Source organism: Eucalyptus grandis, chromosome 2 (genome assembly GCF_016545825.1).
Source record: "Eucalyptus grandis isolate ANBG69807.140 chromosome 2, ASM1654582v1, whole genome shotgun sequence".
Classification (NCBI taxonomy): Eukaryota; Viridiplantae; Streptophyta; class Magnoliopsida; order Myrtales; family Myrtaceae; genus Eucalyptus; species Eucalyptus grandis.
In genome coordinates this window covers 10,761,838-10,901,544 of record NC_052613.1, presented here as the reverse complement: position 1 = coordinate 10,901,544, position 139,707 = coordinate 10,761,838, and the positions used below count along the sequence as shown (strand labels likewise).

At 38.9% G+C, this 139,707-nt stretch overlaps 10 protein-coding genes, 1 non-coding gene and 1 pseudogene across 18 annotated transcripts; 8 read left to right on the top strand and 4 right to left on the bottom strand.

The window, feature by feature from the left end:
- Positions 1-3,801: 3,801 nt before the first annotated feature.
- Positions 3,802-7,928, top strand: LOC104438284 (disease resistance protein RPV1). 6 transcript variants are annotated; one of them, XM_039307509.1, is made up of 5 exons: positions 3,808-3,907; positions 4,682-4,935; positions 5,139-6,352; positions 7,492-7,620; positions 7,728-7,891. In XM_039307509.1, exons 1-3 carry the CDS (start codon positions 3,818-3,820, stop codon positions 5,380-5,382), a joined length of 588 nt encoding a protein of 195 aa, XP_039163443.1. In that variant the 5' UTR covers positions 3,808-3,817; the 3' UTR covers positions 5,383-6,352; positions 7,492-7,620; positions 7,728-7,891. The 6 variants fall into 6 exon arrangements, 4 of the variants coding, with proteins under 4 accessions (XP_039163443.1, XP_039163444.1, XP_010049695.2 ...); XR_005548599.1 differs by having other exon boundaries at positions 3,802-3,907; positions 5,849-6,352; positions 7,492-7,889; XM_039307510.1 differs by lacking the exon at positions 5,139-6,352 and having other exon boundaries at positions 7,728-7,928.
- Positions 7,929-18,891: 10,963 nt separating this feature from the next.
- On the bottom strand, positions 18,892-20,638 carry LOC104438286 (annotated as a pseudogene).
- Positions 20,639-25,407: 4,769 nt separating this feature from the next.
- Positions 25,408-30,790, bottom strand: LOC104438287 (kinesin-like protein KIN-13B). Of its 2 annotated transcripts, XM_010051397.3 has the most exons (13): positions 30,413-30,790; positions 30,109-30,294; positions 28,745-28,930; positions 28,411-28,518; positions 28,153-28,230; positions 27,984-28,065; positions 27,644-27,803; positions 27,272-27,574; positions 26,645-26,863; positions 26,309-26,571; positions 26,070-26,242; positions 25,918-25,983; positions 25,408-25,833 (listed from the first exon to the last, which is right to left on the bottom strand). In XM_010051397.3, exons 1-13 carry the CDS (start codon positions 30,536-30,538, stop codon positions 25,657-25,659), a joined length of 2,127 nt encoding a protein of 708 aa, XP_010049699.2. In that variant the 5' UTR covers positions 30,539-30,790; the 3' UTR covers positions 25,408-25,656. The 2 variants fall into 2 exon arrangements, with proteins under 2 accessions (XP_010049699.2, XP_010049698.2); XM_010051396.3 differs by having other exon boundaries at positions 26,070-26,571; positions 30,413-30,789.
- A 3,003-nt stretch (positions 30,791-33,793) lies between these two features.
- Positions 33,794-33,874, top strand: TRNAL-AAG. The gene has a single exon. It is a non-coding gene; the product is annotated as a tRNA-Leu (tRNA).
- Positions 33,875-34,025: 151 nt separating this feature from the next.
- LOC104438288 lies at positions 34,026-37,448 on the top strand. Its single transcript, XM_010051398.3, has 6 exons — positions 34,026-34,195; positions 34,280-34,349; positions 34,475-34,580; positions 35,402-35,500; positions 35,586-35,720; positions 35,963-37,448. Exons 1-6 carry the CDS (start codon positions 34,060-34,062, stop codon positions 37,130-37,132), a joined length of 1,716 nt encoding a protein of 571 aa, XP_010049700.2. The 5' UTR covers positions 34,026-34,059; the 3' UTR covers positions 37,133-37,448.
- An 8,659-nt stretch (positions 37,449-46,107) lies between these two features.
- Positions 46,108-49,738, bottom strand: LOC104438289 (G-type lectin S-receptor-like serine/threonine-protein kinase CES101). Of its 2 annotated transcripts, none has more exons than XM_010051400.3 (7): positions 48,384-49,738; positions 48,003-48,143; positions 47,713-47,918; positions 47,426-47,636; positions 47,074-47,311; positions 46,816-46,963; positions 46,108-46,723 (listed from the first exon to the last, which is right to left on the bottom strand). In XM_010051400.3, exons 1-7 carry the CDS (start codon positions 49,546-49,548, stop codon positions 46,418-46,420), a joined length of 2,415 nt encoding a protein of 804 aa, XP_010049702.2. In that variant the 5' UTR covers positions 49,549-49,738; the 3' UTR covers positions 46,108-46,417. The 2 variants fall into 2 exon arrangements, with proteins under 2 accessions (XP_010049702.2, XP_010049703.2); XM_010051401.3 differs by having other exon boundaries at positions 47,713-47,915.
- Positions 49,739-56,844: 7,106 nt separating this feature from the next.
- LOC104438290 lies at positions 56,845-60,817 on the top strand. The gene is made up of 3 exons (XM_010051402.3): positions 56,845-58,591; positions 59,859-59,930; positions 60,296-60,817. Exons 1-3 carry the CDS (start codon positions 57,989-57,991, stop codon positions 60,326-60,328), a joined length of 708 nt encoding a protein of 235 aa, XP_010049704.2. The 5' UTR covers positions 56,845-57,988; the 3' UTR covers positions 60,329-60,817.
- A 3,652-nt stretch (positions 60,818-64,469) lies between these two features.
- Positions 64,470-68,101, bottom strand: LOC104438291 (15-cis-zeta-carotene isomerase, chloroplastic). Its single transcript, XM_010051403.3, has 4 exons — positions 67,364-68,101; positions 66,219-66,365; positions 65,841-66,050; positions 64,470-65,152 (listed from the first exon to the last, which is right to left on the bottom strand). Exons 1-4 carry the CDS (start codon positions 67,775-67,777, stop codon positions 64,817-64,819), a joined length of 1,107 nt encoding a protein of 368 aa, XP_010049705.2. The 5' UTR covers positions 67,778-68,101; the 3' UTR covers positions 64,470-64,816.
- A 12,953-nt stretch (positions 68,102-81,054) lies between these two features.
- Positions 81,055-86,595, top strand: LOC104438298 (aldehyde dehydrogenase family 2 member C4). The gene is made up of 9 exons (XM_010051413.3): positions 81,055-81,194; positions 81,575-81,717; positions 84,242-84,625; positions 84,983-85,072; positions 85,201-85,374; positions 85,473-85,610; positions 85,708-85,845; positions 85,955-86,016; positions 86,155-86,595. The coding sequence occupies exons 1-9, from the start codon at positions 81,080-81,082 to the stop codon at positions 86,426-86,428; spliced, it is 1,518 nt and encodes a 505-aa protein (XP_010049715.2). The 5' UTR covers positions 81,055-81,079; the 3' UTR covers positions 86,429-86,595.
- Positions 86,596-91,534: 4,939 nt separating this feature from the next.
- Positions 91,535-96,828, top strand: LOC104438297 (aldehyde dehydrogenase family 2 member C4). The gene is made up of 9 exons (XM_010051412.3): positions 91,535-91,684; positions 92,109-92,251; positions 94,559-94,942; positions 95,300-95,389; positions 95,517-95,690; positions 95,789-95,926; positions 96,024-96,161; positions 96,269-96,330; positions 96,471-96,828. The coding sequence occupies exons 1-9, from the start codon at positions 91,570-91,572 to the stop codon at positions 96,742-96,744; spliced, it is 1,518 nt and encodes a 505-aa protein (XP_010049714.2). The 5' UTR covers positions 91,535-91,569; the 3' UTR covers positions 96,745-96,828.
- Positions 96,829-106,963: 10,135 nt separating this feature from the next.
- LOC104438296 (aldehyde dehydrogenase family 2 member C4) lies at positions 106,964-112,359 on the top strand. The gene is made up of 9 exons (XM_010051411.3): positions 106,964-107,113; positions 107,537-107,679; positions 110,044-110,427; positions 110,785-110,874; positions 111,002-111,175; positions 111,274-111,411; positions 111,509-111,646; positions 111,756-111,817; positions 111,956-112,359. The coding sequence occupies exons 1-9, from the start codon at positions 106,999-107,001 to the stop codon at positions 112,227-112,229; spliced, it is 1,518 nt and encodes a 505-aa protein (XP_010049713.1). The 5' UTR covers positions 106,964-106,998; the 3' UTR covers positions 112,230-112,359.
- A 19,338-nt stretch (positions 112,360-131,697) lies between these two features.
- LOC104438295 (aldehyde dehydrogenase family 2 member C4) lies at positions 131,698-138,276 on the top strand. The gene is given in 10 exon segments (XM_010051409.3): positions 131,698-131,871; positions 132,347-132,489; positions 135,946-136,329; positions 136,684-136,737; positions 136,739-136,774; positions 136,904-137,077; positions 137,171-137,308; positions 137,406-137,543; positions 137,653-137,714; positions 137,848-138,276. Coding segments are annotated over 10 exon segments (1,518 nt in total). The 5' UTR covers positions 131,698-131,756; the 3' UTR covers positions 138,122-138,276.
- The last annotated feature ends 1,431 nt before the right edge of the window (positions 138,277-139,707 follow it).

The window sequence follows — 139,707 nt, the reverse complement described above, 5'->3', positions numbered from 1 at the left end:
TCATTCGTATAGAGATTAGACACTCACGATTTACCCAATTTCTTATAATATGACAATTTTGGTGCCAAGAGACAAAAGATCTTCTATTTTCGCTCGAGTGCAGAAGAGATCCGGTAATGGAAGCACTGCCTCTAAATTAACTTATTTGTACATCATGAAAAAGATAATTTAGGTTATACAAAGACTAAGAAAATAAAATATTTTGTGAGACTTTGTCTACTGTTTTAAAATTTTAAGCCAACAAAGGAAACTTTGTTTAATATTTAACATCATGATGCTCCCATGGAAATATATAATAAGAGAATGAAATAGGGATATCGAAAGATTAAAACTCGGAACCTCTTACTACAATACTATGTGAAAATTCCATGAGGTCACAATCACCCATTTTAGAAACTTAAATTGATAAATGAATGTGTTATGCATTATTTAACCGTTCTAACAAAAACGGGTCAACTGAACCTTTAGAAGATAACTTTTAAAAGACTCGACTATCTTACTCATACGACAAAGGATCAGCTCGAATCTCTTTCGGTCTCCATGAGAACAGCTTGCCAATTTTTTAAGCCTAATTTGAGTTTTCTCATAGGCTCCGTCTTCCTTCAGTTGCACCCAACATCGTACTATTAAATATGCAGAACCCAATCACCGAACTTACGCATCGTTGCCTCGTCGGGGTCCAAAGCGTACCAGCTACTACTAATTTTAGACGTAAATGTCATACAGCAAGGCCTAATTTATTCAACACCAACATGACGTACGGTTGCCATCAACCTTTCTTTTCTTATTATATGTTTCCGCAGTCTAGAAAGGGCCACGAATGTTGAGCAAAAGCTATTATCGTGTCGACCCAAATGATCATTTTCCACGTTTGGATCTTGGATTTTTCTTCCCGCGGCTGAGAAAACTGTTGATTCGAGATGGCGTCAACGGCAAGATTAGCGGTAATGGATGGGGACAAGAGAACCCACACCCTCGGTTTTCTTCTGCGAGCAGTTTGCGGGTGGAGCGGAAGAGACAAGATGTGTTGTCGTGGCGCGTTAGGTGCATCCAAAGTTCAAATAGCATTGCCAATTAAGTTATGACTAAGCCGAATCACCCTTGCCACCGCACACCAACGTGAGAGAAATCTTGTCTTGTTTGTAGGATGGTCGACCACACTGATCCTGAGCATGTAACCGACCTCTTGGTGCCCTATTGGATGTGTAAGTTAGATAGTTTATTTATAAAACAAATCACGGATCACACTATGGGCCGGCAACCTCCGAATGACCATCACTGGCCATAGTTGAGGGCATCACAGCCCTCACCTAGATATAGGTGTGGGTCTTCACAGGGTTGCTGGCCCTAGTCTATGGCTGGCCATGTTGCTAGCTAACATATGGGAAAATTGAAAAAATGAAAGAAAAGAAAGAAAAAAAGAAGAAAATGGAAAAACAAAACAAAACAAAACAAAAAGTAATGAAAAAGGGTTAAAATCATGAAAAATCCTAAATTGGTATATTTGAAATACTAATTTTTTTATCACCAAATACTCAAATCAATACATCTTTGATAAATTTATCCCGAATCAGTACATTTATGATAAATTTATCTTATGTTAGTTTCTTTTAAATTTTACTATTAAATTGACAAGTTGGACGTGATGATTGATTTGTGTACTAGTTAAAGATTGGTTTGTGATTTTTTGTGATATTAATACAATATAACTGAGGGTCTATTTATGCAATATAGGCATAGAATGATGAGGACGTTCCACGCAATTTTGGAATGAGCTTGTACTAGCAGTTTGCCCACATTCACATTGACTTTGAGCAAAACTAGATCATGCGCATCCCAGTGAAATATTTTCCATTGACTTATTATTTCAAAATGATACCGATGATTATTTTTAAAAGAATATTTTTAAAAGTTATTCATCTTTTACAAAGCAAACGGAGGCTAAAAGACAATTAACATACACAAGGTCAATTATACAAAACTAGTTCGAAAGAAGACTAATCAAGAGTTCAACAACTTTGCACAAATAACTCCCCTGAGTCTGGTAATATCATGATCATGGTGGGACGAGAGGATTATTGCGACTTTCCGAGGGGATGGTGTCGTTAAGCATCTTATTAATGTGTGTGTGGACCAATTGTAGAGCACAAATTCGGTTTTCATTTCATATTTGAACCACCCCCTCGAGCTCGAGTTTTAGTTAGTCCATGAAGTTAGTGGAATATCTCATGATCTTTGGGATTACCCACTTAAGATGAGCTTCCTAGTAATAAATTTAAAAAAAAAAAAAAAAAGCCAGATATCTAAATTTATAGGTTGAGTGCCCACATAAAAAAATCGATGAAAGAGTTTTGTGGTCACTTTATTATTGATTGAAAAATAATACAATCGAAAATACACTTATGGCTATGATATATGGGAAAATGTTTTCACAAAAATCACACTTTTCACTTCACACCCGCCTTCAAGTGAAAAGTGGAAAGTTCGATCCCTACACTCTTATGTTGTCTTGATCATTGACTTAACAAAATTTCTTTAATTTTTGAATCCTCTTTCTTGTTTACTAAGCTCGGAAGTAAGGGAATGGTACCGTGAATCCCCATTCCTTCCTAACCCTACTTCAGACTATCCTTATCAGCTTCGGCTATCCCCTTTTCGGCGCCCCTTGTCGATGCCTTCATCTTCCTGCTCTTCCATGACGATTGGATGGTATTCTTCCTAATGCATTTTGCTTTGTCAAAGGGCTTGATCTTCTTGGCCTTGTACTCTGAGTCTGCGGGATCTTAATTTCCAACGACACCGTTTTTGGGTGGATGTATTACACCCAAATCTCCGGCAAGTACAGCCGTTTTGATCATTTTTTGGCATGATTCATTAAAGGCCTCGATATTTACCGAGAAACTGCTTTTTAAAGGGCCTGTCAACCCCTTTATTATTGAGCCCAATTAGGAGGCCCAGTTTTCAGTATGTAGACAATTTATTGTCTTCATGACCAAATAAATTTGCGACTTCTTTTCCTGTCAAAAAGTCTCAACTTTCATCTCGACATAGCTGTGAATATCAAACTACTAGCATTTCGTTTTTTTAATGAAAAATAAATAATTTAAATAATATTTTTATAAAAATTAATTATTTGTATAAAAATATAAAATATTTTTGTCCTTCATAAAAATATTTAGACTTAAATTATTATCGATAATAAAATATTATTTATTAACTAATTATTTCAAATAATATGTGTGATCATTTTTTTCAACTAATGTTATCAAGATGATTGGTTTCACCATGTCATTATCGCAAGGGAGGGCCGGAAGCGAGAATAGAGGGCAAGAAGTGAGATTGAGAGCTCAACTAACTCACTAAGAAGCCAAGTGTTCAATGGGTAAGAGTGAGATAGTGAGATGAAGTGACCGCTAGAGAGTTGAAGGCCCGAGAGGGAGAATGGGTTTTTTTTTAGAACGGATGAGTAAATTTGTAAAAGGCGTGAGAGTATGACTCTGAGAGTGCATATATACAGATCCGGTCCGACTCACGTCGATAGTTACATACCTAAAACCTAGAATTGGACTAGTTCCCACACCGGTTCGGTCTGATTATGGGCAATCCCGGCAAATTCCGAGTCCTTTGCACACGTCTAGTGCGACCCCGCGAACTACGTTGAGCTTGACTGGACACATTAAGGACATCCGACGGTGAAGAAAGGTTGGGGGCCCACTCTCAGATAAGCCATCCAACGCTCAAGCCGGCTCCTAGGGTTCACCGGTGCCTGTATTTATAAGGGTGAAATCTTCCTTTTTCCATGCGCCCGACATTTGCGATGGATTGTACCAGTCTCGGTTTGCTCTTCTCGAATTTCTCTCCATTCTCTCTTACTGATTTGTTGTGGAATCTTCATCAAGATCAACAGGTATGCGCGTCCCTACTTGCTCAGTGAATTCTCGATTTATCCAAGAAGCAGATCTCAATTTTTGCTTGGCGATGATGTCGTGAAAGGAATATAATTAGCTAATTAGACGCCATTCGCCTGGTGAGCTGTTGTTGTCGTGCTAATGCTATATTGAAATGGCCAAACAGTAACGTGGTGCATTGGCACCATACCTGTCTACAAACGGCAAAGAACGTTATTATGGGAATGAGTACATGACAAGTCTTTAAGCATCTGAAGTCATTATGCAATTCTGACCAAAATAAAATAAAATAAAAAAAAAAGAAGTCGTTATGCAGTTACCTAGCAAAAGGAAAACGAGATCATCGTGCAACTAAGTCAGATATTTACTCAGTTTCAGTCAATTGCTGCTTATCCGAAAGAAGTAGAACCTAGTCCTACAGTTAAAACTTTAGTGCCAGACAATGCCACACGACTTAATACAAAGCATTGCACTCAATCTGATGTACTAGAATATACAACTTCTCAAAGGAAAGCTGTCATCCCCTTTTGTCTAAGAGCAGAGCAAACCCAGTGGTCTATTCTAAGGAGAAATTAAGGGTGTAGTCAGATAAAAGAAGATATGTATTGTCCAATATCCTTGCCTCGTTCTGTAGCCATCGTGCACTTGCAGAAAACGAGAGAACTTGCATTTCTGGCGTGTCTAGTTGGTTGGTCTTTGAAGGCAAGGAGAGTGAATCTTATCATCTCCAAGCTGTTAAAAAGAGTAACGTCTTGATCCTTGTTCTCTCTCAGAACTATGCTTCCAGCAGATGCTGTCTTGGAGAATTGCTTGAAATGATGGAGTGCAAGATTAGCAGAGGACACTTAGTCTTGCCTATACTTTACAAAGTCGAACCAGAGGATGTGGAGCTCCTATTAGTGATGTTGGCAAAGAGATTTTGCTTGCGTGAGAAGCATGTTGATGAAAAGGTTGAGGATCAATGGGAGGAAGTGCTCATAGAAATTAGGTCCCTAAAAGGATGGGATTCCAAGAAAGATGTCAATAGGTACTGTTTTACTAGAACCTTCCTTACTTTCCGTGCATTGACTATTTGCATTTCAATATCTAACATATATAATATAGAGGTGAGGAATTAACAACTTCAATAGCTGGGGCAATCCATTTAAAAGTTAGTTTGTTGATGTGCTGTAATGAGATTTACCATGCAATTATTGTTGCCTTGTACTTGACCTCTAATTCTATTTTCAGGTATGAAGGAGAATTGGTAAAATTGGTTATCATGAAGGTTTTGAGTACTTTAAAAAAGGCCTTTAGACTGGTTTTTACTGTGCACGTGGTCAGAATCAACTCTCCTATAGAGAATGTGATGATAGTTGTTCATCGAAATTCTAGCGCTACCCTTATTGGAAATTATGGAATGGGTGGTATTGGCAAGATAGTTTTTGCTGAAGTCATCAACAACAAACTTGCTGATCAATGTGGAACCAACTAAATCGTCAAGTTTCTAATGAGGATAAAATAATATAATTAATCTTACTTTATTTAAGAGTAAGAAAGTCCTCATTCTTCTTGATGATGTGAATGATAATGATCAATTAAAGGATTTGGTTGGAGATCACAAGTGGTTTGAGTTAGGAAGTAGGATTATCATTACCACGAGAAGCAAAATTGTTCTTGATGATACTAAGCAGACCTCAAGTATGAATATGAGATAGATAACTTCCTTTAGCACTTGAGGTTATGAATTTAATTTTGTAAAAAAAGTCCTCATTGTTCTTGATGACTTCCTTTAGCTCTTGAGGTTATGACTTTCAATATTGCTAAGAAAGTTCTCATTGTTCTTGATGACTTCCCTTAGCTCTTGAGGTAATGGGTTTAATTTTGTACAAAAAGTTCTCATGGTTCTTGATGATGTGGATGATAATGATCATTAGAAGCTTTGGGTGGAGATCATGTAGGCTTTGATGGGATGACACCTGCAATGTGAATCAAGGTCTCCAATAGGAAATTGAAAGCACTAGGTATATCCAATTGGGCATTATCTACCATTTCCGGGACATGCAACTCATTTATAACTTTCAGCAAGGCGTCCGGCTAGTCTTTCACACGTTTTCTAGTTTCACAGTATTCCAAAAGTAGTGTAGGTCCGCAAGCAAGATTACCATTAGCAGCAAGATCGTTGCGCTGGATGGGAAAGTCTGACAACCTGAATTAATCATTATGTTGAAAGACTCATTGGGAGATATTCTAGAAATAAGTCCATCACTTCAGGACGGCTTCCTTTAGTCATATGTTCAATCTTTAGAAAGAAGTTGAAGATGAGCCACAAAGCATTAGATTATGTGCAATCAACTGATGATCTTGGTAGAGAAATTGTTCGTCAAGAGGATTACAACAAAATCTCGAAGCCATAGCAGGTTGTGGGTCTATGACGAAGCCTTAAAGTGGTAGAGAATATTAAGGTAACAGTTGTCTCTGCCTTTCTTTTGCTTCACAGTTTAAGTTCTCTTTTTTCGAATGAATATTAATCTGTTTGTTTAATAAAACTTAATGAAAAAAAAGCTTGAACAGAAAGTAGGAGTTTTATCTTAGCATTTAACAGAATACAGTAAATTAGAGGATGCTTGGTACTTTCGTTTTGCATCTTGCTTGACTGATAGACAAACTCGGGTTCTTGGAGTGGCACAATGAAACTAAAAAGTAGAATAAAGATTATTGGAATCTTTAATTTTCCTGGTTTGAAAAGACACCTAAAATGAGTTGTTTAAATAGTATTTGAACTTAACATTCACAAAATCAGTTTTAAGAATGACCAGAACTGGCATCAAAATTATGTTAGTCCCCTGCCTCCCACCAGGGGGGGGGGGAGAGGGGGCGCTGGCTCCATTGAATCCTCTGTTTTGGAATTAAAGCGGATCTACTGGAATGGATGTCCTTCTGTTGTAATTTATATGAATCTTAAGAACAGGTTGTACTCAAATTCATCGTATTTTGAAGTATCATGGTACTAATGAGAATGGAATTTCTGTCATGGTAAAAAAGGGAAAAAAGTACGTGTATCCTCTTATTTCTCTCTTTCTAATATTACTCATTTTCAGTAGCTAACTCTTGAGGTAAATGAAAATGCGTTGTATGATTGTTGATTCCGATTATAATATTTACTGGAATTTTGACTATTGTTAGGATTTAGATATTGTCATATGTGCAGAGTAAATTAGGTGGAAGAAAATTAAAGTCATAAAGTGTATCTGTCATATTTGTGAAAGTTTTGGTTGATAAATTACAAACATATTTTGAGTGCTAAAATAGGGAATATGTACTAAAGCACTAAAAATATATTCTCAGTCTGTTGCATTTTTTTATTTTAATGTAAGTACCTTTCATCTTTCGACCTTATAAATTCTTCTCTCTACCATAATTCAAATCTCTAACCCTCTCTCTCTCTCTCTCTCTCTCTCTCTCTCTCTATGAGCATTTGGCTATAACTTCATTTATTTAGCTAAAAAGAATTGTACCCTCACTTTATCGTTCTTTACAAATAGCTATTCATGTTAACAATAAGCAAATTATATCACTTTTAATTCTTAATTATTTCTTTTAGGGGATTGAAAAGATTCGAGACAAAGGCGGAGAACAAGGTTGGACAAATTGTTTACCAAGATGGCGGGGTGACACTATTTGTGAGTCATATTTTCTGACACACGCTTCAGCACAATGACTGGGTTGTCTTGTAAGTCGATAAATCTGAAATAATTAAAGATTTGTTCATGCCATTCGATGGATGGAAATTCTTTCTCTGCTAGCCAGTGAGATTCTGAACTGATATCTCACTTGCAGGCAGTAAGTCATTTCCATGGATTGTTTGGCATAATATATGGTGAACCATTTCGAATTTGCTGACTTACAGGACTGAAATACAGCAACTCTCACTTCTCTCACAAAGTAGTTGTAATGATGTGTATGTTTCCTTATTATCATATATGTGTTTCTCGTTTTAGAGACGTTCGTCCTATATTATTGGCATCTATCATTTCCAAATATGGAATGTTAAACAAGTTCTCAAATTTCCAATGGAAACCAGTTGTATGATACTCCACCCTTCAACTGCAGTGTCAGTGCTATGGAAAGAAATCACAACCCTAAACGTTCTTTTGCCTTTGTGCGCCTCTCTTTACAGCTGAAGCGACTCGCAAGTTTGCGATCGACGTATGATCTGTTTTCAAGTAAGTTTGCACGAACAGCTGCATTCTACACAAATGGTCCAATGGCATCTTAGAATATAGCCAAAAAAAAAAAAAAAAAAAAAAAAATCTAGCAAGACGCATGCTTACGCATTCAGCACGGCCTGTGTAAGTTTTCTTTACGTAAATCACCTACCAAATTCAATTCCCTCTTATCCTCAACACGCTTGCAAATTTATCGATATAAAGAAGGATGGTCCATCACATTTGCATCGAAGTTCCCTTTGATTTTGAGATTCTTTCCTATTAACTATATAGTCTCATGTTGTATATGTACGTGGTTATATTGTGCCTTAATATGTAGTTACTCTTTGCCTGATGATTTAAAGTTTTCAGGTGGGATATTCTAATATGGTATTAGAGCACTAATCAAGAATCTGAATTATGGCGCTGTTATCAAATTCATTGCTCGTGTTGAGATCACAACAATTTGCCCACTCGAAATATGAGTCATGCTCTTTTCCCAAGTAACGGAGCTCACTAGTATAAGGGTGAAAATTTCTGGTCAAATTTCTCTTTCTTGCCCATAGAAATTGAGGTCGGGCAAACTCTCCAAGCTTGTCCAGACCGACTTAAGGTTATTTGTTCCTTGACTGCTTCCAAATTCCAAATTCTAAGTACATCGGTTGGTCTTGACTCGAAGAACGACCTAACTGAGCTAAAATCGATTGCCCATCATCCGTAACTGATATATATCTGTGTGTGTGTGAAAAAGACTACTTTCATTCCTTTAAAATAAAAGCGATCCCAAGGCAAATGGGGCTCTTGAGGAGGATTAGTGAGCCAATCAAAATGATGGGCCTTAATTCGATGAATTTTTACGATCTTGATGTTGGCCCAACAGAGCTTTGCATTCGGTGATTAGAGGGAGGGCATCCCACAGTGGCGCCGAGATCCTACTTTCTTTTTGTCGTCAAAGCTGAGATCATTACTTAGTACTTGATTTTCCTTTTCTTTTCTTTGATTGTCCTTTCTTTTCTCTTCCAATCTATTTTGGGAGCTTGCATGTGTAAGTAAATTTTTGCAGCTGTTCTTGGGTGAACGTGGTCATTGGTTCATCCATTTGTCTAGTCGGCAACCATCGAGGATGTTCCTTACGCGGTTCCATAACCTTTCCAAGATTAAGCCACTTTCGTCTCCCAAATTAGATCTCCGACCAAAAAAAAAATTGTATCTAGATGTAACTTCGGGAATTCCTTACATGTATTTGATAGGTGTTCTTTCAATATATTGATGTCAATGTCTTAGCATGGCAATTGTGATGACGATGTTGCACCTAGATGCACACTACAAGCCATTGCAAATGAAGTGGGAGATCTTAGTGTGTGCTCGTTACTAAATTTGTTGATCAGCTGCGAAAAATTTACATTGTCAAATCTATTCTTGAGGGATGAGAGCGTGCTTGTAGCTGTAAACTATGCTTTGTTATTTATATTCTGGTATTTGCTTTGTTTCACAATTATTTAGGATTTGCTAAGTTACATAGCCTTCTGTTAAGTATTATTCTGAAAAATGAATGGAATTTTTATTTTTTAAAAAGACACTCATGAAAAGGCAAGTTATTGGGAATTGGAAATCGAGCCGAATTGTGAGGTTTAGACGCTGCATAAACTAGCAGTGTATGCTCAATCGATCCTTCACTTAACAACCCCAATCAATACATGAAGTGGAGTTGAACCTTTGCATTGCGTAATTCTGATATATTCTATGATCAACTTCGTTCGCCCAAAAAGAGAGACCCTAAAAAGTAGAGTATTTCTAGAATTTGGGACTTCTGTCTTCTTTCTTGGGCCTCGGAATTCGCTTCATTAGGCCGTACCAGAATTGGATGTGGAAAGATCGAGTTGTACTTAGGTATCCATAATCAAGGCGATCCTGTTTCCAACGACGATTATTCCCCCAATTCATGGCGATTCGCTTACTTTTTATCGAAAATAGATAACCAACATGATGCACCGCACCATAAAATATTCTTAGATTTCTAGGTAAATTGCAACAACGTTTGTGAACTCGAATGATCAACTCGCCCACTTGTTTGCCGAGTCCCTTTGCGGTCCTCGTGTGAGTTGCATTGGTAACAACATGGGGGACATATAACATGGATGCTCCAACTTGAGGGGCCTCCTGAGGAACAAAGTGATCTTGTAAGTACAATAAAGGATTTATGGTGGCATCGTTTGAAAGCAATCATAAAGTGAATATTACAAATAAAGAAGGGGTGCTCAGAAAATCCCAAACATTCAATCTCATTTTTCTTTTTTGTGTTGCATTCAATAAATAATGAGAGTGTGACATAACAATCTCTCAATTAGCTACCCTGTCATATAAATAGAAAATTCACTAAATAATGCAATAACGTGATCTTTTGTGTTTCCAATGCAAATAAAAAGTATAGACTCATGACTTAAATCATGGACTAAGTGCCGTGATTGGTAGATATCAATAAGTCATATTAATTTTTCAATTATGTTAGTAATTCTCACCAAATTCTTCTGTACCAATAAATTATAAATGGATTCATCTTGTATTCTGATTAAGCTGAAAATGTCATTGCGTATGACTGTTACAAAATCGCACGTTGATTCCACAAAAAATAACGCTTGCAAACAATTCACCAGACAAAATATAGTAATAAAATAACATAATCAGATGAACACGCTAAAATATTTGTTATCGAAGTTCACCCAAACCTGAACTACGTCTCCGCGTAGAGGCACTCTGCGAATCCACTAGACTTCGAAAAAAAGTTGGAATACAACGATGATCTTCTCTCAAGATCAAGGCACAAAGAGATTGAGAACCCTCATCAAGAAAAAACTAACTTTTTTTTTCTCTCTTTTTATTGCTTCTCTATTTCCTTTTTTAGCGTCTTGATGGCAAGATCGCTAATATAAATGTATCACTTTTAACCTAAAAGCAAATCTGATATAAAAGACAAAAAAGCCCCTAAAAACAAATATTTGGCTTCATCTATAACAATGACCTCGTGAATGAAGCGCTATATATCTATGGTCTTACGAGTCTGTACCATCATAAATGTTTCGAGCCTCTCTTTTCTTCGCACAAGCTAAGCCTTCTTATCAATGGCATTTATATGAGAAGTGTGCCGTTCTTTTAAAGTTCTCTCCCTCTTAACAAAGTTGAACTTGTAGCCCTCCAAAGCTTTCTTCGATGGCTTTTGTCACTTATATTTGTTTTTGCTTGCAGTTGTACCTAAAAGCTTCAATGCCATCCTCAAAGAGAGTGTAAAATTCTTCGCACTTGTGCCGATATTCAGAAAGATTAAGGCTGTCTTCATCCTGGATCAGTTAGACCAGCAGAAACTTTATATTCTTTTGTTTTCGAGGTCTGAGTCAGAGGCACTGTGGGAATATCCACACGAAAGGAGTTGATATAATTCTTCCCACTTGGCTTCAGCTCTTCAGAAATTGATGGGCTAAGATGGCCAGGTGATGAAGCCATACCGACAGTAATTGAGTTCAACTCCTGGTCGATTTTAGAATTGACAATGCTGAGCAATCCTTGACTTCTGTTTCGCTTGGCCAAGGGAGTCTCTTCTACATATTCTCCGACAATGACTGTTGATGACTTTCGTTTGTAGGTTTCAGCTGCAATCGAGAGAAAGATCTTAGATGGTTATTAAAGGACGAAAGGAAAGGAAGGAAATGATAAACACATTTTTACCAAGTCCTCTCCTGTAATTACTCTTGAGTATTGATTATGATGGGTTCGATGGGGATGCATTAGAAGTTTGAGACTCTCCAAACAGATCATCCTTCTTTCACCTTCTCCAAAAATGAATCACTGGCTTTGACAAACATCCAATTGGAACAGGAATTCCACCTCCCATTAAAAAATCGTGCTCTATGGGTTCTTGAGGAATGGAATATGCATGTACCGATTGAATATATTGAGGTAGATGTTAACGTAGTGCAACATCGTATCTATGCTTAGTCTGTGGAGAGAGGAAATTTCGTTTGATATATAGTTGGCCTAGGAATTCCCTAAGCCAACCTAAACTGTTGAGCACAATATTTAGGATGACAAACCCATAATCGAGGGAAGAATATTTCTCTGTTTGACAAATTTAAGAGGATGATCAACAGATACCAAGACAATCCTCTAGAATCACTCAATCATGACCGAGCCATTATAACAGTAAATAGAGAAGTAGGAATATCTATGGGACAGAAGTTGAAATTTTTATGCCTTAAGTCGCAATATGAAAATACTTGGACTGGGGCAAGTTCTAGGTATCAGTATGTTCAACTAATAATTTTTATGCCATAGGTCGCTCCTATATAAAAGCCATAAGAAGTCAGTTTTGACCAGTTAAAGAAGAAGATGGCCTAATTCTCCACATAATTCAGTAATTCAGAGTCAATTGCTGTAATTGTTATCAATTTTTTGGTCATATACCGCAAACCACTGTCTCTCTTTCCGTTTTTCCCCTAATTTTCGCCTAATGAAGTGGTAGTCAATCTTGATATATTTAGTTCTTCTAGGAGATAAAGTTTTCAATCTTCCATTGTAGATCGTCTATTCAATAGAGAACTAGTCAAATTTGCCTGTGAATATTCAATGACACCATTATGTCCATGATCTTGATGTAAGTGATCCTATTTCCTAAAGCACCTTTCATGTATTTGGAGCTAGCTTCATGTCAGGGTCCCATTGGAGTGTCAACTAGTCTTCACCCAAGCATGCCCATCTCTTCCATCAAATCCAAGGCATATGAACTAATCAAATTTGCCTGTGAATATTCACTGACACGATTATGTCCGTGATCTTGATGTAAGTGATCCTATTTCCTAAAGTACCTTTCATGTATTTGGAGCTAGCTTCATGTCAGGGTCCCATTAGAGTGTCAACTAGTCTTCACCCAAGCATGCCCATCTCTTCCATCAAATCCAAGGCATATTCCAGCTTACACACATATCCTCAATTGAGAACGCACAACCTCCCACCAAGAAAAATACCATGTCCAACCCCAATCCTTGGTTCAATATTGTCAATTCATACGTGTCTTCGACTGAGCAATGCCATCCGCATCATCTGCACAGGCCACCGTCACAAGTCACGATGCTTTTTAAATAAACAATTAGTAGGTACACCGTCAAGGTAGAAAGTTTATCTACTTATCCATCGTTAGAGGGATATTTCTCTTACCTATATCCAGAGATGAGTTATTAACCAAATTTATATACGTCTCCAATCCATCCAATGAAGAATGTGTATATATATATTTTTAAATCAATAGCGTACCCACTAAATAAAAGTTTATCTACTTATCCATCGTTAGAGGGATATTTCTCTTACCTATATCCAGAGATGAGTTATTAACCAAATTTATATACGTCTCCAATCCATCCAATGAAAATGTGTATATATATTTTTTAAATCAATAGCGTACCCACTAAATAAAAAGTCCTTTTCTATAAAAAATTAATTTGTCGAATCAAGGAATTAACTTACTATCCACCTGAAAATAAACCTAGCCCTAGCATAGTTTGACAAGTGTCAAAAATTTATAAATTAACAAATTAGACAGAAATCATTGCAGCTACTGTATCATTGCCATGACCTATTGATTCTTCCCATGATGGCACTTAGTCCATGATTTAAGTCATGAGTCTATACTTTTCATTTGCATTGGAAACACATAAGATCAAACTATGGTGGGGTAGCTAATTGAGAGATTATTATGCCATGCTCTCTCTATTTATCAAAGTATGAATGTAAGACAAAAGAGAGGGATGAGATTGAATGGTTAGGGACTTTATGAGTGCTTTCAAACAATGCCACCAAAACCCCCCCATACTTACGAGATCACTTTGTTCCTCAAGAGGCTCCCCCAGGTTGGAGCATACATGTTATATGTCCCCCAATTTGTTACCAATGTAACTCACACGAGGACTGCGAAGGCACTCAGCAAACTAGTCAGCAAATCGATCATTCGAGTTCACAAACGTTGTTGTAATTTACGTAGAAACTGATTTTTCCAATAAAGTGGTAGTCAATCTCGATATTGTAAATTGTCTATTCGATAGAGAACTAGCCAAATCTGCTTGTGCATATTCAACGACACCATTATGTTCATGATCTTGATGTAAGTGATCCTGTTTCCTAAAGCACCTTTCACATATTTGGAGCTAGCTTCGTGTCAGGGTTCCATTAGAGTACCAACTAGTCTTTACCCAAGCACGCCCATCTCTTCCATCAAATCCAAGGCATATTCCAGCAATTACACATGTATCCCCTGTCAAGAACGCGTGACCTCCCCACCAAAAAAAATACCAAGACCAACCCCCATCTCGGCTTTAAAATTGTCGATCCATACGTGTCTTTGACCAAGCAATGCCATCTACATCATTTCTTACAACAACGTCATTTGTATAGACCATCATCACAAGTCATGATGCTTTTTCAATAAACAATTAATAGGTATACCGTCAATGCAAAAAGTTTATCTACTTATGTCTCTCACGCTCATATCTAGAGACCAGTCATGTAATCAAATTCATATACGTCTCCAATCCATCCAATGAAAATCGTGTATATATGTTTTTTTATACCGACATCATACCCACTAAAAGAAAATGTCCTTTTTAATAAAGATAATTTGTCATATCGAAGAATTGACTCATTCTCCACGTGAAAATAAGCCTAGCCCTAGCATAGTTCGACAAGTGTGAAAATTTTCCAAATTGACAAACCAAAAAGAAATCATTGCAGCTAATGAATGATTGCCGCGACTCGACCCATAAAGCGTCCGGAGGGCCAAACCCCAGCACCAGTGGCCGTTCATGCCCTACATAGACAAGTACCTAAGTCACGCCCATCTAACCGAATCGGATGGAGACACGTGCCCCCGCAACAGAGCCGCACGTGGTCACGCGAGCCGAGGATCGGTCCCCCCAACCCTACGAGGACCTACGCGCTTTTGTCCCCTTCCCAACATGACTCACGTGCACTGCACGGACGCGTGTCCCGATTTACCCAAAAGGGACATGGCGGGGCCCACCTGGTCAGTCTACTCTTTCACATTTTAACCTCAAGCCCGACCCAATATGGAAGGGGGGAGGGGGATTCCCTCTTTTCCTTTTTTCTCCACGTTTACAATGATTTTCAGCAACCAAAATGTGTAATTCTTTTATGAGGAAAAAAAGATTTGGTCTTTAATTGGGTCGTTGTTAGGGCGATTATGTTTACACGTCCTCACTCAATTTACCACCCATTGACTAATTGGGTACAGCTAAAATGTTACTTCACCTTTTGCATTCTTTATATGTAGTTATCGTAACTTTTTTTTTGTTGATCAGAAATAAAAAAACGAGTGTTAGAATGTTTGTGTCACGTGAAGCAATGCTTTCAGACTCTTCATGCGTTTAAACACACGCCAATGAACATGTCGGAGGAAAGTCTTTTCTCTAGAGCGAAATTCTTGAATTAAAAAGTTGCAAAAAGCGAGTTTTCCTTCCAAGGAAAGGGAAATCATTTTTGTATTCCCTCGGTACTATCAAGCTTCCAATGCAGCACGACTACTTTTACTAATCTTTGAAATTATGACCATAATTTCATTTTTTATTTTTTTTGAAATCATGTTACTGATCTTCAAAATAATGATCATAACTTTTGTTGTTTTCTTTTGCTTCTCTAATTTGACCTTACAAATCTCAAAAAAATTCATAGCTGAGTTAAATTTTTAGAAGCTATTAGTTCATTGACTTTCACCACGAACACGTGAGTATGACTGATTTGGGTTTACAATATCTAAAATCCATAATAGTGTTTGTCTTTGCTTTGCACACTACTTCATTGACTAGTTTGGTCGTTAAAGAACACCATAGAATATTTCCTTAAATTGCATTTTCAACAAATCACAACACAGCAAAACAATTCATTTTATAGGAAAAAGATTTACTAGGTAAAAAATTTTCAATAACGATGACTTTACAGTGAAACAAAGGGATATTCGTTGCAAAATAAAAGATCGAACAATAAAATAGACAAAATTAGAAAATAGACTAGACACTAAACTTAAACATTGCCACAACCACTCCTACCCTAAAATGCTAGAGATTTGTCAAATGTAACTTCTCTCCTGATAACATGCGGATCTTATTCCAAGCACCAGTAACTAGTCTTGTTCACCTTGTGCATAACTTATGAACATATATTTTCTTGCCATTTCATTGAGCTTACTATCACTCATTCGAACATAACATGAGCAACCAAATATTCTAAGAATAAACAATCGGTAACGTTACTTAATCACATTTCTTTGGAAGTCCAACATCTAACCATAGCCGATGGGGATCTATTTATCAAGTAGCTCACCATACCAAATGCATTCTCTTAGCCGTACTAGTGCTAATAGCATTTTGTAGGCTATCTCTAGTAATGTTCTACCTATCAACTCTGCAACTTGTAGTTACGATGTCTCACTATGCCTTCATTCATGTAGAGTTCATTTAACATCTTCAAGCAAAACTTCATACTATTGACAGTCCGCATATGCTTGATCATAGTCTCATTTTCAATCAAAGCTCTCAACTATCTGATCCTTACAACAGCATCAAACACGTGCCTCATCACAAACACTCGTGTCTTCTTGAGTAGTCATTAATGTGCCTCAAATGCATATGTTACAATTTAGACTCTTGAATCAATGCATTCGACATATCTACAGTGAATTCATCATTATCTTACCTTGAAGCTTATTTCTCTCATTATCACCAAAACACCCCAAACAATTTTCGAAATTCCACATTCTAAAAAATTACCGTCAATATCCTTACAATACTATCGTACATTTTAATTTTGACATTTCCAACATCCACAATGTTGCACTCAACATTGTTCCCCAATTGCACTTAACTTCTATCGACACATTAATAAGTAGTAAATTAGTTCATATTTGATGTAGCTAAAAATAAACGAGTAGAATTCATAATCCATCTGTCAAACGATGAATCATCAGTAACATACTCATAATCAACGCTATTTGATTATAGTTAGCTATAGCTGCAATATCATCTGTGGAATCAACTCTAATTCCTCTTGCTCTTCTAGTTTTTCAGCTAATGGTAATTAAAGTAGTAGGCACAAATTCATCGGATTATCTTCTATAGTCATTCTCACTTGGAACCAAATCTCAAATCCCATCAAATGTTAAACTTGTTGACCAAAAGGATTTACTAACAACAACAACAATTCAAACTATTAGGCAATAAGGATAATAAAATCAAAGCACGTACCTTATCATTATAGTCAATTTCAACTAAACTCAATTGACTAATATCCATATTGAATTCGTTGATATGATTAACAACCGATGCACATTCGCATATCTTTAGGTTAAATAGATGCCACATTAGATAGATCTTATTAATCACAAAGAGCTTCTCGTGCATGTCCAACATGGCCTTCTTTTGTCTCATAATGATCTTCTCTTTCATGATATAAAATGCGATGTTACGAGTCAACGTCAACCAAATAACACCCAGCACTTGTCAATCCAACAACTCCCATTTAGCTTGCTTTATTTACTCCGGATTCTTCCTAGATAGTGGTAAGTGTGGATTCCTCTAGTAGAGATAATCCTCAATCTACATCTTTAAAAATCAAAATTATTTCCTTAAAATCTATTGATTCTCACTTTTTCTTCTTCCAGCGCCCTTAATTGTTGCAAAAATAAGTGATCAAATAATAAAACAAACAAAACAAAGAAATAAATTAGGCACAAAATTTATGTGATTTGGTTGAGTTGTCTTAGATTTATGAGGAAAACAACAAAGAATTTCACTAACGAAGATTACAACCACACTCAAATACTCTTAGTGTTTCTAGCCCCCAATTACATCCAATAACTCACACAATTTTTAGCCCACCGTTCCTCATGAAATAATATATCAATCTCAGGAAGGAGTTCACAAATGTTACTCACAAGATTTAATTGGCTTCAACACTAAGGCTCTCAAAATGTAATTCATGAAGAAGTTACCTCTTAGATGCTTTTCACAGTGAAAACATTTCTTATATATATATATATAGACAAGGGCATGATCCAAAATAAAAAACCCATTTCAACTAGGAAACCATTCAAGTATGGAAACCTACTTGAATTATGAAAATTTCCTTTTTGGGTTCAAACTCAAGATATATTTTCAACAATATTATCTTGGAATGAATTAAATTGAATAATTATAAATCTATATTTGCATATAGAAATGTAGATCCATGAATGGCGAATCTCTCTATCCATAAGATTAATTGATTCGGTTTTCTCTCTCAAGATCATTACACTCACTATAAATACTTTTAAAGTCGACATCTAATATATATACTTCAAGATGATGTCTCAAGATGAAAGATCACTTCTTTAGTAAAATTTGGCACACACTATGTTAAACTATCCACATAGCATTATGTTACGATGAATGAAGTTTTCATAAAAAGCACGTAACGTGTTTGTCAAAACGAACTAAACCTATAATATTTCTAACTTGATTAGTTTGCTAAATAGCCTCTTGCGAGGTAGATAGAATCATTCAAGCAGTTTTTTAAAAGTTTAAGTTGTTAGATGAAAATGTTATTTAATATTTAAATATTCTAAAGATATGGTTTACGGCCATTTTAGCTTGAAAGCTTGGAATTTTCAACTCTATCAATTTTAACCATAATAAGTCCTTTTATTAGTACACGAGAGTTTGGAATTTTCTTTTTCCTTTTTTGTTATTAAGAAAATAACAAAAGGCTGGAAAAATAATAAATACATAAGATAAATCAAGTGATTGACCTCCCAAGAAAAAAATTTCTCATGGTCACTTAGTGAAAGAACAAGGAAAATGGATAAGGCGGCGGGGCCGGGGCTTCCACTAATGGCGCAGCCGCTTCTCCTAAATACCCCGACTCCCAACCACTATCACCACCGCCGCTAAATCCACTCAAGCCATGTTGCTGGGGCAACACCGCTCCAGCTCCATTATTGCCGCCGCCAGCTCCGGCAGCCGGCAGAAGCGACCAATTAGCCATTGCCGGCTCGCTTGCCATGCTAGCAACTCGACCCGCGCTCGCGGCCTCCCACCTCGGCATCCCTAGACTTGCATTAGCACCGTGCCAGTTGGGGGCCACAAAAATGTTGGTCTTCTGCGGGGGCGGTCGTAAATGCGTCCTGCTCTCATCCTTCTCTATTTCATTCATGACGGAATTGGGCGCGTCCAGTGCCCTAGCGAAGGAAGAAGACGATGATGGCGACGCCGATGGCGGCGGGGACGACGAGGTCGAAGGCGACGATGATAAGTTAGAGGAGGAGGACGACGACGATTTCAAGAAACTCCTCTTCTTTTCACATATCAATTGCCTGGTCTTATCTTTCTCGAGCATCATCCTCAGAATTAATTGCGGGTCCTCCACGACCTTGTGCAAGAACTCCATCATCTGGTGGGGCCTCCTCTCCGTGGCCTCTAGCCTCTTGCTCATGCCTTGAAGCTCCTGCTCCAGCGTCTTTTGCTCTTGTCTCAACCTGCTTATCTCCATGGCCACGTCCTCATCTTCCCCATCTCCTCCACTACTGTTCCCAGACTGCGGATGAGCAGCGTTCCTGGGGTTGTGCTTCCTCCTCGCTATGCTGCTCAAGAGATGAGTTGGCCCTGAGGAAGTATTCGTTGGCGAACTCCCACTTGTCCGGATCGACCTTCTTGAAACCCTACATCGCATAAGAGAAAGAAAATAAATGGCGTAATCGCATAAAAGGCTAGTTAATGAATGAACGGCTGTTCATTTACAGCAGACACATCTCTAATTCAAGGGAGCATTTTCTTGCAAGCAACGCACTGGTGATGTACACAAGCATGCATCTTGATCGCAAGAGACACCGCAAGAGACAGCTGATATAAGACAACACGATTCATCATCGATGTTTAGGTCAACCATTCGACCCAAAAACGATAAAACAATCGAGCCACTGTCCATGCGACGCGCTTCACTCACTGACAACAAACAACTCTCCCAGCAAGTCCCTATCAGTAATCGCAAGCGTGACCCGATATCGATTCCTGACCGACATACGAACCGAAAACTCAATCTCGTCGAGCGCTTACATAGGTGTTGAGCTGGCGGACGAAGCTCGAGAAGTTGCCGTGCTTGAAGTAGGCAGGCAAGATCCTGAGGGAGAACTCGAGAGGGTCCGTCACGATGAAGCTGTTGTTGGCCCTGCCCCACCTGACCAGCACATCCGTCGCCGGGTCGTCGACCATGTGGTAGGTCTTCGCGACGAACGGCGCCACCGCGTCGTCCCCGCCCTCCATCTATCAGAAGCTGCAAAAACACACGAAACTAGAATCCAAAAGAAGAAGAAGAAGGAAAGGAAAGGAAAGGAAAGGGGAAGACAAGTTCGTTTCGGCCGCGACGGATCAAGGGGAAGGTGGGTTTTTCTTTGTTCACGGTGGAGCTCCGCTCGGAGTATTTATAGATAGCAAGAGAGACGCAGCGTCCTCGGTTGCGGGGAGGAGATAACGGTGGCTCGGATCTGGACGGCTCCGATTTTGTCGCGACGCGGCATGGGACCCACGTGGCCCGGGACCCACCTTTCCCATCAACGCCCATCGTCACGGTCCGACGCTCAGATATTTTCGCGTCCGGAAAAAGCTTCCCCACGCGCAGTTTCCCACGTTGGGAAGAGAGACATTCTCCAAACGCCACCAATGTCAGGAGCCATTAGCCCAATTTGGCAAACCCAACCTTCGGTATAACCAATAATTCACCATTTTCATGAACAGTCCTGCTCGAAGAAAAGGCAACATTGCCATCACTTTTTTCCTCTCCCAAAGCTTGCTCTATCTAGTCCAATTAGTTTCATGCCAATTCGTGCCAACCCAAATTAGTGATAGGAGTTATCACCATAATAGATGGATACGAGAAAATTATTTCATATCAAATGTCCCGATGCCTTGGAATATATTACCCTACAGTCTCTTCCATCTCCCTACCAAAACATGTTAGGGAAACTACAACATCGGGCGATGATAGGCTGCTGAGCCAACCTATGAGAGCAACATTGCTGTCAATTTTTCTCTTCAAAAACTCAATCCGTTCGGTTAGTTTCATGCCGGCCGGATCGGTAACTTGGGTTATCGCGATGATGGACGGATACTAAGAAAAGCTATTCTATATCGAATCGTCCCGATGCCTTGAAATGTATTGCCCCAAAGTCCCTTTTGTCCCCCAACCAAAACATGCTAGGGAAACTACAGCATTGTGGGGAAAGTACGGCATTGGGCAATGATAGGCTGCTTGAGCCAACCTATGAGAGCATTCATTGCCATATGGAGTAAAGAGAGAATGCGACTTTTGACGTGTCGCCAGGATCGAGGGGCTTGGCACTACGCTAAGTTTGGGGTCATGGGGCTAATTAAAATATTTGGAGGGGGAGAAGATATTTTCTAGAGGTTAAGCTTTGTTTATTGCAAGTGCAACCCTCAATTTCTAAATTAGCGGAGGAAAAGGGGTGAGGACAAAGGAGGGGGCCATCAATGTTGCAGCAGCTTTTCCTGAAGTGTTCTTACAGGACATCCTTAGGTATACTTAACACATTCACATTGGTTCTTGGGAAAACGTTTTGACAAAAAGCACACATGGATGGGTTTGTCCTACGTTAATGTTGAACACCCATTATTCCATTTGACAATGAAAGGCGAAAAAGAATAGAGAAGGGTGCCAAGGAGCAAGAATGTGATTCGTGCTCGTTTCGAGAGTTGCTAGGATTTTTGAGAGAATATGGCGTTCATTTGATAAGAAAAAAAAAATGAGTATAAAAAATGATTGAGTGCCCAAAGCTGAAGTGACTGCTTTCAAAGTGGCAGGAAGAAATGCAACGATTGGAGTGGGGAGGGCTGGAGCCGAAAAAGGAGGATTCCTCATTTGTTTCACCCAATGAGAACTATGCACGAAAATTTTATTTTATACGGCGCTTAAGTGATTTAAAAGAGAATCACTTGCCATATCTCTTTTTTTATTACCCTTTTTTTTTCTGTGTATCTATAAGGCCAAACCCATTTAATTTCTCTAAAGCATTGCTTTTACTGAACTTTTCGAGGAATCCTTCATAAGTGGTTGTGAATTAATCGATTTGTTGACGCCAATTTGAACTCTAGATCCACTAGTCAATTGTTTTCGAAAGCAAATTTAAAAGCATTATAACGATCAGGCTCAATGATGATTGCATGTTTTGATATACGTTAAAACAACCTAAAAATGAAAACAAAACAAAAAACCAAGACGAAAATTCATTTTATTTGAGAAAATGAGGATGGAAGGACATATAAAAATGGGGGACGCGTATGGGGCACGCGCCTGTGAAGAGCGTGGGGTTGGGGGTAGGGGTGAGGAAGTACAGGAAGATTTAGATTATATTTTTGGAAGGAGAGACGCAAGTAGGAACCAATCAGATAACGCGAAAGAGCGGGCCGAACAGTGGCCAAAAGATTTGGGTTGACATGTAAAACCAGATTTGCTTTCGAGGACCATACCGACGTGTCGACGCGCCCAGACGCCACGTGGTAGTCCATTTGCATTGGATATTGATCCTTCCATAGCCCTGTTTTATTTTATTTCTTCCCTCATATTATTAGATTTGGTGTAGGTACACAACAATTCATAAATCCTTAGTGTAACGGACCACACTACCAAAAGGGCTGGGCATACCAGATACGTGATTTTGTGGAATCTTAATCAACTATTTTAAAAGTATAAGCCGTCAGATAAATATGTAATTTATTATTTAAATATTTCAATACTCTTCTTAACATTTAGTTTAGTCTTCTTTTTTTTTTTTGCTTAATACTAAACATGGAAATTCAATTAGGAAGGCAAATAGGATTTGAAAAGAGTCGAACTTGGGATCTTCACTAATGATACCATGAGAGATTCTAAGATGAATATGTGGTCTATTTTTTATATATTATGACAGGATATTCATGCATGAGCTATCGTGCTCGAAATTGACATGCTCGATTTAGCTCAGAAAGATGTGAATGTGTGAAAAAGGAAGCATATAATATAAGGACGAAGGGTCACTTGGTTTGTTTGAATATTTCAACAGTCATATTTTGGAATAGATAGTATATTGAAATTGGAACTCACTTAGGAAGTTCAAAATCGACTATTTTAACTAGAATGATGAGAAAGAACTACTATAGTGATAAAATCATATGTCCAATAATTTTTTTCTATAGTGATAAAATCATATATCCAATAATTTTTCTTTACATTTTCGTTAGTTATATAAATTGAATAATTTATGTATAAGTTTGTAATATATTATCGGTTTAACGCTATAAAAAAAATCGAATTACTTGTTGATTTTTTTTCTCTTCTTCCGAATTGCAAAGTCAAGTCAAGCCCTCGGCCCCGCCCTCAAACGACTTCTCTCTGCGTTCATACTGTCGTCAGTCTATTGGGCAATCGAAAAGGTCCACTTGCACTTTTCTAATTAAGTTCAACAGTGCAATGCTGCTGATGCCATCGTGCGCATCATCCAAAAGGTCCACACACAACTTTTGCCGTGCTAGAAAAGAAGAAATAACCAAAAAGGGTCTTGCACTCTCATCACAAAAGTTCAAGTATTTCCTCGCGACACGTGTCCTGACCCTATTAGCGCCTCATTCATTTCTTGCTGACGAGCCCAGCAGTGCAAGTGTCCTCATCATGCGCCCTGGAGAGAAGGCGGTGCTCCTATTGGCAACTTCAACAAGATAGTGAGATTTGAATCTCAAATTAAATTTGGTATGGTTGGGACAGCCAATGAGATGGCTCGTGCAGGATCTGGCATTAGATCCTGACCCTCTGTTCTTGTCTCTTTCTCACCAATCTAGAAAAATTTGGGAGGCAGTGGATCTTGGCCTTTTGATTGGTTGATTTAGCTAATTAAATTATTGGAAATTCTATCTGGGTCTAGAGTTTGATGAACAACTCCCAGGCAAAATCTCCAAAGTTTTATTTAGATATGGATGGTTTGACCAATCATCTCTTGTTATTCAGCCTGCTCGCCTAATCTGATTGGTCAGTCTCGCAAAGTTGAACAGTCACAATCACTGTCAAAGGTTAACCGACTTCAATTAGAGAGAGAGAGAGAGAGAGAGAGTTTACTTCTGATCTTGATCCCAAGCACCCCTTTGGCGAGGGCAACCGTGATGGGACAGAGATGGGTGGTGTCTTTCAAAATTGATGAATGTGGATGCTCATAAAAGACAAAGGAAAGGTCAAGTGCTGATGGAAAAAAAAAAAGGGAACCGAATTTGTGAAGGGGAAAATAGGATTTGAAAGATACATTAAACTCGAAGATTCTTGGGTTCCTTAATCGGGAAGATTTTCCAATCTAATCAGGGAAGATTGTGTTCTGTTTTTATTCTTATCACCCATGCCGACTCAAAAGAGTCTATGTGCACGAATGCCTAACGTCCCCGAAACTTTGACAATCTGCTCTTTCGGGGATGGGATTATCTTTTGTATTTGGAAAATTTGGGATTAGTGTGTCGGATGTTGTCGCAAGTTGAAGGGAACGTCGAACAGCTTCGAGTAAAAGTTTTAGCATTAAGTCCCTTCAGAGTGGTTGAGTCCCCGATCTGTACGGTAGGTGAGTCCAACGAGAATCGAGAGAGTGCTCTTGCTTTATTTATGGGGAGTTTGATAGAAACTTGTCCTCTTAATACCACAAACCACCTGTGAGATACACATGAAATACGTGCAAATCATCATTCGGACTATTCGATTATTCACATGGCTAGAATTGAAAAGGGGATTGGCGAGTTCACTTACAATTCTCAATTACACTTTCCCAACCCAACAAAAAATTCATACAAGTAGGAGTTGCCTCCATGCTTCCTTCTAAAGCATTTTAGAACTTTGGTATCAGAAACCGTCTTCTGTCCATATGCCGCCACAAATGCATGCAAGTGGCCTTCTTATTGAGGCATCATTTCGGGAAGCACACGCACTTTGGTTCACCTAACTTACAAATTGGGTAAGTCCCGCCAGCTTTGACGTGAGACAGGCCAACTTTAATAGCTCGAAATTAGCAATTTCCACTTCAGATGACACCAAACTTTATCACGCCGTAATTGTAATCTGAATACGATTCGAGCTGAACTTCCACTAGCCTCGTCGTGCAAGTGTCATTTCCCCATATTTTCCAGTTGTGACTGGTTGGGACAAATATCCGCAAGTTCAGTCGTATAAAAAGAGACGAGCTTCAGCCCATTCGAATGACATTGTCATGCCCACAAAGAAATCACTCACATACTCATCCATATATCTCATTTTCATAGCAACTCAAAGGCACATAATTTACAGAACAGGCAATCAAGCTCCGCGTAACTCGCAAGTTGTGACGCGATTAAGTTACTAAAAGCACCACAAAGAAGCAGAAGACAAAACTGCATACCGACCTCGGGCGATGCACCCGACTTGCAACTAATAAACACCTGGGAAAACCAGGACAACTAGCTGTCCTAATTCCAGCGAGCTTACACGCCTGAAGATACCAAAACTCCACGTTCATTTAGACGTTTCTGAAATTGGGCCAGCCGCGTCTGCAATTGCAGAATCCCTGCGGCCTTTTCCGAAAGAATGCAACTTAGCTTAGATATGTATTCATCCACAGGATTTCCTAGTTGATCGGCTTGTACCAGCAAGTTCATCTCCTGCAATAGAGCTTCGATGATAACAAATCTACATGCAGAGAGAACGAAAAGGAAGAGATGAATAAATATTGCGTATGGACTAACCTCTCTAACAATCTCTATTGTCTGCTCCACTTGCCGCCGATGAGCTGTCACCAGATCTTCCTCTTCCTGATATAAAATACAGCAACACTCCCACTCAGTAATCGAGCGATGAATACAGTAAAATTGAAAATGAATGGCTTCTATGAAATCACCTTCAGCAATGCGTTTAGATCATTTTCCAAGTGAAGGTTGGTTGTATCAAATTCTTGCAGTTCCCTTCCTTCAAGCTGAATTTCTGCTCTGTGTTTATCTTCAATATCCGAAATTTGAGATGTCTCTATCTTGTTGATAGACATCCTTGATGGTTTCTCCAGAACACTGTGGTCTGCGGAATAATCAGAATCTTTCGAAACTGGGTCCTGCAGAAATCCTTTCTGTTGTTTATATGCACCTGAATACAGTGATTCTGCCAAGTTTCCATCACACCATCCGCCATCTGTACAGTCCACATTGATGGGTGGAGAGGCTTCACGGTTTGCCCGTTTGGGCCGAAGAAAATTCTTCTTTTCATTGGCAGTTTCATCCATGTTATTCTCAAAATTTGACTCGGCCATTGAAAGTGAACTAAGGGGGAAAGTAGTTGAGTCTCTAATGTTCAAAGATGAAGACATCAGATCCTTTTTGGAACTGTTTCCTTTAGATAGACTCTTCACCCTGGAAAATTCATAAGAGTCAGATAATTCAAGAGACATTTTCCAAAATCTGTTCTTAAATGTCATTCAAGTACCTGTCAGCATATCTCAGAGTATTAAGAGTGTGTTCACATGATCCAGAGCCAGGTGAAATACATGATATCATAACTGTTCGTGAATCACCAACAAATGAATCTCTAAGAACTTCAGTCAGCTTACTCCCTCTAAATGGTATGTGACCCTGGTCATTATCAAGAGCTCTGATGCATTCTTTCAGGGCGAGTAAGCTTTTGTTGATCTCAGCACCCTCCATTCTGCACAAAAGTATCAAAGACAAATTATAATTCAGTTTTTTTACTTTGTTTTTATGATAAAGTTTTAATCAGTACAGCATGCTAGCTTTCTCCTCCATATTTCAACCAAGAGAAGAATAGCACATCTTTGTAGCACAGAGCTTCAAAAAAAAAAAAATCCTGGACTTGAATTTGGAAATAAATCATATAACTAGAAAGGAAACGTGGATGGTTAATGCCACATCCAACTGCAGGTTCTTTCATTTTGTTTGTTCATTAACATGCTGAAATCAGATTCAATCTCATGACTCTTTTTTCTCAATGTATGTTGTGGCATGGAGCTGGGAAAACAGAATGATTGCACGAAAGGACTGTAAACATATCTTCTCTCGATTGTTAAGTCACCAAATAAATCCAAGCAAAACACACCTTGTCTGTTTGTCATTGTCGGTAGTATCTGCACCGCGTTCACTACCTGCAAGGTCTATAAAAGAAAGCTTTCCAATGAGGCGTGCAGGCTTTGAGTCCTTGCCATCAACCGATCTTTTAATAGCAAGCTGAAGTATTGCATGTGACCGAGAGGACTCCTCATTTGCCCCAGTTGTGCCAGTACTTCTGGTGGCATTCCCTAACTCAATGAGCTCTCTGATTGTCTCAACATTCGACACTTTGTATTCTTGCAAACCAACAATGCACACTTGCTGTTTCCCATCCTCCCTCATGCAGAGTTTTCTGCAGAAGATAATTTCTAATTAGCTTAACTTATGTCTCATTAAACTACAACAAAATGAAAGAGCATACCTCCGGTCATTGAGAAGGTCAAAAAGCTTCCCCCCATAGATCTCGAAGAAACTGACAAATAATTGAAAACCTTGGTTTTGGTATGTATGATGCATCAGCCGCAATATATCTTGAGATGCTTTAAGGGGCAGTGGTTGCATGGTATATGTTTTTCCACTTCCTAAAACAAATAGGATCAAGTTAATCTCATCAACGGTAATAAACAGGACAAGAAGCAATTGACAAGCCTGAAAGTCCAAAGAATGAAAGAAAGAAAACAACTGGGAACAATCACTATAATGTTTAAGCTTTCAAATGGTCATAAACAGTTCAGCCAATTCAGAAGAGCAAAAGAACTTGCCTGTCTGCCCATATGCAAAGCATGTAGCCTTTGTTCGGTTAAAAATCAAAGGAACTATTGGCTGCACAGTTTCAGAGTACACCTACAGGGACATGAAATGGACACAGAAAAATTAGGGGCCTATTCTGCAACCTCTATATATGAAGTCTTGCAACATAGATACACTCACTTCATCATTAGAAACACTCTCATTTAGCACGGCGTCAAAGACAAATTCATGTTTCTCCACATATTCTGTCAAGTCAACCTGCACAAAGATAAGTGTGCTAAAATTAAAATATAATCAGCTCCTCAACTGCATAAGAGACCATATACTGCATTTCTGCCATGGGTAGAGGGTTTGAGCTAACTGCTTGACAATCCAAAGTACAAAAAGAAAAAAGGTACTGAGAAGAAGCTTTAACCAATACAATGAGCTGAAACTTACCTTAAGTTTAGTTTCATGAACTGTGAGAAAACTCGAATTTGGTTCTATTGTAATAATATCTTGCTCTTTCTTTGCTATTTCTTTTCTATTAAGTGGCCTCTTGCGTACCTGCACGCAAAGAATAATGATTGCATGTTGAAGCAGTTAAATTATAGGGAAAAATAAGTTTCAAGCTTCATCTTATATTTAAGTCATATAATTAGATGAAAGGTTCCAAATCTCTCTTTGCATCTATGCTATATGCATATGAAGACTTGGGAAACAAAATAAAACATATCAAGGCACTAGATTGATATTGTGTAATACAATTCCAGATAGTATCAATAAGGCATACCACAACTTTGATCTTGGCAACATTATTGACCCTTTCTTTATCTGCTATGGAGCTCCTGAGGAGGTTGTTCTCGGGAAGAATATGGTCGTTCAGTTTGTCAGAAGAAACATAAGGCTCAGAGACAAAACTTCCGCCACGAACAGGTTGATGAAGTGAGGAGTACTCATCATATTGGTTGGAGGAGACCTAACAGTCAGACACATGGAAAAGACAGTGAAACATCTGTGTGATAGTGTCATCCAAACTAACACAAATTCGCCAAAAAAGATCAACATTCAAGAAATGTAGAGGTCAAAAATGGCAAGTGGAAGTATTGTGTTGAGCATGAAGCACAACAGAGCAAAATTGAAACTTGAGTTGGTAGACAATCATAATCCTGAACCAACATCAGAATTTTCTCATTTGGCTCACCTCCTGAAGGTAAGATAATAGATGCTTCACATTGTCAAAAAGGAGATGACATGAAATGGAAGAGATCAAAATTTATGGGGCTATAGCCTCACATCAATTTCTCCTATAGCCTCATAATATGATTAAACCCCATTAAAAAAAAAAAAAAAAATCTATGAAAGAAATCTCTTCTTCCACTGTGTTTTCCTCCCAACATAAAAAAGATATCCCAGCTGTTAAAAAAAACGGAAGGAATACAAATCTTGAACGACAATTCTCCAATCTCAAAGAATGTGGTCCACCAAGGAGATTAACCATTATTAAAGCTGCATTTACGTGGTCCCTCATTCTGTCCAAACAATTTCCTCACTGGATTTCACGTAATGAGGAGGATGAAGGACAACCTAAACATAAAAGAGGAAGCATGCAGCAAAGACCACACATCCATGGAGCAAAAAAAAAAAAAAAAAAAAAAAAAGAGTCCTCCTGCTGCGATGTACACATCGTTTTCTTGTGAGAATGTAGTGGGTACAGAACGAAATACTCCTATGAAGCCTTCAGACATTGACTAGTAACTCTCATGTCAATAATTACAGTCAATAAATAATTCCCGACATCCCCCAGAAAGCCTATTATAGACTACCGCGACAGTAACATCATCTACAGATTCCCCCATATAAACAAGAAAAACAAGTACGACCCAAAACTCAACCGCAGGTTCTAATTCGCGTCGCGATGTGTGGTCCTGCATAAAAAGAACTCGCTACACTACCAGCACACGATCGATATCCCCATAAGATTGCTTTATCTGCACTGTTTCACTCTCCAGAACAGCTCATCGAGAAACATATGTAACCGCCCGCGGCCAATTATACATGCAATCCCGCGATCCGATCACTAGAGACTGACGCCGAAGAAACTGAAAAAGGACGCGGACGTCGGGCGGTCCCCCTGAACAAGAAGGCGCGCGTCACCTGAGGCAACAGCTCGGTATCGAAGGAATGGAGATCCAGCAATCCGGAGCCGAACAGACCGTGGGACGCCTGATCATCCTCGTTCCTTCGCAAGCTCGAGGACCTCGAGTACAGCGGGGGCGTCCCGGGGTTCGACGACAGCAGGCTCCTGCTCGACCTCGAGCCGCGAGCCCCGACTCCAAAGTCCTGCACCACCAGAGAGAGCTCCTCGCCGTCACGACGGAGAGCGAGACGAAGAGACGTCGCCGGAGAGCCGACAATGCGCGCGCGCGCGCGCGAGAGAGAGGGAGGAAGGAAACGAGACCTGGCTGAGATTGGCGGACTGGAGCCACTTGCCGTGGAGGGAGGCGTCGATGAAGTTGTCGGAGTACTGGCGGTGGTGGTGCGCCGTCGAGCCGGACCGCGACACCTGCCTGCCGACGGCGTTCATCTCCGGCCGCGCCGTCGATCGGAGCACACGCTGCGATCTCCCTCTCGCCGCGAAAACCCGCCGGCCGTCGGCGGAAGGAGAGGCGGAGGAGCAGCTCGGAAAGGAAGAAAGCTCGTGAAAGATAGAGAGAGAGAGAGAGAGATAGAAGGGAAGTGGTGGTTGTCGCAGTCTTGCACGAGAAGAGAGAGAGAGACTTATGAACTGATTTTGAAACGGAACGCCCGGGGGGAGAGATTCGCTGTAATCTGAACTTGAACTATCGTCTCGGCTTCTCTCGTGTGTATTAAGTTATTAACAATCTACGCGCCATCGAGAATTCGAGCCCTCTTTGTCCGGTTTGAATTCCGGGCCTATCGCCGGACTGCCAGCTCGACCGGGGTCGCCCCCACGGACTTTGGCGGTCTAGACTTACTGCGTCGTTGAGACGTGTGATGCTATTGAGCCTGAAAAATATATAATGTCATGTTATCGAGTACGTTCTTATTCAAAGAAAATGTCGAGGGCTACTAGTAAGTCAATTCGACATTGTATGATCCCAGTTAGGGCTCGTGGATTGATCGCTTGAGACCAGATGCCAAACTTGCTCGAACATGATTTTCCAATGGGCCTAAGTTCGACTTGGTACGAAATTCGGTTCCGATCTTGATAATATGAGAAAATAGTAGAATGATGTTCATATGTGTGTGTACCTATATAGGGAATCTTACATGCGTGACCCACTTTGATTTTGCTTAGGTTGGCAAGCTGTTCTATGAAGTATCTTCAGGTCCAAGCTCAATTCAAAATATCCCCTCCAGGCTCCAATCCACTCACGTTCTAATTGTATAATATATTAAATAGGTGACGTGGCTTCTCGAGGAATCCGTCATGATTTTTCCCCCTCTTTTTGGTTCATGCGCATGTAAATATGACAAGATATAAACCTTCGAGTAACATCAATGACTTACGGCAAAGGTACCTTAATTCCTAGTACATATTATGGTTCCCATCATGGGAAGATGTTGTTGTCCGTTGCTTTTATGAATGCGTGAATTGCAAATGTAGAATTATGAGAAATCAAAAATTGATTGAACCGATAGATAAGTATTGAAATCTAGATTATTGAAAAATTGAATTCATTAAGCAATTCGACATATTATAGATTCGCCAATAGATATGTATTATTTAGACTTTCAATCGAATCATAAAAGAATGATTGAGAACTAATCTAGCATGATATCTTTCAAATAAGATAATTACTCTGACGACGTTAACCTGATGAGCTCACGTCACATAGTTGTCTAATTTGATCCTCACATCATATGATCTTAAAAAAAAATTGAGCATTTATGTGGTTATTATTGTCTAAAACTCGAAATGCATTTGTTTCGTGAAAAATAAATAATTTAGAGAAAATTTTTCCAAAAGACAATCACTTATATTACTAGTAAAAATGAGTAAATGAAAATTATTTTTATTGTTCACGAAAATATTTAAATATAAATTATCGTTGATAGCAAAAGAAAAATTGATCAATTACTTCAAGTGATATAAGTAATTATTTAAAATTATATATTTTTACGAAATTAATGGAATTCTTATAACAATTACTTTAAAAACAAATGGATCGATTTTGGAAATTTTTAATACTTATTTTTATTTCCACAAATATATTCCAAAGATCTTTAAACAAGGTTTACTTTATTCCAAAACGGAGATCATGCGGGTGCAGCGCCGCGACCGGTGAGGGAGCGGTCATGCTTTGCCGGGTTGGTGACGGACAGAAAGTCATCAGCGCTGGCCCTCTCCGTGCCGTTCCCGGGGCCCCACTCCACTGCGTTCCGGATCTCGCCATGATGACGATCGCGACGCCGCATCGCCGTCCGTTCGGCCCGCATCCGACGGAGCCGCGACCCCCACGCTGCATAAGGGGGAAAGGGGGAGGGGCCCACTCTCCACTCCCGATTCCTGCACAACTGTCGTTCTCTTGACCCGGTCGGAGCGAAAGTTGATGGGTCAACGTACGGGAGGAGGATAAAATTTTAAAGGGGCGGCAGGTGAGGAGCTCTCCAAAATCAAAAGCTCTCGATTCCGAAGAGATGATTGCGGTCGGGGGGAAAAGCAGGACGATACAATTTCGAAATTGAATTTGCCCCCCACGAACTTTAGTCTTTGCTGGCTAAATGGATGGGAGTGGTCGGGTTTGAATCGAGTTTCCGAATTCACGAGATCACCAATGAGATAAGTATAGAATCAATTCTATATGTTCTGACTCTTGATTAATTGAGTGTTTAGTATTTCACGGATGAATTTGTAATAATGTTACTTGGTCTTTTTTTTTTTAGTACCACAATATGTCTATGGGGCAAATGATGTTGCTTCATTTAATTAGAGAAACTTGAGAAAAATCTCCTTGAATCACTTGTCTACCCCAAGTTGCTATTAGATTGCAAACCTCAAGTCGCAATCCTCGCATAATTTGGAGGAATTGGAGGGAGATTAAGAGAATCACATTTATCACGATTCCATAAAAAAGATGAAGTGCATCCTTAGCACTTGATCGTATCTTTTTTTTTAAAAGTCGAAAATTTAATTGGCTAAGTTAAAACATTGCGAACTCAATTGATTGGTGGTGGAAACATTTACAAAACTCTAGATTCTAAAAAAAAAAAAAAAAAAGAAGAAAAAAAAAAAACTAAGCTATGAAAACGCACGTGTCAATCTTCATTACAAGGAATAAAAAATCACCTTCATGCACCCCACATCTCTTTTGCAAGATCTATATTAATCTATACTCTATAAAAGCAAAACTCGAAGGTCATTTCAACTTCGAACTTTTGTCCAGAATTTTCTTGAATGCCCATTTGTTATGCTAACATGTATCATAAAATCGTACTTTTCATTTTTGGTCCATGGCTAAATCATACTTTAAATAAGCAAGATAGTTGTCAACTTCCACATAAAGCATTTCATTTTTTAAAATTCAATTTATATTTCTTATCTCTCAAAGCGACAGTCATTCAAACTCTCTTTTCAAAACTTAATACATCTTTAAATAATTATCTCTCTTTGTACATAGTTTTTTTATTTTTCACGATCAAGTGCGAGGTTTCGCTAGTCATGAGAAATTAAAAACAGAAAGAAAGCTAGCCATACCCTTTTTAACTTATCAAATCAATCGAAAATATCCCATCTCTCGTCTCCCTCCCGAGGATCTGAATCTAACTCCATAATTATTTATATAAATAAATTTGGGGCAAGGACGATTACAAGGAGGTTGAGATGGCCGAGTTGGTCTAAGGCGCCAGATTAAGGTTCTGGTCCGAAAGGGCGTGGGTTCAAATCCCACTCTCAACACAAAAAATTTTCCCCTTTTTTTTTTATTTTTATTTTTTTTTTAAAATGCCTCTCTTATGACTTCCCTCTTTTCAAAAACAGTATTTTCTCGAATTTCGCTTCTTCCCCGCGCACTCTCCATTTCATCGAAACCGAACCACTTTCCCGGAGACGGAAGAAGAAGGAGAAGAAGAAGAAAGAAGAAGATGGCGCAAGCGGCGAGGCTGAGCCTGCGGATGCAGAAGGAGCTGAAGCTCCTCCTCGCCGACCCTCCTCCCCTCGCCTCCTTCCCCTCCCTCTCCCCTTCCTCCGACCTCCCTTCCCTCTCCACCATCCTCGCCCGTAAGCACCGCCCCTCGCCCCACCCTAATTTTTGCTGGTTTTCGCCGCTGAATCACTGATGGTGTCGGGTGTCGTTCGTTCCAGAAATCGAAGGCCCCGAAGAGTCCGTGTACGCCGGCGGCGTCTTCAAGCTCAGGATCCAGATTCCCGAACGGTACGTTTTCAAGTTTTTTTTTTTTTTTTTTTTTGGGTTTTTGTTTGGTTTTGGTTGGTGAGATGAGAGAGTTGGCTTTGTTGTTGAGTTTTGATTTCGGGGGTCGTTGTTGTGGAATCTCTCAGCTACCCGTTTCAGCCGCCGAGCGTGACGTTCCAGACGCCGATTTACCACCCCAACATCGACAACGGCGGCAGGATTTGCCTCGACATCCTCAACCTCCCGCCCAAAGTGAGTCCCCTTTGGGGTTGTTTCTCATTCGAATTGCGTTGCTGCGACCTGTGTAGTTTGCGCGTTCCGTCGCGTTCGAATTAGATTTTTCCGCATTCGGCCATTGCTGGATTTAGATGGAATTGGGAGTTGCTAGGGGCTCCCGATTTGGAATCACATTTCAATTCACCTGCGGGAAAAAATTTAGATGGTGGGCATTCCCTTAGATTTCCGAAAATCACGGCTTTTTTCAAGTGATTGTGCTTGTGGGAGTTGCTTTGTAGGAAAATGCTATATCTTTTGCTGTTGGTCATAAAGGTGGATCCGGAGAGGCGCATATTCTAGTTCATGAGCCCAAATTAGCTTTTAATTTAGTGCAAATGACTATCTTTCAATCCCATTTCCTTTTCATATACAGTGAAAATGGGGCTTGTCAATTAGCACTTAAATTTAGCGCCTCATGGTATTCTTCTCGTGTCGATGTAACATGTCATTCTGTTAAATGATGGTTTTTCGCGTTGACTGCAATGTTGCATGTTGTGTTAATTTCAATAATTTGTTTGGGTATTCCCTATTTGTGGTTAGATCATTGTCTCTGACAAGGATCCGTTACAGGGTGCATGGCATTAACACACTTTTTGTACTAAAAGGCCATCTATGCTAACGGTCTTTTGCAATCTGTCATGTACCTATTCAACTGCCAATGCTGCTGCGTAGCATTGGTTGGCACAGAGTTGTGTCGTCATTGATTTGCATTGCCAATGGTTGGCATTGAGTTTGTATGAATGTGTCTGTTGCTTATTGATATCCTTATTAGTATGCTCGTATTGGTAACCAAACAGGGGGCATGGCAACCATCGCTGAACATTTCAACTGTATTAACAAGTATTGGGTTGTTACTCAGTGAGCCAAATCCGGATGATGGTCTTATGTGCGAAGCGGTGAGTAAATCTGCTAACTATGTCAGCCGGTTCACCCTATAGGATGAAGTACCTTGAAGCCTGACATATATGCCTGAATGTGCAGAGCAGGGAGTATAAGTATAACAGACAAGCTTTTGATGAGAAGGCGAGATACATGACTCAGAAATATGCCAAGGCTGGAGCTAGTGGAAGCACATGTGACAATCCATGCGCAGAACTAAATTCCAGTCCAAGCTTGGTATTGCAAATATGCAACTTGATGTCATGGTTGCACTATAAGATATGATTGTTTTTATAATGAAACCATCTTCTATCTGGGGCATTGGCTGGATTCATACTGTTTTTGCATGTTCTTTGATGTTTTATGGCTCCAAATAGAGAAAACTTCGGCATTGAGTTTGAATTTACAGCATCGTACTTAATCAAATTTCTTCTTTGTTTACCGACTTATCTTGGCACTTCATTTAATTTGTGCTGCAGATGGAAGGTGACTATAGTATGAAGGAAACTCATGATAGAGTCAATGAATTTGAAACTGTTAAAAAGAATGTAGGTGGATTCACTCGGAAACTTTCACTGATATGCTCAAGCTCAAGCCAGAGAAAAGATGGTGATGGGGATGTGAATGATAAGTGTAATCCCTCGGAGTCTGTATCTAATAATGAGAAATGTTTGGATGTTGACAAAGCAAGAGATGAGCAAGGTGTCCGAGAAGGAAGCAATTACAAAACTCCAGATGGAATGGCCCAGAACTCATCATTAGCATTACGAGAAGATGTATCCCAGGACAATCACAGCCATGACAAGGTGGCTGTGGTGCCTTGCTACCAGTCATTAAGCCCTCATTCTCTTCTTAGGACTTCAGATCCTTTTTTGGTGCAGTCTCAGAAGCATCTAGATCAATCTAGTACTTCAGAAAAGGAGATTGTGGATTGTACTTCGGAGAAATCATTTAGTGAGCAATTGCATCCGTCCACAGCTTCAGGTTTGTGCCAGTTATTCAGTGGTGTTGAAGCAGAGATGCTCAAGATGCCTCAGTCATTGCCCTCAAATGTTCTTGATAATTCATCAAAAAGTTCTACAGAAATGCCTCAAAATGGTAGGCAAACTGTAGTGGAGTCACAGAATGATTTGAGTGGCAATAAATGTGATGGCTCTGCCGGTATGAAGCGTAAGAAGCTGTGTCTTGGTGGGAGGCAGCACTCTCTCGGACTCAAGGGCTTATACCAGAAAGGAGACACAGAATTTAAGGAGAATCTTGGTCCAGCTGACAAAGTAGAGCATTCAGGACCGCTTGACCCTTCTATGAAAAGGGCAGCAGGACAGAAGTCATCCTCAGGTCCTCTGACTCAACTGCAAGAGAGTGACAAGCGCAACAGTCAGTTCTCTTGCTCTATGGCTGTCTCCAGAGATTGTTTTGACTCAAAGCTTGTGAAGCCAGACTATGGTCAAAGAATGAAGCGGTTCGATCGAGATCGAAATGTGAAATATGCCGAGGAAATTACGGAGAAGGGGCTGAAGGAGTTGCCCACACCAGATTCAGTGATAGTGTTGGATAGCGATGATAGCGAGGATGAAGGGAAATCATCATTGATGGCTAAATCAGTGTTAGCACGAAAGCGCATCACCAATGCTAAATTCAGGGCATAGCAAGCTGCCTGGTTCTTATGAAGCACAATGTCCTGTCGTTGTTTGTTGTGTTCTGATAGTAGTTTGGAAAGTTTTGACAGGCTAAGAGGCCGCTGCACTGCATAGACTTCAAAGGATTTAAGGCTTAGCACAGAAGAGGCACAAAAAGGAGAAATTATGCATAAATATGTTGGAACAGAGTCTGTAAATGCTATTTGCACCTTCTCTGTTGCTAGTTTCTAATTCAGAATAGTTCTCATCCACTGTCAGTGTCAAATTGTTGCATGCTAATCGTGGATTAACCTGATACCAAAGACAATGATATCGAAATTGGCAATCCCATAAACACTGCTCATGAAATTCTGAGACAGATATTCTATCCCATAGACACGGCCCTCCCTTGGCCTTAACAAGGGATTGTGCTTAGTTAGTCTAGAAATCACGAATCTATCCCGTAAGTATCTCAAGTTGCAGAAATTTTTTGATTTGTCCAAGGAGTGGCAAGTGGAGAACATATTTAAGTAATCAATTCACTTTATCAAGCTAACAGTGCCACTTTAAACATCTAACTCACCGGACTTCAAGGAAGATTAGGGAAGTGTTTAGGATTATATTGAGATTATCCGAACTTGGTGTTATTTTGCAACTGAAGGATGGAACCATCGTACAGGTGATGCCAAGGGTGTGACGAATCTTTTAACAACACAATCGTAGGACAATAAAAGACTAAAGCAAGACATGATTTACATGCATCTTCATAAGATACTATGACAGAGCACAAAAGCACACTGACTCATACTTTGGCTGAAGTTGTATTTATTCTAGCGGTGCAATTATTCTCAACAAGCGTTTCCATGGGTGTGAAGCAAGTTGTAGCCTTTCTACGTCTGCAAATAGCTTATACCCTCCCATACCAGCTTGATGGTTTTATGTGATGGCTTAAGGCTCGTCCGCCCATGTTAGGCCTAAAAGCCGGCTCACAAAATTAGGGCCCATGGATGAAGGAGTACATTTTATTTTTTGGAGGGACGTATATAAGGGAGGAGAGAGAGGGAGAAGACACCTTTTGACATTACGTACGTTTCTTCCTCCCTCTCTCCCTCAAAAAAGAACAGTAAGCAAAAGAGGCTACGTAGTCTTCCCTTTAAGGCGAATTGGCGTCATCGGATCGAACATGGCCAATTTCTCTTCCTCAATCTTCAGCATTGGTGTTTAATCTGTGGCTAACAAGGTACGCTCGAATCCGTGGTGTGCTTTAGGATTGGTGATACGTGATTTTCCCGGGTTTCGTCTTCCGCATTCGTTTTAGGGGTTCGATTTAGTGTCGAATCCGGTTTTTTGGGAATTAGTTAATTCCAACATTGGTATCAGAGCCCTAGTTCATGTTTTCCCGACCCTTTTAATGTTTTTTGATTGATTTTTCGCAAAGAAATACGGCCGACACGGATCGGGGCGAGAAATCCCGACACCCGAGCACTGTTCGTTCGTTTTTTCGAGTTTCTGTAAGTCGAAATCGATTTATGAATACATAGGGGGAAAAGGCTCGTCGAGACGAGTCCGGCGACATGTCGTGCGCCGCCGGGTGACGGCGCACGTGCCCACACGCGCGGCCAGAAGCCGATGCGCGTGGGCGCCACGCGCCGGTGGGCAAACTGGCACGTGCGCGACGCTGGCGGCGAACCGACGCGTGCGCCGCCAGCATGGCGTCACCCAATGGTCAAGAATCGGGCTGGGATGACGTCATCGATGACGTCGCGCCAACGCATTGGTGGGGGCGGCCACCCGGCCGGCGACCCACCTGACTGACTCGCGGACGCTTGGCACGCGCGTGCACGTGCCGGATGACGTCTGCGTGACGTCAGCCCGCACATGTGCGTGGCACGTGCGGTCGGTTCGTCGACCCGGCCCGACCGGCTCGACTAGTAACGGATTCCCAAAAACCAGATTTGACACTAAATCGAACCCCTAAAACGAATGTGGAAGACGAAGCACAGGAAAATCACGTATCACCGATCCTAAAAGCACACCACGGATTGAATGTACCTTGTTGTACAGATTAAACACCAATGCTGAAGATTGAGGAAGAGAAATTGGCTATGTTCGATCCGATAATGCCAATTCGCCTTGAAGGGAAGACTACGTAGCCTCTTTTGCTTATTGTTCTTTTTGGAGGGAGAGAGGGAGGAAGGAACGTACGTAATGTCAAAAGGTGTCTTCTCCCTCTCTCTCCTCCCTTATATACGTTCCTCCAAAAAATGAAACGTACCCCTTCATCCATGAGCCCTAATTTTGTGGGCCGGGTTTTTAGGCCCAACATGGGCGAACGAGCTTTAAGCCCATCACATAAAACCATCATCTCCCACTCGTACATGGTGGGCCGAACATAATTCTCTTTACCTCTCTTCAACATTCATACCGGTGAGTAATTCGTGCGACCAGCATACTTTGAGAGCTCGTTGCTATACTTCTATTAGAAATATATAGCAGCTCATAATGGGCATCACACTCTGAGTAGATTTAGTATGCAGTTCCCTAGATCGATCGATCACATTTATATCTCTCTTGATCTCTTTAAACAATGATATATATATATATACACACACAATTATGATTATTCCAAAGACAGTCATAATTGGTTAACCGGTGAATACAAAACTACAATGTGATTCTCCAAAATCGATCTTCCTCTTTCCTTCAAACTCTCAATTTCAGTTCAGCTTGTTTTTCTAGAAATGTCCCATTAGATCGAATCAACTCATGACTATTGGCAACATCCTAAGATAGCAAACACTAAATAGAAATCTTGAGAATAAGTAAGAGTCATGAGGGGACTAAAAAATTGAGGAACTCTTTTCCTCAAGAGTCTCACACGACATGAAAGTTGAGATCAAAACTTTTGCCACTCTTATTGGTCGTTTCATGCATACGTAGTATGAAATACGTATTACGGTATTAGCTCATTTCCTATGGAGCGTATGTCTACACCTTTTAATACCGCATAGCATACGTAGTATGAAATACGTATTACGGTATTAGCTCATTTCCTATGGAGCGTATGTCTACACCTTTTAATACCGCATAGATGATAGTTCAGACATACCCAATGTCTAACTTGAGTTCACGTATCTACTCATTCACAAAATTCATCAGAACTTACATCTGGCATCATAGACAGATAAAGTAAAATATGCTGGGTATTTTACTTTCGGACATAGTAAGTATTACGTCCTCATCTTAACACTCAGTTAAGGCGACATACGTATTTTAAGCTTGAGCTCTCGATTATCACCTAGATAATAAGCTTAAAAACAGTATCATATCTATTAATCACATAGTTTATAGAGGCGATTACCCGTGTGAGTGGGTTAATCTTATATCTGTTCGACATACTTTCTCAACTTAAAGTAATGCATTGAGCATTAAGATGCATAAAGATCAAACAAAGATTCATAAGTATTAATGATGAAAACACAAATTCATCAAATGTGAACACTTAAGAGAAATTACAATCCAGTACATCAGATTCTACGCAATCCTAGAGATTTCATATGGCCACAAAACACATCTCTAGGTATTGGCTTTGTCATAGGATCTGCTACCATTCTATGCGTAATATGTACTGTAAGTTCACATCTTTTCGTGCAATCATATCATTGACAAAAGTTATACTTGGTATCTATAGGTTTGGTCTTGCCATGATATTTTGGATATTTGGTGTACACTTTTGCTGCTTGACTATCACAGTTAACCAACAATGAATCTGCAACACTTCTAATAATACCTAAATGATCCAAAAAATCTCTTAAGCCAATTGTTTCTTACTGCTCCAACATATGGTGCCATTATTCGGTAAGAAAACAAATCCAGAGATAGATTTCCTTTCATTTAAATCTCCTCCCCAATCAACATCAGAATAGTCTTAGAGTCGCAGATCCTTTCCTTAATAACTCAGTGTATAATCAGCAGTTCCCTTTAGATACCTTAGTATTCTTTTAACGGCTTTCCAATGTGCTTGACCTGGATTGGATTGGTATCTACTCACCATTCCAATTGCAAAACATATGTCAGGTCTTGTACACATCACAGCGTACATAAAGCTTCCAACAGCACTAGCATAAAGAACATGTTTCATTTGTTCATTCTTTTGTGGAGTCCTTTGACACAGTCTATGGCTCAATCCTTCACCTTTTGCAATAGGAGTATCTATGGGTTTACAATCTTGAAATCTTAACTCCAAGAATGTATGCAACATCACCCATGTCTTTCATCTCAAAGTTGGAAGACAACCAACTCTTGACATTATTAACAAACTCCATATTACTTCCGGCAATTGGTATATCATCAACATATAATGATATAATCACAAATTGATCATTGGATCTTTTGATATATACACAATGATCCTCATCTATCATTGTAAAGTCATATGCCATTATGGCATTATAAAAACGTATACACCATTGTCTTGACGATTGCTTAAGGCTATATATCGAACCCAAAAGTCGACATACCTCTTTCTTCTTGGCCTTTCATTATGAAACCAGTAGGTTGTTCCATATATGTTCATTTCTCTAATTCTCCATTGAGGAAAGCAGTCTTTACATTCATTTGATATAACTCAAGATCCATACTAACCACTATTGCTAGAATTATGCGAATCGAGGTAAATCTCACTACAGGAGAAAATGTTTCTTCATAATCAATTCATTCCTGTTGATTATACCCATTCGCCACAAGGCGAGCCTTATGCCTTTATATCGAGCCATAAGCTTTATGCTTTATTTTGAGAACCCACTTGTTCCCAATAGCTTTGTGTCCTATTGGAAGATCAACCAGTTCCACACTTGGTTTGACTTCATTGACTTCATCTCCTCTTTCATTGCATAAATCCATTTTTCCTTACTAGGGCAATTTAGAGCCTCATTAATATTTCTTGGCTCATCCTCATCTTGCGGAGCAATCATAAAAGTTCCCCCTTCAATGTCAAAACGTCGACGGGGAATACTTTGACGACTTGTTCGCCATATGGGAGATTGTACACTTTGCACATATTCCCCATTATGCTCTCACTTGGATTAGATAATGATAACGTTGTCTTATCATGTGGTTGCAATTTAGAATGAGTTGAATTCAATTCATCACTTCTCATATTACTTCCACTTGGACGAACTCCACTAATATCATTATTTTGATCCAAGGTTTCAAATAGGGGTAATCTTCCCATATTTTGCCATTCTTAGGAAATTCATCCTCTAAGAATGTGACATCCCGTGATTAAAATTCAGTTATACTCTCACTTTCCTGCTCACCTATGAACACATACCCTTTCGAGTATTCGAAGTATCTCATTAAAATACTCTGTTTTCCTTTGGGATCAAATTTCCCAAACTTATGAGAGGACTCATGAGTATAGGCAGCACAACCCCATGGCTTAAGAAAACTTAAGTCCGGTTTTCTACCTGTCCATAACTCATATGGAGTGGAAGTAACTGATTTGGAAGGCTCCCGGTTAAGTATATAGGCAGCAGTTAACAACGCATCACTCTAAAAAGTGATAGACAAGTTAGCAAGCGCCATCATGGACCTAACAATTTCCAGTAGGGTTTTGTTTCTTCTCTCTGCAACACCATTTTGTTGAGGAGTATTTGGAATAGACAACTGTCTTTCTATTCCTTTTTCACCACATAATTTTCTGAACTCATCAGATAAATATTCTCGACCTCGATCGGATCTCAATACTTTTATTTTCTTGTCTAATTGATTTTCTACCAAGTTCATAAACCTTTTGTAACAACTTAATGCTTCAGATTCATGAGAAATCAAATAGATATATCCGAATCGAGTATAATCATTTATAAAACTGATGAAAATAACCCCATGCCTTCCTCTCACATTCATTGAACCACAGATGTCAGAATTGATTAAATGCAGAGGAAATTCAGCTCTTTTACCTTTTCCAAATGGTTTTCTTGTCGTTTTCCCTACTAGGCAATGCTCACATATGGACAAATCGACTTTTTCAATGTTGCCCAACAAGCCCTCTTTGGCTAGTCTATTCATACATTATTGGCCAATATGACCAAGTCTAGTATGCCACACATTTACATCATTATCATATGAAGTAGAAGACGTGAAATAAGGGCATAACAAACATTGACATCACCACAGTCAACATTTAGTACAATAAAACCATCCAAAAAGTGACCACAACCATAGTAGTTTGTATCCAAATACAAATCTACACCGCTATTACGGAAGTTCACACTAAAAACAAGCTTAACCAACACCAAAAACAGACACTTAAATTTTGACGAATCTTTGGAGCATATAGAACATCATGTAGGAACAAGGTGCGTCCACCACGCATGTTCAATTGGCAGGTGTCAATCCCTTTAACTTCATCTCTGGAGTTATTTCCTACATAGATCCACTTAGTTCCAGTTGGTACTCGTCGGAATTCCACGAAAGATCCTCTATCCTTCGCTACATGGTCTGTTACTCCTGAATCTACGAGTCCACAAATGATTGGATTCAGCCAATAATACAAAACTTGACACATAAGCAAAGTTCTCAAATATACAAAGAGGTGTTTACCTTCTTTGGCTCTGTGATTGCGAGCATAGTGACATTTCTTGTTACAATTGTAACACCTTACCCTTGACATTTTCTTCACTTGAGGACGTTTTCCTCTCTTGTGTTGTTAACTCTTGATCTCTTGCAATAAGGACTTAATCCTTTGCATTCCCACTTATTGAACAAATCAATACGCTTGTGCTTAGAGCTTAAAGCCCTTTTCGAGCTAGAACCAGCATTGCAAATATCTATTTTCGGCTCACATGCTGTTAAGCGGTCCTCTACTAGCTCAAGGTGACGCACGACACCCTCAAGATCTTCCACAACATGGTCAAGAGCTTCTAGTGCTTCTTGCTTTTCAGCACATATTGAATCTTCATAATCAATATTTCATAATTGTTGCCGTTCATATAAGCAATTACGTTCTTAGTTGCTGAAACCATCGATCTGAACACATCAGACATATATGCACAAATAATTAATGCCTATCATTTATGCATCCACTTTGCACATACCCATCATATCAATGAATAATTTCAAGTAAGGTTTCAGAATCAAAAGGTCACTACGTTTCCAATCATCCTCCAAAAATCCTAACTTAAAATTATTATTAATATAATTGTTTTATACAAAATAAATTCTATGAAGTTACAAAAACTTCTATGAACTACCCACAGCAGTTAACAATAACAGAAAGCAAATAATATTTAACATCCAATAGAATAATAATGCTTTCACATAATACAACACAGCTTAATGTGATTTTCAATCCTCCTTTGAAGCTTCAACAATGAAGTTCCCAATCTCTGACCCATTCCATGAACTGAACCATCTGAACTGGTCACGACCTAAAAATATAGCGGGCTTCTTCGACCGTGGCATCAAATGACAATCTGCAGTTCCCGGTATGCTCGGTGAGAGGAGCGTGTCTGGTGACTCTAGTCTTGCCGTCTTCTCTTTGGCCATGCGTGTAGTCGAAGGAGGAGAAGGAGAAGACGCCTCTCCCGCAGAGGGAGGTGATGGCGTTGACGTGCCTCTCTGCATCCGCGACTCCCTCTGCGTCGTCACCTTTGACTTCCTTTTGCAATGGGTGCGGTTTTGTCTCCTGCAGATGCTCTGTTCCCAGCGTGGAGCGAGTTTCCACATGCGGATCGTGGCGGTCGGAGGAGTAGCAGAGCACGGCAAAGTTGCCACCGCAGGGTGCCGGTTGGCTCCAGAGGGAGCGAAGTTGACTTGCCGGAACCCCCTTGACTTCTCCATCGGGAGTATGCCTCTCCGTTTGGCTAGTCTACAGGTAATTTCCTACGTAAATAGTATGGCTGTTGCTCTGGAAGTCGCTTGAGCTTGTGAAAGTTCGATCCGTGTTAGGATAGTTTTGAGAAGAGAAATATGGCTGAAGGTGGAATCAGAAGCCTGAGAAGAAGGGAATAGTTGAATTGTCCCGGTCGTGATTCATGGAAGAGTAAGGCCAAAGCCATAAGTTAGTGCTTCTTACAGAACTTGGTCCATGCAAAAGACTAATTCTTGTTTAGTTTTAGTGAAGTCAGTCTTATCTAAGGAATAAACTGGCAAAGTATGTATTTTGCATCGACAAACGATGCCAAGTCTAATAAAACCTTCTGGAATTTCATTCCTAGTGTCTGTAGGTCAGCCCCATGCTCAAAGGAATACCACATTAGTGCCGTTTGTCGGGAAGGAGAGAGATCATTATCTGTGTTGCTGGAATTCCTTTCGAGCTTACATATGCTCATTCAGGGGAAACATCAGTTGCTGCAGATTGGCTACTGAACCTTCATTCAGTTAGGAATTTTGTCTTTCTAATACTCAAGTGAAGTTGCTTCTAACGTTCTGTAATTAGCATCATAAGCAGTATGCTTATAAACATTACTGGAGTGCTTCCCTTGTTTTAGACCCCAGAAGACACCATTATCACCACCATTGGCATATGATCTGCTAGAGAAGGAGGATGAAGAAGAAGAAGAGGAGAATCCCGAGAAGGAAGAGAGGGACTTGCCCGAGAAGCAGTAGGTGGAAAACACCTAGGCGCTCAAACGTCGCTCCACCTTCGGACATTATTTGCAAGCAACTGCTCAGTATGTCTGTTACAAGTAGGCGTGATCTATCCTGCCAACTTAAATACAATATAAACCGAGAATCTCGAAATACGTTGAGAAATTTAGCTGGATTTTAGATGCTAGGAGAGCAGGATATATATATATATATATATATATATATATATATTTTGGTAAGGTAAGAAATAGATATAAGGGGGAAGGAAAACTACATAACCCTCAGCTTCAAAAAACTTACACTCTCAATGAACATGCTCATAGAGAGTGGAAGGAAGCTGATAGAAGAAAGCCAATTGGCAAGCAAAAGAACCAAGCCAGTACAAGAGGCGCTGGCACAACTAGAGCAGGATATTGATTTGTGTACTTCTCAATTTATTACTGCGATCAATGGACAGTATTTCTACTTCCCGAGACCTGACCAGTGTTTCCAAGCATCACTTAATGAAGAACTTAATGATCCTGTTAACAACTATCAATTACAAACACTCACTAACTACTGCATAGTTGAATCCCTACGCCTAGTCATAATTAGAGGGAGTCACATTTGATATAGCCTCAACTGACACAGGAAATGGGAATTATGGGTAGGCTTCATACTATACAGAATATTCATCAAGAAAGGAACTGTTAGAATACTAATCTGAAGTATCAAGGACTATTTCTATCTCGCTTCCATTATTGATATGGATACATCATTGATGGAATAAAGATTCGACTTCCCGCTGGATGATTCTCCAGATTCACTTTTGCCTATGCAGTATGCTGCTTGTTTTGGATCTGGTAGGAAGACGCTATCATTTGTAATCATCGAAATAACATTTGACATTGTCGGTCTATCTGCAGCACCCTCTTGAACACAGAGAAGACCAACATGGATGATTCTGATTAGTTCATTCTTCGGGCACAAGGAACCGAGAGATGGGTCCATCAACTCCAAAATGTCACCTTGACTCCATAGGTCCCATGTCTGCAGTTAGTTTTTTATTCATAAAAAATGTCAGAATTTGCATCAAATTTGCAAGCGGAGTATTATGATATGTCTGAACTTGAACCACATACCTGTTCTATGAGGCCAACAGGAGTGGATGATGCAAAAACGGTATTTTTCCTGCCAGTAACAATCTCCAGAAGTAGAACTCCGAAACTAAAGACATCAGACTTCACGGAGAATATTCCTTTCATGGCATACTCGGGAGACATGTAACCACTGCACATTGTTATCCACCATAACAGGAAAATGTCAAACATGTAAGAACCGTCTACAGGAGAATTTTGATTAGAATTGTGCAAGGTTGCTTAGAGATACTGTGTACTTACTATGTTCCGACTACCCTATTGGTGTTAGCTCTGGATTCATTCTGCCCAAAAATCCTAGCCATCCCGAAATCTGATATCTTGGGGTTCATATTATCGTCGAGTAATATGTTGCTGGCTTTTAAATCTCTGTGTATGACCTTCAGTCTTGAATATTTATGGAGATATAGCAGCCCTTGTGCGACGCCTTCGATTATATTCAGGCGCTTATTCCAGTCCAGTAATTTCCTTTTCGCTAGATCTGTCATTTTTTTATTCGAAAATTCAGTTGGCAGTCAACAAAATAATTTAGTTATGCCAATGGAAATCCACTATGAATAACTATTTGAGACCCCCAACCGATCTATCTACTCACCAAATAGAAACGAGTCCAAGCTTCTGTTTGGCATGTACTCATAGATCAGCATCTTCTCTTCACCTTGTATGCAGCAACCGAGTAGCTTAACCAGATTTGTGTGTTGAAGTCCAGCAATCAATGTAATTTCATTCATGAACTCCTCCAGCCCTTGTCCTGAATTTCTTGAGAGCCTTTTCACTGCAATTTGTCGTCCATCTGGCAGGATACCCTACATATGGTAAACCTCTCAGCACTCACTGATCATCTGTCAGATGGCATTTGGAATCATAAAATAGTCTTTTTACCTTGTAAACTGGTCCAAAACCTCCCTCTCCCAGCTTGTTAGCAGGTGCAAAGTAATCTGTTGCAGCATATACCTCAGAAAAGCTATACTGCTGAAAGTCGTTGTGATTCGTTTTACTCCTTTTCAGCCTATTTGAGCTGCCGAATTTATTAGAAGGCATCATCTGTTGGTTCAGCAATGCATGGTCCTGCTTTGTTTCCACCCCTTCTGCAGATAAAACAGAGAGCATTTAGGCTTTTACTGTAAATACCTACCTAGTAAAAATATCATCAATAGAATCTAAAGCCCAACCATCGTTTTGCAGAAGCTTTAGCTTTCTCTTCCTTAAGTATAGAAGATAACCCAATATTAGCGTAGCTGCAGCTAGGACAGTGGCTATGACTAACCATACCCACCACCTGTTTTTCTTTTTGCTTGTTGGACCTCCTTCAGCTGGAATCCATAGCAAATCAGAATTAATTTAGTGAAAGCCATTCTAAATAAAAGCATTGCCAATAGCTTTATTGAGTTCCATCATGCACCCATTTCACAATATGGCTCTCAGTTTGGAACTTCGTCGCAGTTAGGGATTTTGCATCCAAGTATTGGTTGGAGAGTTTAGAAGTATAAAGAGCAAAACACAAGGCTAGAGTATATTACAATATGCACAATGGATTTAGAACTTCCACATACCATTGTCGACAGCCGAGGTAAGCACATAGAGAACATCAAAGTTATCATTGGGAATATATGTCCCTCCCTTGTTCCAAAACTCACATCCAGTTCCATCGGTAAAAAGACTCCCAAAAGCTATGCATGAGCAATTGTTCCAGCACATGGAATGGCAATCACTCAGGGTCAAGCTTGAATTATGGTCAGAATAGAGCAATTCCCCTTTATTATAGTAGCCTTTTTGTGGCACAAACAGCTCCGAGCCATTCCGACAAGCCGACGGCTGTTGATCTACACACACAGCACCAGAGTAATTCCCATTCGAGTTGCATGAACTAGTACTTGAGTAGAGCCAAGTAGTACCATCCTTGGCCAGAGTAGACTGTACTATTTGCCCCCATAGATTAATTTCCCACCTTGTGATGGTTGAATTGTTCTTCAAAGAGAAAGTGAAGTACTTCTCGTTTTCATCGGACACGAAGCTGAACTCATATGCAGTCTTATCTCGGGTCAGCTCAGGTGCCATCTGAAATCCTCCATTTTCCCATGCTCCGCTGGTCCAATATATCTCCTCGCGGTGCCAAATCACTAGCTGGTTGGCGCTTCCAGGATCCACGCCCAGACGGAAAGCTCCTGGAGCTGGGTCCCGGTCGCTTAGCCATGAGGTGAGCGTCCAGTTAGTCCTGGCTTTTATATCTAAACCCAGTTTCATTCCTGGAAGTAGAGTGCTTGATGGATAATCAAAACTCTGCCACAAAACCCTTCCCACTGTTCCATCAGAATTCACTTCCCTCAATAGCAAATTCCCGGTATCGAGCAAAGTGAGCGTCACTTCATTTGTTACCGGATCATTGGAACTCACCACAATCGTCTGGCCACCATTTGCGGTTATCTTCAATCGTCCATCACTGTCCAAGTTCAGAACTCCAGACGAATTGGAAATAGGGTTGTTCGGATTCGCCACCCAGACGGCTTCAGGATTATGCGGTAGTTTGCTGTACCATATTCCCAAGTATCGGTAACTCGAAGAGCCTGGGCTGAAGAAGCCTAGTTTGAACGTACCCTTTGGAGCAAGAAGGTGTTCCCAGTCCCTCAGCTGTTGGCCCTGCGTCAGCTGGAATATAATTTCTGCTCTGGAGGTGAACGAGAACAAGAGCACAAGAAGGAGGGTTCCGAGTTTCGCCATCTTCTTCTGCAAGAAAGATGAACATTGGTATCTTGCACCAGTTCTTCTTGCTTCAGGCTCTCATCTGGTTCAAGATTGCGAGATTGTCTTGGACAAGAGGCAAAGAAAAAGGCCTAGGAGTTTTCTCACTGGGGCTATTGCAAGATCATTTTATCTTTATCTTCTCTCATTAGACTAATCTACACATATCTTGCAGATTTCGTGCTTCAAATTTTCAAAGTGGGGCACCTGTAAAGTCATGTTATGTACCATTGAGTGCTTAACGATTCTCATGTGGTTTGACTTTTTTTTTCCGGCATTAGTTGCCTTTCTGGCTGGGATCATTTCATCATTCAGTGTCATCCTTACGCATTAAACGATCAAAAGAAAAACAACAGAGTTCGTACAGGCGTTACTTTGAAAAACAGGAACATGAGGGGCCCTGCAAATTTTTCTAGAAGACTGCATGTTCATCTACTTATGGCTGTATTGCGTAGGGACAGAATCGAGTGGTTGGGGCTAAATTAGCGGACTCATTCATGCAAGGTTGTCTTTTGACAATCCAGCTAGAGATTAAAAGATGGGATATTCCAAGACTACGAGAGAAGCAGTCTTTTTTTATTTATTAGCTTAATGGGAGATTGGTTATTTAGTGCTGCTTTTTTGCGTCGTTTTCTTCGTGTGGAGGACTAGCTAGGACGGTAGGACTCATAGCGATTGTATCTAACGTGTTGTAACTTGAAAGCAGACAGAATTGACCTAATCAAAACGTTGCCTTTTCTTCTTCTACAAGTCCAAGTGCATCCTTGACTTGGCCGAGTAGTCTTCAGCTGATGCAGTGTTCGGGGTGAAAGTTGACTTCTTCTGTCTTGTTGGGCTAATAAATATTCGATTTGATCCCTTGGCCAATGTTAACGAGATTAGTTTGATATATACAATGGCCAGTTGCCCGATAGTTTAAACTATCAAGAAAGATGATTGTCTGAGAATAGAACCATCTTAAAGTATCAGCAACTCGATGAAGATGCAAATAGTCGCGGAGAACTTGCCCCGAATCATGTCAGTTTCTATTTCAAAGCAGCTGCATTTGCTTCACGTTTTCCATTCTCGTATTAGTTTCGCGTTATGTTTGTGCATATTCCGTGAGACAAGCACTAGCCCTAGGTGCACCAACATCTGCTCAGTTTTTCAAAATGGCTTTCGCAATAGGACAGGTATGGATTTGCGCCTAAGAGATCCGTGTGAGATCCTTATGATCATTAATTATGATTAATCTCCCCGCAATTATGGACCCGCTTTTTTGGGTTTTGTCAGTCATCATCATAACATGGTAAAGAGATGTCCCAGGGAGAATTCTAATCAGGATTTAAGGACAATCTGTGCTAAACAGAGAAGCCGCCGGAGAGGAGGAAGCATAATCATGGCGTCTGCTTTTTTGATTTGAGGTCACCCCCAAAATGTGAAGACTGTTGCGGCTGCTGATCCTCTTCTGGTGGAGAAGAATCTTGCTGTTAGTTCAGACATTCAAATCATGTGAAAGGTTCACAACACAGCATGTTGGAAAATCTGAGCTGACACATGACATGTTTACATTCTCTATGAAGTACTATTTTTAACATGTTTTTTCTTTGTACAGCGGTTAGGTAGTGCTCTAGACCGAACTAAGTTCACACCGTGGCATGTTTGCCGTCAGATAACTTGGGATGTTTTTTGTGTTTTTCTCGGACTTGCGATCAAGAGTTTGGCCAATGAGAAGCAATCCAGTTTAAAATGATTTTTTGGGTGGGAATTGATTTTGATAGGGAAATCTTCACCGTGCTGTTCGAAAGTGGATATGGAACATTAATTTGTCCCTACTGAAACTCCCTCGCTCCCTGTTGGCACACCTGGATATAATTATGGCAAGGACTTGGAATTGCATACGGAAAAAGAGCTGGTCAACTCTCTGAAAATTCCAGAGCAGGTAGATGAAATAAGACTTTTAGGGTGCGTTCGGTAATATTTCCATTCAAAAATTGTTTGAGGGAACAGAAATAGAAAAAAAACTATTTTTATTAAGGAGAACAATTTTTGATCAGAAAACGCGTTTGGTAAACTTGTTCGAAAATAAAAAAGAACAAAAAACATATTTGGTAAATTTGTGTTTTTTTTTTGTTTCTTTTAATTTTTTAATATTTTTCCTTTTTTTTTTTTTTTTTTTTTCTTCTTTTGGCGGTCGCCGGCCTCGGCCATCGCCGTGATCGGTCGACAAGAGTGGCGGCCTCGCCTTGACCGGTGGCTGGGTGAGCTCAGCCTCGGCCATGGCCGGAGATCAATCGACGAGGGCCGGCAGCCTCGCCTTGGACCGGTGGCTGGGTGAGCTCAGTCTTGCCGGTTGGGCAAGCCCGAGCTCGCCTAGCGAGGCGAGGCCGAGCCTCGCTAGGGGTCGGTGACGCTCGGCCTCATCGGGGCCAGCGACGCTCTGGCGAGGTTGCCGGCCCTCGACGGCTGGTCGCCGGTCATGGTCGAGGCCAACGACCGGCTAAAGAAAAAAGAAGAAAAAAGAAAGAATAGAGAGAAAATTTGATTCTCCAAATTGTTCTAGAAACCAGAAATAATTTTTTATTTGGCACAAAAATACAAACAAACGCGTTTCTATTCTTTTTTTTGTTCCCTGAAAAAAAAAAAAAAAGAATTCTGTTCATGAACAAAAAATAAGAACACAAACAAACACTGCCTTAATGAACATTGAGCACTGTTGAAGTACCAAATGGAAGCGTTGTGCGTATGTCAGAATGACTGGGCATGATGCCAGATCGCTCATCATGGGTGGGCCGGGCCATTCAGATTCTTAAACCTTGGTAGACAGGCTTGACTTGAGCTTTGCCCATGTCATGAGTTACATCTGGCCTTGAGGCCTCAACTCTTTTTTTTTTTTTTTTTTTGGTCAGTGGCCTCAACCTCTTGATAACTTCTTTTTTTTTCTTTATATATATATAATTTTCGACTTGATAACTTTTCACTTCATGGATCAGGATATCCCAGCTTCTCTCATCTTGTTCTGCTCCAAAGCTCTTGCCATTCAGAAGGCATTAAGTACCATGGTTACATCACGTGACGAGTGGTGTGCAATGAGCTTGTTTAACTCGACAACTCGAGCTAGCCATAATCGTATTGGTCAGTTCGGTTCTAGCCTGATTTGGGAAACAATCGGTTGGTTTCGGGTTGGAATTGCCTGGTGATCTGATTCTTGTTTAATTCAAATGAAAAACTAAAATAAAATGAAAACTTCACCAACCCAAATCTGAATCATGGACCTTAAGATGAAAACACTCCCGCCCCGAACATTTGACTAGTGTAGGCCTTCTCGTGTTTGAAGGCCACAACATGATGTTACATCATAACATTTTCTTTTGACAAACAACAAACAAGTTGAACGAGATTGCGGTCTACCCATGAACCAGTTGCTTCGATTCTCTTTTGTAAATTGACAATTAATATTCTTGAGAGCTAATAATTTCTATATGAGACAGTGCACATGAAGAAGTAAGTCAATAAAACATGTGCATTTTTAAAAATTCAAAAGCAAAGTCAATCGATATCCACATCTGCGTCGCTTCCGATGACGCCGTGTGTGGACTGGAGCTAAAACTCAAAAGTCATATTTCCAATAATAATGGATTAGGGAGGGAATCAGGAGAGAGAGTTGCCTTGTTCGTTTGAGTGCAACTCTGTTGCGGGATGTAGCATGTCCTTTGGGGTTCAAATGAAGAGCCATAGAAGATCCATGGCATCACATGTTCAGAAGCTCCAGATGCCTATTGCATATAATACTTTACTAGCCCAGCCGATCGCACGAGACACAGCTTGATAATATATTGATACGAGATTCAGCAACCTGCGCGCGTCAGACATCGTTTTGCATTGCTAGTGTATTAGGGTTTCCGGGACATCAACCTGTGCGACAGACTCCACAGCACCTGTCAAATGATTCATGCATCTTGTCGCGACGAAGCGAGTGCTCTTTTGTTGCTTTTCGTGGCGTGAAAGACACGTGGAAAGAGGCATCACATGATGAGCAGAAGAGGTTCAGCTAATGGTTGTTTGATAACATGGCATCAAATTCCGTTGATGGAGCTCACATGGTCCGAGATCTAACGCGGAATTACTCTCTGATTCGATGAGTTTTGTATAATTTGTGGACTGGAAAGAGAATAGGGATCAGATCCATTTGGCATTTTGCAGAGTGGTTGGAGATCAATAAAGGGGGAAAGAATCTGCTACGTGCGCAATGAGCCACATGAAACCCCCACATGAGAACCTCATCTCTTCATGTAGCCACTCGAGTCAACATGTGCCCTAATCGATTATCGTGCCGGTAAAATGGATCAATCATTCGAATAGTATGCTGTGCAAGTAATTTCTACGATTATATATTGTCATATATTCGCTTCTTAAAAAGTCACTGTTATGTGATATATGATTTTTGCATCCACTAACTTCAACCAATTTTAATATATATAATATGCATCGGATGGGCTTAGCTAAATTGACTATAAACCTAATGAGATGAATTGGGCCATCCTTATCCTCAAAGGTTCTCGATTGATTCCACACGTCAATTATATCCTAAATCATACGTACGTATTTTCTCTCCCCTTTGTAGACCCACTTCCTTAAATTTATAGATTAGTTACTTTTTAACTTGTCACGGACTGACGTTGGACGCCCCCCCAATAACATGAACATGGAAAAAGTTAAAAAGACGCGTTCTACTTTTCCTTCACGATTAGGCTTTAAACTGGGGGCTAGAACCTATAGATACACATGGACGTGGCCACATCTATGGTCAGTTACAATATGGACAAACCATATATAGACTAAAATAATACCCACTCAATTCGAATTCTCTCTTCTGACCTTGCCCATTCCATATTTATCATCCCAAACTCCCCCATATCTTCACCATCTCTCTCTCTCTCTCTCTCTCTCTCTCTCTCCTTATTGTTATCTTCATACAAAAGGTTTTGAACTTTCATTGGTTCCAGCCACCCTCCAATGGCCTCCAAGCAAAACATCAGCGTAAGCACCTCCCCCAAAGGAGAGGCCACGGCTGCGCCGCTGAGCTCGCCGAAGGGCCAGTGCTTGTGCTCGCCGACGACGCACGAAGGCTCGTTCCGGTGCCGCTTTCACCGCGCAAGGTCCTCGGCCTTTATGAAGCGGTCGAACTCGATGCCGACGTCCAAAAACGGCGCTAGCTCATCTGTCAGCTCCCTCTCTCCCAAGTCTGTTGATTCTGCGTGAACCTCGTGCGGGTGTTGTGTGACTATGATGATGTGCCTTTTCAACTTCTGAAGGATTAGGCCTTCTATGACTTGTGATCTATGCTTTTTTTTTCTTTGTGAACTCGACTTATTGTGCAATATGAGGTAGCCCTAAAGGCTCTATCAGCAATTTGATTGTCTGTTCAGATTTTGGGTATGCCTGCTTTTCTGACCAATCAATAGGATGCAACTGGTGAGGGTTTTATCTGGAGACTTTCAAACCCTTTTAGTCCAGGACAAAGGTTGATGAATACTATATGAGTATTACAAGTGTACATGTTTGAAGTTCATTCAAGTGCTCTTCAGCTTTTATCGAGTTCCAAGAATGTCTGAGAATGTTAAAGTATTATCTAATATTGTTTATTTACGAAATTCAATATGGTACTATTTATATTTAGCCTGCCTACTAATAGCTTTAGCTTTTTCTGATGTCAATTTAATAAAAAAGAAAAAAAGAAATATGGTTCTAATGACTTCAATCGTCGTAAGAGAATGATTGATTCTAATTCACCTAAGATAAAAACATGTGAAAAGTTGAGCTCAAATAGTTCCTTCTATGGCTAACTAAGATAACAACGATTTGAAAATCCAACTCAATATCAATCATCCCATCTACATGGACTAATGTCATAATGGTCAGAGGTGATTTTGCTTTTGGACATATCCTTGAGTTCTATGGACAGAAAAAATCTAGTACTTTTGGGATGGGGCTTGAATGGCACTGGCGAATCCAAGACATTATGTCTGCTGAGATCTGGAAAGTGGGTGAGAGAGAGAGAGAGAGAGAGAGAGAGAGTGGGGGATTTTTCTGCCCTTTGAAAGGGAATGGGAATATAGAGGGTGAGCGGTGGGCCTTCTGAGAAGGACCATTATCATGGGGCAAGGAATCGATGGGGTAAATGATGGCTCAGTCCCCCCCATTCATGACCTGGATCGGCCACCTGTCAGTTTCTCCATGCTGAAAAGTCTCCCCCCTTTGGCATTTTAACTTTCCAAATATCAAAAAAAAGTTGGACAAAGGCGATCAGCATCGGCCGCCCTTCCCGGACGATAGATTTCATCTATAGTGATATCATTCGAATTGAGCCATTGCTACCGACGCCTGCTATACGATAAAACCCTTGTTATGGACAAATCGAGATTTCTTAAGATTGACAAGTGATTGGGAGATTTAAAACAGTGACCGAGAAAGCTCCAAATCACTTGAAAATGAAAAGATTATCCAAAAAGTCAAACTTTTTACAATTTTTCCAATCAATCACAAACATTTCTTTATTTTTGTTAATTCAATTTTAAACATTTTGCAATTATGTTAATTCAATCAATTCAGTCAATTTTACATAGTCGACACTGATGTTGATGACGATGATGTTGACGCGAACAATATTTTCATAATATTTTATTATTTTATTTATTTGTTTATTTATTTTCTTTCTATTTCTTTTTTTCTTCTAGCCAATCGCTGTTGGCAACTGGCCAAAGGCAAGGCAGACGAGGGACCTCGTCGGCCTTGGGGAAGCCTAGCTATGGTTGGGCAACCTTACCTAGGCCTACTACTAGGTTGGCAAGGCTCGCCCTCATTGGCCATGGGCGAGGCCAAACCTTCCTGAAAGCCACAACTTTGCTTAGCCTTTGGCGAGGTCGAGGATTGCTAGCCATGGTGATGCCTAACCTCGTTAGAGGTCATGAGTTCGAAGGATGCAACCTCATGCAACCTTGGCTTAGGTGAGCCTTGTAGGCCATGGGTAGGTCTTGGCCTCGCCCTCGCTAATGGCCGATGAGGTTGACCTTCTTGGTGCTTGCCTTTGGTTGGTTGCCGATTAGAGGAAAGAGAAAGAAGGTGAAAAGAAAATAAAAAGAATAAAAAATTCAAAAATAAAATATTATTAAGAAATTATCCAAGTCAGCGTTAGTCGACATCAGTCAGTGTCCATGTTGGTGTCGACCGATCAAAATTGAATGAATGAATTAATCGAATTAACATAATTATAAAATATTTATAACTGAATTGATAAAAAAAAAAAAACTTAGGATTGAATAAGAAAAACTGTAGTAAATTTAAGACAATGTTGGTTTAAACAACTACTCGGCCGACTAAGTTGATTATTTTGCTAAGATAGAGATGCTTTCTTACAAGCACCTTGCGAATAGTACTCTTTTCTTTTATCTTGTGGTTAAAACGACCAACATACGTCATTATGTTTTCCTTTCGGTCACATGTCCAATCAAACAGGGTATGTCTTCTTTATCTTGATTTTTGAAATGACCATCCAATGTATGCTTTCAATCGTGTCCAGAATTCAAGACATTCATAACATTCCACGTATTCGACGACTTCGTATCGTGCCACGTGCGAAAGTGGAGGGCTAGAGTTCAAATATCCAAGATGTCATCATGACACAACGCCTATCAACACTGATCATACTTCCATATTTGATAAAGAATTAGTAGTACTTGGTCATTAAACTTTTAATGATTACGGGATTGCACATGTGGATACTAAAATTCTTTGTTTGAATTTTTAATGCCGATTTTTCAATTTCATCAAACTGGGGTCATATATAATTTAAATGTGTGTTTGTGACACTTAAAAAGTAAGTAAGAGCAAAAGTCATTTTTGCTTGTGCACCGAAATTTAAGATATTCAAATTGCAATTATGAATTCTTACTTGAATCTAAATGTCAATATTTAAGTATTATAAAAGTTTAAGTAATTTCAAATTAAAAATCTTAGATGTAGAGATGCACCGAGGGATGTGCATGGAAATCGGACTGATCAAGAATTGAACCCAATTGGACCAAACCAAGCGATTTTGGATAATTCCTTGAAATTGGGAATAATTAGTCCGATTTTCTGTTTCAAATGCGGAATTGAATCGCTCAAATTGGATTGGACCAATAAATTGTCGAAACCCTAAGTCAGATCTTTCCAATTCGGAAACCGGATTGGACATTTCCGGTCCTATCAGTTTGGTTCTCGGTTCTGAGGCGGAACTGGCCCAATTCGGAAACCGATCACCCTTCGATTTCGCCTTCGGTCAATCAGACCGCAACAGCTGGGCCACGTCTATGTAGCGTACGGGAAAAGGAGTCGCGTGGCCGCACCGGAATAAACCCCCCAATCGACGTCGCCCGTCAATTCATCGCCGATCCAAAACATGTCCTCCAAGCACTCCGCCGCCGCCCCGGCCGCCGCCTTCCCCTACACTCCTCTCCCTCCTCCTCCGCCGCCGCCGCCCGACGCCGTCGCCGTCGGCGTCGTCGTCCTCCCCTTTTACCCCCGCCGCCGCGGCTCCGCCCTCCGCCCCCGCCTCCGCCGCTGCCTCTGCTTCTCCGCCTCCTTCCTCCTCGTCGCCGCCGCCGCGGGGTTCGTCCTCTTCCCCTCCGACCCGACCGTCGAGCTCGCCCGGATCAGGCTCAACCGCGTCCGCATCGCCACGTCGCCGGCCCTCACCCTCGACCTCTCCTTCAACGTCACCCTCCGGGTCCGGAACCGGGACGTGTTCTCCATGTACCTCCGGTCGCTCAACGTCTCGGTGGGCTACCGGGGGAGGGAGCTCGGGTCGGTGACGTCGGCGGGGGAGATGATCGCGGCGCGCGGGTCGTCGTACGTGGACACCACGGTCGACCTGGACGGGCTCCGGGTCGTGTACGACGCATTCTACCTGCTCGAGGACCTGGCGAAGGGCGTCGTGCCGTTCGACGCCGACGCGAGAGTCAACGGGTTGTTGGGGATCTCGTTCGTCGAGTTGCCCATCAAGGTAATCGCGTTTCTTTGGACTCTGATCGTCGAATTGTGGCGTCCGTATCGAATTTGTCTCCGGAGTGTAGTGTTCTGATTCGGTTTGGTTTGCGTGAAATTGCAATTGCTGGCGTTCGTTTCTGTGCGAAGGCCGATGATTCAATCATTGATAGAAGTATTCATGGATTTGAAATTTCGATGTATTGAAGGAGGTGTAGTGAAAGAGCTTTGTTAAGAGCTTGTATTTGTGTAAAGTGGGAAGCTTGTGAGCACCGTGGTAGTGATGCACCGGACTTCGGGTGGGAGATGCTGGTATGATCACCAGGGCAATGTGCATTGTAGTGGAAAAAAGGTTTGATTTTTGTGGATGCCGAATATCTTGAGCTGACCATCATAACACGCGGAGCTCGGGTATGAGTGTGCGTTGTGAGAGAGAATGAAATTTGATATACAGGAGGATCTGTAGGTGTCGGTCTGCTAGAGCAGTAAGAAGGTTATTCTGATGTGTTTGGGAAATGATTATATTAGGTAGCTGCTTCGTGTCCTATTGGCAAATGTATGGAGTTGGCAAATGGGATTACACTATTGATGCACATTGATCAGGAGTTAGCACGGATGCACTCACTCTATCATTTGTCTGCTAGCCTACTCATCAAAGTCAAGGGAATGCTTTTGGATTATTGATGCTTTCTTCTCCCGATACCATTACTGACATTTAGCATTTTGTGGACTCGGAGATTTGTCTAAGAGATATTTAGCATTTCCCAGGACACAAGCCGGCTTCTTTCTTGTGACATGTGATATTCTCGGACTCTTACTTCATCATTTCTTTTATAGCTAATTTAGTCAGTAACTTGTCTGCTTTGGTCATTGCACTTTGCCTTTCTGCGATTTGCACTTCTAGATTGAACGATGATATCCTCTTGTTGATTGAGTTTGTGGCTCTGTTTCTGGTTTCATGCTACAAATTGGGGACCTTTGCTGGCCTAAAAATCCTGTCATTCATGAGACATGCTGTTCGTTACTTTACAAATAAACCTTATGACGGGAATATCAATGTGTAATGTTCTCTCGTGCATTGCCGTACTTGTCATAGCTATTTGGTTGAATGGTGCAAAGGAACCATTCTCCGGTGAGTGCTGAGTCTTAATTGTCTTTCCCATGGCTTCAATGGAGCATGCCATCTGCAATGTGACTGATAATTATGGTCACTTGTCTTCTACTGAAATGTGCATGGCTTTCTAACTGATTTTATCTTATATTTTTTTCTCTTTAAATGTATGCAGGCAAGGGTATCTTGTGAGATATCTGTTAATGTCAAGAACCAGACTATTGCCCATCAAAACTGCTCTCCTGAGGTGAGAAATTCTGCAATTTGATGTCAATCTTACATGTAACATCTCTTTGTGGACGGATAATGTGTGGTTTTTGAGTGAGCTATTAGTATTGGCTACTCAAGATGCCTTGTTTTTGCATGCTCAAACTATTTTCTCCAATTAGGATATCAGATGGTCATAACTTCTTGATCTGCATGTTCACATGTGGTGTGATTTGGTAAATGATCTGTAGGACATTAAATGAAATCCTTTACTCAAGAATGCAATGACTATATAGTTCGGTTCTTAGTTGCATATAGGAATAGGCCTATATGCTGTGTAGCTAACAGATAAACTGCTGCCTAAACTAAATGATATTTTTTCTTCTCTTTTTCTTTTTTTGCTAGGAGCTCTTTCATCCCTCGCCAGCAAAGAGTTGATTGTCACTTAGTCTCTCCTCAGCGAATGTCTCTTGGATATCTTTGTATTATACCAGCTTACGTGGTTTTACAGATTTTAGTTATGACTCCCAGCAGATCAGTGGAAAGTCCTCGATGGCTATGATTGTTTGCGTCTGAGGAGAAAGTGCAGGCAGTGAATACTTATCCAATTTTAAATGCTCGCAGTGATTGTGGAAGGCTGTCATCTCTGGACTCCAAAGTGTTTGCACTGGGGATAAAGCTTGGTCCTCGTCGCTGTATGTAGACCGTGTGCATTTTTCAGCCGCCACTTACTTACCAGTTCAGCTTGCAAATGATGACACAAACAATATGAGATACAAAAATTTATAGAGCAGCGGGACCCGTAACTCCATGTATATACAAAATGGATATCCTTTATCTGCTTATAGTAATGATTTTTTTTGAAAACTCTATGTTGTGGATGTTTCTCATGAATTGGAGGTCCAATGTCTTTAATCTTCTGTTGGATGAGCTATGTTTATGTTGAAAGTGTTGCGATGATCTTGCTAAACCAACTGCGACGTTGTTTTTCTTCGTTTAAACTATGTAGGGTTTTTGCTTTTTAGAGCATCTCAAGCCTATCAAGTTGAGGTGTTTCTCCCAGTCCTACTGCAAATGGATAACTACAAAGGCAATAGATTCTTGAGGATCGTCTTAAGAAAATTGCCTTTGCCAGGATTTGAACTTGTGACCTTGCTTCCTGAAGCATAGTCCACCTTGGTTAAGCCCTTGAATTGGACCGGTGGATAACACTCTTTGATAATGATGGGTGTGCTGATGATTTGCAAAATTATTACGTTGGTTGATACTCAGAGTCTTCGTTGATATTAAATCTGATTATTTCTCCTGGATATCCTCTTACTGCTTGTCGAACGGTCTAAAATGCAGACCTTGGATATTGGTTTTCAAATGTCTAAGGTTGGACTAAGGAATCCAAGCGACCAATATAATTAGATGTTCTTGTTCTCGTCAATTTTTCTGCTGCAGAGTTTCTGGCGCTTCCATCCCAAATGATCCTGTTTCTACGTCTCTTTCTGCCGTTGTCCTTCTCATGAAAAGGGTTGACACAGTTTGTAGATAAAGGTTGTAGGAAAGAACAAACGGGAATTATAAGCATAGAAAGGCAAAGCCACGAATCTGCCTCCGAGCTCCTACTGTTTAGTTCATTAGCAAGGATAAAATCTGGAAGTAAAGAGTTTCTGCACCAACACCCTTGTATGTTCTTTTTTACGACTAGTTTCCGCACGAATTGTGTACTGCTCTACCATGCCATACTTGGCTCGGCATGACGGTGCTTTCACCAAGGGAGCTGCTGCAATGCGCCGGCGAGTGTCGCACGCAGCCGTGCCAAGCCTGGACTCCTGATTTGGGTGAAGGGGCTGATCTTCTTTGTTGCTTATTTTCCTGGGGGACTGGGAGACTGTGATCCGACGGAAGGAATTAGATAGATTTTCGATAAGTTACTCATCTAACCACACGCATAATTCAAAAGAAAGTGGCTTGCCCGTATCGCCCATTTTTCATTACTAAAAACTGAAATCTGGAAGGACAAAGGCATCGCAATTCAAAGACAGAAAGGCTTGACATGCCTCAGTTTCCTTCTCTCTTTTTCTCAAGTATCTAGCTATAGTTTGTACATATCCTCTGGTCGTTTTCTCACCATCGCACCGCCCCACGCATACTCAGCGCGGTGGTGCCTACACCGGAAAGAGCCAGGGTGCAGCGTTGGCGAGCATACGCATCTCCTCTTCGATCCAAGCCCATCAGCCCTGGCCCCAGCCGTTCCTGCTGCTGCTGATGCTGCTGCTGCTGCTGCAGGCACGCGGGCATTGCCAACGTCCTGGTCAGCGGCTCTAGTCGCTCCGAGGGCGTGCGCGGGGTACCGCCTTCGTAACATCGACGACCGGTCTTTCAGGCTGAGCAAAGGGTTCCGTGGATGGCACATGATTGAAGTATTCAGTGAACTCTCTCCGTCTCTCTCTATTGCTCGTTCTGCAACTTTGTAGAAGTTCTAGCCTATTGGCAGAGCCTGAGGTTGGGGTGGATCCATATATAGAACGTCTAGACACGGAGGAATAAAGCTGAAAGGGAAGGCAAGTAGCTCCTTTTGATGCGACTCGTGACAAAAAAGGCTGGGCTTTCTGAAGTCAGAGGGAGGTGTCTTTTCAAAAAGTTAAAACTGCCCGTGGCCTTCCTCTCATTGGCCTAATGCGATAACACAAAGGTAGGTGCCAAACCGGGGCTGTTTTTCTGATGTCACTTTTGAATCGTGTATTGAATGTTTCCATCTTCTTCCATTTATTTATTGCAAAATCATCCATGAGTTTTTACACAGCAACCCTCTCAAGGTAGGTTCTCTAAGGCCGCGAGTTCGGCACAATCTTTTACAGCTTGGCACGGCACATCAACGGACCTCAAATGGGAACCTCACGTTGTGGCCTCCTTGTCCTGAATTTGGGCTGCTAGTCGATTCGTACGTCAAGGAGCAAAGGCAAAACCAATCCTATAGCCCGTTGAAGATAAAATAGGACATGAAATCATTGAAACTCCGTCGGTGTTACTTGATCTACAAACGCGTGCATAATCAAATGAAATTGCATTCAATCAATGAGACAAAGTAGTGGTTTCATGCGCAACTCGACTTTTGTTGTTTTCATTAGTTTCAGGAAAATTCAGCATCGGTCGACCTGGAGGCACGTGGGCAGTGGAGTTTTGAGGTGGCAAGTCGGTTGAGGTATCCATCGACGTGACGCCATCGGTCGGGGCAACATCTGGCAATTGGGTGGGCGAAGTTTCTGTTTTCTATTTCAATCTTTCTTTCAAGCTAGCGAATGGTGACTGAGGACCACCTGAAAATTGAATCTGTCCAGATGATAATGTAGACGGGAATGGTCTGAAAATTATTGTGATTCTGACGTTTCCAGGAAGTGTTTCGACAAGGGATTTCCCTACGAAGACGTGTGTGGAGAAAAGGGTTGATGGATGTGAGCTTTGAAGGAGGACTTCATTGGTTCTTGGAAAGTGACAAGGGGGTTGCTGATGCTTTTCCTAGTCAGCTGCTACCAGTTTTCCACTTCTTTGTTTCTTTGTCCTTTTGATCATCAAAGTGAAAGAGCGTACGCACAAATTATTTCTTTATTTCTTCTTGTTCAGTAGAACAAGTTAGCTTAGGATCCACGTTCTTCTTTGGCATATTGTTTGTCTCGATGGTTTATGTCAGGAGTGCACAATAAAAGCCCGATACCTTAAGCCAATAAATTATGAGTTAACTAGGATATATTAATTGTTCAACACCTGTATTAATTCTCCGATGTAGCATTTCTTTAACATAATTCATACATGTATCATAACAATCTCCTTTTCGCGTGTGAGCTTCAGTGTTAAGTCTGCTCCCCCTTAATTCAAGTATCCTTTTGGCCCAACTTCATTTTTACGGGTTGGTGTTACTACACACCCATTTCTGAAACCGCAATCATTGGCTCTGATATTATTTTTTTTTTTTTGGTGAAAGGTAATAATTGGCTCTGATACTATTTGATAAAAGTGCGCAGCAAAAATTTGATACTTTAAGCAAAAGTTTAAAACCTTAACTTGACTTTTACCAGGGAGATCACGAAGAGAGCACAAGTCCGAACCCGTCATCATAACTGGCCTTCACTTAAAAATTAGTCCAATAAGTTATAGACCAAGTAAGATATATTAATTGCTCAACATCACATTAATTTTTCGATGCAAAACTTCTCTAACATAACTCATATGTCTACCCCAATAGTTTCATAACATCGAAATTGTTAATGTGTTCCCTAAGAAAGAACGATTTCTCTAGGATATACAGGGAAACTGAAGTTGGCAGCCACGTGCAGATGTGCGACTTCCGGTATCGATGGCAATGACCACGACAAGAGGAAGAGAAAAATGGGGGCTTCCGGAAGAGTTTGCATGAGCTGTATGCCAATGATATTAGACCTCATTAGAAAAACGATTTGTCTAACAAATGGCACGAAAATAAACTCGCGCAATTCTTTTTTCATTTTCTTTCTTATTTCTGCATTCACATTTCGCATGGAAAATTGAATCTCTGAAGATTCAGGATTGCAAGAGAGGAGCGAGAAATCTCTACTAAAAAAATACATCTTCATTCGGAAAACCTCACAATAAATGATCATTGAATCGTGAGAAAAATCAACTTGCAAGCACGACAGAATAGACGAGCGAAATTTTTAGCATCTGATGTAAATCATACTGCATGCAAATCGATCTCTATTATCATTGCACATGACCTAATCTGCTCGAACAAATCATCACATTCTCTTACTCCTGTTTTTTCTGTCACAGTAAAAAACTATCTTCTTTTGGATTTGTTATCTTTTGAGGGATCCGCTTCCTGGCAATGTGTTCATTCCACCCTTGGACAAAGGCAACCGATATGTACAACATTGGCTCTCCAGATGATAAGTACAGTTCATGCTACCAATGCAGTCCAAAGCTTCCTGCTTGCATTAGGGGGTGCGCAAAATAGGCAAACAAAGTCAATGCCGTAATCGATAGGTATGGCAATCGGAGGAACTCCTTGTAGTAATCTTTCGGCAACTTCTGACGGCCTTCAATAATTGCCGCGAATGGAACGGTGCTTGTCCGGCTCTTCACAGCATCGAAAGCCTCTCCGTATCTGATGGCTAGTCTTCTATCTCCGTTCCAAGCACCAAAGAGATGATGTCCGATTAAGCCGGCCGATGCGGCCAAGGTGACGGAGTTGCCGATCCATAACGTGTGAGCCAGGCACCACATGACCTGCCCAACCATCTGGAGTGAAGAATATGTCATTAGCAAGCTCTTTTTCATCGTTTTATTGTCACAAATCATTCTTTCAGGAACTAGTCTCCCTAATTTTTTTTTTTGAACTTTTTTATTCAATTTTTTGCAAATTGTGACTTGAATTTTATGGTTATCATATAAAATATTAATCACAAAACAGAGAGGACTGTTCCGTCAAGTAGTAGGTGTTAGAATCTGGTCACAATCCGTCTCCAAGATAGCTCACCTTCACGAGAAATATTTATAAGTCTACAAGACTATAAAGAAATTTTCAGGACTAGGTGCCAACATTGCGCCAAAGTTCAGATACATAAATTCTAGAGTAAGCAACTTGCTCAAGCCAGGCCACTAAAACATGGAACCTTCTGAGGGATAAGCTCTCAACCAATTACAGCTGGTTTAATCATGCCTCGTGGTAAGCTAGACTTCCAATTATTTATAACTGTCGAATCCATGTGGTTCCTCTTCAAATTTGCTTCATTTAGGAAAATTCTAGAATAATATCCACTTTTCCATTTTAAGTAGGGATTCAAATTCAATGCATGAGCTCAAACAGGAGAGAGCAGATTGCAACAGGTTCCACCTGATTCTGATGTCACTAAACCGCCTTCAAACAACTTTTCATCTTGGGTAGGGAAATGCGATTGTGAATATAAAAGTACGATGGAATTCAGACCTGTGGGTGCCTGGTGATTCGCATGATTCCTGTCTCCCAAAGATGCATCTTGGGTTTATCAACCGCTGCCACCTCTAGTAGGTTAAAGGTAGAAGGATAGAGGAAGAAAAAGGAGACAAAATTTGTGAGCCACACAAGTTGATGTACTCCAGGAGCACCCTGGAGCTGCCATAACTGTACTCCATCGTATCTATGATTGATGAAGTAAACCTAAATCACACAAAGTCAGAGTTGATTCAATAAAAGAACCCTAAACAATCTGTGGAACACAATATGCAAACATGAGAAGTGAAAATCGAGACAATGCACCAACATCAAATTTAATGATAGATTAGCAGAGGACTTGTGTACTGTCCATCTGTAAAACAAGAAACTCACCACAGTGCTAACAGCCAAGGGAAGAGATGTGCCTGCAAACAACACCCGGTAAGCCCGCTCACCTATGACTTTTTCTCCAGCATCCCTTAGACTAGCCAATCCGCTATGCACCACGGCAAAAATGATAGTGAGCAATAGCATTACAACCTGCAGAAGAAACAGTTAAATCACCTTCCTGTTTTCAAGATCCTACTCCAATGGCATTTGGCATAAAGCAGGCATCAGCAGCAAAATTGAAAGGGTAAGAGAAGCCGTTCATTACAAAACTTGAGCAACTGAAACAACGTTGGAAGGGCAATCTAATGTACCGGCATGCAACAAGGCACATGCAAACGCCACTAGCAATGGGCTAAGACAAAGACAACACAGGAAGCAGAAATTTTTGGCCTGTCAATCGACCTCCACTTCCTCCTCCCTTTTCTAATTCTTTCTCAAAAATTCAAATTCTCTCAATTTAGGAGACTAAAGGAAGATGAGTGGTTGAAATGCATTTTGTAGATAATGTTTTGTAATCTTTTAAAGGTAAATTGCATCAAGCCATTGAAAGGAACCAAATGTCTCTCTTAGTTAGCCAATCCCTAAACTTCCTTATCACTCAACATATCAAACTGTGGATACTTTTGATAGGATGGACAACCCATGCACCACACTATTTACATCCGATGTCATGCTCTAATCATGGAGACATCTCCTTGACTCCAGGTTCACCAACAAAATCACAAAATAGAGGTCCTCATTCCACAACTTATGGCACCTATCCGAGCAAAAGTTCCATCTCTTTGGCCATTGCGTTCTCAACTGTACGGAAACGATCAACAAAATTTCAACTCCACAATTCTCACATTGAAGACAGAAACTCATGCTTTGTTGCTCTTACATCTTCACAGAATCCAAATTCCATGTTCTGTGAAGGCATATACTCTCGCATGGTCACATAGCTCCAACTCTATTGCTCAATCAAGCAAATGAGCCTTTTCCATTCCAGCCCACATCCACTCATGATCTCAAGCCACAACAAATCTGGAGCTATCAAACTCAATCCTAACCTTTAACTCCAGAGCTTCACTTCACATTCATATCACAGGCACCCACCAACCAAGAATTAACGGGAAGTTAAAAAAAAGAAAAAAAAAAAAAAACAGTACCTCGGGGCTATCCGAGAGCCCAGAAACAGAGTCGATGAAGGCCTTGCCAAGTCCCAACCCTGAAGGAGACTCATCAAGCCAGGCCACCTTCAGAATGAACAGAACAACTCCCAGAATCACCGAGAAGTACACCCACGAGACGATCTTCTGCGCTTCCATTTCGAACACCGCCGAGTCCTCCCCAACCAAAGGCAAGCCCGAAGAAGAAGAAGAAGTCTCCTTCGCGTCGTTGTCCCGGATAGAAGTCCGAACAAAAACTTCCCGGGAAAGTCGGGACACTTTCGACGGAGCCGGCGGGGCGAGGAGGAATCTTGAGCTGGTGGGTCGGCTTGTTTTGGGAAGCAGACGAGGGGCGGAGCGGAAAGGAGGCGTCTTGTGCGAAATCGGGTTCGACAGCACGATGGAACTCGACATCTCTGTCACTCGCCGACGCCGACACTCCCCAACGCCACAATCCCAGAATCGAGGGAGGACTGCGCGAGCGAACGAAACTGAAGGGAGCTGAATTATAGCTGCATCGGCGAGGACGGAGACATCAGAGGATGGCGAGTGGAGTTCTAGCGGAAGCCGAAGAATCTTGGAGGGGAGCCTGGAGGTGGGATGCTGTTGGGTGGAGGATTTTGGAGTTTTGTTCGGTTGTGTGGAGGCAAAAGAACAAAATGCACAAAATGGGATTGTTGCATTTGCGCAAGGAACTGGAAATGGTTTCGTGCGACGCGTCCGAAGCACTTACCCAATTTCCAAATTCCAATCACCGCTGGTGTTCCATCATCGGTTGGCAGAGGAGAGCTGGGTGGGCTGGGTGGGGTGTCCTGTTTCGGTCCACTAATCTTCCGGCCTTTCCATTTCGTGAAGTGCTTGGTTCAACTTGCTAATTTCGAGTTCGAGTCGTGTACAGCTGAAGCTGGAAAAACATGACGAAACAACGACTTACAAGTTGCTTATTTTTTAAAACCTGAAACTTATCTGGCGTTATTAGGAACTTTGATTCTAAACTAAATGATTAATTAAATGAATCGTTACTTTTAATATTATAATTTAGTGATCACAACTTATTTAGACACACGAAAATATGAAACACTAATAAAATGAAAGTCTGAATCATAAAATGAAAACTCAAGTTAATGAACCACCGCGAGGGTAGCTCCGCTGGTAGGCTTCAGGACTTCCACGTTGGAGGTCGGAGTTCGGCACTGCGCCGCAAGTGGCGGGGAGGCGGATGGAGATGCGGCGATTTCCCGAGGTGCGTGGGTGGTGGTTTCTCGTGTCTACTCAAAGGTTTCTTTCATTGTCGTTGTGCGGGGTTCCTGCTAAGGAAAAAAAAAAAAAAAACTCAGGTTAATGATTTTAGATTATATACTAAAGGACATGGAATTCCATAAAATTGTGCGAATATATAGATTAAGAAAAACACAAAAACTTATTTAAGGTTTTAGCTTTTATGTTTTTGGCTCACTGACTTGGAATCTCTCGTCAAAAACAAGTTCTCTCGTTTTAAGAATATGAAATCTACTCAATATGCCCTATAATTGGACATTTTCCCAGTTATCCTGGAACCATTCTTGCCCTAGTTCATAATACAGCTCGATTCAAGCTTTGAGCATGAGCAAGTGCTTGAGTTTGATTGACCGATCCACTTGAATGGAATCGAGCTTGAATTCATAGAAAACACATTCGAGTTGAGCTCGATCGACCTCGAATCAAGTCTCGAGGGTTGAATATCGGAATTGGGTCGGGCTCGAACGTTGAACTATGTCCGAGCACACATCCCCATCTGGCCGTCGTTTTCGTGTCCCGCGGAGGGAAAAGGAATACGGAGGACAGAAAAATGGGGCTCTGTCATTTGCTGGCGACGCGTTTCGTTCCTTCGAATCCACCCTCTTTCTTTCTCGGAAAATTCAGTTCTTTAGCTCGACGTGTCCCCGAGAAAAAGGCGCCATGGAATATAAAAAAAGGCAACAAGCAAAGTCGAATGCCACTCGCCACCAACTCATTCTTCGCTAGCATTTCTCGCTCACGGCCGACCCACTCCCCGACCTTGATTTATACATCTTCTCAGTTCTGGTCTTTTCTTTGTGTTCTCTCTCTTTCTCTCTCTTTCTCTCCTTTGTATTTGGTTCCTGCATTAAGACAAGCTCCTCGACGCCCCAGTGAGGCCGAACGCTGTCCACGTCCGAACCATCCTCTTCATGTCGTCGCTGATGATGATTCTACAGCTGGGTCGCGGGCAGAGCGCAGCTCCTTCGCCCTCACCGGAGGGTTATTCCAGTGATGGTGCGTTTGTTTTCCCCGGTTTCCATGATTTTCGCGCTTGTCTTTGATCGCGTACGATGAAAGATTTCAACATGTCCTCCTCTCCGGCTACTGAATGCAGGGAAAGCGATCGATCAAGGAGTAGCTTACGTTCTTCTTCTGGTGGCACTGGCGATCACGTACCTCTTCCATTGACGCTCAGCTCTTCTGCACGATCTGTCCATCATGCCTGATCTACTAATATCTCTTTATAGGTTTATTCTATTTGCTCGTTTGGAGAGATTTTGCACTTTCAATGAGCATTTTTGTAAATATATTATCATTCTTACTATTATAATGATGGTTGTTGTTGTTATTATAAATTTAGCTTTACTCTCAATTCTGCCATGAACTTTCCTTTGTCTAAAAAATGCTAAATTTTAAATTTAGTCCCAAATCTATCCCAAACTTTTCTTTGTCCTAAGAAAAAAATTGCCAACTTTAGATCCTGATCCCAAATTTACTCCAGACTCTTTTGGTCTAAAAAAAAAATCACTAATTCTTACTTTACTTCCAAATCTCCCTTCATGATGATTAGACCTTTATCCAAAAATCACCATCGTCCTAATTTTTATATTCTAGAACTATTTCATATTGGATATGATTTTCCATGTAACTATACTAATGTGGATTTGTTATTGATGTGAAAATGCCACGTCAAATTAGGACTAGACCACGGGAGTAGATTTGAGAATAGATTGAAGGTTAGTGATTTTTATGACAAAACAAAATTCGGACCTGATTTGGGACAAGACCTAAATGTGAGTTTTTTTAAGACAAAAAATGTTCATGGCAGATTTGGAATTTGACCTAAAATTTAGATTTTTTCTGAGATAAAAATAGTTAGTATACTTAAAGTATGGGTTTCTTTAGGAAATTAGGCCAATTTGTTATCGGATCCTGACTCGATTCAACTATGTAATCCTCAATGTTTTAGCTTGATTCGATCATGCATATTATAAGATTGAGCTTGACCTTTCTTCACTCAACTATTGAAAATAAATTGCAGGTGGAGCTCAGCTCAATCTCGATATAAGAAATATACAAGAAATAGTTAGTAATGTCAAGTAGATGTGTAAAAGTAACTAAAATATGTATAAGTTTTAAGTCGAGTCATGTGTTTTAGAGCCGGAGCTAAGTCTATTTCATAACTTCACGGAATTGCGAGATGAAGCAAAGCAAGGACCGTGAAACAATTACAGTTCAATTTTCTTAAATAGCATCAACTTTATCTCAAGTCCCAAAATCTGACCTAAATTTTATTTTTTTCTCATAAAAAAAGGGTCAATTTTAACTCGGGTTCTAATTCTGGCTCATGAAAAGACCCCAACAATCCATGCAGAGGTAGAAGATTATTCAAAATGACACTGTAATGGGCAATACCGGTGGCAATTTTCTTCATTTGGGCAAAAAACGAGCGGGCCCACATCATGTTGGATTGGGCTTCTGGTGGTATGCATCGCTTACAAAGCAGACCCAATTTTGCCTGGAAGTCCAAGCATAGGCCCAAGAGCTTGAATCTTTTTTGATTGGTCCAGCAACGTGCAAGAATTAGAAGTCATCATATAATCACCTGCCGACATCTCAGCGCGCTTATGCACCACCCGTTTCATTTGAAAATCTTATATTGCAAGTTCTCGTAAAGAAATCATTCTCACAAATAGTAACTCCGAAGCTATCAAACTCTTTATTGTCCGAAAAAATTGGTTGCGATAACCTCGTACTGTCAACAATTAATTCGAAGGATGTTGATTTGGGTCAAAGTGGCAGCATGTGTTGGCAGCTAAATTGAAGGATTTTCATCGGTGGATGCCCTAGAAGTAAAAGTTAAAAAAAGACAAAAAAAAAGAAGTAGATAAAGAAGTAATAACGCCTTTTGGACCATAATTTCGATTATTATTTTTTATGATCGTGAGTCCGAAAAAATTGGTTGCGATAACCTCGTAGTGTCAGAACAATTTTTTTTTGAGACACAAAGTGACATTTGCTTGGGTAATTCGAAGGATGTTGATTTGGTAAAGTGACAATAATATAATATATTATTTACAATGTATGCATGGAGTATGGGAAACCTTATCCAGGTGGAGTCTATGATGGAGCCCTACTAAATAAAAAAGGAAGCAATGGTTTTTTTCTTTTGTTGATAACTCATTACCCAGTAAGCATAATTGGTCAATAAAAATTGACCAAAAAAAAAAAAAAGGATAGTGAGAACGGCCCGGTGATGATTTTCTTTTAGTTTTTATTTTCTTTTTTGAGATTTGAAAATGTTAAAAAATTTGCTTGAGGGGAATTAATGAAAAACCTTGTTTAATTAAACTAAACAGAACAGTGTTACATCTTTAAATCGAGAACAAAATTATACATCTTGTTGCCCTAATAATGACCACACATAGATTACACCAAAGAGGATTGTCTGACAAATTTTAGTGCTTTCGATGTCGTGTCTATGAAATTTAAATGATACGACACAATTTGCTAATATCTCACATGTTGAGTTTTTTTTTTTTTGTGAATTAGTTAATTTATATTGAAGGAGTAGACAGAATTGTGTTGCATCTCATAGGATTTTCATCTATTATATTGTCACTAGAAAAGAATATTTGTACAAACGTGGTTGGTCTCGTAATCCATAAATCGATCCATGTGATTTTTTTCACTAATAATCATGTAACGTATATAAATCAAGTAATTATGAGAGCATACATATCATCTCTCGGGGACTTAAATCTTCGAGGAATGTGCATGCATGTTATTCTAACCAACTTATTCGATAATTATCTTCCAACGAGATGTGTTTGTGAAATGTATTATTTTTCCGCACCTAACAAGTCCTCATGAAATAGCACACTCTATCACGAGAATAATTATCTAGAAATCACTTACATACCTACCTTGCCCAAGTCTACAAATTAAGAATTTCCTAATCAAAGATACTTAATTTGTTATACATACATACATATGGTCATATAAATCAAGTATTAATTGTTTTTTCAATGTCATACCCACAAAGAGTCAAAATGAGGCCTATTTGGATTTATTTTTCCTTTTTCTTCCATTGTCCTTTTTTATCGTGGTGGTTTTGTTGATTAAGGACTTCTGGATCTGATGATGTCATTGTCTCAGCGATGATTCCTTGACAAGAGTGTTAAGCTCTTTATTCTCTAGGTGACCAATTGTAGATACATCAAAGTTATTTTCTTCATGCTCAAAAATCATCGCAAGAATCAAAAGAATCAAAATCGCTATAAAGAATTACATCTCACTCATGCTGGCATAGGGGTGGATTTGCCAAACATGTCAAGAGTTTTTGTGGGGGTGATGATGAAGTAGAGAGGAAGCTCATGAGAGTCTGTTAGATTGCCTAGTTGTTGATGTGCATGGAGGTATCGGAGGTAGGAGGAAGATGAAAAAGCGTGGCAATCCATTTTAACATAAACAAGAACAAAAGAAAGGAAAGCAGACGAAAAAGAAGAAACAAAATTCAAAAAGGGCCCCACATTGGCCCCACATTTGATTATGTGGGGTACAACGTTTAAAAGATGAAAAATTAGGAGGTAATATGGTTAATATACTGTAAAATGGAGTATTTGAGTCAAATAAGGAGCCGAAAAAGCGGAACTTCAATATATGCATTTTTTTCTTGTTTGGATTGTGGATACAGCTTGAACTTGTACTTCTTCTGAGCCATGACCTTCATATTCAACAAATTAATGTCACGGTTGTGCACCACGTTGCAAGGGAACATATCACATAACTAATTTCAAAGTTCATTGTATTAAAAAAAAAAAAGAGGAAGAAAAATCAATCCTGTTATGCCTGGCCACTTCTCATTGCTCCTCCTTTCTATTATTCGTTTGACTTTTTTTTTTTTAAGGAATTGTACATTTTGCAATGATTTAAGTGATTGCTTGCGCTTTGGTCCATGGCCTCACGTAGGACGAAGGCAATTGGCAAAATATAGATGAGGTCAACTCCATTTTTGACATGGATTTAACGGAAGTTGTGCAGATTGATCGTGTGATACTGTAGCAACAGTGCTGCAATTAAGGGCAACCGTCGTATTTTACTTTTCACACAAGAAAAAGCTGTCCAATTTGCTTGTTACCCACCTCTCACCATTGCAATCAATCACGCCAACTTATAAGTATCAAGAATTGGTTAATCTAAGTCTTTGGGCAAAGATAAACAATGGTGAGAATGATTTGAGGATGTAATTTAAAATTAGAGAACCAGACTGGTTGGATTTTATTTAGGTTTAGGTTTTAAGTTTAAAAAATTGAGGAAGTTGTTTCAACAAGTAAATTGAAACAAGTTTTTGTCTATTTATTGGTTTATTTTATTTCAGAATAACTAGTACTTCCTTTTAATGATTAAATTTTTTACTTTGTTAGCATTTCATTTGTTTCATGTGTTAAAATATAAGTCGTGATTATTAAAGGTGATGATATACTGTAATCGCTTAATTAATAATATAAAATGAGGCTCCGTAGACTCTAGAACCTGTGATAGAGCAAGCAGACCGTACAGTTTGTATTAGAATAGTTTCACGCCATTAATGAGATCTGAAATATGCTTTCCTTCGCTCTCAGTGCTCCGTCCGACGGTTTTGAGAGAGAACACGTGCTCGTGCTCTTACCAAGAAAGCAATGCATTAAAATAGAACTTAAATGAGAAAAATTGCATGCAACAGCTCGGACGTTGGGACCGAGGGTAGAGATCCACATGAGGCTGAGGTTGAACCAGACTGGGGAGGAAAAACACAGAAGAAAAGATGACAAGGACAACGTGGGGTTTGCAGTCGTCGTAGGTAGGATTTTTAGATCAGCTTTTACAGTAAGTCCAGGAAAATCGAATCCGATTCAAATGAATATAATATTGACTTCTTCTCCGGTGATATCTTTGTCCTTCACGTGAAATCCCTATGTCTAATCCCTATGTCTAGACATCAAGTTAATGTACGCATGGACACTCCAAAAAGGAAGAGCCATGAGAGATTAACAACGAAGTTGATGGGTAGACCGCATTTTGAGGGACTATTTTCTGCTTCGTCTAGGAATCACGGATGGAATCAAACATCAAATATTGGGCGTGGAATTCATGCTGCAATATGCAAAGCCATTGTTTGGTTGATAGCTCCCTTTCCATCTTCGGACTCTCACCCAAAAAGATAAGATTGATCAACTGATGAAAATAGTGGTCTTTATCGATATAAAAATAAGGGATTTTTTTGCGACACCGGGGTACATCAATTTGTCAAAGTTCTTTTATACCAATCCTTAATGTGCAAGCCAAAGACGGTAGACCAATTCAATGACCGAGGAAGTTTGGCCAAAATTTATAGTAGATATTTCTCACATTTCTTTTGTCAGTTGATCATGTGACATTATGACCCGATGTGTTGCATAAATTTGAATTATCTCGACGATTTAAGTTGTGTATTAAATAATTAAACCTGGTTAGTTATAATAAAATAAGTGATTTGATGATTCGATGACCTCAAGGTGATTCCTCCTTCATACATTAATACTAATAATACACGACCTATGTACTTCTAAGAATAATATATACAAACATATATATCCTAGGGTGACACCTAGACCATCGATTTTTTTTTTTCTGTTTAATAACTTAGGGACTTCCCCCAGATATTCATGTGGATTTTCATCTCCCGAAAGTCAATTTGATAAGATCCACGATCTGACCAAATGGGCTGCCGGTACTATTACAAGAGCGAATTCATTTACTGGCCGGACCATCGGTATAATCGCAAGTTTTAATTTTGAGAAAAAACCAAACAATAAAGTATTAATATCGATGAAAGTATCGTGGATGAGAATGGATGCAAATATATGTATGTATATAAATTGTAAACCAAACTTCTGAATTTGATGTCCATTCTCATTTTTATGAGAATATCCTTTAATTTCCCTGTCCTTTATTATTTTATTAAAATCTATTAATGCGATCAAACACTTATCGCCTGCTAAAAATATCAAAACGGTAAGAAAAATGCATATGCTGCGCATCTAGAAATTCAAAATATGATAACTGCCCATTATTCGTGACTTCATTTGTTTCCTACTTATCGCCACTTATTTGCTAATCCAAGCAACTACAGCTACTCATAATTTTGGGCAAGCACATGTTGCTTATGATCTTTTCCTTTATCATGTTCTTTTGTAAACCTTAGTGAGAATTTTACCATGTGAAAGCATTGCCCAATTTGATTATTTAAATTTGCATACACATTTTTTCGGACAGCGATATTGATCGCGGATTTTGAAGAGCACGAGAACAACCGCACCTACTTGATATCTAGTTTATACTTTCAAGTCAGTTTTTCAAATAGAGTTATCTCGAGCTCACCCTTTTCATATTAAACAATTTCGAGATAGTCAACCCTAATTGATGACCGGATTACCATTTTTTTTCTTACTAAGACCAACTGAAAAAGAAGACCGTTTTTCATCGGTGAGAAGATGTGCATTAATTGAACCAACTAAACAAGTTCACGGTGATCGAGTATCGCTGACCGATGCTATGCAAACAGCATATTTTACTTTGATTAGACCATACATGATAATCAACTTTGTAAAAAGACGATTAATTATCTGACCGTAATCTTCGTTCATATGCAATGTTCCCGAAAAACTTTATTTTCATGGAAAAATATAATAAACCTTTTAAATTTCCCATTCTACTTTCTTTCTAGAGGCAAAGGCTCCATTTATTTCGAAAAAAAAATAAATGATTTTGAAAATATTTATTTAAAAATAATTACTTGTATCGCATGAAATAATTAGTTAACAAAAAATATTTTCATTAATGATAATAAATTATGTTTAAATGGATGGTGAAAATATTTTCTGTTTATTTATTTTTTCAAGTAATATAAATGATTATTTTTAAGAAATTAATTTTCAAATCATTGATTTACGAGAGGAAATAATTGGAGCCGAGGGTTAGGTTTATTCCGCCAATCAATTCCCCTGATGATCACTTTTGTTAAAGAGGGTCATCATGGCTTGCGTGAGCAAACGGTGTGCAATTGAATCCAGTTACTTGTGAAATAGACGATGTACTCTTAAATATATAATATCTCCTTGCCTCAAAGTCTTCTAGAGATGTCAAATGAAGAAAATTTAAGTATGGGATGAACGTAGCAACACGTGGATGCATGTAAGCCAGCAAAAGGAATCCACTCTATATTTTTTGACCATGGAATCCACTCTATATCGATGGCTAGTCATAGCTCGAAAAGGGTCATTACCTGTGCGGTACGGTGAAGATTTTCCATACAATCTAGTTGCTAATGCCAAAATTTTAGGGATGATATGCTAGAAAAAGTTTTTCTTTAATGATGGATCTACTTACTCACGACGTCGCAACTAACTTTGTATAGTTGATGGGACTTGAAATGGCCAATCTCCAATTTGGAGGGTGTCGTCCAACCCTCTTCTCAGAGAAGATGTACTAGTACTCTTAGCAAGAAAGTAATGCATTAAATAGAGCTTAATGAGAAAAGGTTACGTAGTTCTTTGACCCTAGGATCAAGGGTATAGATCAATAAGCGGTTAAGGTTGAACTAGATTGGAAAAAGAAAAAAAGAAGAAAAAAGATAAGGAGAACAACACGAGATTAGCCCTCGTCATAGATAGAATTTTGAAATAAGTATCATATTCTAAGTCAAGAAAATCTAATTGTTTTCAAATGAACATAATCTTGCCGCAAATTTTGAGGTAAATATGTCACAAGTACAATTTTGAGGTTTTTGGTGTCACAAAAAAATAATTTGGGTAATAAATGTGTCACCGTGGGTATAATATAGGGTCTTTTCACCAAACAGGACCTTCCATACCCAACTTTATCAGCTTCTAGCAAAGCCCTTTGATTCCTTCATTATGCATGCCCTACCTTAAAAGCGAGGAAGATGGAGACTTGATCCAATACGTAGGATTTTTTTAAATATAAAAAACTTATAGACTAGAATTTCTATTGCAATTTGATTATTCAAATCCAACTAATTTCTGAAATCAAAGTACTTGAAGCGTGGATCGGCTCAACGAAATTACTTTGCCTGTTTGGTTAGTCGAGGTGTTTAATTGATTGTTTTTTGAAAATAAATTAATGTGTATTATTCGGTGTACAAAAGCATATTTTAAGAAAAGATAAGGTAATCCTTGCTTGTCTATAATGTGAAATAGAAAGATAGGTTTCACCGGCTCAAGTTCCATTTGAACTTGCTTTCAGCATGTTCTGACCTAATCCTATGGCCAGCTTGCGGGATTGATTTGCATTTAATTTTCTTGATTTCTTTATATTTTTCTTATCACTCTAATTGTTGGGTTGCTGATAAAAAAAATAATATATATAGGGAAAAAATGAGGAAGTAGTAATATATAGTGGAGGAAGGACTACACCAAATCTTTTTATTTATGTAGATCTAGTAAACTGTATCATATTAGCGGAAAGTAATCGAATCATTGCGTAACACAACTAAAATAATCATAATAGGGAGTTAACTTAGAATAGCACTTGGTTCATCAGAGTTTGTGTCATATGCCTAATTCATGACTCTACAAAACATAGATGCGTTCATTTAATCATTAAAAAAGCCCCATAATTATTCGTTTGAAAGTTTCCCTCTCATTTTTCTTATCGACTATTTCATGCGATACTCGCATTCTTTTGCTTGTTAATCTTTTTCAATGATGTATATTTTCTCACACCCTTGTGTCACAATTGAATAATTAATTAGATCTTGTTTGTTTTGGCTTCTAAAAAGTGAAAGCAATTTATTTATTTCCACCAACATTTATAATGTTAATTTAAATTTTAAAACACACGCAATATTATATGGAAATATCATGGTACTATTAGTATAATTTTTGAAGTTTTCAAATATTTAAAAGTGAAAACAAGTCAAGATACTTGCACCATAAGATTTGCAAAATATGTCAATTTCAAAACACTTGTACCGCAAAAAGCAAAAAATGAAAGTTACTCCACATATTAATTGCAAAATTGTAAGCCTTTTTGTCTGTGAGGCAAATCTCATGTGTTTGTTGTACGGAGATAAAGTATTTTCTTTCAAACGATAAAATTTATAATGAAAAAAAAATCTATTAATTGATGTCCTCTGACTTTTAGACCTCAAATGATTTCATATATATAAATGAAAGAAACACAAAGCATGGTCAAGACGTGGAAAGCGGCTACGCACACGTGTTGATCATGCCTTACTTTATGAGAAAAAAAGAAAAAGAATGTCATCTGAAGTCCTATGTTACCCATCATTAAAAAAAAGGTTGTTGTCTTTAAAGGGTTTTGTTAAGTTATCCTTGAAAGAGTTCTGTCCCTTTGTGTAATATTCAAATTAGGAGTGTGCATGGTTCGGGCAGGCGGCTCTTGACTTAGAATCGAAATTGCCCGGAGTTTCAAAAAGTGGAATCATGATTCACCCGAAAAATTGGAATCGGGATTCCACCCGAGAATCGGAGGTTCGGTTCTTGGGTGGATCCATGGAACGATCTCAATAATAATAATAATAATATCATTTTTGAAAGCTCCGATCTTGATGTGAAATAACTTTGGTTTTGACCAAAATTGCTGGTTCTTCGTTGTTTGACATATTCTTCTCCTCCTCCTCCTGCAGCCCTACTTCTTCACGTGCTTGCTTTTTGCCAACCAATTGCTCTATGTTTTGTCAATATGCATTTTGGACATTTTAGCTTCAACCTCTCCATTTGGTGTGCTTTGGACTTTTTTCCCACTTTAATTAATTTTTTTTTAATTATTTGATTTGGTTTTGTTAATTTGTAATTTATTTTTATAATGTTAAAAATTAATATATTATTTTAATATAATCGGTCCGGTTCGGGTGGGGCGGGTGGATGAATCCGCCCATGGCCACCGGTTCCCATAAGTGAAACCGAGAACCGGATTGGTTCCTTCAAGAACCCATCGGTTAGTTCGGGCGGGTCTTGGTTCTTTTACACACCCCTAATTCAAATGGATTGTTACGAGTGCGTATATTAATGTTTTTGTTCCATGAAACAATTTTTTTTCATATTTTTTTCTATTTATGTTCTCGGGAACAATTTTTAAGCATTTTAAAATATTTGGTAACTATAATTTTTTTTTTTTTGTTCTGGGAACACAAACATGTTTGGTACAACCCAAAAGTTTTTGTGACTTAAAATTTCTTTTAATATATTAATAATTTTATTACATTTTTCTTTTTTTCTTTCCTTTTTTTTCTTCTCCTTCCTCTTAGTCGGTCACTGGCTTGGCCATGCAGATGAGGTCATTGGCCTTGGGGAGCCTTGCGGTGGCTTGGTGAGGCTCGGCCTTGCCCTAGCTAGGCGAGGTGACCTCACCCCGATTTGGCAAGGTTGAGCCTCGCCCGGCCACCGCGGCCGAGCATTGCTTAGGTCGGCGTTGCTTGGCCTCGCGGTGGTTGGCGAGCTCGGGGTGACTTCACCGGGGCTGACGAGGCTCGGTGAGGTCACTAGGCCTCGTTTGGCCGGTCGCGGGCCATTGTCGGGCCGGTGACCAACTAGGAAGAAGAAAGGAAGAGAAAAAAAAAGAAAGAAAAGAAAAGAAAAAAAAAAAAAAACTTGTTTTTGAGTTGTTTGTAGGAATAAGAAATAACTTTTTTTTTTAAAATAATTTTTTATTTCTTATTTTTGTTCTAAATTTATTCAGGAGAACAAAAAATCATTACTGTTCTATTTCTATTCGAAGGAAAAAAAGAAAGCGAGTGTTTCCCGAAACGTTACCAAATAGCCCCTAAGTATGATAAAAAAAAAAAAAAAAGGATCATCAAGAGCTTCATCTTTGTCTAAAAACTACATAAATAGATGAAAACTTTTCAAGGACCGCAAATAAAAAGAAACTCCATCCAGAATGGAAAAAAGGATGATAAAAAAAATGTCATGATATTACTAGATGCTAGACATATCATTTGCATCATAATTAAAGAAACCAACGCGTAAATCTAGCTCGTCTATTTGTGTCCACATGAATTTTGATCGAAGTCTTGGACTCTAAACATAACCGATTGAACGGTTTCGTGTCCCTTAACTTAAGAACCGTGAAAATAAATTGCGAGCCGTTGTAAGATGGGATGAATGGCGTTCGGTAAATATTTCTTTTCTTGGACTGAAGTCCAAAAGGGGAAGGCCAAAAACAAGGAGTAATTCATGGAAATTAGGTGAATCGGGAATCGTGACTGATTTTTCCTCTCTTGCTACCTATGAGCAATAAATAAATATTTGTCACTGGAGTTTCTCTTCCCAAAATAACCCTAGATGTTGCGAGAAGGAAAATGACTGTCCACTGTTTACTAGTACTATATAAAGTGGAGTAAAGACCCTCCTGCCGAAAAAGTGGGCCTGAGTGCAGAGAAGAGAGAGAGAGATGGCAGAGAACCAGAGCGACGTCAACGGGAGCCCGAAGACTTATGATGAACACGTTCCCGAGATTAAGTTCACCAAGCTCTTCATCAATGGCGAGTTCGTCGATTCTGTCAAAGGTAGAATTCAACATCTTCCTGTCATGTTTTTGCGCTGTCTTGATGAAGATTCATTACACGGATGCGGAGTTCTGTTCTTGCTAGCTTATCCTTCTTCTCGAGAAGAAAACGAGAAAGAAAAGTAAAAGCTGTGCCATGAACAAAGCGTCACTTGAGTTGGTTTTGGTCTCGTTGGAGCAGTTCGGTTTTTGTTGAGTGAAATTAACTGCTCTGTTCGGAGTACAGAAAACAGGGGTATCCAAAATAGAAACGACCGTCTAAATCGAGATTGACCTTGAGAGAATCTTACACGAGTTCTTGTTCTCGTTTGGTTATCTTCTGCTTGTTCTTTCCTTTTGGGGGTTTCTAGCTTGTGATGGTGAATGAAATTGGATGAGCAGGGAGGACGTTCGAGACGATAGATCCAAGAAATGGAGAAGTCACAGCAAGAGTTGCTGAGGGAGACAAAGAGGACGTGGATTTAGCTGTGAAAGCCGCCCGCCAAGCATTTGATCACGGCCCCTGGCCACGCATGCCCGGCTACGTACGTCCCTTCCTTTCTCCCTCTCCCTTTGTGTCCTCATTTCTTTTTCTTTTTCCATCCAAATTAAAAAGACAATACCGGTAGAAATTAATTCATAAATTCACCTATGAATATTATTTTATTGTGATTGCACTATTAATTTTAGCCGGGATGTTTGTTTGAGATAACTTGATCTCGACATCTCTTTTACATGTTTTACCGAATGGATTTACATGTTTGCCTCGTATCCATTTTATTAATGAATCGTCGGCAGATTCAAATGTAACCTTAAGTCTAAGAAAAATGACAGCTGGACACATGATTAACGAGTGTAGACGTTAATAAAGCACGGCATGTCAAGCAGCTGTTTTTGGGTAATAAAGGAATCTCTTTGATCATATGGCAACAGTTGTATTTTTTATTTTTTTTCCTTCTTGCGTTGGGCAACATGCCGGTGGATTTGAGTATGATCTTAAGTTACAACACATCACATAACGATGACACATGAAAAAACGCAATTAATAAAAAACAACACAGCCACCTCCCCTTTTCAGGGGGAGACCCATCACTTTCCTGTACCACGCCCCTGTATTTTAGGGGGGAAGGCGTCGCGGGAATCAGGGCTGCTAGCCCACCATCGAAGGGGTTGTAGCCGGGTCTGGCAATGGGGCAAGTATCTTTATCGAGGCCTTGATCCCAGCCTCTATTTAATCTTTCCTGAATGTCATAAGTCTTTTAAGATCTTGCTAAGACCTAACATTATGGATCAATTAATTAAAAGCAACGTGATCCGTGTGTGTAGACTTCAATAAAGTGAGGCATGTCAAGTAACTGCTTTTGGGTAATAAAGTAATTTCTTTGACCATATGGCGACGATTGTAATTTTTTTTCCTTCTTGGGCTGGGCAACATGTGGGTGGATCTGAACATGATTTTGTGGTACAACACATCACATAATGATGACACATGAAAAAATGAAATTAATAAAAAATACCTTATGTATAAATTTTTTATATATATATCCAACCAATGCATAAGATATTTTTTACGTTCCTTTTTCTCTTTGCTCTTTCCCATCGCACCAATACTTTTGTTAAAAATATCTACAACGTGTATTAGGTGTTTTCAAACGTGAAGGTACATAAAACTAACACAATTAGCATGAGCAAAAGGAACACACAACCAAGCCAGAAAAGATTAAATTGGAAAATTTTCATCAATTTGTAATTTTTTTTATTCCCTCAGGAATCGGAATCCTCAATTTCACGAAGCCCCTAGAAGACAAGGGATACTGAAAAATACTTTTGGTTTGGTTGTGCCTTTCTGGAATTTTTATCCCTGCGTTTTCGATCGACAAGTGTCACACTTCCTAATTCAACGAGCCATTAAATACTTTTGTGAGCCCCTAGAAGATAGGGAAAACTGAAAAACATTTGCCGACTGAATTAATATTTATAATTTTTTGCTCAAAATCGTATTTTAATTGTCTTCATCTCAGCCGTTACTGTCATGGAGAAGATATTTTTAATTTCAATTCTCCTCCCTTATTTCTTGGGGTCAATGTCATCTTCCCCTCTTGCTTGCCTCTTTGAAATCACCAAATTGGGCCCACTCAGATTTGATCTATATTGATGATCATGCTATTAAAAATGGATAATATTCTCTGGTGGGAAATTTGACCTCTTCAATGTAATTGAGTTGAAGTGACCAAAAAAAAAAAAATGTAATTGAGTTACAGAATAGAAGCTATTGTACATACTAAACCTTAAGTGATATTCCTAATTTTGTTTTCAGATGCTGTAGTTGCACATGTATTCTTTTGGATGTTACAGTTCTTTATTCTAGATTAGGAAAATATATATTTCAGCATAGCTAACTCTAGCATTTTGTAGAATGAGTCAATTATTATGAGATAAATTATATATTGGGTACGGTGCATTCTTCTGAGGATAAAGTTGACCTATTTTTGAGATGTGATTGACTTGATTGAATTTATACTTAGCCTCTACATTTGTTTCGAATGCTAGGAGTGCTCCTTTGGAATACTAGTTAGTTATTATACGCAACATACTTTTTACTTCATTAGTAATAGAGAACATATATTGTGGTTCATTTTCTTGAATTTAGAGAAGCATACCATAAGTCTAGTGTTGTCGTTATGGAAAATGCTAGACAATTAGAATCGGTTTGTTAAATGATGTGGCGAACTATTATAGGTTCTCGAATGTGCTCACTTATTTAAAGGGTCACTTATGACCTTACAAATTACTTAGTAATCTAACTGAGTAGAATGGTCTAAATAAGTGTGCTCTTGTTCTATTTCAATCGGTAACACAGGGCCTTTCTTTTTGTTCTTTTTTCATAATTTTCATTACATAATCATAACTATCTAGTGGCCAAAAGGATAACCGAATAGCGAAATTCATGAAGTTCCATCCAAACATCCAGAACATAGTTTTCCGCATGAAAGAGACATATCATTCTAAATCCTAATGTTCATGAATTTTGATTCTTACATGGCATATGATTATAAATTTTATCAACAGCAAAGGGGAAGGATCATGTCGAAATTCGCGGACTTGATCGAAGAGAACATAGATGAACTGGCCGCTCTGGACACTATAGACGCCGGGAAGTTGTTCAGCATGGGCAAGGCCGTGGACATCCCTCACGCTGCCACATGTCTAAGGTACTATGCCGGCGCAGCGGACAAGATCCATGGTGAGGTGTTGAAGATGTCGCGTGAGCTTCACGGGTACACGCTGCTGGAGCCGGTCGGCGTGGTCGGGCACATTATCCCTTGGAACTTCCCGACCACCATGTTCTTTATGAAGGTAGCCCCGGCAATGGCCGCTGGTTGCACCATGGTCGTGAAGCCTGCTGAGCAGACCCCTCTATCGGCTCTCTTTTACGCTCATCTGGCTAAGAAGGTACATCAATTGACTCGGAAAAGATGCTTTTTAAGAGCAGAATTAATTTTCTCGAGACTGTAATTGCAGTATTAAGTAGATAATTTAATTGTTTGGAATTAGTTTTCAGTAGACAAAATGAAATATTTTCGTCATTTATTAGTCTGGAAGTTATGTTTAATTATGAAGAGAGTAGTCTCATCAAAATATTGAAGATAGCAATAGGGGAGCAAGTGAAGACATGATTTTGAATATCTGTTACGCCAAAACAAAGTAGTTCCACAAAACGGTTGTCCCAAAAGAAAATAAAAAGAGGATACATATGCAAATTATTCACGTAATCTCTCTGCCTTTACATCTTGGTTTGCTTTGTACTAGGCCGGTGTTCCTGATGGAGTGATCAATGTTGTAACCGGTTTTGGATCAACGGCCGGTGCGGCGATAACTAGTCATATGGACGTTGATATGGTATCGTTCCAAGTTCTATCTTTCATGAAATTTTCTATTTTTGTACCACATAACATTGGTCAAATTATGTAAATATGTGCTCGTGAGTTTTTAGCACGGACTGATGCTTCATCAAAATCTCACTCCAGGTTTGTTTTACGGGATCTACAGAAGTGGGGCGCATCGTGATGCAGACCGCAGCCACAAGCAATTTGAAACAAGTGTCCCTGGAATTGGGTGGTAAATCGCCTGTTATGATCTTTGATGATGCTGATTTAGATACTGCTACAGATCTTGCTCTAATGGGTATTGTCCATAACAAGGTAAGGTGTCTAACTTTTTTGTGGAATTTGTGAAAACAAAGAATAAGCTCCAAATACCCAAAATCGTGACGGTTTCTTGATTGAAACCTTTGTTTTAGGGAGAAGTATGTGTTGCGGGCTCTCGCGTCTATGTTCAGGAAGGGATCTACGAAGAGTTTGAGAAGAAGCTGTTTACAAAGGCGAAGGCTTGGCCGGTTGGTGACCCGTTTGATCCGAAGGTCCAACAAGGACCGCAGGTAAAATCGGACACTTGTAGGAAGCAAGAACCACCTAGATTTTGTGATAAAGCATATGGTTGACAATTAGCTTGACCCGAACTACGGTAAATCTCAGGTCGATAAGAAACAATTTGAGAAGATACTTTCTTACATTGAGCATGGAAAGAGAGAAGGAGCCATACTTTTGACTGGGGGCGAGCGTTTGGGCACCAAAGGATACTATATTCAACCAACAATCTTCACAAATGTTAAGGTACACTATCAATCCATGACACATTCCTTAAAGAACATGAAGCAGTGAATTGAGAGGAATTGAACTTCTGATTGTTTTGAGTGCTTGTCGAACTATCTCCTTCCATCAGGAGGACAATGTGATCGTGAAGGATGAGATTTTTGGTCCCGTCATGTCGCTCATGAAATTCAAGTGAGTAGAAACCTCTATTGCTCCCTAAAGCTATTGCTTACCTGGTTCTGATGCATCTGGGCACTACTCTGTAGCTGGAATAGAGAGAACTATTGTAGTACATCGGTGCTTCATTCATCATTTTATGGCGGATTGTAGGACTGTGGAGGAGGCAATCAAGAGGGCTAATGGTACGAGATATGGCCTAGCGGCAGGGATTGTGACCAAGAACATAGATGTGGCGAACACGGTCTCGAGGTCAATCCGAGCAGGCGTCATCTGGATAAACTGCTACTTTGCATTCGACAACGATTGTCCTTATGGTGGCTACAAGACAAGCGGCTTTGGAAGAGATTTTGGTTTGGAAGCCCTCCACAAATACCTAAATGTTAAATCTGTTGTGACCCCTCTTTATAACTCTCCTTGGCTTTAAGGAATTTTCTAAGAAAAGAGCTTTGCATCAAATGGTGGCTCAAATGATGTGTAATTCCAAATTATAAGGTATATTTACAAGAAACAGAATGCAGGTTATTTTGGCATTCAGACAATGTTAAACAATTTCATGCTACAAAACATAGCTTTTGTGCGCAATTTCTTTGCTGTCTATCATCCAGAGTTTTCTTGTACTTGTTTCCCCTAGAAAGTGAAAAAGAAGGATGGGAAATTACTTGGCTTGAAATTATAAAGAACAAATTCTGGAATTTAAGGTGAAGAAATAACAAATTGGAGCATGATAGAACTTGACATCTCTCTCTCCCGCCGAGGCCGATGCCGACGCCGACGCCAACACCGACACCAACACCCCCAACACACAATCACCGAACCGAGGGAGGACTGCGCAAGCGACGAAATTGAAGGGAGATGAGTTATAACTGCATCGGCGAGGACGGTGACATCAGAGGATGGCGAGTGAGTTCTAGTGGAAGCTAAAGAATCTTGGAGGGGAGCGCCGAGGCGTGATGCTGTTGGGTTGAGGATTTTGGAGTTCTGTTTGGTTTTGTGGAGGCAAAAGAACAAATGGGATTGTTGTATTTTGCACTAGAAATGAAAAATGGTTTCATGTGACGCGTCCAAAGCTCTACCCAATTTCCAAATTCCCATCACTGGCGTTCCACCGGTTGGTTTTGTGGAGGATTTTGGAGTTCTGTTCGGTTTTGTGGAGGCAAAAGAACAAATGGGTTTGTTGTATTTTGCACTAGAAATGAAAAATGGTTTCATGTGACGCGTCCAAAGCTCTACCCAATTTCCAAATTCCCATCACTGGCGTTCCACCGGTCGGCATAGGAGGGCTGGTGGGCTGGGCTAGGTGTCCTTTGTCAGCCCACTAAGCTTCCGGCCTTTCCATTTCGTGAAGCGCTCGGATTCAACTTGCTAATTTCGAGTTCAAGTCGAGCTGAAGTTCCAAAAACATGACGATACAAGTTCAGAGGTAGAGAACGCACTTTCACAACAGAAGAAAAACAGACGAGAGAGTCCAAAAAGATAAAAACTGGTCTGGGTCCACCGGTCAATAGGTCAACATAAGGAGGGAGGAGGTCGTCCTCTTCGAGCATCCCTCGACGTCACCGCGCTGCTGCTCTGATCGTCATCCCGAGCCTTATCCGTGAGAGTTATTGCTTGATGATCCTTGCCGAGCTTCCATCCACGCCAGCCTCGAGTAAGACGCTGCTGCTTTAAGTCCGTGTCGCTCCTTCCAGTACCAACGTGGGCGACGTTGCTGCTGTCACTTATCTGGGGCGTCCCTACTACTTGTGCTGATCCGAGAAGACCCGCTAGTCTCGCCGTCACACCGAAAGCCTCTTGGCGCTCTTCGCATTAAACTTTTTGCGCCTCTGCAGGTTAAGAGGAGAACTTCAAACGGTGGTCAAAGAAGCTCTAGTGGAGGTTATATTAAAATATAGTAAGGCAATCCGAAGAGGGGACGTCTGGCAAACAAGAAAGTCCACCTGAAGACTTTCGGCGGTGTCCAACTTGCTGACACCCTTGCCGAATTTCCCATCCTTGTTGCCGTGATCAAGACCCTTTCACGTTCGTGAAGCCACGCGAGCACCACCACACACCGCCGGTCACCCGTTGAGCGATTCCATTTGATTCAAATTTGGTAATATTACTTGCAACATTATGTAATTATTTTATCTAAATTTGATTTGGAAATTTTATTGCCTAATACATGCTTTTCAATATCTTACGTGCATATTTGAATTATGGACGTATTTCCGGTTAAGATTTATTGTCGAATTCGCAACAGCACACGGATAAAAATCCATCTAATGGAATAATTAATCACGTGTAAATAAAATTGATATCTTGATTTCTAAGGCTTAAGATTAATATATCGATTTTATTAGCGAAATAATCAAGTTTGATTATGCATTGTTTCCAAATTTGAACAACTAAAAACATCTTTGACGACTGTGAATGATTTGGTGCTTATCTTTTAATTGCTTTAATTATCCCAAAAATCCAAAAAAAATTGCATTTGCATATCACGTAGATTAGAATTGATTTCCTAGATAGTATTGTATGATAGAATAGTTAGATATTTTTCTAATTATATTAAAATGCATTTTAGACGGTATTTAGGTTAGATAATATCTTTAAATTAAATTGCATGTCGAGATAAATTTCTAGGTTAAGATATGATTCAGATTGGTCTATTTCCTAACTTAAAATAGATAATATCTCACTTTATTTAGATTTTTATTATTAGTAATTTATAATTACGAATTTTAATAAAAAATACAAAAATTTCATGTGCATGTCATATAGAATTAGGTTCATGAGATGCATGTCATTTAGTAAAGGTCCATTTAGTTAAAAATTGCCCGTCATTAGAATTAGGTCATTTGGCTAATTTAGATTGTGCGCCCGCATGATCATCTCACATGTTAGGAAAGTGAATTTAATTTAATTCAAGCTGCTTGCAAAATATTTTTTTTCGAAATAAAAAGAGAAAGGTACCGAAATGGCATTATAAAAGTCTAGTGTAACCAAGTCCCCGTACTCAAAGTCTCTTCTGGTTCGTAGGAGTAAAATAATTCTCAAATTATTTTATTTAGGTGTCTAATCAACCTACCATAAACTGATTAAAACTTATTAGTGGCGACTCCTAGATAAAATCCATTTGCATGTTAAAAAATTGAACTTAAATCGCGAATTGGTATGGACTTAGGAAAGCTCGAGCTAAGTTTAGTTTTATCAATTTATTAGCCAAACTTTAGGTAGTTCACCCAAAATTTTGGTCGTGACAAGATGTTCGGCCAGCATTGAGCAATGGGACCAAGGTTCCGAAAGAAATGCTATAGAGGAGAAAACAAAAGCAAACTTTCATAGTTCGGAGCCCAGCCCCAACTACTTCTTCATAAGTGAGGGTGGGACCTTCCATACCCAACTTTTCCAGCTTCTAGCAAGGCCCTTCAATTCCTCCATTATGCATGCCCTACCTTAAAAGGGAGGAAGATGGAGCCTCGATCGAATACATAGGATTTTTTTTTTTAAATATAAAAAACTTAATAGACTATAATTTCTATTGCAGTTTGATTATTCAAATCGAACTAATTTCTAAAATCAAAGTACTTGAAGCGTGGATCGGCTCAACGAAATTACTTTGCCTGTTTAGTTAGTTGCGGTGTTTAATTGATTGTTTTTCGAAAATAAATTTATGTGTATTATTCGGTGTACAAAAGCATATTTTAAGAAAAGATAAGGTAATCCTTCCTTGTCTATAACGTGAAATAGAAAGATGGGTTTCAGCGGCTCGAGTTCCATTTGAACTTGCTTTCAGCATGTTCTCACCCAATTTTAGGTCAGTTTGCGGGATTGATTTGCATTTATTTTTCTTTATTTCTTTATACTTTTATTATCACTCTAATTGTAGGGCTGCTGATAAAAAATTTAGGGAAAAAATGAGGAAGTATAAATATATAGTGGAGGAAGGACTACACTAAATCTTTTAAATATGTAGATGTAGTAAACTAAACCATATTAACGGAAGTAATCGAATCACTGTGTAACACAACTAAAATAATCATGATGGCGAGTTAACTTAGAATAGCACGTGGTTCATCAAATCTTATGTCATATGCCTAATTCATGACTCTACAAAACATAAATGTGTTCATTTAATCATTAAAAAAGCCCCATAGTTATTCGTTTGAAAGTTTCCCTCCCATTTTTCTTATTGGCTATTTCATGGATACTGGCATTCCTTTGCTTGTTAATCTTTTTCAATGATGTATATTTTCTTACCCTCGTGTCATAATTGAATAATTAATTAGATCTTGTTTGTTCTGGCTTCTAAAAAGTGAAAGCAATTTATTTCTTTTCCACTAACATTTATAATGTTATTTTAAATTCTAAAACACATGCAATATTATATGTGAAATATCATGTTACTATTAGTATAAATTTTAAAGTTTTCAAATGCTTAAAAGTGAAAATAAGTCAAAATACATGCACCATAAGATTTGCAAAATATGTTAATTTTAAAAACTTGTACCACAAAAAGCAAAAAATAAAAGTTACTCCACATATTAATTGCAAATTGTAAGCCTTTTTATCTCTAAAGCAAATCTCACGTGTTTCTTGTACGGAGATAAAGTATTTTCTTTCAAAAAATAATCTATAATGAAAGAAAGAAAATCTAGTAATTGATGTCCTCTGACTTTTTTAGACCTCAAATAATTTCACACACATAGATATATATATATATATATATATATATGAAAGAAACATAAGGCATGGTCAAGACGTGCAGAGTGGCTATGTACACATGTTGACCAGGCCTTACTTTATGACAAAAAAAAATGAATGTTATCTGAAGTCTTATATCACCCATCATAAAAAAAACCAAGTTGTCTTTAAAAGGGTTTTGTTAAGTTATCCTTAAAAGAGTTTTGTCCCTTTCCGTAATATTCAAATGGATCATTAAGTATGAGAAAGGATCATTAAAAACTTCATCTTCGTCATGTTTATACAATTATTACATCATAAAAACTACAAGAAGAGATAAAAACTTTTCAAGGACTGCAAATATAAAGAAACTCCATCCGGAATGGAAAAAGGGAGGATTAAGAGAAAAATGTCATGATATTGCTGGATGCTAGACATATCATTTGCATGGTAACTAAAGAAACCAACACATAAATCTAGCTCGTACATTTGTGTCCACATGAATTTTGATCGAAGTCTTGAACTCTTAATGTAACCGATTGAAGGGTTTCGTCTCCCTTAACTTAAGAACCATGAAAATAAATTACCACCCGTTGTGGAATGGGATGAATGGCTTTCGGTAAATATTTATTTTGTTGGACTAAAGTCCAAAAGGGAAAGGCTAAAAACAAGGAGGAATTCATGGAAATTAGGTGAATTGTGTGTCGTGATTGATTTTTCCTGTCTTGCCACCTATGACCAATAAATACATATTTGTTACTAGAGTTTCTCTTCCCAAAATAACCCTACTTGTTGCGAGAAGGAAAACGACTATCTACTGTCTCCTAGTACTATATAAACGGAAGAAAGGACCCTCCCTCCTGCCAAAAAAGTGAGAGTCTGACTGCAGAGGAGAGAGACGAGATGGCAGAGAACCAGAGCGACGCCAACGGGAGCCTGAAGACTTATGATGAACACGTTCCGGACATCAAGTTTACCAAGCTCTTCATCAATGGCGAGTTCGTCGATTCTGTCAAAGGTAGAATTCACCATCTTCCTGTCAAGTTTTTGGGCTGCCTTGATGAAGATTCATTACACGGATGGGGTCGTAGAGTTCTGTTCTTGCTAGCCTATCCTTCTTCTCGAAAAGAAAAAGAGAGAGAAAAGTAAAGTTGTGCCGTGAAGAAAGCGTGACTGAAGTTGGGTTTGGTCTCGTTCGAGCAGTTCGGTTTTTGTTGAGTGAAATTCACTGCCCTGTTTCGGAGTACAGAAAAGAGGGGTATCCAAAGAAAAAACGGCCGTCTAAATCGAGATTGACCTTGAGAGAATCTTACACATTATTGCAGTTGACCATAGGAAAACTCGCAGTCCCCACGAGTTCTTGTTATCGTTCGGTTTCTTCTTCTTGTTATTTTCTTTTGAGAGTTTCTAGCTCGTGATGGTGAATGAAATTGGATGAGCAGGGAGGACGTTCGAGACGATAGATCCAAGAAATGGAGAAGTTACAGCAAGAGTTGCAGAGGGAGACAAAGAGGACGTGGATTTGGCTGTGAAAGCCGCCCGTCAAGCATTTGATCACGGCCCTTGGCCACGCATGCCCGGCTACGTACGTCTCCCCCTTTCTCTCTCCCTTTTTGTCCTCATTTCATTTTCGTTTTCCATCCAAATTAAAATAGACAATACCAGTATAAATTAGGGTTAATATCCTGAAAAACCCCAAACTGGTACACTTGTGACAAATTTACCCAAAACTATTTTTTTGACCACCAAAAACCCCAAACTGGTATACCTTTGACAAATTTATCCCAAGCCCGTGACAAATTTACACTTATGACAAATTTATCCTCTGTTAGTTTTCGTTAAATTTTATTATCAAATTATTAAGTTAAATGACACATGACAATTGACCGATGTACCAATTTAAGATTTTTACACTCCGTTTGTCATATTTTACAATTTTTGTGATTTTTTTGTGGTATTAATTTAATTTAGCAGAGGGTATGTTTGTCACAAATTTACCATTTTGAGGTTTTTTGCAGTCGAATAAATTAGTTTGGGGTAAATTTGTCATAAATGTACCGGTTTAGGATTTTTTATAGTCAGTTGGGGTAAATTTGTCACAGGTATACCAATTTGGAGTTTTTCATGGTCAAAAAAATAGTTTTGGGTAAATTTGTGACAAGTGTACCAGTTTGGGATTTTTTAAGGTATTAACCCTATAAATTAATCCATTAATTCACTTATGAATATTATTTTATTGTGATTACACTATTAAATTTAGCCAAGACGTTTGTGTGAGATAACTTGAGCTCAACATCTCATTTAACAAATTGATTTCAGCGAATTGGTTTTTATGTTTGCCATGTATTCATCTTATTAATGAATCGTCGTCGAATTCAAACGTAAACTTTAAACTTAAGAAAAATGACGGTTGAACATATGATTCGTGGACATAGACTATAATAAAGCGCGGCATGTCAAGTAGCCGCTTTTCGATACGATAATAAAGAAATCGTCTTTGATCATACCGCAGCAATTGTATAATTTTTTTTCCCTTCTTGGGCAGGGCAATATGTGGGCAGATATGAGTATGATTTTGTCTTATGGCACACCACATAACGACAAGCCATGAAAAAAACCAACTAATAAAAAACAAAATCATTGATTGATATTATATATATATATAGAAAACCAACATATACATCACTCAATTGCACGAAGCCTTTCGATGCTGACAACTTGTGATTTGTCTCTACGGTTTTGGATTGACGGTGTTAGGCTCTTCCTTGTTCAAAGGGCCATTAAATAATTTTGTGACCCCCCTAGAAGATAGGGAAAACTGAAAAATATTTGCCGACTGAGACAATACTTATAATTTTTTTGCTCAAAATCGCATTTTAATTGTCATCGTCTCAGCCGTTATAGTTTCCTCCCATATTTCTTGGGGTCAACGTCCTTCTCTATTGCTACTTTGAAATCACCAAATGAGGGCCCACTTAGATTTGATCTATATTTATGATCATGTTATTGAAAAATGGGAAATATTCTTTGGTGGGAAATTTGACCTCTTCAATTTAGTTTAGTCGAAGAAAAAGATTCTTCGATCAATCAAAGAAGCTATTAGTACATAGTCAATCTCAAATGATATTCCTAATTTCGTTCCCAGATGCTGCAAATGCTCAGGTATTCTTTTGGATGTTACAGTTGTTTATTCTAGATTAGGAAAAAATATATTTCAGCATAGCTAACTTTAGCACTTTATAGAATGATCAATTATTATGATAAAAATTATCTGTTGGGTTAGGTGCCTTTTTTTTTTTTTTTTTTTAAGAATACTTGTTTTTGAGAAGTGATTGATTTGATTGAATCTTGGTCTCTACATTTGTTTTGAATGCTACGAATGCCCCTTTGGAATACTAGTAAATTATTATATGCAGCATATATTTTAGTTCATTAGTCGCTGAGAACATACATTTTGGTTCATTTTCTTGAATTTAGAGAAGCGTACCATAAGTCTAGTGTTATCTTAATAGAAAATGCTTGACAATTAGAATTAGTGTGTCAGGTGATGTGTAAAACTGTTATGGTAATTTAGCTTGCTTGTTTAAAGGATCACTTATAGTTTGAGAAATCACTTAGTAAACTAACTTTGTAGAATGATCTATGTAAGTGTGGCATTTTACTATTTTATTCAGTAATCCAAGGCCTTTCTTCTTCTTCTTTTTTTCCATAATTTTTATTACGTAATCATAACTATCTAGTGGCCAAAAGAATAACCAAATAGTGAAATTTATGAAGTTCTATCCAAACATCTGAACATAGTTATCTGTGTAAAAGCGACATATCATTCTAAATCCTAGTGTGCATGAATTTTTATTGTTGCATGATATATGATTATAAATTTCATCAACAGCAAAGGGGAAGGATCATGTCGAAATTTGCGGACTTGATCGAAGAGAACATAGATGAACTGGCTGCTCTGGACACTATCGACGCCGGGAAGATATTCAGCATGGGCAAGGCCGTGGACATCCCTCACGCTGCCACATGTCTAAGGTATTATGCCGGCGCAGCGGACAAGATCCATGGTGAGGTGTTGAAGATGTCGCGTGAACTTCATGGGTACACGCTGCTGGAGCCGGTTGGCGTGGTCGGGCACATTATCCCTTGGAACTTCCCGACCAGCATGTTCTTTATGAAGGTCGCCCCAGCACTGGCGGCTGGTTGCACCATGATCGTGAAGCCTGCCGAGCAGACCCCTCTGTCGGCTCTCTATTATGCTCATTTGGCTAAGAAGGTACGTCAATCGACTCGGAAAAGAAGCTTTTTGAGAGCAGAATTCATTTTTTCTAAACTGTAATTGCATTGTAAGTAGATTCTTTAATTATTTGGAATTAGTTTTCCGTAGACAAAATGTAATAATTTCGTCATTTATCAGTCTAGAAGTTATAGTTAATTATGAAGAGAATAGTCTAATCAAAATATTAAAGACAGCAATAGGGGAGCAAGTGAAGACATGATTTTGAATATCTGTTGTGCCATAACAAAATAGTTCCAAAAAACTGTTGTCCCAAAAAGAAAAGAAAAAGAGGATACACATGAAAATTATTAAGTTTATCTTTCTGCCTTTACATCTTCGTCTGCTTTGTATCAGGCCGGTGTTCCTAATGGAGTGATCAATGTTGTAACTGGTTTCGGACCAACGGCCGGTGCTGCAATAACCAGTCATATGGACATTGATATGGTATGATTCCGATATCTATCTTTCATGAAATTTTCTATTAATGTACCGCATAACATAGGTCGAATTTGTGAATATGTGCTTGTAAGGTTTTAGTTTGGATTGATACGGCATGAAAACCTCACTTCAGGTCAATTTTACGGGGTCTACAGAAGTGGGGCGCATCGTGATGCAGACTGCAGCGACAAGCAATTTGAAACAAGTGTCACTGGAATTAGGCGGGAAATCGCCTATTATGATATTTGATGATGCTAATTTAGATACTGCTACCGATCTTGCTCTAATAGGTATCGTCCATAACAAGGTAAGGTGTCTGACTTTTTTGTGGAATTTGTGAAAACGGAGAATAAGCTCCGCATACCCAAAATCGTGATGGTTTCTTGATTGAAACCTATGTTTCAGGGAGAAATATGCGTCGCGGGCTCTCGCGTTTATGTTCAGGAAGGGATCTATGAAGAGTTTGAGAAGAAGCTGGTGGCAAAGGCAAAGGCTTGGCCAGTCGGTGACCCATTTGATCCGAAAGTCCAACAGGGACCGCAGGTAAGATCGAACACTTGTAGGAAGCAAGAACCGGCTAGATTTTGCGATAAAGGATATGGTTGACATTTAGCCTGACTCGAATTAAGGTAAATTCTAGGTCGATAAGAAACAATTTGAGAAGATACTTTCTTATATCGAGCATGGAAAGAGAGAAGGGGCCACGCTTTTGACTGGGGGCGAGCGTTTGGGCACCAAAGGGTACTATGTTCAGCCAACAATTTTCACAAATGTTAAGGTACATTATCAATCCACAACACATTCCTTAAAGAACATGAAGTAGTGATGGGAGGAACTGAACTTCTGATTGTTTTGTGTTCATGTCAAACTATCTCCTTCCATCAGGAGGACAATGTGATCGTGAAGGATGAGATTTTTGGTCCTGTCATGTCGCTCATGAAATTCAAGTGAGTACAACTCGCTATTGCTCCCCAAAGCTATTGCTTACGTGGTTCCGATGCATCTGAGGCACTATTATTTGTAGCTGGAATAGAGAGAACTATTATAGTACATTGTGCTCCATTCATCATTTTATGGTGGATTGCAGGACTGTGGAGGAGGCGATCAAGAGGGCTAACGATACTAGGTATGGTCTAGCAGCAGGGATTGTGACGAAGAATATAGATGTGGCGAACACAGTCTCGAGGTCAATTCGAGCGGGTGTCATATGGATAAATTGCTACTTTGCATTCGACAATGACTGTCCTTGTGGTGGTTACAAGACAAGCGGCTTCGGGAGAGATCTCGGTTTGGATGCCCTCCACAAATGCCTACATGTTAAATCTATTGTGACCCCGCTTTATAACTCTCCATGGCTTTAAAGAGAATTTTCTAGGAAAAGAGCTTTGAGTCATATGGTGGCTCAAATAATGTGTAATTCCAAATTATGAGGTATATTTGCAATAAACAAAATGCAGGTCATTTTGGCATTTAGATGATGTTAACAGTTTCATGCTGCAAACCTTACCGAAAAATAAAAAATAAAAGATAAAATAACCTTACCAAAAAAAAAAAAAAAAAAAAAACATTTTCATGCTGCAAAACGTAGCTTTTATGCGCAATTTCTTTGCTGTCTATCATCAAGAGTTTTCTTGTACTTGTTTCCCCCAGAAAGTGAAAAAGAAGGATGGAAAATTACTTGGCTTGAAGTTGGAAGAAAATGAAGAACAAATTCTGAAATTTAAGTTGAAGAAATAACAAATTAGAGCACGATATAACTTGACATCTCTCTCTCTCTCTCTCTTTCTCTCTCTTGCCATCGCTAACATCGACACCCCCCAACACACAATCACAGAATCGAGGGAGGACTACGTGAGTGACGCAACTAAAGGGGAGGTGAATTATAACTACATCGGTGAGGACGGAGACATTCGAGGATGGCGAGTGAATTCTAGCGGCTATTGAAGAATCTTGGAGGGGAGCCTGGAGGCGTGATGTGTTGATTGTCGAAATGGCTTCCTCATATCAACATAGTTAGAAACTTGAATATATTGAAAGAGAAGAAAAAGATTCACATATCTAATTTAGATTCTATGATTCTTGATGTAGAACAACGACAATTCGATCCTTTGATGCTGAAGATCTTCTCCTCTATTGCCCTCTAGACCTTGGCTCGATGAGATTGCCCCTCTCGAATGTTCCTTATGTGAGGTAGAGGGTGTGTATGTTTGAGAAAATGACAATTGAGGGTTAGAGGATGAACCTTAGCTTATTTATAGAGTTTTGGCCAAGCCTTTTCATCATGGGCTTGACCCAACTAGACTCACATAAGCCAAACCCATATTCGACTATTAAGAAACCTTATACTTACCTCATTAGACCAATCCCGTAAAACGGTAAATTATAATCTCAATTATGTAGCCCACATTAAGAAAATTCTTACATTCTCCCACTTAGACTATATTAATTGAGATTGTACTGTATGTGCACACTTTTATATTGGTTTAGAGATAATTCTTAATAGTCAATCATATCTCATAAAATCTTACATATTGGATTATGGCAGTAATTCCATATACATAAAAAAAAAACAAAAGAAAATAAAAACAAAGAAAAACTTGTGTAAACTTTTAGGTTTCAGGTTTCAAGTTCCATTTACTTAGAATCTCTCCGTCGAAAAAGGGTTTTTTAATCTTTGAAACTTGGAACCCACCTTGCTTATTCTGAAAACTAGACATGTTTTACGGTTTCAGGTTCTACTCTGAAACCATATTTATTCCTAATTCGAGCTTGAGCAATAGCAGTTGCTTGAGTTTGATTGACTAATCCGCTCGAAAGGAGTTGACCTCAAATTCATAGAAAAGACATTCGAGTTGAGCTAGATCGACCTCGAATCAAGTCTCGAGGATTGAATATTGAAATTGAGCCGGGCTCCAATATTGAACTGTGTCCGAGCACACGTCCCTACCTGCCCGTCGTTTTCGTGCTCGACTCAGTTTCAGTAGCCCGCGGAGGGAAAAGGAAAACAGAGGACAGAAAAAGGGTTCTGTCCATTGCTGGCGACGCGTTTCGTTCCTTCGAATCCACCCTCTTTCTTTCTCGGAGAATTCAGTTCTTTCGCTCAACGCGTCCTCGAGAAAAATCCGCCATGGAATATAAAAAAGCAAACAAGCATGGTTGAATGCCATGCACCACCAACTCATTCTTCGCTCGCATTTCTTGCTCCCGACCGACCCACTCCCCGACCTTGATTTAAACATTTTCTCAGTTCTGGTCTCTTCTTTGTGTTCTGTGTTCTCTCTCTCTCTCTCCTGCGTATTTGGTTTCTGCATCAAGACGAGCTCTTCGACAATCATGATGAGACCAAACGCTGTCCATGTCCGAACTACCGTCTTCGTGTTATGGTGATGATGATTCTGCAGCTGGGTCACAGGCAGAGCGTGGCTCCTTCGCCTTCACATGGAGGTTCTTCCAGTGATGGTGCGTCTATTTTCGTCGGTTTCGACGATTTTCACGCTTGTCTTTGGTCACGTACGATGAAAGATTTCAACATGTCCTCCCCTTCGATCACTGAATGCAGGGAAAGCGATCGATCAAGGAGTAGCTTACGTTCTTTTCTGGGGGCGCTGGCAATCACGTACATCTTCCATTGATGCTCAGCTCTTCTGCACGATCTGTTCATCATGCCTCATCTACTAATATCTCTTTATAGGTTTATTCTATTTGCTCGTTTGGAGAGATTTTGCACTTAGCAGCACCTGCATATGTAATGACAGGAAATTCGATGAGCATTTTTGTAAATATATTGTCAGTCTTTTTATTATAATGGTGGCCGTTGTTGTTGTTATTAATATAGTACAAATGGAAAGAACTTCTATTTTTATGATTTTTGCTTTGAAAAATCATGATTTGCCGGGCCTAATTCCCTAAAAAGGTCTTCCAATTTTAGGTCTACTCTCAATTATGCCATGAACTTTCCTTTGTTTAGAAAAAAAACCCAAAACTTTAGGCCCAGTCCTAAATCTATTCTGAACTTTTCTTTATCATAAAAAAAGACCCCAACTTTAGGTCAAATCCCGAATGTCTCCCAAATTTTTTTGTCTAAAAAAAATCACTAATTTTTTACTTTAGTCTCAAATCTGTCCCCATTAGACCTTTATCTAAAAATTGTCGTTAGTAGTCCCTAATTTTTATGCCCTAAAACAGTTTCAATCTAGATTTAATTTTCCATGTCACCTTGTTGATGTGGATTTGTTATTGATTTAAAAATATCACGTTAAGTTAGGACTCGATCACGGGAATAGATTTGAGAATAAATTGAAAGTTGGTGATTTTTTTAGACAAAACAAAATTTGGGCCCAATTTGGGACTAGACCTAAAGTGGGTTATTTTTAGACAAAAAAATTTAAGGAAGATTTGAGATTTGACCTAAAGTTTGATTTTTTTAGGCAAAAAAAAAAAAAAAAAAGTTTGAACTAGAATAACTAAAGTTTTAGTTTTTTTTTTTTTTGGGGGGGGGGATTATTCTGATTTGCTATCCGATCTTGATTCCATTCGACTCTGCAATCCTCAATGCTTGAGCTTGATTCGATGATGCATTTTATAAGATCGAGCTTGACCTTGCTTCACTCGACTATTGAAAATAAATTGCAAGCTGAGCTCAGCTCAAGGAGCTCAATATAAGAAAGATACAATGACATTGGTTAGTAATGTCGAGTAGATGTCTAAAAGTAACTAAAATAAGTACAAGTTTAAGTCAAGTCATGTGTTTTAGAGCTGGAGCTAAGTATTTCATAACTTCACTGAATTGCGAGATGAAGCAAAGCAAGGGCGGTAAAACAACAATGCCTCAATTCCCTTAAAAAGTGTCGACTTCATCTCAAATCTCAATCCTGACCCAAATTTTATTTTTCCATACGAAGGTAGAAGATTATCTAAAATGACACTGTAATGGGCAAAATCGGTTGCAATTTTCTTGATTTGGGCCAAAAACGATCTGGCCCAAATCATGTTGGATTGGGCTTCTGGATTGGATGCATCGCTTACAAAGCAAACCCAACTTTGCCTGGAAGTCCAAGCATAGGCCCAAGAATTTGCAGCTTTTTGATTGGTCCAGCAATTTGCAATTTGAAATCCTTCAAAGAACCCACAAATAAATAGTACAAAAAACAGTTACAGACTTTAGTTGTGGGCTATCCAATTTTAGTGGACCCTCCACTTAAAAGTTAATATATAATCTGTTGATATCTGATCGCATATATGCACCACCTGTTTCATTTGAAAATCCTTAATTGCAAGTTCTCGTAAAGGGATTATTTACACATATGGTGATTCCAAGGCTATTGGATTCTTTATCATCCAGCAAAATTGATTCCATTAACCTTGTAATGTCAGCAATTAATTCGAAGGATGTTGATTCGGGTCAACATCGCGGCATGTAATGGCAGCTAATTTGAAGGATTTTCATTAGTGGATGTTCTAGAAGTCAACCATCCAAAAAAAGACAAAAAAATAAGAAGATAAAGAAGTAATAATGCCTTTTGGACCATAATTTTGATTATTATTTTTTTTGATAATGAGTCGTGGACTGATAGGTCGATATATCACAGTCAAGGATGGTGAGAACGGAGCATGACTGTCCTAATTGAGACACGAAACTGACATTTGCTTGGATTATTCAAGGAATATACCTGCCTAATATCTGGTATATAATACAATATTTATAGCATATATTATTTATGATGTATGCATGGAGTATAGGAAACCTTATCTTGGTGGAGTCAACCAAAGAGTAAAGAAAGCAATCATTTTTTATTTTTTGATAAGTCATTATGAAGTCGGCATACCGCTACTCAATAAAAATTGACCAAAAGAAAAAAAAAAGTTAGACTAGCCGTGGCCGGCCCGGTGTTCATGATTTTTTTTCATTATTTTATTTTTGCAATTTGAAAATGTTAAAAAAATTAATTGAGGGAAATTAATGAAAAACCTTGTTTAATTAAACTAATCTGAACAAAGTACATCTTTAAATCGAGAACTAAATTATACGTAGTGTTGCCCTAATAATGGCCACACATAGATTACACCAAAGAGGATTGTCTAACAAATTTCATTGCTTTCAATGCGGTGTGTCTATGAAATTTAAATAATACGACACAATTTGCTAATATCTCACATGTTGATTTTTTTTTTTTTTTTTGTGAATTAGTTTTTTTTATACTAATAATTATGTGACTGTATTTTTACTCTATAAATTGAGAAGTTATGAGAGCATATGTATCATCTCTCGGGGACTTAAATCTTTGAGAAATGTGCATACATGTTACTCTAACCAACTCATTTGATAATCATCTTCCGACGGGATGTGTTTGTGACATGTATTATTTTTCCGCACTTGGCAAGTCCTCGTGAAATAGCACACCCTATCACGAGAATAATTATCTAGACATCACTCACTTATATATCAAGCATAAATCGTTTTTTCCATGTTGTACCCATAAAGAGTCAAAAGTTGGGCCTATTTGGGACTATTTTTGTTTCTTCTTTTTCTTCTACTTTTCTTTTTCATCTTGATGGTTTTGTTGATTGGGGACTCCTAGATTTGATGATGTTATCATCTCCCGCGATGATTTCTTGACAATAGTGTAAAGCTCTTTATCCTCCTAGGTGGCTAGTTGTAGATACATCACAGTTATCTTCTTCACGCTCAGGTCTTTGCTCACATTACTGCGAGCTCGAGCATCTTGATCCTTTGATTTCGATTCTAAAAAATCATCGCAAAAATCAAATGATCATCGTAGATAATTACATCTTGCCCATGCTAGCATAAGGGTGGTATTGCCAGACATGCCAAGGGTTTTTGAGGGGGCGATGATGAGGTAGAGAGGAAGCTCATGAGTGTCTATGAGATTGCCTAGTTGTTGGTGTGCATGGAGGTGTCGGAGGGGGAAGATGAAGAAGCATGGCAATCCATTTCAACATAGACGGGAACAAGAAGAAGGAAAGTGAAAGAAAAAGAAGAACTAAATTCAAAAAAGGGCCTTGCATTGGCCCCACATTTGATTACGTGGGTACAACATATAAAAGATGAAAAAAAAAGAGGCAATATGATTAATATATTGTAAAATGGAGTATTTGAATCGAATGAAGAGTGAAAAAAGCTTGAGCTTCGATATATGCAAACTTCTTGTTTGGATTGTGGATACCAGCTTGAGCTATATTCCTTCTGGGCCATGACCTTCATCTACAACAAATTAATGTCATGGTTGGCACCATGTTTTAAGGGAACGGATCAGATGACTAATTTCGAAGCACATTTAATAAAAAATAAAATAAAAATCAATCCCGTTATGCCTAGCCACTTCTTATTGCTCCTCTTTTTTAATATTCGTTTGACTTTTTTTTAGGAATTGTACATTTTGGAATAATTTAAGTGATTGCTTGCGCTTTGGTCCATCGCCGCACGTAGGACGAAGGCAATTGGCAAAAGATAGATGAGGTCAACTCCAATTTTGACATAGATTTTTAACGGAAGTTGTGCAGATTGATCGTGATACAATCTGTAGCAATAGTGCTGCGATTAAGGGCAATTGTCGTATTTTACTTTTCACACAAGGAAAAAGCTGTCGAATTTGCTTGTTACTGACCTCTCACCGTTGCAATCAACCATGCGACGCATGAGTTTAAAGACCTGGTTATAAGTATCAACAACCAGTTAATCTAAGTCTTTGGTTGAGGCAAGTAACGGTAAGCATGATTTTAGGATAGAACCGGACCTATTGGATTCTATTCAATTCTAGGTTCTAAGTTTAAAAAATTTAGGATTTTGTTTCAATGAATAGGTTAGAACAAGTTTTTTGTTTTTTCTTGATCTATTTTATGCAATCCCGCGATGTTCCATGACAACCGATAATGAGTGTATAATTTGGAATTACTAATTTAAACTTCCTTTTAATGACTGAGATTTTTAATTTGTTAATATTTTATTATATTTGTGTGTCTAAATGTAAGTTGTGGTCATTAAAAGAGATAATTTAGTGCAATCGTTTAATTAATAATATAAATGGAGTCTAGGTAGACTCTAGGCCTGTGATAGAATATGTTTCAAGTTTTAGGATATGTAGAGTAAGTTTTAAGTATCAAAAAATGATGAACTGATTTTAATGGATAGGTTTTGGGTTTAGTTAGAATCATTCACCCTAAGAGCAAGTAGACATTACAATTTGTACTAGAGTGGATTCATGCGATTAATGAGATCTGAATTGTACTTTCCTTTAATCTGAATGTGTCGTCCGTCCGACGCTTTTCAGGGAGAACACGTGCTAGTGCTCTTGCCAAGAAAGCAGTGAAATGAATAGAACTTAAACGAGGAAAGTGCATGCAGCGCGCGGACGTTGGGATCGAGGGTAAAGATCGACAAGAGGCAGAGGTTGACCCAGAATGGGGAGTAAAAAACACAAAAGAAAAGGAGATGACAAGGACAACGTGGGGTTTGCAGTCGTCGTAGATAGGATTTTTAGATCAGCTTTTGCAGTATGTTTAGGAAAATCGAATCCGATTCAGATGAACAGAATATTGACTTCTTCTCTAGGGTTATCTTTGTCCTTCACGTGAGATCCCCATGTCTAGACATCAAGTTAATATACGCATGGACAATCCAAAAAGGAAGAAACACGAGACATTAACAACGAAGCTGATGGGTATACCGCATTTCAAGGGACTCTCTTTCGCTCCATCTAAGAATCACGGATCGAATCACACATCAAATATCGAGCATGGAATTCATGTTGCAATTCCAAAGAGATTGTTAGGTTGATAGCTCCCTTTCTGTTTTTGGACTCTTGCCCAACAAGATAAGACCAATCAAGTGATGGAAATAGTGGTTGGATATTTTTATTGATACAAAAATAGGGAATTTTTGGCGACAACGGGGATTTTATACCCATCTGTAATGTGCAAGTCAAAGAAGGAAGATCAATTCAATGATTGAGGAGATTGTTGAGTTATGTCTGGCCAAAATTTATATAGTGTATATTTCTCACATTTCTTTTGTTAGTTGACCATTTGAAATGATGACCCGATGTGTTGCATAGACTTGAATTATCTCGAGGATTTAAGTTGCATCTTGAATAACTAAACCTGGCTAGTTATAATAAAATAAGTGATTTGATGATTCGATGATCTCAAGGTGATTTCTCCTCCTGACCTTAGTACTAATAAAACACCTAGACCATCAATTTCTTTTTTCTGTTTAATAACTTAGGGACTTCCCCCAGATATTCATGTGGATTGTCATCGCCCGAAAGTCAATTTGATAAGATCCACGATCTGACCAAATGGGCTGCCAGTGCTACTACTACAAGAGGGAATTCATTTATTGGCCTGACCATCGTTATCATCGCAGGTTTTAATTTTGAAAAAAAAACCGAAGAAGAATTTATTAATATCGATGAAAGTGTCGTGGATGAGAATGGATGTAAATATATGTATGTATATTAATTGTAAATCAAACTTTTGAATTTGATGTTTATCCTCGTTTTTATGAGAATGCTCTTTAATTTCTCTGTCCTTTATTATTTTGTTAAAACCTAATAATGGGATCGAACACTTATCACCTGCTAAAAATACAAAATGGTTAGAGAAACGCATATATTGTGCATCTACATATTCAAAATATGACAACCACCCATTGTTGTGACTTCACTTCTTCCCTGCTTATCGCCACTTATTTGTCAATCCAGACAATGATAGCTACCCATAACATTGAGCAAGCACATGTTGATTATGACATTTTCCTTTATGATGTCCTTTTGTTAACCTCAATTAGTTTCAAATTTTACCATGTGAAAGCATTACCCAATTTGATTATTTAAATTTGCATACACATTTTTTCAGACGGCTATACTAATCGCGGATTTTAAAGAGCACAAGAACAATCACACCTACTTAATATCTAGTTTATACTTTTAAGTCGATGAGCTCACCTTTTTCATAATAGACAATTTCGAGGAGGTCAACCCTAATTGATGAACGGATTACCATTCTTTTCCTACCAAGACCAACTGAAAAAGAAGACCTTTTCTCATCGGTGGGAAGATGTGCATTAATTGAACCAACTAAATAAGTTCACGAAGATCGAGTATCGCCAACCAATGCAATATTATATGTGAAATATCATGTTAATATTAGTATAAATTTTAAAGTTTTCAAATGCTTAAAAGTGAAAATAAGTCAAAATACATGCACCATAAGATTTGCAAAATATGTTAATTTTAAAACACTTGTACGGCAAAAAGCAAAAAATAAAAGTTACTCCACATATTAATTGCAAAATTGTAGGCCTTTTTATCTCTAAAGTAAATCTCACGTGTTTCTTGTACGGAGATAAAGTATTTTCTTTCAAACGATAATCTATAATGAAAAAAAGAAAATCTAGTAATTGATGTCCTCTGACTTTTAGACCTCTAATAATTTCACACGCACACGCATATATATTGTTGGCGTGGTTGGTGCTGGCCCTTCTATATGGGAAGAAATTATTTAGATTTGTTTGATTTGGAAGAAATTATGTAGATTCGTTTTGGTTTATGTAATTTTGGGAATTGCCTTATTTTTTCGTTGTCTTCTTTTTCTGTACTTCATCAAGAAAATGGCAATCCCTCTCTCAAAGACAATATGAAAAAAAGAAAAATTTGAGAGAGGATTACTCTAGGACAAAGGCACATTACAGAACCTCGTTAAATCGTGTCTTCTTTTTTAATTTCTTCATATATATATATTTATATGAAAGAAACATAAGGCATGGTCAAGACGTGTGGAGTGGCTATGCACACATGTTGACCAGGCCTTACTTTATGACAAAAAAATGAATGTTATCTGAAGTCTTATATAACCCATCATAAAAAAAAACCCAAGTTGTCTTTTAAAGGGTTTTGTTAAGTTATCCTTAAAAGAGTTTTGTCCCTTTCCGTAATATTCAAATGGACCATTAAGTATGACAAAGGATCATTAAAAACTTCATCTTCGTCATGTTTATACAATTATTACATCATAAAAACTACATGAAGAGATAAAAACTTTTCAAGGACTGCAAATATAAAGAAACTCCATCCAGAATGAAAAAAAAGGAGGATAAGAAAAAAATGTTATGATATTGCTGGATGCTAGACATATCATTTGCATGGTAACTAAGGAAACCAACACATAAATCTAGCTCGTACATTTGTGTCCACATGAATTTTGATCGAAGTCTTGAACTCTTAATGTAACCGATTGAAGGGTTTCGTCTCCCTTAACTTAAGAACCGTGAAAATAAATTACCACCCGTTATGGAGCGGGATGAATGGCTTTCGGTAAATATTTATTTTCTTGGACTAAAGTCCAAAAGGGAAAGGCTAAAAACAAGGAGGAATTCATGGAAATTAGGTGAATTGTGTGTCGTGACTGATTTTTCCTGTCTTGCCACCTATGAGCAATAAATAAATATTCGTTACAAGAGTTTCTCTTCCCAAAATAACCCTACTTGTTGCGAGAAGGAAAACGACTATCTACTGTCTCCTAGTACTATATGAAGGAAAGAAAGGACCCTCCCTCCTGCCAAAAAGCGAGAGAGTCTGACTGCGGAGGAGAGAGACAAGATGGCAGAGAACCAGAGCGACGCCAACGGGAGCCTGAAGACTTATGATGAACACGTTCCGGAGATCAAGTTCACCAAGCTCTTCATCAATGGCGAGTTCGTCGATTCTGTCAAAGGTAGAATTCACCATCTTCCTGTCAAGTTTTTGGGCTGCCTTGATGAAGATTCATTACACAGATGGGGTCGTAGAGTTCTGTTCTTGCTAGCCTATCCTTCTTCTCGAAAAGAAAAAGAGAGAGAAAAGTAAAGTTGTGCCATGAAGAAAGCGTGACTGAAGTTGGGTTTGGTCTCGTTCGAGCAGTTCAGTTTTCGTTGAGTGAAATTCACTGCTCTGTCCGGAGTACAGAAAAGAGGGGTATCCAAAGAAAAGACGACCGTCTAAATCGAGAATGACCTTGAGAGAATCTCACACATTATTGCAGTTGACCATAGGAAAACTCGCAGTCCCCTCGAGTTCTTGTTATCGTTTGGTTTCTTCTTCTTGTTATTTCCTTTTGGGGGTTTCTAGCTTGTGATGGTGAATGAAATTGGATGAGCAGGGAGGACGTTCGAGACGATAGATCCAAGAAATGGAGAAGTTACAGCAAGAGTTGCAGAGGGAGATAAAGAGGACGTGGATTTGGCTGTGAAAGCCGCCCGTCAAGCATTTGATCACGGCCCTTGGCCACGCATGCCCGGCTACGTACGTCTCCCCCTTTCTCTCTCCCTTTTTGTCCTCATTTCATTTTCGTTTTCCATCCAAATTAAAATAGACAATACCAGTAGAAATTAATTCTTTAATTCACTCATGAATATTATTTTATTGTGATTACACTATTTATTTTAGCCAGGACTTTTGTGTGAGATAACTTGAGCTCGACATCTCATTTAACAAATTGATTTCAGCGAATCGATTTTTACGTTTGCCATGTATCCATTTTATTAATGAATGGTTGTTGAATTCAAAGTAAACGTCTTTGATCATACCGCAGCAATTGTATTTTTTTCTTTTTTCCCTTCTTGGGCAGGGCAACATGTGGGTAGATATGATTATGATTTTGTCTTATGGCACACCACATAACGACAAGCCACGAAGAAAACCAACTAATAAAAAACAATATCATTGATCGATTTATATATATATATATATATATATATATTTATTTATTTATTTATTTATATATCTAGTCGATACATAAGATATTTTCTCCCTTCTTTTTTTCTCTGTGCTCTTTCCCATATCATACCAATACTATGTTATAAATAATGACAACCTGTATCATGTGTTTTCAAACGTGGAAGTGCTCACAATTACCAAAAAGGACACACGACCAAACCAAGAAATAGATTAATTTGTAATTTTTATTCCCTGGGAACGGGCATCACTCAATTACACGAACCCTTTCGATGCTGACAACTTGTGATTTGTCTCTACGGCTTTGGATTGACGGTGTCAGGCACCTCCTAGTTCAGAGGGCCATTAAATATTTTTGTGATCCCCCTAGAAGATAGGGAAAACTGAAAAATATTTGCCGACTGAGATAATATTTATAATTTTTTGCTGAAAATCGTATTTTAATTGTCATCGTCTCAGCCATTATAGTCATGAAGAATATATTTTTTTCAATTTTCCTCCCATATTTCCTGGGGTCAACTTCCCCCTCTCTTGCTTGCCACTTTGAAATCACCAAATGAGGGCCCACTTAGATTTGATCTATATTTATGATCATGTCATTAAAAATTGGGAAATATTCTCTGGTGGGAAACTTGACCTCTTCAATTTAATTTAGTCGAGGAAAATGATTCTTCGATCAATCATAGAAGCTATTGTACATAGTCAATCTCAAATGATATTCTTAATTTCGTTCCCAGATGCTGCAGATGCACAGGTATTCTTTTGGATGTTACAGTTGTTTATTCTAGATTAGGAAAATATATATTTCAGCATAGCTAACTTTAGCACTTTGTAGAATGAGTCAATTATTATGATAAAAATTATATATTGGGTACGATACATTTTTCTAAGAATACGTCTTTTTGAGAAGTGATTGATTTGATTGAATTTATTCTTGGTCTCTGCATTTGTTTCGAATGCTACAAATGCCCCTTTGGAATACTAGTAAATTATTATGTGCAGCATATATTTTAGTTCATTAATTGCTGAGAACGTACATTTTGGTTCATTTTCTTGAATTCAGAGAAGCGTACGATAAGTCTAGTGTTATCTTAATAGAAAACGCTATACAGTTAGAATTAATATGTTAGGTGATGTGTAAAACTATTATAGATTCTCGAATTTGGCTTGCTTGTTTAAAGGATCACTTATAGTTTGAGAAATCACTTAGTAAACTAACTTTTTAGAACGATCTATGTAAGTGTGGCATTTTTCTATTTTATCCAGTAACCCAAGGCCTTTCTTCTTTCTTTTTTTCCCATAATTTTTATTACGTAATCATAACTATCTAGAGGCCAAAAGAATAACTAAATAGTGAAATTCATCTATCCAAACACCTTGAACATCTGTGTATATCCATTTCATCCTTCGAAACCATATCACATCCTGGATATGATGAAATAGGATGAATTGAGACGGTATTTTGTAAATGCGTAATTATCTTGAATATATTAACTATTTCTTTATTTTCAAATCGCCTGGAAGGGACAAAAGAAACATCTTGTTCTTTCTTCAACAATTTTTGATCTCTAGTGGACCTCTCGGTCGGATTCAAACCCAAATGAAGTTCTTACCATTTGTCAGAGAAAAAAGAAAGAATGAATCTTGTAGGATTCCCAAGAAATTCTTTGATTTCTTCCGGGAGCAGATAATTCTTCATCTCCTTCTCACGTTCCGTGAATAGCCGGGAATATCCATAAAGGCATTTAGAGAATCTGATTCTAGCTTTGTTCGTTCCGTTTGAAGAAAGGAAAGATCCCAAAGAATTGATCTTTCTTTTAGTTGTTGAATCTCTCTTTGATTGATCTGTGTAAAAGCAACATATCATTCTAAATCCTAATGTGCATGAATTTTTATTTTTGCATGACATATGAATATAAATTTCATCAACAGCAAAGGGGAAGGATCATGTCGAAGTTTGCGGACTTGATCGAAGAGAACATAGATGAACTGGCCGCTCTGGACACTATCGACGCCGGGAAGACATTCAGCATGGGCAAGGCCGTGGACATCCCTCACGCTGCCACTTGTCTAAGGTATTATGCCGGCGCAGCGGACAAGATCCATGGTGAGGTGTTGAAGATGTCGCGTGAACTTCATGGGTACACGCTGCTGGAGCCGGTTGGCGTGGTCGGGCACATTATCCCTTGGAACTTCCCGACCAGCATGTTCTTTATGAAGGTCGCCCCAGCACTGGCGGCTGGTTGCACCATGATCGTGAAGCCTGCCGAGCAGACCCCTCTGTCGGCTCTCTATTATGCTCATTTGGCTAAGAAGGTACGTTAATCGACTCGGAAAAGAAGCTTTTTGAGAGCAGAATTCATTTTTTCTAAACTGTAATTGCATTGTAAGTAGATTATTTAATTATTTGGAATTAGTTTTCCGTAGACAAAATGTAATAATTTCGTCATTTATCAGTCTAGAAGTTATGGTTAATTATGAAGAGAATAGTCTAATCAAAATATTAAAGACAGCAATAGGGGAGCAAGTGAAGACATGATTTTGAATATCTGTTGTGCCATAACAAAATAGTTCCAAAAAACCGTTGTCCCAAAAAGAAAAGAAAAAGAGGATACACATGAAAATTATTTAGTTTATCTTTCTGCCTTTACATCTTCGTCTGCTTTGTATCAGGCCGGCGTTCCTGATGGAGTGATCAATGTTGTAACCGGTTTCGGACCAACGGCCGGTGCTGCAATAACCAGTCATATGGACATTGATATGGTATGATTTCGATATCTATCTTTCATGAAATTTTCTATTAATGTACCGCATAACATAGGTCGAATTTGTGAATATGTGCTTGTAAGGTTTTAGCTTGGACTAATATGGCATGAAAACCTCACTTTAGGTCAGTTTTACGGGGTCTACAGAAGTGGGGCGCATCGTGATGCAGGCTGCAGCAATAAGCAATTTGAAACAAGTGTCACTCGAATTAGGCGGGAAATCGCCTATTATGATCTTTGATGATGCTGATTTAGATACTGCTACGGATCTTGCTCTAATAGGTATCGCCTATAACAAGGTAAGGTGTCTGACTTTTTTGTGGAATTTGTAAAAATAGAGAATAAGCTCCGAATACCCAAAATCGTGACGGTTTCTTGATTGAAACCTATGTTTCAGGGAGAAATATGCGTCGCGGGCTCTCGCGTTTATGTTCAGGAAGGGATCTATGAAGAGTTTGAGAAGAAGCTGGTGGCAAAGGCAAAGGCTTGGCCAGTCGGTGACCCGTTTGATCCGAAAGTCCAACAAGGACCGCAGGTAATATCGAACACTTCTAGGAAGCAAGAACCGGCTAGATTTTGCGATAAAGGATATGGTTGACATTTAGCCTGACTCGAATTAAGGTAAATTCTAGGTCGATAAGAAACAATTTGAGAAGATACTTTCTTATATCGAGCATGGAAAGAGAGAAGGGGCCATGCTTTTGACTGGAGGCGAGCGTTTGGGCACCAAAGGGTACTACATTCAGCCAACAATCTTCACAAATGTTAAGGTACACTATCAATTTACAACACATTCCTTAAAGAACATGAAGTAGTGAATTGAGAGGAACTGAACTTCTGATTGTTTTGCGTTCTTGTCAAACTATCTCCTTCCATCAGGAGGACAATGTGATCATGAAGGATGAGATTTTTGGTCCCGTCATGTCGCTCATGAAATTCAAGTGAGTAGAAACCTCTATTGCTCCCTAAAGTTATTGCTTACCTGGTTCTAATGCATTTGGGCCACTACTCTGTAGCTAAATTAGAGAGAACTATTGTAGTACATTGTGCTTCACTCATCATTTTATGGCGGATTGTAGGACTGTGGAGGACGCGATCAAGAGGGCTAATGATACGAGATATGGCCTAGCAGCAGGGATTGTGACAAAGAACATAGATGTGGCGAACACGGTCTCGAGGTCAATCCGAGCAGGCGTCATCTGGATAAACTGCTACTTTGCATTCGACAACGATTGTCCTTATGGTGGCTACAAGACAAGTGGCTTTGGGAGAGATCTCGGTTTGGATGCCCTCCACAAATACCTACATGTTAAATCTATTGTGACCCCGCTTTATAACTCTCCATGGCTTTAAGAGAATTTTCTGGGAAAAGAGCTTTGTGTCATATGGTGGCTCAAATAATGTGTAATTCCAAATTATAAATAATATTTGCAAGAAACAGAATGCAGGTCATTTTGGCATTCAGATGATGTTAATAGTTTCATGCTGCAAAATGTAGCTTTTGTGCGCAATTTCTTTGCTGTCTATCATTAAGAGTTTTCTTGTACTTGTTCCCCCCCAGAAGTGAAAAAGAAGGATGAGAAATTACTTGGCTTGAAGTTGGAAGAAAATGAAGAACAAATTCTGAAATTTAAGTTGAAGAAATAACAAATTAGAGCACGATATAACTTGACATCTCTCTCTCTCTTGCCAACACTAACACCGACACCCCCCAACACATAATCTCAGAATTGAGGGAGGATTGCGTGAGTGACGAAACTAAAGGGGAGGTGAACTATAACTGCATCGGTGAGGACGGAGACATCCGAGGATGGCAAGTGAATTCTAGTGAATGCTGAAGAATCTTGGAGGGGAGCTTGGAGGCGTGATGTGTTGATTGTCGAAATGGCTTCCTCATATCAACATAGTTAGAAACTTGAATATATTGAAAGAGAAGAAAAAGATTCACGTATCTAATTTAGATTCTATGATTCTTGATGTAGAACAGCGACAATTCGATCCTTTGATGCTAAAGATCTTCTCCTCTATCACCCTCGAGACCCTGGCTTGATGAGATTGCCCCTCACGAATGTTCCTTATGTGAGGTAGAGGGTGTGTATGCTTGAGAAAATGACAATTGAGGGTTAGAGGAGAGACCTTAGCCTATTTATAGAGTTTTGGCCATGCCTTTTCATCATGGGCTCGGCCCAACTAGACTCACATAAGCCAAACTCACATTCAACTGTTAAGAAACCTTATACCTTACCTCATTAGGCCAATCCCGTAAATTGCTAAATCATAATCTCAATTATGTAGCCCACATTAAGAAAAATTTTACATTCTCCCACTTAGACTATATTAATTGAGATCGTACTATATGTGCACACTTATACATAGGTTTAGAGATAATTTTTAATAGTTAATCACATCCCATAAAGTCTCACATACTGGATTATGGCGATAACTACATGTACATACACAGAGCCTTCCATGGTCACAAATGCTTTTAACTTAAATGATATTGATTCAATATGGTTACATGGAAAATTGATAACACCTTATAAAGAGTAATACCTTATATGCCATCTCATTTGTTGGTTACTATTCTCTTACCTTAAGTGTCACAAAAAATCAGATGTGCCATTAGAAAATATATTTATGGTTTTAATGAACCCATAAATGTGTTGACACCTATTTTAAAATTTAATTTATTTTTTAGAAAATAATAATATAGCATTTGGTTGCAGAGGAAAATTTTGAAAAAAAATTTTGAATTCAAAATAATTCAACGGCCGGATTTTGGAGCCATTTCTTTGTTGAAGAGGTTGAGTGAATATCGCCGGATCTTCAACGATTTCAAGTTTTTTTTTTATAAAAGAGAAGCCGAGGCTTCGGTTCAGAGGTCGAAGAAAAAAGGGAGAAAGGAAAAACAAAAGAAGAAGAGGAGAAAAGTCAAAAGAAAAGGTGGAGAGAAGAGAAGATACAGAGAGAGGCGACGTGAGGGAAAGCAAAAAGTGAGAGTGAGGGGGACATCGAGGGATCGGCAGAGAGAGAGACAGGTGAGAAAAAGTGTCGGGTGAGAGAAAGTAAAAAATGGGCAAAAAGATGGACTACCTGTTCATCTTCCTCGTAAGTTTCTGTCCTCGCTGCCCATTTCTTCCCCGCTGCCAAGGCCTGCCGCCGCTCCCGCGCCCCCACATCGCCGCCGGTCCAAGATCCTCCGCTCGCACCGTCGCTCAACTCCACCAGCATCCGCCGGAACTCCACAGCCGCGAGCACCCTCACGACGACCCCACACTCCTCGCCGCTGCAAATCGCGATCCCGACGACCACCGCCGTCCACTTCGCCCGCAGCCCGCGCTACTCCGCCTCGGTCCGGTGCCCGACGCCCCGCATCACCTCGATGTCCCCGTAGCGAAGTCCACCGCACCCGCTGCTCGTCGCAACGCCGGCCGGCCGCGGCGCCGACGCCGAACCGACGCCCGACGCACCAGCCCGCGAGCCCTCCTCCGACCCGGCCCGCCGGACTTCTCGCCGTGCTGCCCTCCCGGCGACACCCGACGCCACCGCCTCGAGCTCCTACCGTCCACCGCCGCACCGAAGCCCCGTCCGCTCCGCCCGCACAAGATCCGAGGCTTGCTTCACCGCGACCTTCTGCTTGCTCGTACATTCGCAGCACCGCTGCCGCTACCACAGCCTCGCATCCTCACCTCCGCAGCAACCGACGCCGGCTCCACGCCCGAACAGGACCATTTGTTGCCTCCTCTGTTTTGCTGCGGTGTCCGGTGACTTCCGAACCTCGCCGAGCTCCGACGGATAGCCCTTGTTCCGAACAGCGAGCCACCATCGCAGTTCAGCCATTACGTTTCCTTGCCATTTCTTCAAGTCCCACCGTGAGTTAGACTAGGTAAATTTTTAGGTATTTGGTTTCATATTTTTTTATTTTATTATTATTTACTTATTATTTTTATTCTAACTTGATTTGTTTTGATTTATTATCCAATTGGAAAATTTGTCATATTAAGTTATGATAATCAAAAATATTAAGCCGCGAGACGTCGGGTTAGATTTTTGATTATTTTAATCTTTTATGACAAATTTATGGTTTGCTTTGCATTATTGACTTGCGTTAAGATATATGTCATTGATATACATTGATGAATTATATTTTGGTGCATCATCATTATTTGCTCCTCACATATTATGCATATCTAGAATTTAAGTACTTAGGTCCATATGCATTTCATATTTAAAGCTTTTGCATTTTGTAAGATTCATTTAGAATTAGGATGATTTTCCTTTAAATAAACAAAAAAAAAAGAGAAATAAAAATGTTATTTAGGTCATATAAATCACACCACATGTTGCACTCTAGTTAGTAGGTCATAGATTAATGTTTTAATATTCCCATCATGTAGTTTTTTTTAAAATAATAAAAAAAAAAACAAAGATTAGTATTCCATCGTTATGTTATTTTTTAAATAAGAATTATTAAGTCTTATTAAAAAAAGAAGAAGAAAACACAAAAGTCATTTCCTTGGTTAGTTAATAGGTTAATTCATAATTAATCTCATATCATCATTATTTAGCATAGGTTGCATATATGCATTAAAAAATGAATCATCATAAAAAAAAAAAATCATAAAAGAGCATGCATGTAGAAATATCATGTCATTCATCCCATATCATGTAGCATATGCATATTTAGGATTATAAAAATTAGATTGCATACATATAGTAATAAGTTTAAGTCATACCATATGAATTGCATCTCACATATCATTAAAGTAAAATCCATGCATATTAAATTTAGATTAAGATTGCATATAATTAATTTTTTTTTAAAAAAAGAAAAAAAAAAGAAAAAATTAGGTGTCATGTCATTTAGAAATCATGTTTAGGACATGCATTTTTTATTAGCATTTTTTATTTGAATGTTATTTTATTGATTGCGCACCCGCATGACCACCATTTGCATGTTAGTAACTTAGGTTTAAATTAATCAACATTGCCTGCAAAATATATTTTTTTTAAAATAAAAATAAAAGGTACCGAAAGGGCGTTAGACTAATCTAGCGTAACCATGTCCCCCGGACCTATTGAATCTCTGGTTCGTAAAAATAAAGTATTCTCTCATACTTTATTTGGGTTTCTAATCAACCCTAATTGATTAGTGGCGGCTCCAAATTGAATAGAATTGCATGTTTAAATAGATTAATTTCAAGTCGCGATTGGTAGGACTTGGGAGGGTCTGAGCCAAGTCTTAGGACTTAGTAATCCATTAACCTAAAATGACTTATTTTCTTTATGTGTAATCGAGAGATATGTACAAGGTTAATAATTGAATGCCCGAGCCTTCACTCAAGGCTTACACAATATACTAAGATTTTCATTAGATATATGTATACATCACAATAACAATCCACACAAAATTTTTATCAAATATAACAAAACATAGATGTAAACTTTATTAGAGCAAATTTGAAGCAGCTTCCACAAAACGACAGCATCTAATGATTCTTCCAAGTCCAAGGGCAAAGACCTTTCATCAGTAAATCTATAATCATATCATCTGTGGGAATATGCTCTACTGTAATGTCACCATTATGTACCATTTCCTTTAGGGTAAAAAACTAACCTTCTATATACTTAGACCCTTTGAGACTTCTGTTGTTGTTGATAAACAATAATGCAGAGTTATTATTACAATATAATTGTATGGATCTATCCACAAAGTCAAATACAATCAATTCTCTAATGAGGTTGTGAAGCCAAATAACTTGAGTAGCGGCTGAAAAGCATGCTATAAACTCTGCTTGTATGATAGAAGATGATATAGATTTATGTTTCTCACTTTTCCACGATATTGCACCTCATGCTAACATAAAGATCTATCATGTTGTTGACTTCCTATCATCTTAACAGCTGGCAAAGTCTGCATCCGAAAATGCTACTAAATGTAGATCATGAACATGTCTATAAATCAACATATAGTCTCTTGTTCTTTTTAAGTACTTCAAAACTTGCTTGGTAGCAACACAATGATCGTATCTTGGATTTAACTAGTATCAACCTAGAAAACCTGTCATAAAAGCAATATTTGGTCTGGTGCAAACTTGAGCATACATGATATTTCCAAGTGTACTAACATAAGGTATATCCTTTATTTAGGTTTTCTCAAAGCCTAATTGGGGACATTGTGAGACATTCAATTCTGGCTTGCAATGTTACATGTTAAATCTTTTCAAAATACGATCATGCCCTCTAAGATAAACCTAACATATGGTGAGAACGATCCCTATGGATTTCTATGCTAAGAACGAAAGACACCTCAACAAGATCTTTCACATCAAAATTCTTCGATAGTATTTGCTTTATCTCATGCAATAATCCAATATCGTTACTTGCAAGCAAGAAATCGTCCACATAAAGTAGGAGAAATATAAATTTCCTCCCACTAACCTTGTAGTATATACGCTAATCCATTTTGTCCTTAACGAAACTAAAAGAAGTGATGACATTATGAAATTTCAAGAATCATTGTCGAGAAACTTGTTTGAGACCACAAATAGCCTTCTTCAATTTACATACAAGCTTACTGGAATCATTTATTGCAAAACTTTTGGGTTGCACTATATAAACTTCCTCATTAGGGTCTTTATTTAGAAAAACAGTTTTAACATCCATTTGGTGTAACTCCATATCAAAATGAGCTACTAATGCAATGATCACTATAAAAAAAAAAAAAAAAAATCTCTAGAAGAGATTGGAGAAAAAGTTGCTTTATAGTTTATTTCTTCTCTTTGAGTGAAGCCCTTGGCCACAAGTTTAGCTTTGAATTTCTCTATCTTTTATTTGGAGTCCCTTTAAGTCTTATAAACCCATTTGCAACCTATGGGTTTGCAACCTTTCGGCAATTCAACAAACTCTCAAACACCATTATGTTTTATAGATTGTATCTTGTCTTTCATCACATCCAATCACAAATCTAATTAAGGACAGGAAACAACATTTGCATAAGTCACTGGGTCTTCGACGTAGCCAATATTGTAGTCATGCTCTTCCAAATAGACTATATAGTCCGGTGATATAGTTGAACACATTTCCCTAGTAGATCTCCTAAGTGGAGTTACTACAATCTCATTCTAAATCTAAGGAGCTTATAGAACTTCATCAAGGGCCATCTTAACAACAGGATCCTGAGTCTCAATAGGTTCAGTTTGTGGCACAATAGGCTCCATAATTATCTGCACGGGTAGGGAAAAAGACATAGTAGCCTCGGTCATATTGTTATCCTCAATAATCCGTGAGTAGTTATGATCTTCGGCCACATCGAATTCCAGAAATTTCGCTGTTTATGATTTCACAATTCTTGTGCTTCCACTGGGATTATAAAACCGACATTCCTTCGAGTAATCTGAGTAAGGCACAAAGTAGCATCGAGTGGTTTTAGAGTCCAACCTATCTAATGTTGGATTGTATAACCTCACTTCTGCAAGACATCCCCAAACCTTGAGATGGTTCAAATTCGATTTGTGTCTAGTTCATAACTCAAAATGTGTCAATGGAACAACCTTGGTAAGAACATGATTCAATATGTACAGTGCTATTTTTAAAGCCTAGCCTCACAAGAAGTCAGGCAAATTGGTCCTACTTATTATACACTTCACCATATCCATAAGAGTATGATTGCACCTTTCTGCAACACCGTTTTGGTCGGAACTTTCAGGCATAATAAACTAAGCCACTATCCCAAAATTCTCAAAGTATTTGGCAAATGGTATATTAATCTACCCAGCATTGTCATGCCTACCAAATATTTTTCACCTCAATCAAATCTAACAACCTTTATGACTTTTCCTAATTGCTTCTCGATTTCAGCTCGAAAAATTTTGAACTTGTCAAGAAACTCATATTTTTCCTTAATCAAATACAGATAAGCATATCAAGAGTAGTCATCAATGAATGTGATGAAATAAAAATTTCTACACAAAGTTGCAATATAAGGTCCATTAATATCAGTGTGAATGATCTCCAACAAATTAGAATTTCAAACCCACAATAGTCTCCGCAAGTCTTTAGGTCACTTTTAAGAGTAGGCAGGAGGTGTGTCTTTACCAATCTTTCAACTCTTTTTTTAGATATGTAATGAAGATATTTATGCTACAATACAAAAAACTATTCCTTAAGTAGAGATCTTTTAAAAACAATATTTTCAACTATATTAACGACATATATATCATCGGGAGATAAATACAATCTGTACAATCCATTGAACATATTGAGACATTCAACCTTATTTGAATTAAAGAATATAGAAATAATATTATTCTTTATTTTAAAAAAAATAGCCATGCATGTTCAAACATGATATAGAAACTAAGTTTCGTCTAAAGGAATGTATAAAAAATGTGTTTCTTAATGTTAGATTGAAACCAGAATCTAAGATCAAAATGACATCTCTCACGAACTCAATGTCGATTTTATCGTTGTTTCTCACAATGAGCTTTGATTCATCCTGATTTGATGTCCTTCTATTTATGATTTCCTTTAGGCTCACTCTTAGACAACCAAGCTTTACATTTATCGCAAATATTTCTGCATGTGTCTTTTCTTCCTATAGAAATAATAAAGTACACCCTCCCTCTTAAAGGGTGATTTTCTAGGACCGATATTGTTGGAAGGACCAGCAGTTTCGAAATTTCCTTTCTTAAGAGTTATACTATTAGAAGGGCCTATGACTTTACGATTTCCTTTATAAATATGATGTACAATCCCTTTACCCTTTCTATTGGTAGAATTGAGGCATATAAGGCAAGATGTCCTCTTTCTTTCTTCAGTTTCTCTTCCTCTGCCACCACTCTAACTATGAGGTCATTAATTGACTAGGTTTTATCTTGTGAGTTGTCACGCCTCGATCCTCGGGGACGAGCTTATCCTTCTACTTGGTCGATTTTAAAGTGCGATATCTCAGGACTAAGTATCGCCAACCATTTCTGTTTATTACGCATGCGGAAGCAGTTATAAATCCCCAGACAATAAAATAATGTGATAGAAAAACATGCCATATTTTTCATATTGAAATTCACAACCACACTTTTATTAACACCACAACTTATAGTATATTTACAATACTATTTACAGCATAAAAGTCTCACACCTATCTACACTAAGACAGAGTTCACAAAAGGGATGGGATCTTAATCCACATCCGGGTTGTATTTAAGATCCCTTTGCAGATCAACTTCTTCTTCAAAAATCTTTCTCCTTCTGGTTCCTCCTCCTCAGCTTCTCCTCAGGGTCTTGAAATGGTTATTCAATAACCAATGAGACCATGTCTCAGCGATTTCTACCCCTAAGACCCGATTAGTAAACTAATACGCCAAACAGTTGCCTAAGCACAACACGAGTCAGAGGACTTACCTTGGCCTCATTTCTAACCTACAATTCAAGGTTAATTACAGATATTCAAACAATTCACAACATCCGATCAAGCATTGATCAATCGATTTAGTCGATTACATGTCATTCGAATCACCTTTAGGTCATACCCACTCATACCATAATTCCTTAATGGTATACTCCTTCACCAAATCATATGTGTTTCTCGGGCGTCGTTTTTGCCAATGACATACCGGTCACTAACACCTTGCGTTCTTTAAGGCGTCGTTTTCACCAGTGATATCCTCGATCACCGAACCACGTATCCTTTCTAGGGCGCCGTTTTCGCCAAGGTGACATCGGCAATAGACAACATCGTGAGTTCTTTAAGGCGTTGTTTTCACCAGTGATATTTCCTTAATCACCAAACCACTTTTGTCTATAAGTCATTCACATGCGTTCTTTAAGGCGTCGTTTTCGCCAGTAATACTTCCAATCACCGAACCACGTATGTCCAATAACATCGTCCCTGATTGGTCTCAGCCAATAATATTCTCAATTAGCTCTCACCATTCTCTCTATTATATAGCCCATCAACGTAACTTGCACTATATACCTATATTCAGCCATTTACCAAACAAATATTTAATAACAAACAATTTTGGACAAATCATCAAATTTCACAATTAATTCAATTCCACACAACGTAGAGCTCAAATAAATAAACGGGCTGCACCACGACAATCAGCACGAAATTCCGGTCACTGGCCATCTCGGTTGAATTTCCGGAAAAATAATTAATTAAATAATTAATTTCGAAAATTAAATAAATAACTATTAAAAATCCAATTTAGGCCTGTATTTCCTGATTGGAGCCCAAAACGGGTCGGGAAAACCCCGAGATACATTCAATAAATATTAGAAGCTCTCTACTTGCTAGTGATTAAGTCTAATCACCTAACATGCATCATTAAGTCATTAATTTAATTGTTCTAACCTAATCTAACCACATAATTACACTTAGTTAAATCTAACCAACCCTTAGGCATAATTAGCAAACTAAGAAAGCGTTAGTGAGTAAAACTCACTTGCACTAAACGAAGGCCGGGACACCGAGACGACGACGCAACGGCGGCCGAACTTGGGCCAGGCCAAGAACTTCGCAAGCCCAAAGAAACTTTGGACTTCAAGATTGGGCTGACTTCCTTAATCACTTGGGCTTGAAAATATTGAATTGTGGGCTGCTTGCTCGGCCAAAATTAAACTGAAAATGGGCTCTCTCTTTGGGCTGAAATAAGCCAAATCGCTAGGCTTCAATTCTAATTGATAATGCACTGAGTTTCCTTGGGCTGATGGGCCAACCAAGAGGCAACAAAAGCTGCCGATGGGCCTCTGGACTGCAAGGCCAATGTTGCTGAAATCTACGGCAGCTGGACTCCACAAGCTGAGTTGGGCAGAATGTTGGACTGGGGAAGCTCGAGCGTGAAGATGGAAAAAACGGAAGCATATTGCATCTCTGTGGTGTCTCGGACGTGTGGAGGGAGAGATCTCTCGATGGAGCTGGCCACGTGGATGAAGAGGGAGCAGCTTCAGTCTTCAATTCGGTGGAGTGTTGACCGAGGGAGTTGCAGCTTGGACGCATGGCTGCTGCGGGATTTCAGTGGAGAAGCAAAATCAAGATGGAGCAGCTTCGGCGTCGTTGGTAGCTTGCGAGAAGACACGGAGCAGCAATCCGTTGGAAGTGTGGCGAGTTGGGAATTTCGGTGTTGCAGCTGGCGGAACAACGAAATTGCAGTGGTCCAAGACGAGGGGAGGGCTTCAATCGAGTGTTGACCGAGTGGGGTTGAAGGCGCGCAAACCGGTGAAGCTGAAATCAAATTGCTGCCAACAAAGCCTAGTGGAGGATGCGACTTTGATCTTCGGTACAGCTGTTCTTCGGTCCAATCTTCAATGGACTCCTCTGGGCGTGCAAGGATGTGAAGATGGCCATGTGGATGAAGGACAACACATCAATGAGTCAACAACTCAGCTTTGTTGGACTCTTTTGTGGACCGAATTTGGCAGAGAAATGGAGCTCCGTGGATGAAGATGGAGTCCTCGCTGGGTTGTTTCGAAGGAGCTCCGGGGAATTGAAAAATATAATGGAGACATGCGCAGGAGGGGATAGGGACGGCAAGCAATTGGAGGGCAGCTGGATTTCTAGCTCAAGTAGACTAGAATAGAGCTTAAAGTCTACATCTCTATCCACCCAATTTAATGCAATGTCCCCCTAATTCTTTCCACAACTTAAATTCCACAAAAATATCCAAATTGAAGTCCAATTTCTAGCCCCATTTCAAATTCCGAATTTCACCAATTAAATTCAATCTCCTCACTCAATTTTCCAAATTGAGGCCCAATTTCGACGAAGAAAAATCCCAAATGATTTTCTATAAATCCACGACACACAAAGGCTCGGCCTAAGAGTCCAATTTTCCATTAATTTAGCCAATCTGAATTTCCGTTGATTTTCCGCAACGTCCGAACCCATTTTTTGTAAAAATCTCAATACCTCCGAAAAATCTTCTGAGACTGAGTTAACGTTCCTAAAATAGCTTATGACACCACTGAACTTTCGATTTTTGAAATCTGACTCAAATTGACGGTTAATTTCACTCCGGCGCGCTTTTAGCGTGACCTAGACTACCGAGTGGTTTTCAGAACTTTTCAGTGTAATTGACTCATGGTCAATTTTCTTCGAGCCACAATGAACCCACTCGACATATTGGCGACTATTGATTGTCGTGAAAATCTCAAGGGCTCGATTACAAACGCAGGGTACCAAAACGACAGAAAAAACAAATTAGTGCCGGTCGACGAGAATTTTCCAATTTAGTGGAGTCACCCACGATCGGCCACACATCTCAGTCGAGCCAACCTATCTCTGATCTCAATTCAATTTTTAATTGTGCCGTAATGACCTCTAAAGATGAACATGGTCGAGAAGCCGATTCCTGGTCGAATTCTCAAGTCTATTGCCTTAAAATTCTTTAATAGCTTACCCAATTAGCCTAGTTATCTCGAGAGTGATCAGCTCTGAGAACAATCCTATAGACACGTCAATGAAATGCTCGATTAATTTAATAGAAACAATATTGAAAATTCTGGATGTCACATGAGTCATAATTGGTCTTGATAATCCTAAAATCAGGAGGAAGGGTATTTAATACTTGATGCACAATGCAAGTATTGGAAATATTAATCTGAAGAACTCGAAGTTTTGTCTGTAGGTCTACCATCCTACACACATGATCTCCGGCCCCACCTAAATCATCATCCCTCATATTGAAGAGTGTTTGCATAAGTATCCCAATCTTAGCATTGGATGAAACATGATACCTTGCCTCCAAGGATTTCATCATTTGCTTAGCAGTGCAGTCAACTAGCAAGCCGCTCATCAAATGTTGTCAAGGTCAATTCGAGTGGGTGTCGTCTGGGTAAACTGTTTCTTTGCGTTCAATAACGACTATCCTTATGGTGGCTACAAGACAGGCGGCTTCGGGAGAGATTTCGATTTGCATGCCCTCCACAAATACTTACATGTTAAATCTGTTGTGACCTTGCTTTATAACTCTCCCCGGCTTTGAGAGAATTTTTCTGAGACAAGAGCTTTGCATCATGTGGTGGCTCAAATATTGTCGATGCTAAGGCATTCTTAGATGTCATCGGTTCTACGAAAAGTTACCATTCGCCTAGTTGCCAATACCGAGTCCACTTCGATAACTTCGCGTATGAAGAGTGTCCGCATTCCTCAAAGGCCATTAATTCAGTAATATTGGATCAAGTAAATATTGGAAACATGCATCCAACATTTGTTTCTTATTTTTTCAAAGTCTAGTAATTTTCATTAAAAATTCTAGAGTCCCTATTTTATTTTCGTTATTTTCTAGTTCGTCTTTCCTATGAGTCCTTTTATCTTTCCAAAGAGTATTAGTAATTCTTCATGCTTGGAGAGTTGTTCCAAGATCATCTATATAAGCATGTTATAATGAATAAAGAATGTAGACTTGTTTTGAGAGATAATTCATTTAGCCTTTGGCTTGAGAACAAGAAGGATTTCTTGTTTTGCTCTTATCTCTTAGGTAGATTCTTACGAGTGGCAAGCGACTTATCCATTTTAGTTCTCACTTGTGTTGTCTCTTACTTCTCTACACTTTCTTTGGTGTCAAATGTGTAATTCAGAAGTATAAGGTATAATTACAATAAATAGAATGCAGATTATTTTGGCATTCGGATGATGTTAACATTTTCATGCTACAAAAGCTTTTGCGTGCAATTTCTTTATTTTCTATTATCAAGAGTTTTCTTGTACTTGTTTCCCCAAGAAAGTGAAAAGAGGGATAAGAAATTACTTGACTTGAAATTAGAAGAAAATGAAGAACAAATTCTGGAATTTAAGGTGCAAAACTAACAAATTTACAGGGAGCAAGATGAAAGGTTAATAATAAATTTGAGTGACCGTTATTGCTGCACGCTCTTCGAGATTTTAGTTATGTTGTTCATACATTGACAATCATTTTCCAAAAAAAGTTACCACTTCCGAGATCATGAGGATTGTCAAATATCACCCGGTATTTATTTACACCAAAAAATGATCCGAGTCATTGACAAGCACGTGTTTTGACATGAATAGACAGTCATATGAGCAGCATGTGAACAATATCACATGCATGATATATTGCCCATAACTAGGAAGATTGGTATTTGGAAGATCGACGTCGATACGCATCGCTGACACACATTCCGCTATCGGTACATGACGTTGAGCTACTAGCAACTGTCGATATGTACGCTGGCAATGGGCAAGTAGCCGAATGCCATTCAAGATCTTTGAAAGCACGAGAAACACAGGGATTAATCACCAGTTTGAGGTGGAGCAGTTGAAAAACAATAGAGCAATTGGCAGAGGTTCACTTAAGGAGTATAGAGGCATACTACAAAACGAAACCAAGCAGTTAGGATTGAGGAGAAACACGGACATGCATTTTTTGAGGGAACAATTGTCATTTGAATGTGGGATCATAGGATGCCAAGATCGTGGGACGGTTGCCGATGGACAATTACTAGTCATCACCAGAGCAAAATCACGAGGCTGTTGTCTGAGGAAAATAACCGCTCAGAAAGTAAGTTAAGAAATCATGGGTACGAGAGTATCGGAAAAAAGAAACAGAGAAACCGTTCAGAAATAATGCAACTACTAGGAAGCGTCAATAAGCAATTGCTACACAACCATTATAAATACTATGATCAACCTACTGGAAAACTCCCCCGCCCAAATCAAGCAGACTTACTATCTTTCGTGTACTTTTATCTTCCTACATTGATTTTTTTTTCCTAGTTTTAGTTTCGGGATTCGTATTGTCAACTAAATTTTGATGTGCATCTTTATTTTGGGTGCCGTGTCGTCTATTAGATTACCAAATGTGTTTTCAGATTGTGGCATCGATTAAATTTTGGCATACTATCTTTGTGTTTTTAGATTGTGTTTGTTGGGAGCGCACAACAGAAGTCCAATATCTTCACTTGGGGAGATTACCGAGAGAGAGAGCTTAAGTCCAAGCCCATCAACATATCCAGTTGGATCCATATTCACTTAAAAGTTTAAGCTAATGAGTTATGAGCTAACTATGATATATTAACTGCTCCATACCATATTAATTTTTCAATGTGAGACTTTTTTAAGACAACTTACTCACACGTGCATTCTAACATTCTCCCCTCACGTGTGAGCTCAATGTTAGGGCTGCTCTTCCTTAATTTAGGTATCTTTTTGCATTAATTTATGGGCCCATCTTGCTACACCACATCGGTCACCTGCTCGGAAACCACAATCATTAGCTTTGATACCATTTGTTGGAAGAACACAACAGAGGTCTGATACCTTCACTTGAGAAGATTGTCAAGAGGGAGTCTAAATCCGAACTTGTCAACATAGGTGGATCCATATTGACTAAAAAGTTTAAGCCAACTGGGATATATTAACTATTTTACACTACGTCAATTATTTGATGTAATATTTATCTAACATAACTCACTTACGTGGGTATCCTAACAATGTCATCTGTTAAATTCCAGCATAGTTCATTTACATCTGTTTATATCATCGAGTATGTATTTTCCAAGTGTTATTGTTGATTAAATTCCTATGTAGTCTAGTTCTATTTATCGCAGTTGATTCTTTTTGTGGTAATGGATATTTGATAAGTATCGTGGACCGGCAGAAGTCCTTGTTGATAACCCCACTCACCTATTGATGACCTGTTGATTTCAGTATTCCTCAAATCGATATCCTTGTTTATTAATGACTTATCTGACTAATCGATTAAACTCCTTATTTGTCGATGATAAAAGTCAGACAAATTTTTATGTCAACATATTTCGTTTTCAAAGGCATGGAATGATCTTATCCATCGTTTGATTCTTTTAAATAGTTACACGAGGGCTTGAATACAGTACCTTCCTTGGCGATTCTGCCTCTTATATGATCTGGAAAAGTGTGCTCGCCCCATTGAATTTGAGTCTAGACTTCTCAAACAGGGGCAAATTCTACGCTGGGTTTGAAGTTCATAATCTTCGTTTCTGCACTTGCCAGTTCGGGCTTACCCGAAGTATCCTTGCACTGATCGTCCACTCGATGGAATTTCGCCTCTCGCCCTTTTATGATCATTGAGGAGAAGCTGCGATTGTTTTCCACTATGAGGTTATCAGTGCCGTTCTGCCATTGTTCGATTGATATCGATGCTCGACCCAAGTCAACGCTGCCTGGGGTTTGGGGGTTGGCTAGCAGTAGCTTGCCGGCCGCTCGCCGGTGGCTAAGACCTTCGCCAGTAACGTTAGGGCTCTCAAGGACATTTCCGAAATCATAAAAGTATAGAGAGAGTAAAATTGGAAGGAAGAAAAAGCCTATTTGCATTCCAAAAATACAATATTCCAAAACACCCCCTAGCTTCCTTGGGCCAAAGGCCTTGGAGGACTTTGGAAATGCATTTTGCATTTCCCCAATGCTCTCTTGAAAATTGCCAAATGCCATTTGACTTTCAAGCCCCAAAGGGTTTTGGCAAAACTGAATTAAACGCACCCTAAATCTATGCAAACTGCCCGGTATCCCCTTTGACTAGACCATGTATAAAATGAAATCAAATGGATTAAGACCCCATGATTTAACATGTTATCTGATTTATTTTGATTTAAATGAAGTTCATAGCTTGGTTCAACGTAGTCTTTCAACCGCCACTTGTGCAAGAATGACGTAAACTTGGAAAAATGACGGTCAATTATCTAGTAGACCTTAAAATTTACCCAATTGACTTTGCTTTCTTGTGGCTAAATGTATTTTTACGAGCCAGCCAATGCAACAGATACTCACTTTGTTGGAGAGTGTCATCATCGCTTGTGTGAGCAAATGGTGGGCAAGTGAATTTATTTACTTGAAAATAGTTTTTATTTTTTATTTTTTACTGATCTTACTCTACTTCTACTCTAATTCTTATTTTCACTCTCAAATTTTTACATTGCCTCCTTATAGGACGTGGGAGTTGAAACTCACACCTAAAATTAAATTATCCCCATCCCAACTCTCTTTGAGAAGGTGGGGATTAGAACCCCCACTTTCCATTCCCAAGTGTGAATAGATAATCTGCTCTTAAAGATAATATGTTTTGCATACCTTTCAGTCTTCAAGAAATGTCCAATTGAGAAAGTTTGAGGAGGTGATGAACGCAGCAAAACGTGGATGGACGTGAGCTAGCAAAAGCAGTCCACCACATCGATGGCTAGTCATTGCTTTAAAAGAGTCATTACTTGTGCGATACGGTGAGATGTCTTACGCATATTTTAGCGTGCTGATGCAGAAATTTAGGGGCGATATACCAGGAAAAAGTTTTCTTTATTGATGAATCTATTTACTCATGGTTTGCAGCCAACTTTGTGTAATTACTATAAATGAAGTTTTAGAATCTCCACCCTACTAGTTAAGTTTTTAGCTTTTGGACAAAGGGAGGCGATATGCATATAAAGATTTTGATCAAGAGACACATGAAATATATATTGAACATGACACTAATACAATGTTAAAATACCCACCCGTAGATAGCCGTGATGGTTGGACTTCACAACCTCATCTCCGAGGAAACGAGTTCGAATCTTTGGATGCTCGTGACTTAAATGGGGTCTTAGGGATGGTTTACTGAGCTAGCCCCTCGAGGATTTATATCTAAATAACGGCTTACGGCAAGGCTCTACCGGTGCTACTGAGCACCGGAGGGTCGTGTGATCTCCGAAGGATAATCTCCAGCTGTCCGTCGGTCATAAAAAAAAAAAAAAAAAACAATGTTAAAATTTTAATTCAAAAATTTCGGCTTATATTATAAATGGAGGGAGACCACATATATATGAACAACATATAGATCTCGAAGATAAGCATGTGAGTTGCTTTAACACAAGTTAACCTTAGGGCTTTGCTCCTTTTTGCATTTTTGGTCTAAAAGAATAGGTATAATTCGATTATGAATAAAAATATACTAGTTGAGATCGAAAGTTTCGTTTCTTTGACGAGGTAATTAAAGATGCATCTAGAGTGGCTTTTATTGTTAAAATTTTCTTTTGGGTCTATTATATAAGTTTAAACATCTCTTCCTTCTCTTTTTTTGGAACTCCTCCGGTCTTTAAAACTTTACAGATCTTTAGACCATATCGGATCTTCCATGATTTTCTGAAATGCTATTCGTCTCATTTTAGTGGAAAAAGCAATGTGTCCTTGCTAGACATTAAAAGCTGAGCTGTATGTAAATGTATGCGCGGCGTATACGAAGGAGGGAGATAGAATTTTGACAAATTCAACGTTGCTTTGTTTCGGCAAATGGCGTCCCCATATCTGTCGACATACGCACCACTCCATCAAAAGCCGATGTGGACCCGATCATACGTCAGGCGGCTTGGGATGCCTTGAGTTTGACCTTCACATCTCGATTTCTATTCTTTTTTTAAAACAAGTGATGTCGATGGCAATATTGACTTATCAAATGGAGATTGCGACGACCTAGACGATTAAATATTCGGGAGTAATATTGCATATTCCTGTTTTTAAACCATAGCTTATTCAATGTGATGTAATTTCGATATCACGCCCGCCCTTCGCTCGTCACTGCGCTTGTCGCTCTAAGGGTCAAACGTGACTAAATTTATACGTCCTAGATGATATCTATGCGTTTATGGGGATTAGTTGACCATTTAGATACCCATTATCATCGAGGGAGGTTATAAAAGGACTGTCATAAAGCTCGTGCGCAGACGATGCGGGACATGGTATACCTCATCCCGCAAGCAAACCGGAATGAAGAATTGCGAGACCATTTCCAAGGGTCGGCCGCATCTCCAAGCAGGGATGGACGAAAATATATTTAGCCCATTTTCCTATACTTGACATTCTAACTAAAATGTAAAACGACAAGGCGTTTATCTTACAGATAGAAGAACGAAAAAGAAAAGATTGCGAGAATCCACGTACGTATAGATTAAAAAATGGGCAATCTTTTCAAGACGGTTGGCAATATTTTCCTCATAATCCGTGCAAACCTTGACTTTACCATATGTGTGAGATGGAATTTCGTCCACGCCTACAGAACCCTAAAGAACCTTCCGTACCCATCTTCATCGGCTCCTTGGGAAGCCCTTTTATTCTTTCATCATGCATGGCCCTACCGCAAGATGGTGGAAGATGGAGCATTGATCGATTACAGCTTAGTTTTTCCCAAAAGCTTATAGACCAGAAATTCTATTTCAATCCGATAATTCAAATTGAAGTAATTGGCGAAATTAAAGTACTTGAAGTGCGGATTGGCTAGGTGAAATCACTTTGCCTGTTTGGTTAGTCGCGGTGTTCAATTGATTATTTTTGGAAAAGAAATTGATGTGTGTTATTTGAAACATATTTTGAGGAAAGATAAGGTAATCCTTGATTTTCTATAATGTGAAATAGAAAGATAAGTTTCACTTGGTGAAGTTCGATTTGACCTTGCTTTTTAGCTTGTTCTGATCGAATTCTACGGCCAACTTACGTGACTGATTTGCATTTAGTTTTATTTCTTATCACTCAAATTGTAGGGCTGCCGATAAAATAAATTTAAGGAGAAAATGGAGGACTATAGATATATAGTGGAGAAAGGACCACACTGAATCTTTTTATCTATTAATAGGACTAATCAAATGACTACGAAACACGACTGAAGGAATCGTGATAGGGAGTTAACTTAGCATAGCAATTTATGTCATGCACCTAATTTATGGCCCTGCACAATTGAATCATTAAAAAATTCCAAGAATTATATGGTCAAAATTTTTCCCTCATTTCATTTTACATTTCAATTATTTCATATATACTGGCATTCTTTTACCAACAAATCCTTTTCGATGTTGTATATCTTCTCACTCTTGTGTCATAGTTGAATAATTAATTAGAGTTTGTTTGTTTTGGCTTCTAAAAGCGAAAAGCAATTTATTTCTTTTCCCTGACATTTAAAATATCATTCTAATTTTCCAAACTTATGCATTTGTATATTTTACATGTTTGAATTATCTCATGTGTTTGTTGTCCAAAGATTAAGTGTTCTCATTCAAATGATATTCTAATGATAATCTATCATGACAATAAATAAAAAAAAAACAATCTATTAATTGACGTCCCCTGACTTTTAAACCTCAATATAAAAAAGAAGAAGGCATGGTCAAGACGTGTGGAGTGGCTATACACACGCGTGTCGAACATGCCTTACTTTATGATAAAAAAGAAGAAGATGAATTTAAAGTCTTATGTCACCCATCATCATAACAAAACAGAAAGTTGTGTTTGAAAGGATTTTGTTAAGTTGTCCTTAAAAGGTTTTTGTCCCTTTCCGCGATGTTCACATGGATCATTATGAACTAAATCTTCGTCATATTTACACAATTATTACGTCATAAAATACTACATGTGGAGATAAAAAATTTACAATGACTATATAGAAAAAAAAATGTCATGATATTGCCTGGGATTTACACATATCATTTGCATGGTAACTAGAGAAACCAACACATAAATCTAGCTAACGCATTTGTGTTCGCATGAACTTTGACTGAAGCCTTGATCTTGACCTAACCAATCCGAGGGATTCGTGTGATTTTAAATGTTGTGAACATGAATTATGAGCTTTTATTGAATCTGACTGATGTCATTCGGTAAAATTCTTTTTTTGGAATAAAGTCCAAAAAGTAAAGGCAAAAATCAAGGAGGAATTCGTGGAAACTAGGTGAATTGTGCATCGTGACCGAATTTTCCTCTCCTTGTCACCAAGCAATAAATAAATATTGCTAAAAAACATTTTTTTTGCCCTAAAATTCCCCTATGTGTTGTGAGAAAGAAAACGACCATCTATTTTATAAAGGGATCCTTCCTCCGCCCTCCTCCCAAGAACGTAAAGAGATTTTTAGTGCAGAGAAGAGAGAGAGATGGCGGCGAACCAGAGCAACGCAAACAAAAGTCTGAAGGCTTATGATGAACATATTCCGGAGATCAAGTTCACCAAGCTCTTCATCAATGGCGAGTTCGTCGATTCCGTCAAAGGTAGAATTCAGAATGCTCATTCGAGTTGTCGTTTTCTTAGTAACTCACACGACAACGACGATGACCGCAAGGAGCAATCCTAGTTCTGTGTTCGTTTGCTTAGTAAATTTAGTTTTTCTTCTTCAGAAACGTACTCTCTTCACTTTCTTTAGTTTATCACGAGGGCCCTCCAATTCAATCGCCAGCTTCTTGTCACGTAATTGTCCCGAAGTTGGTTTGGTGTCATTCAAGCAGTTCTGTTTAGGATGAGTGAAATTCACTGCTCTGTTCGGAGCACAGAAAACGGAGCATCGAAAGGAAAAAACGACCCTCCGAATCGAGATTGACCTCGAGAGAATCTTACATCGTAGGATTTGCTGTTGGCCATAGAAAAACTCGCAGTCCCCACGAGTTCTTGTTCTCGTTTGGTTTCTTCTTCTTGTTCTTACATGTCGGAATTTCTAGTTTGTGATGGTGAATGAAATTGGATGAGCAGGGAGGACGTTCGAGACGATAGATCCGAGAAATGGAAAAGTTATAGCAAGAGTTGCAGAGGGAGATAAAGAGGATGTGGATTTGGCCGTGAAAGCCGCCCGCCAAGCATTTGATCACGGCCCCTGGCCACGCATGCCGGGTTATGTATGTCCCTTCCTTTCTCTCTCCCGTTTCGTCCTCATTTAATTTTCTTCAGATTTTTTTTCCATCAGATTAAAAAGACAGTACTAGTCGAAATTAATTCATTTAATTTTCTCTCTCCCGTTTCGTCCTTCATTTTATTTTCTTCAGATTCTTTTTCCATCAGATTAAAAAGATAGTACAAGTCAAAATTAATTCATAAATTCACTTATGGATTCATCTTATCGAAATTACAATATTAGTTTTAGCAGGGATTTTTGTGTGAGATAAATTGATCGAAACTGAGAATTTGAGAGTTTGACGCTCCATTTAGTAAATTGATTTTAGTGAATATATTTTTGTGTTACCTCATATCCATTTTATTAAAGAATCGTTATGGGTTCAAGTGCAATCTTAAACCTAAGAAAAATGATGGTTGAATACATAATTTGTGAGCATCGACTATAATGAAGCGTGGCATCACACTTATTTGTTTTTTCCATGTTGGGTAATAAAACAACCTCTTTGATCAATAGCAATAATTGTATTTTTTTTTCCCTTATGGGGCCAAAGGATAACTTGTGTGGGTGGACAAGTCTGTTATTTTCTCTGACCACACACCACGTTAAAAATAATGACACGTGAAAGAAACAAACTAATAAAAAAAATAACATGATTGATCGATTAATCTATATCCGGCCAATAAATAAGATATTTTTTCAGTTATTTTATCTATCTGTTCTTCCCCATATCATACCAACACTTTGTTATAAATAATGACAACGTGTATTATGTGTTATCAAACGTGGAAGTGCAGAAAATTAACACAGTTAGCAAAAGGCACACATAACCAAACCAAGAATGATCAATTTGGAAAATTCATCAATTTGTAAATTTTTTATTTTCTTGGAACCGGAATCGCGAAACCATTCAATGCTCACTACTTGTGATTTAGCTATGATTTAGTCCCTATGGATTTGATTGATAGTGTCAGACACCTAATTCAGGCCATTAAATACTTCTGTGGGGAGCCCCTCCGACGATAGGGAAAAACGAAAAAATCTGAGGAGACGATCCGTCACTTCATGGAAAGTGATGGGGACATGCTAACCATCCATCCCAATTGTGGGATTATGGCAACAAGAATTTACAGCTTCCATAATTAATTGCCAAAATTGACCTTTGAATTGTAAAATGACAAAAACTAGAACCACTAAAGAAAACCATACACATAATATACATTTAGCACAACACTACATACCAAAAGGAAACCAAAGGCTGCTTGAGACTTGTCAAATTAGAATTCCCAAGGTTTGTGTCTCATTTTGTATTATTACTAAAACATTTTAATATATAAAATATAGATTTAATCATATATGTGATTGCAGTAATTCGTTTTGTGTGTAAATATCGTCACTTGAGCTTGTCACTAGCACAAAATTATTTACTCTAATCATTTATTTTGATCAATGTCTGCATTTTTTGAAAAATATCTTTTGTTGTCAAATTAATTTGAGATTTTTAGGCTGTGATTCGTCATTTGTCAGTGTGAAGTATTATCCCATTTGAAGTCCTTACTTGGCTAACATTAAATTCATACAATATCTTAGTTCTCAAATTCAATTAAATTTTCATTTCCTTTTGGAAATTGTGCACGACAATTTACAAATTAATCTTGGTTCAAGGCACTAAATTTAAAATTGATATGAAAGGTTGGTTTCGCATTAACTCTTTCTTTTTCTATAGGTGTTTAATGTAGCTCTACATGATTAGATTCTGTATATTATTATTCTTTGAACGGCCTTAGTTTTTGTGGGAGCATTCATGGCAATTGATTTTGGAAGGTTTATACTCTGGTTACAAAATCCCATGCTTGAAATGTGCGGTCAGCAAGTCTCCATCACTTTTGATAAAAAAAGATTTAAAAAAAAAAATTCCGTCACATGATGGCACCGTCTTCTTATCATGGCTTGGGAAAAACGAAAATATTTACCAACAGAATTAATTTTCTATTATTTTGTTCAAAATCGAATTTTAATCAAGGAAAAATGATATCATTAGTACTATAACTTTTGTACGGTACTTATATAAGTACTATAACTTTTTTTTTATTACTTGAGTATACTTGAGCATCATAAGTTTCTCTTGTTCCGATCATTTGGAGATCATATAATTTTTCAATCGATCAAGTAAGGGTTATAACTTTTTGAAAAGGTTCAATATAAATGTTATGTCATGTTAGATTTTGGCACCCAAATGAATATTTAAAAAAAAAAATTGATGGTATTCAAATGATTAATTAAAAGTTATGAGTGAATGTTATTTTGAATTTATGACACTTAAGTAATTGAAAAAAAAAATTATGATAGTCAAGTGAGCACTATATAAAAGTTTGACACTTATGATATTTTTATTATTTCATCATCTTAACCATTACATTCGTGGAGAAGATATTTTTATTTCATTTTTCCTCCCTTATTTCATGGGGTTAACGTCCTCCTCCTCTCTTGCTTGCCTCTTTGAAATCGACAAATTAGGGCCCGCTCAGATTTGATCTCTATTTATGATTATGTTATTAAACATAGGAAATTTCGATCTCTTCATTGTAATTCAGTTGAAGAAGATTCTTCGATCAATCATAGAAGCTAAAGTACATAATCAACTTAAATGATATTTCTAATTTTATTCCCAGACGCTGCAGTTGCACAGGTATCCTTTTGTATGTTACATTTGTTTATGCTAGAATTAGGAAATATATATATATATATATATATATATATATATATATATATATATATTTCAGCATAGCTAACTTTAGCACTTTGTAGAATGCGACAATTGTTATGAGAAAATATATATATTGGGGGTACAGTGCATTCTTCTAGAAATAAAATTTACTTGTTCTCGAAATGTAATTGACTCAATTGAATTTATACTTAGTCTCTGCATTTGTTTCAGCTAGAAATGCCCTTTTCGAATTCTATATAGTTATTATATGCAACATATGTTGCAGTTCGTTTTTCTGAGAATATATGTTTTGGTTCATTTTCCTGCATCTAGACAAGCGTGCATAGAGATAAATGTCTAGCGTTATCTTAATAGAATATGCTAGACATTTAAAATTGACTTACTAGATGACATTGTCAAACTATTGTAGGTTCTCGAATGTGGCTCGTTGGTTTAAAATGTTCATTTATAGCCTGACATATCTCTTGGTAAACGAATTTTGTAGATCATCTAAATAAGGATAGCATTGTTCTATTTCAATCAGTAAGCAAGGCCTTTCTTCTTGTTCTTTTCTCGTAATTTTCATTTTGTAATCATAACAATTTAGCGGCAGAAAGAATAAGTGAATAGAAAAATTCATGTAGTTCTGTCTAAACCTCCAAAACATAGTTTTCCGTGTGCATCTCATTCTAAAATCCCAATGTTCATGAATTTTGATTTTTATATGACATATGATTGTAAATTCATCAACAGCAAAGGGGAAGGATCATGTCGAAATTTGCGGACTTGATCGAAGAGAATATAAACGAACTGGCCGCTTTGGACACCGTGGACGCCGGGAAGCTATTCAGCATGGGCAAGGCCTTGGACATTCCTCAAGCTGCCACAATGCTCAGGTACTATGCCGGTGCAGCGGACAAGATCCACGGTGAGGTACTGAAGATGTCGCGTGAGCTTCACGGGTACACCCTATGTGAGCCGGTCGGTGTGGTTGGGCACATCATCCCTTGGAACTTCCCGACCACCATGTTCTTCGTGAAGGTTGCCCCGGCATTGGCAGCTGGTTGCACCATGGTCGTGAAGCCCGCAGAGCAAACCCCTCTATCGGCTCTCTTTTATGCTCATTTGGCTAAGAAAGTACGTCAATTCATTTGGAAAAGACGCTTTTCAAAGCAGAAGTCATTCTTCTAGCGTGTAATTGTATTAATAAGTAGATAATTTAGTTACTTGGAACTAGATTTCAGTAGACGATAGGAAAAATTTCGTCATTTATTAGTCTAGAAATTATGGTTAATTATGAAGAGGATAGTCTCATCAATATATTGAAGACAACAATAGCGAAGCAAGCGAAAACATGATTTTGAATATCTGTTAGGCATTAATAAAGTAGTTCCAAAAAAAAAAGTCGTCCCAAAAAAAGAGACAGAGAACACGCATGGAGGTTATTCAGGCAATTTTTCTGCCTTTACATCTTGGTTTGCTTTGCATCAGGCTGGTGTTCCTGATGGAGTGATCAATGTTGTAGCCGGCTTTGGACCAACGGCCTGGTGCAGCGATAAGCAATCATATGGACGTTGATATGGTAAAATTTTGAGTTCTTTCTTTCATGAAACATTTTATTATCGTGCGATAACATCAGCTGAATTTTGTGATAGTGTATGCTTGTGAATTTTTTAGCTTGGACTGATGTGGCATGAAAATCTCACTTTAGGTCAGTTTTACGGGATCTACAGAAGTAGGACGAATGGTGATGCAAGCTGCAGCAACAAGCAACTTGAAACAAGTGTCCCTCGAATTGGGTGGGAAATCGCCTCTTATAGTCTTTGATGATGCCAATTTAGATACCGCTACTGACCTTGCTCTGACCGGTATCCTCTTTAACAAGGTACGGTGTCTGAACTTCTCAAGCCATTTGCAAAACCAAAGAATAAGTTCCAAATGCTCAAAATTGGTTTCTCCATTCAACTCTATGTTGTAGGGAGAAATATGCGTCGCGGGCTCTCGGGTGTATGTTCAAGAAGGGATCTATGAAGAGTTTGAGAAGAAGCTAGTGGCAAAGGCGAAGGCTTGGTCGGTCGGCGATCCGTTTGATCCAAATGTCCATCAAGGACCGCAGGTAAGAATGAACACCAGCAAGAAGCAAGAACATGCTAGATCTTGCGATAAAGCATATAATTGACAATTAGCCTCACACAAATTACACTAAATCCTAGGCTGGTAAGAAACAGTTTGAGAAGATACTTTCTTACATCGAGCATGGAAAGAGAGAAGGAGCCACGCTTTTGACTGGGGGCGAGCGTTTGGGCACCGAAGGGTACTACATAAAGCCAACAATCTTTGCAAATGTTAAGGTAAACTATCAATTCATAGTATATTTCTTAAAGAACATGAACCCTTATTTCAAGAGGAACTAAACTTCCGACTGATTTGTGATTTTGTCGAACTCTCTCCTTCCATCAGGAGGACAACATGATCATGAAGGACGAGATTTTCGGTCCCGTCATGTCGCTCATGAAATTCAAGTGAGTACTAGTCCCCGAAGCTATTGATTACCTGGTTCCGATGTAGTTGAACCACTACTATATGTAGCTGGAACAAACATGGAGACCTGTTATAGTACATTGGGCTACATTCATCATTTTATGGGGATGGCAGGACTGTCGAGGAGGCAATTAAGAGGGCCAACTATACGAGGTACGGCTTGGCAGCGGGGATTTTGACGAAGAACATAGATCTGGTGAACACGGTCTCAAGGTCAATCCAAGCTGGTGTCATCTGGGTAAATTGCTACTTTGCGTTCGACAATGATTGTCCCTATGGTGGCTACAAGATGAGCGGCTTCGGGAGAGATCTCGGTGTGGATGCTCTCCACAAATATCTACATGTTAAATCTGTTGTGACCCCAATTTATAACTCTCCCTGGCTTTGAGAGAAATTTATCTAGGAAAAAAACTTTGCATCACCTCAAATAATGTGTAATTCAGAAATTATAAGGTATAATTACGAGAAACAGAATACAAATCATTTTGGCATTCAGATGATGTCAACAATTTTATGCTACAAAACGGGTAGCTTTTGTGCGCAGTTTCTTTGTTGTCTATCGTCAAGAGTTTTCTTGTACTTTTTCACCCAAAAGTCAAAAAGAAGGGGTTGTGCGTTGATCTAGGATGGGAAATTACTTGGCCTGAAATTGGAAGGAAATGAAGAACAAATTCTGGAATTTAAGGTGCAGGAATAATGAATTTACAGGAACAAGAAGAAAATAAATTTAATCAATCGTGTCTGGAAAAAAAGAGAGAGCTCGCTTACAACATTTACGGCGGGGATTTGGAGTCCGCCAATAGTTACTCTAAATACGTTTATCGTTGCACACTCTCTGAGATTTTAGGCATGTTTTTTGTGCGTTGATAATCATTTTCCAAAGAAGTTACAACTAGAACTGGAAGCGAAGGAGTACCAAAGGTTAAAAGAAGACGATGATATTGCAACTAATGAAAAGTAATTTGGTACGATCGCCTCTTTCTTAGCAAGATCCATGCTGAGAGAGAGCAGTCAGTCAGGAGTATTAAAGATCTAACGTCTCTCTCTCTCTCTCTCTCTCTCTCTTCTAGATTTATCTTGGATTAATTGGACTAATATCTACAATAGGTAGTTGTTGCTAGTGATGTTGAAATCCCTCGGTGTTAGTTAAGTTGTGGTTAAAAATTACTTGGGGAGTAGTTAAAGTTTGTAATTATTGATAAGTCCTTCTGGAACCCTTGGAGAGCATTTCTTTTGTGCTATATCTTGGGAATCTCTCTATGTCTAGGCAGGACCCCCTTCTTAACTTGTGTAGCTAATGAAAGCAACGTAGAGAAGAAAGGATGAAGAAAATATATGTTATGCTTGTAGGAGAATAGGCCCCCATTTGCGAGAAATGTGAGGGTGGGTAACATAAGTGTGCGTGCTATCTTGGACTAATTGGACTAGTATCTACAATAGGTAGTTGTTGTTAGTGATGTTGAAATCCCTCGGTGTTAGTTAAGTTGTGGTTAAAAATTACTTGGGGAGTAGCTAAAGTTTGTAATTATTGATGAGTCCTCGTGGAACCCGTGGAGAGCATTTCTTTTGTGCTATATCGTGGGGATCTTTCTGCATATAGGCAGGGCCTCCTTCTTAATTTGTGTAGCGAATGAAGGCAATGTAGAGAGGATTGGAGAAAATATATGTTATGCTTGTAGGAGAATAGGCCTCCATTTGTGAGAAATGCGAGGTGTGTGGCAGTGACTTGAGGAACTTGTCAGTGAATGGGTGGTGGGTAAAATAAGGGTGCATACTTGTAATAAGTTTTTTATATAAATAGTGAAGACATTTTTTTTTATTTTGAGTAATTACAATAGAATCCTCACTCAGCAAGTGGCATCAGAGGTACACTACGTGGCACAACGGCAATCGCTTAATTAGGTTCATTCAATCGGATTGCCTATATCTTCCCACCAATTATGGTGGACATCAAAGGTCTGGAAGTCTTCTTAA

Excerpts from the sequence above, each read along its gene's own strand:
- LOC104438296 (XM_010051411.3), top strand. The coding sequence starts at position 106,999 with ATGGCAGAGAACCAGAGCGACGCCAACGGGAGCCTGAAGACTTATGAT. Across the intron at positions 110,428-110,784 it reads ATGCTCATTTGGCTAAGAAG|GCCGGCGTTCCTGATGGAGT; the intron begins GTACGTTAATCG and ends GCTTTGTATCAG. Across the intron at positions 111,818-111,955 it reads ATGTCGCTCATGAAATTCAA|GACTGTGGAGGACGCGATCA; the intron begins GTGAGTAGAAAC and ends GGCGGATTGTAG.
- LOC104438291 (XM_010051403.3), bottom strand. The coding sequence starts at position 67,777 with ATGTCGAGTTCCATCGTGCTGTCGAACCCGATTTCGCACAAGACGCCT. Across the intron at positions 66,366-67,363 it reads GGCTCTCGGATAGCCCCGAG|GTTGTAATGCTATTGCTCAC; the intron begins GTACTGTTTTTT and ends TTTCTTCTGCAG. Across the intron at positions 65,153-65,840 it reads GAATCACCAGGCACCCACAG|ATGGTTGGGCAGGTCATGTG; the intron begins GTCTGAATTCCA and ends TCTTCACTCCAG.
- LOC104438284 (XM_039307509.1), top strand. The coding sequence starts at position 3,818 with ATGGATTGTACCAGTCTCGGTTTGCTCTTCTCGAATTTCTCTCCATTC. Across the intron at positions 3,908-4,681 it reads ATCTTCATCAAGATCAACAG|AACTATGCTTCCAGCAGATG; the intron begins GTATGCGCGTCC and ends GTTCTCTCTCAG. Across the intron at positions 4,936-5,138 it reads TCCAAGAAAGATGTCAATAG|GTATGAAGGAGAATTGGTAA; the intron begins GTACTGTTTTAC and ends TTCTATTTTCAG.
- LOC104438289 (XM_010051400.3), bottom strand. The coding sequence starts at position 49,548 with ATGGCGAAACTCGGAACCCTCCTTCTTGTGCTCTTGTTCTCGTTCACC. Across the intron at positions 48,144-48,383 it reads TACCTCGGCTGTCGACAATG|CTGAAGGAGGTCCAACAAGC; the intron begins GTATGTGGAAGT and ends TATGGATTCCAG. Across the intron at positions 47,312-47,425 it reads CTTGGACTCGTTTCTATTTG|ATCTAGCGAAAAGGAAATTA; the intron begins GTGAGTAGATAG and ends AAAAAATGACAG.
- LOC104438287 (XM_010051396.3), bottom strand. The coding sequence starts at position 30,538 with ATGAACGCCGTCGGCAGGCAGGTGTCGCGGTCCGGCTCGACGGCGCAC. Across the intron at positions 28,231-28,410 it reads TTCATGAAACTAAACTTAAG|GTTGACTTGACAGAATATGT; the intron begins GTAAGTTTCAGC and ends ATCTTTGTGCAG. Across the intron at positions 27,804-27,983 it reads CTTTGCATATGGGCAGACAG|GAAGTGGAAAAACATATACC; the intron begins GCAAGTTCTTTT and ends TATTTGTTTTAG.
- LOC104438297 (XM_010051412.3), top strand. The coding sequence starts at position 91,570 with ATGGCAGAGAACCAGAGCGACGCCAACGGGAGCCTGAAGACTTATGAT. Across the intron at positions 92,252-94,558 it reads GGCCACGCATGCCCGGCTAC|CAAAGGGGAAGGATCATGTC; the intron begins GTACGTCTCCCC and ends TTTCATCAACAG. Across the intron at positions 96,331-96,470 it reads ATGTCGCTCATGAAATTCAA|GACTGTGGAGGAGGCGATCA; the intron begins GTGAGTACAACT and ends GGTGGATTGCAG.
- LOC104438290 (XM_010051402.3), top strand. The coding sequence starts at position 57,989 with ATGTCCTCCAAGCACTCCGCCGCCGCCCCGGCCGCCGCCTTCCCCTAC. Across the intron at positions 58,592-59,858 it reads TCGTCGAGTTGCCCATCAAG|GCAAGGGTATCTTGTGAGAT; the intron begins GTAATCGCGTTT and ends AAATGTATGCAG. Across the intron at positions 59,931-60,295 it reads ATCAAAACTGCTCTCCTGAG|GAGCTCTTTCATCCCTCGCC; the intron begins GTGAGAAATTCT and ends TTTTTTTGCTAG.
- LOC104438288 (XM_010051398.3), top strand. The coding sequence starts at position 34,060 with ATGGCGCAAGCGGCGAGGCTGAGCCTGCGGATGCAGAAGGAGCTGAAG. Across the intron at positions 34,196-34,279 it reads CCTCTCCACCATCCTCGCCC|AAATCGAAGGCCCCGAAGAG; the intron begins GTAAGCACCGCC and ends CGTTCGTTCCAG. Across the intron at positions 34,581-35,401 it reads TCCTCAACCTCCCGCCCAAA|GGGGCATGGCAACCATCGCT; the intron begins GTGAGTCCCCTT and ends GTAACCAAACAG.
- LOC104438298 (XM_010051413.3), top strand. The coding sequence starts at position 81,080 with ATGGCAGAGAACCAGAGCGACGTCAACGGGAGCCCGAAGACTTATGAT. Across the intron at positions 81,718-84,241 it reads GGCCACGCATGCCCGGCTAC|CAAAGGGGAAGGATCATGTC; the intron begins GTACGTCCCTTC and ends TTTTATCAACAG. Across the intron at positions 85,073-85,200 it reads GTCATATGGACGTTGATATG|GTTTGTTTTACGGGATCTAC; the intron begins GTATCGTTCCAA and ends ATCTCACTCCAG.